Source organism: Vigna umbellata, chromosome 3 (assembly GCF_029865625.1).
Source record: "Vigna umbellata cultivar VRB3 chromosome 3, Vumbellata_1.0, whole genome shotgun sequence".
Classification (NCBI taxonomy): domain Eukaryota; kingdom Viridiplantae; phylum Streptophyta; class Magnoliopsida; order Fabales; family Fabaceae; genus Vigna; species Vigna umbellata.
Genome location: NC_142167.1, coordinates 4,105,930 through 4,224,261, shown reverse-complemented (window position 1 = coordinate 4,224,261; position 118,332 = coordinate 4,105,930). Strand labels below are relative to the sequence as shown.

The following is a 118,332-nucleotide window of genomic DNA, read 5'->3' as shown; positions in this document are numbered from 1 at the left end:
TTCGGTTTAGAGTTGGTAGTCTCAACTGGTAATTTTGAGCGTTCGGTCTTAAATTAGATGATTAGGAGTGAATCTTGAGCGTTCGGTTTTGTTGTAATACTGATTATAAGCGTTCATCCTAAATTGTTGTTTCCCGGAAGTGATCTTGAACGTTCGTTTTGGTTTATTAGTGATTGTAGTCGTTCGTTTAAATTGGTATTCCTAGGTTTGGATCTTGAGCGTTCGGTCATGGTTTAATTCTTATTGTGAGCGTTCGGTCTTGGCATGATTCTCATTGTTAGCGTTCGGTCTTGGTTTTATTCTGATTATGAGCGTTCGGCCTTAATTTGATTTACTAAGTTTGAATCCGAAACGTTCGTCCTTGATGAATAAGGGAATATAAGCGCTCGTTGTTAACTTGGTATTCTGGGGTATTAATCTTGAGCGTTCGGTCTTAATTTGATAGTCTTAAATTTGGAATTAAGCGTTCGGTCTTGTTCGGTCTTGTATTAAGCGTTCGGTCTTGTTCTAGTGAGCGTTCGGTTTTAATAAGGCATTCTCAGGCTTCGATCGTAACCGTTTGGTATTAATTATAGATAACGTTCGGTTTTGCTGATGTTTATTCCGAATTAGTGGTTCGTGGCGAACGTTCGGTATTTGATGATGATTGATCTTTGAACGTTCGTCCAGACATTGTACGATTTTAGTCAGGTGTTCGGTTATAACGTTCGGTCGGGAAATGTTCAATCCAGTGGGGCGTTCGGTTTTAGCGTTCGACTGAATATTGGAGGCGTTCGGTTTTAGCGTTCGACCTGATTGTGTTGGATTTATAGCGTACGTCGAAATAGACTAGTATTCGGTAAGATAGCGTTCGGCAGATGGCGTTCAATATTTCGGTTTTGAGCGTTCGACCTGGTAGTGTATGATCTGATGACGTCCGTCCAAGTAGTGTTCGGCCTGGTATTTGGAAATGACGTTCGTCCAGTAGCGTCCAAGGATTACGCGTGGCTTTTAAGTGATACCCATGATGAAAAAGGAAACATTTGGTTAATTCATACATATCTACTCAATTAGTTACGATTGTTTTTGAGTTGACATACAATTTTTTTATTAAAAGGCAGCTATGCTATACGTCAAAATTCTTATGGATGAAATAATATTATGTTTTTTCTTGCTCCAAAGTTTGTAAAAAGTTTTACCAGTTCTTTATTTTTCTTCTTCCTTATAATATTTTTGGGTAGAGTCCCAGTGGAAAAAGAAGGGCTAAATACCGAGCGTCCTAACCGCACGGTTCTTATAACAAGCCCGATCGGTCAAGGCAGTAAATCAGAAATGAGCACAATAAAGCCGAACGGTAAAAGCAGCTTAAACAGTTAATGAAAAGGACGAACGGTATTAGGTGACCGAACGGTATGAAGATAACAGGCAATGGAAAATGATATTGAAAACTAAACCAAACACAAAAACGAACGTTATTGACCGAACGGTACAAGAATATTCATTCATCAAGCTAAAGGTACCAAGACCAGAGCTAAACCAGAAAATAAAGAATCAACCGAACGGTTAAAGCAGCGAGGTAAAGACCGAACGTCCATACTGTGACCGAACGGTAGATGTAAGTATAAATGAAGGATGTAAGGGCCTCGTTTTTCTTAAAGGGGTGGGGAGCATTAAATGCTGGGAGACACTAGCTGACATAGAGGGAGGTAGGTTTTGTCTTATTTGGAAAAATGGGGAGCTTGGATGTTGAAAAACTGCAGCAAAAGGGGAGCAAACGTCCGGATTTTACTCTCTTTGCTGGCACCTTTCAAAAGCTGGAGACGTGGGAGATAAAAGGGGGTGTTGGGTTCTGAAATGGGAGAGAAGTTCTTGCTGCAAAGTTTGTGAAAGAGGTGAAGCTTAGAGTGTTGGAATTGCTTGGTGCTGCAAGTCTTGGAGAAGATAGATCCAAAGATTTTACAAAGGAAGTCTTCAAGAGGTAAGGGGAGCTAGATCTTTTGTTTGATTGATGATATATATTGTGTTTGATGCAAATCTGGGAAGGAAGGGATAAAAAATTGGGTTTTCTGGGTTTCTGGGTTTCTGGTGCGATTCTGCAGATCGCGCGTTCGTTCAATTTGATGCCAAATTGGACGTTCGTCCAAATTACCAAATAGTGGTCGGCCAAAATAGCATGAGCGTTCGGTTTGTGTTCTAAGATAAGCGTTCGCGTTCGTTCTAAGTGTAGCGTTCGGTCTTGAGTTTGACGAGCGTTCGCGTTCGCACTCAGTGTAACGTTCGGTCTTAGTAGATTAGAGATTGTGAGCGTTCGTCCCTGATTCGGTATGCTACCCTGAGCGTTCGGACTTGTTCCTGGATGTGTAATAGTAAGCGTTCGGTTTTGAGGTTTCAGTTATTTAAGCGTGCTATCTAAATTTGATATTCTTAGGTGTAGATCTGGAATGTTCGGCCTTTGGGAGTATTAGTATAATTTTATATTCTTAGTTTAAGAGGTTGAACGTCCGTTTTGGTGAATTAGTGAGTGCAGCGTTCGGTCTTCATTTGATATTCTAAGTTTGAATCTTAAACGTTCGGCTTTGGTGTATTAGACAGTACAAGCGTTCGTTCATAATTTAGTATTCAGGAATTAGCGTTCGGCAGAGAGCGTTCGGCCTTGGTGTTGTCTGATTATGAGCGTTCGGCCTTGATATTTGAGCGCTCGGCCAAATAGTGTTGAATCAAATATTGAACGTTCGGTGTTGGTAAATTATTTATACTGAGGTAAGTATTCTTAGGTAGTTTGTAGCGTTCGGTCTTAGTGTATTTTTTAAGGATAGCATAGTGTTCGTTCAATTAATCCCAGGCTGCAATCTTAGCGTTCGTCCAAATTGTTTAGATGACGTTCGTCCAAATGGTTTAGATGACGTTCGTCAAAATGTTTTAGATGACGTTCGTCCAGATTGTTTAGATGACGTTCGTCCAAAATATTTGGATGACGTTCGTCCAAATAGTGTTCGTCCTAGTGTTCGGAAATTACGTTCGTCCCAAATAGTGTTCGTCCTGGTATTCGGAAATGACGCTCGTCCTTATAGTGTTCGGACTGTTGAATCTTATAGCGTTCGTCCAATTAGCAAAGTAGCGTTCGGCATTTGTGTTCGGTGAATAGTCTTCAATCGGTTTTAGCGTTCGGCCTAAGAATTATATTAAAGCGTTCGGTCTGAGGAAAAAAAATAGCGTTCGTTCAATACCGTTCGGCAGAAAACGTTCGTTCAAATAGTGTTATGAAAATATTGGGTTTTAAGTTCATTTCTCTTGAATTGAATTATGTGCAAAATGTTTGGAAAATACATACTGTGATGGGATTTATGTGAATGTATGAAATACGTTGGATTTAATGTGATATTATGGAGGTATCTGGTTATTCATTAATTGGGATAAGTTTTAAAGTAACAGTATAATTCATTGACGTAATTCCATAATCCTCAAGGAGAGGATACATGGTGGTGTTTTGGGGTGTATAGAATGATTACATGGTAGCTCAGTTTTGGGGGTCATCCTGAAACTCCAATGGTCTTTCTTCTTCTGTAGAGAGGATTGAACATGTGGTGAGGAGTAGCAGGAGGTCCTAGTCTTGGATGCTTCCATATGATCCAAGGTGAGTGATAACGGATTAACCTCGTGATTGTGGCTGGGCGGGAGTGCCCAAAAGTTCCACCGGGCGGGAGTGCCCAGAGTTCCACCGGGCGGGAGTGCCCAAAAGTTTCACAAGGCGGTAGTGCCAGGGCGGGAGTGCCCAAATTTCATAAAGCCACCACGAGTGCAAGACCCGCCATAGCTCGGTAATCATTCTAGTCCGGACGAGTCGGGGTATAAAGTAACAAGTCTCGTGATGTCAGTTTACTATGTTTGGATGAATGTTTACATGTCATGGGAGTGTGTGAAATATGGATCAATGATTATGCTTTAATTGTTCTTGATTGCATGAATTAACTGTGTTGTATGTATAACATGCTTTTATATCTAGCTCACCCTTGCATTGTTTGTGTTATGTGCTGTTTGGGTATGTTTCTTTGGCGATGATCATCCACTTGGATAGGAGTAGATGACGGAGAGGATACTTTGGAAGCGGCCCTTGATGGAGACGGAAGTACTGCAGCTTAGATTAGCTAGTATTATTTCGTAATTCTTAATGTTTGGTAGAACTCGTGTATGTTTTAAGTTTTAAATTCTCCGTGATTTTCATGGAGAAATTCTAATACTCTTGTTGTCAATTCCACACTATTCTGAGGATGACTGTAATCCTTAAATTACTCTTGACTGCTTTCCTATATTATGCATGATGACGTCTTTATTATATATTAATGATGTATATAATTGGGATGTCACAAAGGAGCCATTCGATCTCTAACAGACCGAACGGTATGAAGATTAAGAACGAACGGTCGATAAACAACAAGCACGAACACAGAGACATGCCGAACGTCACAGGACGAACGTAAAAATTAAATTGCAAACAATGAACAACAGTATAAATTAAATGGCAGACACACAACACAGATCAGATTTCAGCAGAAATTTAATCGCATCAGTAGAATAAAATTGACAATTCAGTAACAGGAAATTAAATCACATTTTTCATTCAAATTAAAAATTAGGCTTAATTACCTACTTAGTCCCCATGTTCGGAGGTAATTTGCTGTTTAGTACCCGGTTTTAAAAATGTAGGCATTTGATACCTATGTTTTGAAATTTGTATCAATTGAATCCTACCCACTTAACGCCGTTATAAATCTAACGTTTTTCTGACATCAACTTTGAATTGTGGACGAGCAGTTGTGGACGACCGTCCAAACATAGGAGGACGCTCGTCCAACACTGGAGGACGCTCGTCCAAACAGAGGAGGACGCTCGTCCAACAGTGGAGGACGCTCGTCCAATAGTGGAGGACGCTCGTCCAAACAGAGGAGGACGCTCGTCCAACAGTGGAGGACGCTCGTCCAACAGTGGAGGACGCTCGTCCAAACAGAGGAGGACGCTCGTCCAAACAGAGGAGGACGCTCATCCAACAGTGGAGGACGCTCGTCCAACAGTGGAGGACGCTCGTCCAAACAGAGGAGGACGCTCGTCCAACAGAAGAGGACGCTCGTCCAACGATGCTCGGACGCTCGTCCACTACCGCTCGTCCACAATTCAAAGTTGATGTCAGAAAAACGTTAGATTTATAACGGCGTTAAGTGGGTAGGATTCAATTGATACAAATTTCAAAACATAGGTATCAAATGTCTACATTTTTAAAACCGGGTACTAAACAGCAAATTACCTCCGAACATGGGGACTAAGTAGGTAATTAAGCCTAAAAATTACAATACAGAAAATTAAATTCGAACCTTACACCTGAAATTGGTAAACGTCTACTGTGCCAATCACCAACAGCTCCTACTGCCGTGACTTCTCCTCGGCTGGAACTCCCTATGCACCTCACGGCACCTCTACTCTCATAAAACAATCTCACTACATTACATTATCTGGAGTTCAAAACTAATCTACTGAACTTGGAGGAGAAGAACCGAGAGCCTCCTCCCAAGCGTAACCCTCTCACTCACGGCCTCTCACTCTTTTAAAGCCAAATTCTCAAGTCTCGTTCTGGTGCTGCCTCGTGCGTTTCCAGCCAGGTTGCCATGCTGTTGTCTCCCATTAGCAACCTTTAATGAATTTCTTCCATCACTCTTTTGCTTCTCTGTCAGATAAAGCCATGTGGGGCCCTCCATTTTGTTTACACTTCTGCATGTTCTGCACACCATCGCTGCCCATGCTGGAATAAACAAGGTCTGTGTCAGCTTTCCACTTCTCTCCCATCTCAACATGTGCATCCAATTCGGCTGGACTTGAAGACGGTGTGTGTTGTCGTTGCTGCTGTTTGATGCAGCTGGACGTGAATGCTTCCAACGTTGCAGCTCCCAAGCTTCTCATGGGCGTGCTGCTGGAACTGCTAGACGGGTGGGGTGTGAATGAACAGAAAACGGAAACTTAATACATAGTATTCATATTCAAGCACAATGAATTTAATTTAAACTCTCTTTAAGAAATGCCAGATATTTGAACTAGACAGGAGGTGACCAACATGACAGTAATCCCCAAATCAAAATAACACAGAATTCAATGTATAATAACCTAATCCCGATAATCAAGTCTACCTATTACTGCAATTATCTGAATAACAACAAACGGAATTAGGGTTTACTTGCGAGAATAAAGGAAAAGAAATTACGGTGGTTTTTTGCTTAATTCATCATCTTCTTCCACAAATGGACGTTTGGGGTTTCTGCGAGATGATTCTTCCGCCATTGATGCTGCCCAAGGAGAATGAGTTCAATGCTTTGAGCTTCTACACATAGGCACGACAAGACAATGCTTTTGCCCTCTCTAAATTAAACCTTTTCTTGTCTCTCTCTGTTCATTTTAGATAATTAACAATTAACTAATTAATTAAAATACTCATCCGGATCAAACTTAATACTCAAAGGAAGTTTATAAGAGATTTTCAATCTCATTTTTTCAAGTTCATCACTCAATGCATATTCTCCATTTCTTCCGTAATCAAGCTCAAAAATATGGTTTCTATTTAAATACATAAAAATCCTAAATTTATGAAAATATAATATAACTCAACATACCTTTTTCTTGTCTTAATAAACTTCATCCTCGTGATCAACTTCCTCCATTGCAACAATACCTACGCTACCAAATAAGATCCAAAAATATTAGAATAACAACGTATCATACATAACCAAAATCATCCACAAACAACATCATACATATATTATACATTCATTCCACTCAAATAAAAAAACGAACCTTGAGTCAACGTGTGCCGGTTGGAACACACGAAGAAAAATGTGTGGGTGGGACTAACAACCCGGAAAACCCCTCTTTTTCGTACACTCCGGCGGCACTCCGGCGATGCTCCGGCGGTGAATGCAAAGGTCCGGCACAGGGAGGGAAGCAGGTGGGACGAATCGAGACTCAGAACGCGCCCCTAGTTCGCTGGGTCGGAGGGAAGACGATGCCGCCTTCGTTTCGTTGGCCAACGTCGGAGCTGCGGCGGCCGTGAATCGGAACCGGCTGGAGGGGTTGAATAGCTCCGACACGACCTTCAACGTTGTCCGGCGGCACTCCGGCAAGCACTCCGTCGGACCTCTCTCTCGAACTCCCTTTCTCCAACTCTCTCGGCCTCTCTCTCTAGGTCACAGTCTCCCTCTCAACCTTCGCGCTTCTCTCTCTACAATTCTTCCAAAATCAATTTCAAATTTGAAACGCAGATCTTGAAAACCCTGCCCACTCCCTTTCCACGTCAGATTTCATTTTCATTTTGATTTTCCACGTGGACCAATCTCATTTAGACACCTGTCCCGTGTCTAAATGTTGTCCAAAAAGGTTGTTCAAAGTATCATTATCCATTTCTTTAACCGTGTCAAAGAATCATTTTTGGTAGGAAAACGATACTTAGACAACAAATTTTGACAACATTTGGATACAGGACGCGTGTCTAAATGTTACTGGTGCACGTGGAATTTTTTTTTAAAATCGAAGAATGATGTGGCAATGGCAGAATTGGGGCAGATTCAAATTTTTAGGGTTGTTTCGAAAATTTCAGATTCAAATGTTTTGAGAGAGAGAAAACGGAGAACATTTGATGGAGCACCTTCTCTCCTTCTTTCCTTCGAACCAGCCACCACAGCTCTCGCCAGATACGCCAAGCCAGTAGACGTTGCCGTTTTCGCTCCATCCAGTGCCGCCGGTGTCCGTCGTCTTCCACCCAGCCACGCAGTTCGGTTTGCGGGTCGCCGCATTGTCGGTGTTGGCAGACGAACCGAAGACGACATCGTCTTCCCTCCGGCCAACCAACCAAGTTTGCGTTTTGAGTATCGATTCCTCCCACCCGCTTCCTTCCCTGTGTCGGACCCTTGCGGTGGTCGCCGGACTGCCGTCGGAGCGTCGCCGGAGTGTCGCCGGACCAAAAATAGTCCCACTTGGTCCGTTCCCTTCCCTTGATGATATTTTATGGACTTGCAAATCTCTTTTGCTAGTAAACCAACTTCCTTAAATTCTACTGATTCATTGGATGGTAGAAATACATAAATTTGTTGCAATATATGCTGTCTTTTTGGACGAAGAGTTCTCTGCCTGATTTCTAATGTCGCCGGCAGTTCCCAGGAGTTTCCAAGGCCGCCACTGGCCGCAGCGTCAGATCTTGCTCCCACTCTGCTGTTGATGGTGATTTGGGAATGAGTTGTGTCGTTTCTGTATTTCTTGCAGGTTTGGTATGGTTCACGGTGGTCGGAGGTGAACGTTGAGGGTGGAGAGGATAATGATGAAGGGTGTTGAGATGGGGAATTTGGAGTGAAAAGGAAGTGTGGTTGATGGGTGGAGTTGAACTGGAAATTGAATTGGATGTTGACGAGTGAAAGGGAAATGCTGAGATTAGGAGGGTGGGTGTTTAGATTTTCAAGTTTTGATGTTGGGGAGATGAAGTGGAAGTCGGGTGGAAGGATGGTGATTGAAGATTGTGTGGTGGCCGTGAGTTTAGGATGTTGAAGATGGTGTGAAGGATGATGAATTCCAGTAGTCGTGGGTGTATTTGGGTTGTTGGGAATGGATGAAGAAAGGTGGCCGTGAGGTGTGTTGGTAGTGTTGATGGGGCACGGGTATTGGAGATGGAGAAGAAAGGGGTGAAGATTCATGAGCTGCTGGAGGTTGGCCTGCAACCATTAAATTGGTAGAAGGAATGTGAGTGTCGGCAGCTCTGATTGGTGGAATGTGAGTGTCGGTAGCTGTGGTTGGAGGGTTGCAGAAATTATTGGGTTGGTGAAGTGGGGAAAGGTAGAACTGGGGAATTCGTCCAGACGCTTGTTGTCCAGCAGAGGACGCTCGTCCACATTCGTCCAGCAGAGAAGCACGTTCGTCCCGAAAGTGGAGGCTCGTCCCAAAATTGGACGCTCGTCCCGAAATTGGACGCTCGTCCAGAAAGAACCCGTGACTCAATTATTGGAGCTTCTCTTTTAAAACCAGATCCAGAATTCACGGGAAGCAGATTTGGACGGAGAGGAGACCAGGGGAGACGCTGCAGCAGCTGCTCCAAGGGCTTCCATGGTGGAAAATCACCAATTTCCACCATCCAATCCATCATTTCTCTTTTCTATGATGTATATGTGTAGCTAAAACTCCATTTCACTGGGGTTGAGAGTAAATTTCTGAACTTCTATGTAATTTTTCTATTAATGCATGAACTTGTTTGAATTATGTGTGTCAACACTTAATTTCGTCCGGATTGACAAATAAATTTAGTTTATTGCATTTTCCCATAAAAAGACAAAAATAAAAATAAAATAATATATATGTAAAAAGAAAAAAAACAAATATAAAAATAAAAATAAAAATAAAAAAAAAACAGAGCGCTCGTCCTTGGAGATGAACCTTGGTATTGACCATTTTCATCCACGTTCGGTCATTTTCATCCACGTTCGGTCTTGATGTTTGTTTTTAGTGTACATTCGTTCTCTATTGAGCGCTCGTTCTCTATGGACGTTCGTTCTCTAATGAGCGTTCGTTAATCATTCAATTGCTCTCATCATTACTGCCGCTCGTCCAAGACACTCCCCTTATACTGTTCGTCCTCATCGTTCTCCACTGCCGCTCGTCCAGATTTTCCCATTTCCACAATCTTCCAAAATCTTCGAAGGGTCCACTTTTACCTTCCCCAGTTCTACCTTTCCCCACTTCACCAACCCAATAATTTCTGCAACCCTCCAACCACAGCTACCGACACTCACATTCCACCACACATTCCACCTATCAGAGCTGCCGACACTCACATTCCTTCTACCAATTTAATGGTTGCAGGCCAACCTCCAGCAGCTCATGAATCTTCACCCCTTTCTTCTCCATCTCCAATACCCGTGCCCCATCAACACTACCAACACACCTCACGGCCACCTTTCTTCATCCATTCCCAACAACCCAAATACACCCACGACTACTGGAATTCATCATCCTTCACACCATCTTCAACATCCTAAACTCACGGCCACCACACAATCTTCAATCACCATCCTTCCACCCAACTTCCACTTCATCTCCCCAACATCAAAACTTGAAAATCTAAACACCCACCCTCCTAATCTCAGCATTTCCCTTTCACTCGTCAACATCCAATTCAATTTCCAGTTCAACTCCACCCATCAACCACACTTCCTTTTCACTCCAAATTCCCCATCTCAACACCCTTCATCATTATCCTCTCCACCCTCAACGTTCACCTCCGACCACCGTGAACCATACCAAACCTGCAAGAAATACAGAAACGACACAACTCATTCCCAAATCACCATCAACAGCAGAGTGGGAGCAAGATCTGACGCTGCGGCCAGTGGCGGCCTTGGAAACTCCTGGGAACTGCCGGCGACATTAGAAATCAGGCAGAGAACTCTTCGTCCAAAAAGACAGCATATATTGCAACAAATTTATGTATTTCTACCATCCAATGAATCAGTAGAATTTAAGGAAGTTGGTTTACTGGCAAAAGAGATTTGCAAGTCCATAAAATATCATCAAGGGAAGGGAAGGGACCAAGTGGGACTATTTTTGGTCCGGCGACGCTCCGACGGCAGTCCGGCGACCACCGCAAGGGTCCGACACAGGGAAGGAAGCGGGTGGGAGGAATCGATACTCAAAACGCAAACTTGGTTGGTTGGCCGGAGGGAAGACGATGTCGTCTTCGGTTCGTCTGCCAACACCGGCAATGCGGCGACCCGCAAACCGAACTGCGTGGCTGGGTGGAAGACGACGGACACCGGCGGCACTGGATGGAGCGAAAACGGCAACGTCTACTGGCTTGGCGTATCTGGCGAGAGCTGTGGTGGCTGGTTCGAAGGAAAGAAGGAGAGAAGGTGCTCCATCAAATGTTCTCCGTTTTCTCTCTCTCAAAACATTTGAATCTGAAATTTTCGAAACAACCCTAAAAATTTGAATCTGCCCCAATTCTGCCATTGCCACATCATTCTTCGATTTTAAAAAAAAATTCCACGTGCACCAGTAACATTTAGACACGCGTCCTGTGTCCAAATGTTGTCAAAATTTGTTGTCTAAGTATCGTTTTCCATTTATTAACCCTACGCCAAAGCCGTACTCTATTCCTCAGTAAATTTCATGAAAATAATAATGATAATAATAATAACAATAATAATAATAATAATAATAATAATAATAATAATAATAATAAATATAAAAGTAATAAAATTTTCTAGTATTTTAAGTTGTTAAACAAACTAAGTGATTTGTCCTGTGTCTAAATATTAAAATATTGGCTTAATTAGGGTGAATACATAATAAATTTTCGAAAGTATTAATTGAATACTTATAAATTGCATTTTTTTTTTGTTAATTATAAAATTATAAAATTACAAAATTATAAAATTATAAAATTACAAAATTACAAAATTATAAAATTATAAAATTATAAAATTATAAAATTATAAAATTATAAAATTACAAATTTCAAAATTTCAAAATTATAAAATTAATAAATTATAAAATTATAAAATTATAAAATTATAAAATTATAAAATTATAAAATTATAAAATTATAAAATTATAAAATTATAAAATTATAAAATTATAAAATTATAAAATTATAAATATAAAATTATAAAATTATAAAATTATAAAATTATAAAATTATAAAATTATAAAATTATAAAATTATAAAATTATAAAATCATAAAATTATAAAATTATAAAATTATAAAATTATAAAATTATTAAAGTATTAAATTATTAAATTATAAAATTATTAAATTATAAAATTATAAACTTATAAAATTATTAAATTATAAAATTATAAAATTATAAAATTATATATTTAACCAATAATCTTTATCTAAACTAAGTATATTTATTTATTTTAATCATTACTAAATAGTTATAATTATAATAATTATAATAATTATTTAAAATAAAAACATTATTAAATTACTATAGATTTTTTTATTTTACATTATTTTTTATTAAATTAATTATTTAAATTTAAGAAAATAGATATTTAAAAGATAAATAAAAAAAATTGCGTACCAATAAAAAAAAAATAGTTAAAAGTAGATATTAGTAAAACCTCTTGGCCTAATTAGCCCGACCCATCATTGAGTCCCTCTCTATCCATTGAGAAGTTCCCAAACAGAAAACCTTCTAAAATACATTGAAACACAAACGCCTAGTGCGCGCCCCTGGGTTTTGAATCCCTCAAACTGACAGTAACTCTGCCATGCCACCGACCGATCTCCGCCGTCCGTTCAAGCGACCGCCGATATCTGATCAAGAGAAGCGCAGGGTAGAGTCTCTTCTCCGCCAGGCACAGAATCGCCAAAACGCCCAGCGCCATACGCGTTTCTTAGTCAGCACGGTCCTCACTCTCCCCTCCCAATCCTACGTACCAGAATCCCAACCCGAACCCGAACTCGAACTTACCGAATCCGTTTTCTCTTCCGGCTCGAACTCGCTCGAGAACCTCGACGTCGTCGGAGCCTCGAAGCTGAAGGCAGCGGAAGCTCGCAAGTGGTTCGCGAAGCAGCTCATGCTCCCCGAGTGGATGATCGACGTTCCCAACAACCTCGCCCAAGATTGGTTCTTCTCCTAACCTAAGTTTCCTTCAACCTCTCTTCTCAATTTCTTACACCTTAACCGAAACTTGATTTTCGTCGTTTTCAGGTTCGTCTTCGCTCGCCCTTCCGGTAAACGGTGTTTCGTCGTTTCGTGTAACGGAACAACTATTAGCCGTCTGCGTAACGGTTCCATTCTGAATCGGTTTCCCTCTGCGCTACCGAGCGGCGCCAGGAAAAAGGAATCCGGTTCCTCTCAGTCTTACTCTATATTGGATTGCATCTTTCACGAGGTTACTACTTCCCTATCTGAATGGATTTTTTTTAAAGGTGTTAGTGTTGAGTGTTGACTTGTGTTGTGTGTGGTTTTTTGGGGGTGGCAGCTGGATCAGACCTATTACGTTATTGACATGGTTTGTTGGAGGGGTTACTCTCTGTCCGATTGCACTGCGGAGTTTAGGTTCTTCTGGTTGAATTCCAAGCTTGCAGAAAGTGGTGCTTGTGAACCTCCTTCTTATTATCACAAGTATAGGTTCAGTTTGGTTCCGGTGTATGGTTGTGACTCGAATGGTCTTCAAGCTGCTTATTCGGCACCGGTGCCTTATGTCAAAGATGGTCTTCTTTTTTACAACAAGTAATTGATAACTATTTCATTACGTGATTTGTCTTGAAGCAAACCTTTCTGCTAGTGCCAAGTGCCAACCTAATGGATTGTTTTGCCAGATTGTTTAGAACTGTTATCTGATAGCTTTTTCCATGAGCTACACTTTGCTTTATAAGTTAAAATTGGCTTTTGGAGAAGCTATAATGAGATAACTTCAAGATCAACTTATACATAGATTATTTTTAACTTATGAAAGAAGTTATTTTATTCTTTCTTCTTAAGAAGTTTATCCAATCAGCGTTTATTTCAACTCAAGTCATGGTTCTCTTAGGTCGTATAATCTGTTGTGCAATGGGATTTGTTATTAAACATGGGTCTATTTTCCCTTTTTAGGCTTACTATTTTGGGTTGACCTTTTTGCTTTGATGTTGTTTTTAGGCATGCTCATTATCAGGCAGGAATTACGCCTTTAGCATTAGTTTGGAAGGATGAAAACTGTAGTCAATATGTTATGGACACGGACAGTAAAGGACAGGTTCCGAACCAACAGCAGGTTTTCCCTTGCTTCCTTTTCATCTTTTCATTGCTTTGCTTTCGGTGCCTTTTCTTTGCTGCTTATATTTATATTGTATGTTTTTGTGGTTTTCCACACTTTAGATTGGAAATTGTATGTATGGAACACTGGTTTCCCTTGTTAGGCACCCATGGAAAATTTTTCTTGCTTCATGTTTTCATTGCAGCCATCTACCGTCTAATAAAATTGTTCAATTATAGCTGGAAGGGAAACTGCATACGTACCAATGCAGACATGTGGTTGCTTTGATACTGTTTTAGGTTGCATAGAGATGGAGAGAAGATACTGTATGTGAACATGTGCACTTCCAGAAACTTCTTTTGTGTGGCATCTAGTTTGTTGAGTTATATCCTGATGCTACAGAAATAGGAGAAACTCACCGACATATGCCATAAGCGGACCCTAGACATCTTCTAAGTTCAAGTTTAGGCTGGCATCAATTCCCTCTTTCCTTCTTTCTAGAATGGAAATTATCATTGTGTTATGAACATTTGATGGCTTAACATTGGCTATTGTTCTTTTTTAACTACGTTGCATTTTTTTTGATGATAAATTGATAATGAATCTACCTGCAAGTGGCTTGAAGCTCAGACAATTTTTTTAAAAACTTTAAAACTGAAAAAAAATGCATAATTACATTCAGTGTTCTAATTATATTTGACATTGGATACCTAGCTTGTAAAGCCATTGATTGAGCAGTTTTATATTGTGCACGTTGATGTTAGATTTTAGATGGTCAAATGTGAGATAAAAAAACACGATTGAATGATTGCTTGGCTTCATGAAATTTGGATTTAATTTTGTTTTAGCCTTGATACAGCAGTAAATTTGCTGCTTATGGACTTGGAAGTCATGGGTTCAACTCCTGGAAACAACTCCTCTTTGTGGTTTTGTACGCCAGTCCTCCTTAGACTTCATTAGGGGGAATTAGGATGCCCATTTTGTTAGTGAAATATGTATTTTATTCATGTGCATCTCTAGAGGTTTTGGCAACCATAGTTTTGGTGATTATAATAAAGGTAAGAGATATTAGTTAAGGAAACATGATTCTTTTAATTTTGAACTGATTGTGGAATGTTGTTATTTTGTAACTAATTATTTAAAACATGAGGCTGACCAGAGTTTAAGACTGTAAATTTGACCCTCCCCAAATCCACTGCCCTACATTGGAGAAAGCCTTCTGGACTGGTGCGTAGGAATAAGATAAGTTCATACTAGGTACCAAACTTTGTAGAAAGACACTTTCAACAACTTTATTATGCAAAATAAACTACATAAAAACAATTAAATTATGTAATATTATCTTATAAACTTGATCTACTTTTTATAAGAAGATTAAATCTACCAATTGGATTGATAAAATTTACTTTTGATAATAAGTAAGATACACTTGTTGACATGTGATATTTATCTTGTTGCTTAATCATTTTATCCACCTTTGCAAACAGGTGGTTTTGGAGCTTCAAGAGGATGGAAAACTGACCACTTCGGATGATCCTCCTATCGTATTTGGCTGTTTGGATGGAAGCTTTATACAACAGGTTTGTTTCAAAGAGGTTTCTATATAATTGTAAATTGGCATCTCTTGCTTAATGTGGTTATGACTTCTGTGACTCAGAATTGACACTTTCTGACACTACACAATCTTAAGCCACTTCCTGAAATTTGATTTTTTTTACACTACTGAACTGATTCAAATTGGCTGTGAAATATCAATTCTGGATGGGATGGTCTGGTGTTAGAGTCATGAAATTAGAAATAAACAAGCTCGGATTTAGTCATGGGACTCAAGTTTTAGTTTATTGTTTAGGGTTTACTAAATAATTCCTATTTAACTTCATTTTGTAGTCAGGGCTGCATTCAGGATGCCTTGTACGGTTTTCAATTGGGGAGGGAGGATTGATTTTGATGGATGGGAAGCTTGAGAAAGCTGATCTACATTATCTTGGGAAGGCCAACCGAGCTCGTGGTTCCGCTGATAGTTTCTCTAAGGTTGGTTGTAAGGAAATATTTCAGGACAGCACCAAAGTTTTTCTATTTTTCCTTTCATATAAAGACTAACATTTTACTTTGGACGGATTGTAAATGAATGTGAGAAATGTGACAATGTTAATGGAAGCAATTTTAAGGGAAGATAATTTTCTTAACTACCAATCGAGTTGTCCAAAGATTTACGTGACATCAATTTGAAGTTATTAATATGTCTTTGAAAGATTAGTAGTCACCTCAAATTTAACTCTAATATGTCTTCAAAAGATTAGTAATCACTTCAAGTTTAACTTTATTATTATGATGTACGGTAGTTTGCTTGACAGAAGACCTGTGCTGATGTGACTTCTGATCTTTGGAAGACTTATTTAATGTCTCAATCTTCGGAGGACTAAATGAGTAGTTTGGTTTAATATAATTGTAATAATGTTAGATATGCTATTTGATTTTAAGGTAAATTCCACCTACTTCCTTCGTTCTAATAATTAGTGCTTATTTATGATTAATGATGTGAGGATTTGGGGTTTTGGTTGAGAATTTTTTTTTCTTTTTTTTTTTTTGTTTACAGGGTTTCAGTTTAAGGGACTTATTTTTATTCCTTTATGCCATTGTTACTCATCTTTTGCTGACGATGGAGAGGCAAAGTGATAGGTTTAGTGGCTAGGTCTACGCTAGAAGAAATAAAGGAAGTAGGTAGTTATAACCTCCTACAATTGTATTATATAACATACTATTATATATAGACTATCTTATGTTTTAATAGGGATTTTTTTTGGTTGTTTTGAAAAAGGAAGTTAGGAGAGACAAGTCCTCTAGAAAGACCTTGAGTGTTGTACTTGGTTGTTATTTGTTCTTACCACATTGGTAGGACAATTTGTTCATTCCTAATAATACAAGAACTGTCTTGTAATTCTCGGTAATTTTGGGTACCTATCAACTGGTATTCAGAGCCACTTTCTTGGTCCTGTGGAAGCAGGGTGGAGCATGGTGAATATAAGAATGGAATCCAGATTAGATATGGTGGAAAAGATGATGCAAAAATTCATGCAAGAGGGCTCACCATGGTGATAGAAATGATGTCTTGCAGTGCAAAAAGAAGGGTGAAACTGTTTCCGTGATTAATGCAGGCAATGGATCACAATGGGAGGAAGAGAAAAGTACGACATTGTCTTCCTCAAAATGGAGAAAACTGGATATCTCTGTGTTTTTGCAAGACAGGAGGCATATGGTTGGACTAATAGATTGGAAAGATATTTCCAATTGAAAGAAGTGAGTGAGGAGGAAAGAATGCAAGCAATCATAGTTGCTTTAGAAGGGAAAGCCTTAAATTGGTTTCAGTGGGAAATCTGCAATCCAAATCCTATTTGGGAAGCATTCAAGGTGGCTGTTGTATGCAGGTATTTACCAACGATCTTTCAAAACCCCTTTGAAATTCTGATTGGCTTGCGACAAACATGTTTAGTGGAAGATTATATTGAGCAATTTGAACAATGTTAGGTTCTTGAAGGGGATTCAACAAGATTCCTTGGTAGGCATCTTCTTGAATGGGTTGAAGGAGGATATCAAGGCTAAGGTTAAGTTGTCTGAACCCAGAAATCTAGCTGAGTTAATGATGAAGGCTCAAAAAGTGGAAGAAAAGGTTAGAGTAACATCAAAAGGAGGATCTCCCACTGTTCATCACAACAATAATGCCTATAAATCGTTTTCTGGTGACTGGAAGTTATTCAAAAGAAGGGGGAAATTCGATGGGTGTTAATAATTCTAGCCAAGGGAGAGGGGAGAGCAATGAATCTTCGAGTACCTTGAGTAGTGCTCCTATAGTGAACTGACAAAGAGTGGTGCCTTTCTGGAAATTGTCACAAGAAGAATTGCAAGATAAGATCAAGAGGGGATTATGTTTCAGGTGTTGTTAGGGTATAAGGTGGGAGGTAATAAGAAGGAGAAGAAAGGTAGGAGGGAAGTGAGGCTGAACGGTATTGACCGTAAAGGTTGAACGGTGGAAGGCATGGAGAGGTAAGGCCGAACGTGGACAAGGGGGAAGGGTCAGACCGAACAGTGGACAAAGGGGAGCGATCAGGCCGAACGATGGACAACGGGGAGCGACCAGGCCGAACAGTGGTTGTTAGGGTATAAGGTGGGAGGTAATGAGAAGGAGAAGAAAGGTAGGAGGGAAGTGAGGTCGAACGGTATTGATTGTAAAGGCCGAACGGTGGAAGGCATGGAGAGGTAAGGTCGAACGGTGGACAAGGGGGAACGGTCAGACCGAACGGTGGACAAAGGGGAGCGATCAGGCCGAACGGTGGACAACGGGGAGCGACCAGGCTGAACGGTGGGAGGCAGGGAGCGACCAGGCCGAACGGTGGGAAGCAGGGAAGGACGTGAGCCGAACGGTTGAAGAATCACCATCTTAACTGCGCAACGGTTAGGGTGGGCGAGAGCTAATTACAATAAAAGGAGCCACAATAGGAGAGAATATTCAGTATAAGTTAATTAGAGTAAATAAATATATATCCTAGGGAAATATTCAATATAAGATATTTATAATTAAGGATATATGCTAGGATAATATACGGGGGATATTTATATTAAATATAGAGATATTTATATTAAATGCAGATATATTCTAGGGAAATATTTAGTAAGAGATGGGGCGGGAAATAATTAGTATAAATAAAGCTAGAGTCTAGGGTTAAGGGTATGCTTTTGATTATTGAGTTTGGTTGACAGGCGACTATGCGTCGTGTGAGGGAGGTTATGCTCCCAAGTAATTGAAGGAGGTTATGCTCCCAATTATTGTTTACTTTTGTTTATTCAGATATTACCATCAATAAAAGAGATTCATTTGTCCATTATCATTCATTCTTAAGCTATATTGCCTATTGGGTTCCTGGATCGTTGTGTATCGACCTCAGGTACGTATGTGATGAGAAGTTTGGCCCTAATCATGTGTAGAAATAAACAACTACCCATGCTGCTTATGTTTAAGGAGGAACTGTCTGGAATAGGTGACTTACAGAACAACACTCATAATCAAGAGGAAGTGGAGGAAGAAGCATGTCACGTTTTGCAATTATCTCAATGTACCATGGTTGGGCTTACTACTAAGAAGTTGTGGAAACTTTGGGGGACAATTGGAAGCAAGCATGTGGTGGTTTTGTTGGACTGTGGAGCCTCACAATTTCATTTCACAGGACCTGATAACAAAATGTGGGCTACAACAGGATGCAACTCTTCCATATGTGGTATAGGTGGGGGATGGACACAAGGTGCATTGTCAAGGGTTCATTCTTGAATTACAGGGCTTGAAAATTCAATTAGAAAAATTTCTGTCTTCACCTTAGGGGTGCTAATATTGTTTTGGGGTTGGAATGGTTAGCAACTCTTTGGGAGGTAAGGGCTGATTTTGGAAATTTTAGACTTACAAGGGGTAAAGGAGCACATCCTTGTGGGTGATCCCACACTATCCAAATCAGAATCTTCCTTGAAAACGTTGTTGCATGACTTTAAGCAAGAAGGATCATGTTTGTGATTAAATGGGGCCAGGAGAAGGAAGTAGCCTGTAGAATTGTTCCTGCAGAAATTCTGACAATTTAGAGATGAATGAAGAAGTTTTTCATGATCCAGTTGGGCTACCTCCTAACCGCCTTTATGATCATGCTATACATCTTCAAGAGGGAGCTTCTATTCCTAATCTTAGGTCGTAAAGTACTCCTATCAACAAAAGAATGAGATCAAACAGTTAGTTCAAGAGATGCTGCAAGCGGGAATCATTAGGCCTAGCATCAGTCCTTATTCGAGCCCAATCATATTAGTAAAAAAGAAGGATAGAAGATGGAGGTTTTGTGTGAATTATCGGACTCTTAATAAAATAACCATCCCAAACAAATCCCTTATTCCTATAATAAAAGAGTTGTTGGATGGGGCAACTACATTTTCAAAGTTGGATTTAAAATCAGGATATCATCAAATTCTCATACGAGACGGGGACATTGAGAAGATTGCTTTTTGAACTCATGATGGCCATTATGAGTTTTTAGTTATGCCCTTTGGGTTGACTAATGCTCCAGCCACCTTTTAGACTTTGATGAATTAGATCCTTAAGCCATGTTTAAGGAAGTTTGTACTTGTCTTCTTTTGACAACATCCTGATTTACAACCCTACTATGGATACCCATGTTGAACATCTAAAGGAAGTCTTAAAGGTGTTGCAACAACATCAATTGAAACTCAACTGAAAGAAGTGTGTTTTTGGCCAACTAAAATTGGAATATCTAGGTCATCTAATTTCCCAAGAAGGTGTGGCTGCAGACCCAAAGAAGGTTGAAGCTATAAGGAGTTGGCCAATTCCAAAAATGTTAAGGCTTTGAGGGGATTTTGGGGGTTCACATTTGTGCAAGGGTTTGGCAAGATTGCCAAACACAATTATTGACCAAAGATGGGTTTCGGTGGTATGTAGAGGCTAAACATGTTTTTGACACTCTTAAAGGTGATGTTTCTCAACTGCCAGGGTTGGTAGTACCAGGTTTTTCAAAATCTTTCACCTTGGAAACAGATGCATCTAGTATAGGATTGGGGGCTTTGTTGTTACAGGAGGGTAGGCCCCCAACATAGTGGTTGCCATAGGCTGAATTTTGGTTTAATACCAACTATAGTGCCTCTACAAAGATGTCCCCCATCAAAGCTCTTTATGGATGTGACCCTCCTTTACTTTTAAAGGGCACTACTATTCCACTAAGGTACAAAGTGTTAATCCACTCCAACAAGAATGGAATGACCTATTGTAGGAGTTTAAAGGGAATCTTTGCAAAGTCCAGGAGCATAATCGCGTGCAGGCTAATAAGCATTTGCGAGTGGTGGAGTATCAAATAGGTGATTGGGTTTATCTTAAATTGCAGCCTTATAGATTGAGATCTTTAGCACGCAGACCCAGTGAAAAACTCAACCACAGTCTTTAATCGAAGGCCACCCATGTTTAAAAATCCTTTGATATCAGAGTTTGTTTAAAACCTAGATAGATCCGTAAAAAAGATGAATCCACCCCTTTGGATTGTGATACCAAATGATGTGAACCACATTTACAAAGGGTTGATTGAGGATCTTTAGGGTTAGAACCTTGAAGAAAATTTCAAAACTTAATAAATATGGAGAACCGAATTTTCAAAACATCAATATCTCGAGCTACAAAACTTTGATTGGGGTGTTTCCAAAATTAGGTGAAAACTCACGTTCTGAAGTTCAATTTTGGCTCAAGAAACATTTGATTTGGATATGTAAAACACAATTTATGACTACGAGATAAACTGGACAAAATTGAGTTTCTATAATTCGGGAGAAGAAAGAAAAAAACAAAGTGACAGACAAATGGAAGGAAAGAATCACTCTTTCCAAGGGAGACAACACACAAAGGATGGGAAAATCCTTTGATACAACCAAGGGTTGTTGAATCACTCAAGTTCTCACTAAGATAAAAGAGATAAAACTCTAATATTTTTTAAAGAAACTCAATTCATATTCAGTTGATCAAAATGGTTCATCTTATATAGAAAGCTTAAATCATTAGAATTACAAAAATTCATTAATTACATTCCACTTAAGCTAATAATTTTTCCATTAAGCTAATAATCACTAAGTTAATAATATCCCACTAAGCTAATGGCTGATTGTAACTGAAATTGTGGTAACCAAAAGGTCACAAAAAAGCATTCAGCTTTGCATCCTTCTGGTCTCCCAAAGGCTGATGACTAAATTGTCAATTGGGCCCTTATTAAAACTTTGAATAAAACCAAACTATAGCCCATTAATTGATTAACCCAAAACATAATTTGGTCAACCAATTTTACAAATGATTGGGCCATTAATTAAACAAACTAATTACTTAAAAACTGCAGCAAAGATGGCACATCCCCATCATTGGTTGGATTCCCATCAGGTTCTATGGCCCTTACAAAATTATTGAATGCATGGGGACAATTGCTAACAAGTTGGAACTTCCTGCTCAAAGCAGAATCCATCCAGTCTTCCATGTGTCTCTCCTCAAGCGTCTAGTCCAACCAACCACTCCAGTCCAGGCCCTACCATCTACACTCACGGAAGAGTTAATCCTAGACATTTATCCAGAAGCACTATTGGATACACGAATCAATAAAGATGGTGATATGAATGTTTTAATCCCGAGGCAACATCTTCCATCCATTGAAAATAGATGGGAAGCAGCACCTACCATTAGTAAGGTGTTCCCTGCATTTCACCTTAAGGATAAGGTGAAACTTCATGGAAGGGGTATTGATAGGTTTAGTGGCAAGTAGGTGTTATAACCTCCTGAAGTTGTATTGTATAACAGACTATTATATATAGTCTATGTTAGGTTTTTGCAGGGAGTTTATTTTTTGGTTGTTTTGAAAAAGGATGTTAGGAGAGACAGGTCCTCTCGAAAGATCTTGAGTGTTGTACTTGGTTGTTATTTGTTCTTACCACATTGGTAGAACAGTTAGTTCATTCCTAATAATACAAGAACTGTCTTGTAATTCTCAGTAATTCTGGGTACCTATCACAAAGATGTTGGACAATTGAGTGCTTGTTTCATTTGATGTGCTTTAATTTGAACTGATTTTATTTGGGTCCCACGGTGTAAAGTTTATTTGTTGTGTTTATGAGATTTGAAAAGAAAGCCACTGTGGCTTCTAACTTATAGGTGAAAGAGGTAATATAATTGATTATATTAGACATACAATCGATTATATTGTATGCATGGTTGATTATGTTGCCAAAATATTATGTTTTGTGAAGTATTATTTTCTTACATAACTGATTATGGATTTGTTTTTCTTTTTTTTATTATAATAATAATAGATAATTACTAATAAACAATAGTCAATAAAATTATGAGTATCAACAAAATCATCTTATCCACTTATTCCTATTCGCTTTGAACTCATCCAAATGATCTGACCTTCCATTTATATCTAGTCCTTTATTTTGTTTTCCACTTGCCTTCCATTCATTCTATCCAAACAAAGTGTTAGTGTTGTTGGAGATTTGCCTTATAAAAAGTATTACATGTATCTAGTTTAGATGCTTTATGAGTGGGGAATTATTCATAGGTTTAACTTATGTTATGGTTTATCCTCTCTTTTTCTCTTTTCCTCTTTTCCTCTTTTCGTTATTATTCTATTTTACATGTGCCTGGCGATTATTCTGTTATTGCTATGATCTTTCAAAAGTTTATAATTTCTTCAACCTCTAGACGTGGCTTGTGATGATTCCTTTTATTTTCTTTTTTGATAAAGAAATAATTTATTAAGAAAGAAATGAGATGCAAATGCAAGAAGATAAGGTATCATCAAAAACTAATCCAAGACTAGAAGAAACGTGTAATTTTCCATGCCAATATCCGCGGATCAACCAAAGACAGTCCTCCTAAAAAGACCTTTAGCTGAATACCACAAGAAACCTAAGAAAACAAGTCTATCCCCTATGAACACCAAAAGCATCACTTGACCAGTAGTAGTTTTAGCATTTTTTCCAACCACACACTAAAGACATGTCCTTCAATTTATGTTATGGATTACTGAAACTGCATTGTACTACAGAGTGGTAATTAAGCTAGAAATTTTGAAGGCTTTCTCAATTTTCGGCAAAAGAAAATCAGAGTTTCCTGAGACGACTTTATGAAGTTAATTTTGTTGTTGCTTCCTTGTGCTTTTTTTCCCCATAATATTCATTTGACACTGACCTGTAAATGTTCAGATTTGAAATGCAGGAGAGTTGGACAATTTTATCTAATTGATTTGCTTATTTCGCTTGTTGCTCTGATTTTGGAGGTTCTGCTTACAACAATGCTGCAATGTTACACTTTCAGGTTATGTTCCAATACAGTATTCGACACTCCCCCTTAAAAATTGATGTTTTGTTGGAATCTGTCAGCTCACCAGTTGATCAAGAAAGCACAGCTTGTGATGTTGAGATGGATGGTTGATTGAGCAAGCTCTCTGGATTGCATCAGTTTTTTTATCCTGAGTGCAATGTTAAAGTTTTCACATTAAATTTTTGGTTCATTAGGATGCATGTTTCTGTGAAAGCTTCAATAATTTATAGAGGATTCAGAAGATTGACGCGCACCACACGTACCGAGACACAGTTGTAATAACCATACCTAAATTGTCATCTGTAAATGAAATTTCTTCTGCCCAGATGGGTGAGTTGTGCATACGCAATAATGTTATTATCTTGTGTCTGGTTGGTTAATTCTATACTACTGGTAGCCTCATCGTTGTATTTTGATCGAGTTATTCCTGAGTCAAGCAGTGTACGGTATAGCATATGAAATGTACAGTCTATTTTAAATTTAAAGTCGAATTCACTAAACCAGTCAGGTTATTTGCCAGACTTCTGCCATCTTACACTTAAAAGCACTGATACTTTAAATCGATCATCGTGATGATATTTGATTGATTGAGGCATGTTGGCCACTCATCAAATTCTTTGGAATACTTCTAACCTTTAAATTTTGGCTTAATTACCTACTTAGTCCCCATGTTCGGAGGTAATTTGCTGTTTAGTACCCGGTTTTAAAAATGTAGGCATTTGATACCTATGTTTTGAAATTTGTATCAATTGAATCCTTCCCACTTAACGCCGTTATAAATCTAACGTTTTTCTGACATCAACTTTGAATTGTGGACGAGCGGTTGTGGACGATCGTCCAAACAGAGGAGGACGCTCGTCCAACACTGGGATCCGGCAGCGGAAGGACGAACGTCATCCAAGGCTTCCAGAAAAGCCGTTCGTTTCAGACTGAGCTGGTAAGCCTTTTTCCCACTCTCTGGACGTTCGTTTTCCGCGTATGCAAACTCAATTCTGAGTTGTGCGTTCGTCCTTTCTTAGTGTAGCGTAATTCTGATTTGGCGGTTGGGCTCGTTCATTATAGCTTGGTTTAACGAGCGTTGACGAGCGGAGGATTTATAGTGGAAAGGAGAAATTGTGTGCGTCAGTGGACGTTCGTCATTCCAGGTAAGGGAAGCTTATTTGATTTAATTCATGTTGTGTGCTTCGTTTGAACGTTCGTTAATTACTGACTGAATATAATGCATGATGATGGTGTGATTTGAGTTGCATGAACGTTCGTTATTTACTGAGTGAAAAATGATATATGACTAAGTTTACGTATGTTGTATGAAATATATGAGATTTGGATGATATGGATTATATGAAGATTGTAAATTGTACCACGACATGAACGAATGGAATTTATGAACTTGTATAATGAGAAATGAACTGAAAAATGAATTTTTGTAAGAATTTTCCCTATGAAAATGCACATCCGTACTGAACGGTCATTGACCGTTCGGTTTTTATCTTGTTTTGGACGAGCGTCCTCTTATCTAAAAACTATGCTTAAGCGTTCGTCCATATACTAAATTGAACGTTCGTCCTAATCTTATATTGAACGTTCGTCCTAGTCTTATACTGTACGTTCGTCCGAATTGGTGTTCAGTCTTATGCTGAACGCTCCCTCTAATAAGCGCTCGGTCTCACATCTGAGCGTTCGCTCTAGTTGGTGCTCGGTCTCTAACTGAGCGTTCGTCCAAATGGTGTTTGGTTTTGAAGTGAGCGTTCGTCCTAATGGTCTCGGTTTTGATTGAGCGTTCGTCCTAAAGGGTGTTCGTTTTATAGTGAACGCTCGTCCTAATGGTGCTCGGTTTTGAAAGGAGCGTTCGTCCCAAAAATAAGGCTAGGTCTTACACTGAGCGCTCGCTCAAAATGGTGTTCGGTTTTATTGAAAAACCGTACGTCCAACTTCAGATTTACCACGTTCGTTTTCTGATTCTTAACGACCGTCCGTTCATTCAATTGAATTTTTCAATTAAATAACGTTCGTCCAATGAACAGTGTACGTCATGGAAATTCTGCCGTTCGTGCTCGTATTCGAACGAGCGTCTCTTGGTCTTGCTCACAGCGTTCGTCCTTAGTCTTATTCGGGACAGAACGTTCGTTTTGATGATTTCCTTATAAATGATGAAAATGGATATGAATTGATGAGTAATTAATGATGAACAGTATACGAGATGAAAATGAAACTATGATTATTGAACGAGGGTTCCAGGTAGGAACGACTCAGATGAAAGTTGAAATTCGTAAAGTATGACTGTGGGAAGTTAATGCTGGCTGTTCAATCCTGATATTCCGTGAGTGATCGTCCTCAAGTAGAGGCGCACGTCATGCGTGGGAATGGCAGGAGGTCGTCGTCCTTAGAGGTACTTTGGACGGACGTACTAACCTCGGGTGGCAGCTGATGAGAATGCCAGTTACCACACCACCCGGGTGCACGAACGCCTGTAACTACGCAGAATTCATACAGTCCGGACCGTCAGTCGTGTCGAGTTTTATTTTGTGCATGCGTTATAATGTCTTGATGTGTGATAAATTATGTAATGAATTGTATGACTGATGCATGAGTTAAATTAAGTAAGCTTACCCTTTCGTTTCCTTGTGTTGTCTATTGTCCTTGTACGTCCGTCTTGTCATTGCAATGATCATCCGTGTGGATGTGAGCAGAGGGAGACGAGCGTTTGGAAGAGGCGCTGAATGAAGAGAACCTGGTTGATGTCGAAGTGAAGACCGAGCAGTGAGGCGCTCGGCCAGTTATGTAGCCAGTATTAGAGTGGTCGTTCGACCATCTTGTCTTGTTATTTTATTCCGATAGACCGTTCGGTATTTGTGCTGTGTAAACCGTTCGGTCAAGTTTCGTGTACGTTCGGCTTTTTCATTTGTAACTCTGAAGACGTGCGGCTTTGCACGTCTGTTTTGTTATTATTGTAAGACTGTACTCAAGGACGTTCGTCCTTGAGCGTTGTTTTGTTTTAGTTGGAAAACTGTACTGAAATATTATTAAATGTGATTTTCTGATTTTATGGTTTATGCTGTATTTTTGGGATGTCACATTAGTGGTATCAGAGCAGTTTTGTTCTTTTAAGGACACTGTAGGTTATGAGTACACTGTGTTTTTGCTGTGTGCTTAAATTGCGTTTAATGAGTTATTTTCGACTCTTTGAACAAGACTAACGTTCGTTCTTTTCTTCGTTCCAAAGAGTCAATGGCACCTAGACTTCCTCCTCCTCCACCACAGACCAATGAACATGATGTGCCCAACAACACCAGATTGTTGGAATCGGTGATCGAAAGGCTACAAGAGCAGAATGCTGTTCTGATGCAGCAAAACGCGACTAATTCACAAAATCTCGAAGCTGCTCGCGCTAATTCTGAAATGACTCAGAGGCAGCTGATGGAGATTCTTGCAGCTACTAGGGGTACGCCAGGAGCATCTGCTTCAAACACTACTCATCAGGCTGAGTGGAGTTTGGAAAATTTCTTGCAGCATCGTCCTGCAAAGTTTGATGGGAAATGCCTTCCTGACGAAGCTGATCAGTGGATAAGGGACATGGAGCAGATCTACAATGCCAAGCGATGTCCAGAAGACAACAGGTTAGCGTATACTGAGTATCTGCTGACTGGGGAGGCAAGTCACTGGTGGACAAGCGTTAAGATGATACTAACAGAAGCTGAAAGCCTTATTTCCTGGGAAGTGTTCAAGGAAAAATTTTATGAGGAGTATTTCCCGGACAGTGTCCGTTTCGGCAAAGAAGTGGAGTTTCTCCAGTTGGTGCAGGGCAATATGTCTGTTTCTGAGTACACTAACAGGTTCAAGCACTTGGTCCGTTTCAATACCATGGCTACCAGTGAAGTGTGGCAGTGCCGGAAGTTCGAAAATGGGCTGAGAAGTGATCTAAAGGTACTAATCTCCAGCCTTTGCATTAAGTCTTTTCCTGCCATGGTTGAGAGAGCAAAAGTGTTAGAAAAAAATGTGGCTGAAGTAGAACGACTGAAGAAACAACAACAACCAACTAGAGGGCCAATCATGTCCAGGCCTAATCTGAATCGGAATAGGTTGCCATATGCTCGCCCAGCACAACCATCTAATTCCCAGGCTATGGTTGTTGGTGGCCAGTCTGGACAGCACGGATCAGTCAAGTGTTTCCAATGCGGAGGACCACACTACCGGTCGTCTTGCCCTCAGTTATTGGGAGTAAAGTCCTGCACTCGTTGTGGAAGAAATGGTCATATAGAACGTGAGTGTAGAATGGGCGGACGAGCAGCAATGAGGCCGCTAAATGCTGGGAGGATGCAACAGGATCGGGGTGGACGAGCACAAGCTGTCGGTCGAGTGTATGCGATCACGGGCGCCGAAGCTGCCAGCTCAGGTATGCTCATCACCAGTACTTGTTTGCTGTTTGGAATGCCTGTTTGTGTATTGTATGATTCGGGGGCAACGCACTCCTTCATTTCGAAGGCGTGTGTTGAGAAATTGGGATTAGCCGAACGCGAGATGCAGTTCGACTTGGCTGGTGAGGTTAGGACGTCTACTGTATGTGTTAAGTGTCCTATAGAGGTTGAGGGGCGAAATTACAAAGTGAATCTCATCTGTCTACCCTTGAAAGATTTAGAAGTAATCTTAGGAATGGATTGGCTGGCTGCCAATCGCATTCTCATAGATTGCGGTGCAAAGGAATTGGTGTTTCCAGACGAGTATGAAGTGGATCTATCTGTGACGCTCGGTCAATTGAAAGAAGACATCGGGGATGGTGCCAGTTGTTTTCTGATCATGACGCATTCAGACGAACGAATTGAAGATTTGAATCATGAGCGACCGTCTAGTAAATCGAATGGAGGACGATCAGTCGTGGATGAATTCCCTGATGTATTTCCCGATGAAGTGCCTGGATTACCTCCTCCACGCGAGGTGGAATTTACTATCGACTTAGTGTCGAATGCTGGACCTATCTCTATTGCACCTTATCGGATGTCGCCAGCAGAGTTAGCTGAACTCAAGGAACAGATTGAAGAGTTAATGGATAAGCAGTTTATCAGACCTAGCGCATCACCTTGGGGAGCGCCGGTACTCTTAGTGAAGAAGAAGGATGGTAGCTCTCGTCTCTGCATTGATTATAGGCAGTTAAACAAACTGACTATCAAGAACAAGTACCCTTTGCCTCGGATAGACGACCTGCTAGATCAATTACATGGCGCGGTCATATTTTCAAAGATTGATTTACGGTCGGGATATCATCAGATTCGGGTGAAGGAAGAAGACATCCAGAAGACAGCCTTCCGATCTCGATACGGACACTACGAGTATGTAGTAATGCCGTTCGGTGTGACAAACGCCCCAGCAATATTTATGGACTACATGAATCGTATCTTCAGACCGTATCTAGACAAGTTCGTAGTCGTCTTCATTGATGACATTCTTGTCTATTCCAAAAGCTATGAAGAGCATGAAGATCACTTGAGGATCGTTCTAGGTGTGCTAAGAGAAAAGGAGTTATATGCCAAATTCTCTAAATGTGAATTCTGGATGAAGGAAGTACCATTCTTGGGACATGTGGTTTCAGCTGAAGGAATCTCAGTAGATCCGGCTAAAGTAAGAGCAGTACTGGAATGGGAGAGTCCACGCTCAGTTACCGAGGTTCGTAGTTTTGTGGGACTCGCGGGGTACTATAGACGGTTCATTGAAGGATTTTCCAAAATAGTAGCTCCGCTTACTCAGCTGACCAGAAAGGATCAACCGTTCGCTTGGACCGATCGGTGTGAAAGAAGTTTCCAAGAATTGAAGAATAAGTTAACAAGCGCCCCAGTACTGGTCATACCTGACACGGCTAAACCCTTCGTGGTATATTGTGACGCGTCTCATCAGGGTTTGGGCTGTGTACTCATGCAAGAAAAGAGGGTGGTTGCTTACGCCTCTCGGCAACTGAAGGTTCACGAGAGGAACTACCTAACTCACGACCTGGAATTAGCAGCGGTCGTCTTTGCTTTGAAGATTTGGAGGCACTACTTGTATGGATCAACTTTCCAAGTGTTCAGTGATCATAAGAGTCTCAAGTACCTTTTTGATCAAAAGGAGTTGAATATGAGACAGAGACGTTGGCTGGAGTTCTTGAAGGACTATGACTTTGAACTACTTTACCATCCGGGAAAAGCAAATGTTGTAGCAGACGCTTTAAGCAGAAAGGTAGTTCACGTCTCCTCCATGATGGTCCGAGAGTTAAGTTTGGTAGAGAGCTTTAGAGATCTAAGGTTACAGTTCGACTTGGAACCGAATGTTATTAAATGTTGTACTCTTAGAATCTCCAGTGACGTATTTGACCGGATCAGAATGAAGCAGCGAGAAGACGAAGAGTTGGTGAAGATCTTGAACGCACTCGGTACAGATCAGGCTAAGGAGTTCAACACGGGAACAGACGGTTGTCTACGATACATGGGTAGGACGTGCATTCCGAATGATGGTGAGTTGAAAAGGATGATTCTTGAGGAAGGACACCACAGTCGTCTTAGCATACACCCTGGTATGACTAAGATGTATCAAGACCTCAGGAAATCTTTCTGGTGGCCGGGAATGAAGAGTGATGTCGCACGTTTTGTGGCATCGTGTTTAACGTGTCAACGAGCCAAGGCTGAACATCAGAGGCCAGGCGGTCTCCTTCAGCAGTTAGAGATTCCGGAATGGAAGTGGGACGACATTGCGATGGACTTCGTGACCCACTTACCTCGAACTGTCAGGAATCATGATTCCGTGTGGGTAATTGTGGATCGACTAACGAAGAGTGCTCATTTCTTAGCCGTCAATCTGAAGATGTCCATGACGAACCTGGCTAAGCTTTACATCAAGGAAATTGTTCGTCTACATGGAGTTCCGTCTAGCATTGTTTCAGACCGAGACACAAGGTTTACCTCTCGATTCTGGCAATCATTACAAAGTGAGCTCGGTAGCAAACTCCATATGAGTTCGGCTTATCATCCTCAGACGGACGGTCAGTCCGAGAGGACCATCCAGACGCTTGAAGACTTATTGAGGACGTGTGTTCTAGATCACATGGGCGTTTGGGATGAAGTCTTACCTTTGGTAGAGTTCACCTACAACAACAGTTTCCAAGCCAGCATAGGAATGGCTCCCTTTGAAGCTCTGTATGGGAGAAAGTGTCGAACGCCATTGTGTTGGTTTCAGGAAGGAGAAAAGGTCATAACTGGACCAGAGCTCATTCAGCAGACAACTGAGAAGGTGAAATTGATCCAAGAAAGGCTGAAGGCATCTCGGAGCAGACAGAAGTCATACGCTGACAAAAGAAGAAGGCCATTGGAGTTCGATGCTGGAGATCACGTCTTCCTTAGACTACATCCAACTACTGGGGTGGGGAGAGCCATTCGACCCAAGAAGTTGTCTCCCAAGTTCATCGGACCCTATCAGATCTTGAGGAAGATCGGACCAGTCGCATACGAGTTATCTTTGCCGCCTCAGTTATCAAACTTGCATCCGGTCTTCCACGTTTCTCAACTTCGGAAGTACGTATCCGACCCTTCTCACATATTAGAGTTAGAAGATATTCGTCTTCGTCAAGATCGTACGTTGGAGATGCAGCCGGTACGCATTGAACATAGCAACACCAAATACTACAAGAGGAAACCAGTCAGATTGGTGAAGGTCGTCTGGGATGAAAAGACGGGCGACTCTACATGGGAAGTGGAAGATGCCATGAAGGATTTGTATCCCCATCTGTTTGAGAGTACGTCTTAATTTTCGAGGACGAAAATTTTTGTAGTTGGGAGGAATGTCAGGCCTCAGAAAAAAAAAAAAAAAAAAAAAAAACGTGGCAGCCTGAGAGCGCGCCACCTCAGCGACGCACGTAAAGTCAGCAGCGTCTGACACACGCTAACAGACGCGTGAAATTTAGTCAAAACGTAGTGGGAATTGGCAGAAGGCTGTCAGCGTTAGTGGACGTGCGCTGGCAATGGGAACGCACGCTGGCAAGGTGGAAAAACGGATATGAGACTCTGATAAATCCTCCACCCTCCACACGCTCCACCATTTTCGTTTCTGAATTCTCTTCCTTCTCTCTTCACTCTCTGCACCTTCTCTCTAAGGAACCACCGTTTCATCTCCTCCAATTCTGGGATCCGGCAGCGGAAGGACGAACGTCATCCAAGGCTTCCAGAAAAGCCGTTCGTTTCAGACTGAGCTGGTAAGCCTTTTTCCCACTCTCTGGACGTTCGTTTTCCGCGTATGCAAACTCAATTCTGAGTTGTGCGTTCGTCCTTTCTTAGTGTAGCGTAATTCTGATTTGGCGGTTGGGCTCGTTCATTATAGCTCGGTTTAACGAGCGTTGACGAGCGGAGGATTTATAGTGGAAAGGAGAAATTGTGTGCGTCAGTGGACGTTCGTCATTCCAGGTAAGGGAAGCTTATTTGATTTAATTCATGTTGTGTGCTTCGTTTGAACGTTCGTTAATTACTGTGTGAATATAATGCATGATGATGGTGTGATTTGAGTTGCATGAACGTTCGTTATTTACTGAGTGAAAAATGATATATGACTAAGTTTACGTATGTTGTATGAAATATATGAGATTTGGATGATATGGATTATATGAAGATTGTAAATTGTACCACGACATGAACGAATGGAATTTATGAACTTGTATAATGAGAAATGAACTGAAAAATGAATTTTTGTAAGAATTTTCCCTATGAAAATGCACATCCGTACTGAACGGTCATTGACCGTTCGGTTTTTATCTTGTTTTGGACGAGCGTCCTCTTATCTAAAAACTATGCTTAAGCGTTCGTCCATATACTAAATTGAACGTTCGTCCTAATCTTATATTGAACGTTCGTCCTAGTCTTATACTGTACGTTCGTCCGAATTGGTGTTCAGTCTTATGCTGAACGCTCCCTCTAATAAGCGCTCGGTCTCACATCTGAGCGTTCGCTCTAGTTGGTGCTCGGTCTCTAACTGAGCGTTCGTCCAAATGGTGTTTGGTTTTGAAGTGAGCGTTCGTCCTAATGGTCTCGGTTTTGATTGAGCGTTCGTCCTAAAGGGTGTTCGTTTTATAGTGAACGCTCGTCCTAATGGTGCTCGGTTTTGAAAGGAGCGTTCGTCCCAAAAATAAGGCTAGGTCTTACACTGAGCGCTCGCTCAAAATGGTGTTCGGTTTTATTGAAAAACCGTACGTCCAACTTCAGATTTACCACGTTCGTTTTCTGATTCTTAACGACCGTCCGTTCATTCAATTGAATTTTTCAATTAAATAACGTTCGTCCAATGAACAGTGTACGTCATGGAAATTCTGCCGTTCGTGCTCGTATTCGAACGAGCGTCTCTTGGTCTTGCTCACAGCGTTCGTCCTTAGTCTTATTCGGGACAGAACGTTCGTTTTGATGATTTCCTTATAAATGATGAAAATGGATATGAATTGATGAGTAATGAATGATGAACAGTATACGAGATGAAAATGAAACTATGATTATTGAACGAGGGTTCCAGGTAGGAACGACTCAGATGAAAGTTGAAATTCGTAAAGTATGACTGTGGGAAGTTAATGCTGGCTGTTCAATCCTGATATTCCGTGAGTGATCGTCCTCAAGTAGAGGCGCACGTCATGCGTGGGAATGGCAGGAGGTCGTCGTCCTTAGAGGTACTTTGGACGGACGTACTAACCTCGGGTGGCAGCTGATGAGAATGCCAGTTACCACACCACCCGGGTGCACGAACGCCTGTAACTACGCAGAATTCATACAGTCCGGACCGTCAGTCGTGTCGAGTTTTATTTTGTGCATGCGTTATAATGTCTTGATGTGTGATAAATTATGTAATGAATTGTATGACTGATGCATGAGTTAAATTAAGTAAGCTTACCCTTTCGTTTCCTTGTGTTGTCTATTGTCCTTGTACGTCCGTCTTGTCATTGCAATGATCATCCGTGTGGATGTGAGCAGAGGGAGACGAGCGTTTGGAAGAGGCGCTGAATGAAGAGAACCTGGTTGATGTCGAAGTGAAGACCGAGCAGTGAGGCGCTCGGCCAGTTATGTAGCCAGTATTAGAGTGGTCGTTCGACCATCTTGTCTTGTTATTTTATTCCGATAGACCGTTCGGTATTTGTGCTGTGTAAACCGTTCGGTCAAGTTTCGTGTACGTTCGGCTTTTTCATTTGTAACTCTGAAGACGTGCGGCTTTGCACGTCTGTTTTGTTATTATTGTAAGACTGTACTCAAGGACGTTCGTCCTTGAGCGTTGTTTTGTTTTAGTTGGAAAACTGTACTGAAATATTATTAAATGTGATTTTCTGATTTTATGGTTTATGCTGTATTTTTGGGATGTCACATTATAGATAACTTATAGAATATATTTTAGAAAAATTATACGAACAAAATGTAGTTTAGATTGATTATAGAAGTAAGATGTATTGTGGTATGTTTGGATGATATTGTATAATTTTGTTGTACTAAATTTCTTTACATTAGGTATTACTCATCATGAAAGTCTAATAATGAATAATGGAAGGAGGTTCATGAAGAGGACTGACACTTAAGGAGGCAAACATAAATAGCTCACAATAACTTTCTCGTCGAGAGCCAACAGAGGTGGCACTTAGTGCTGTAATTCACTGCCAACATTGAGTTTTGCTTAACCTTTTCCACATACCTCTAAATGAATGGATTTTTTTTTTATTAGAAACTAGACTTTTGCATTGGAAATAAGACTTATGGAACTTTAATTTCACTACAAAAGCTTAATTTTTGGACTTTGAGAAACATATATGTATCGTATGAAATATTGAACGAGCGGTTATTGAATAAGGCCGATCGGTCTATCTGTCATTGGTCAAATGATTTGAGTCGTAATTGGGCCTACAGTGCTAATAAGCTACTTCAAATGGTAATTGGGCCAACGCTTAAGTTGTTACTAGGCCAATAGTCCAGTGGATGATAATTAAAGATATCAGGTTAAAGATATTTGACAAACCAAATCCAAAATATTTGGTTGAAGATATTGATAAAGCCGTTTTTGGGTAACCAACCGGATCTCCAGGTAAGGTTGTTTATATTTGATCTATGAAACAATTATAAATATATTGACAGGGCCAAAAGCCAGGTACAAAAGCCAAGTACGTTCCACTTACATTCTACTGACACTTGATTCACTCTCCAATACTCTCAAATACTCAAACAGTGCCAACCATTCACTGAGTGTTTCATTAAGAGCTAAAGCTCTTCAACAACATGCCTAACTTGAGCATCAGAGTGCCTTTTGCAGGTACATCCTCTCTCGTCAAGAAGGAGACCGATCGGTTCGCATTAATACCGAACGGTCAGTAGCAAGGGATTGAAGGTGACCGAGCGGTCCACACTGAAGACCGAGCGATCCCGGCTGAAGGAAGGTAGGCGATCCAGGCGTTCGGAAAATATCTACCGAAACATTTTGGTGCCCACCATGGGGCCGAGAGCAAGCAGAAGAAGCCCGATGGTAACCACAAGGAGTATGTCAGATCAGCAAAGCACCAGATGATTGATAGAGCAAGTGCAAGCGCAAACACTAACACTGTAGGAGCAAATACAGGCTCAGATGCAAGCACAAGCGCATGCCATATAAGAACAATTGCAGGCGCAGGCGCAAGCTCAACAGGAGATGCAGCAGAAACATGAAGACGAAATAGCGATGCTAAGAACCGGACGGTATAACTGACCACCATCTGAGCAGTTCTCAGTATCATCAGCCCATTATGGTCAAACTGACAACGGTAACCCGAACGGAAACCCAAACGGTAACCCGAACAATAACCCGAACAGAAACCCAAACGGTAACCCGAACAGTAACCCGAATGGCAATCAAATGGTAACCGGAACGGTAATCCCAATGGTGGCCCGCACGGCAATCCTGTAGGAGAAGATCCCATCGAGTTACTACCATTCACGACAACAATCATGCAGGCTCCAATGCCCGAGAGAACTCCTCCAATAATGGAAAAATATGATGGATCCACTGATCCTAATGATCACATCAGGGCCTTCCTCAACTCAATGACGTTTTACACAAGCAGTGACCCAGTTAAATGTCAGGCCTTTTCATTATCACTAATGGTAGAGGCACTGTCGTGGTACAACATTCTTCCTCCCGACACAATAGATTGTTTTGCCACTGTAAAATCCCTCTTTAGGAGCCAGTATGCATCCAGCCGGGTGCAAGACCTAACACCCGCAGAACTCGTCAATACCAAGCAGAGAAGGACAAATCTCTACGAGCCTTCATGAGGAGATATAATGAAACTGCTCGGCAGATCAGGGACATTGGCCACACCTTCATCATCAACAATCTACCCTCTTGCCTGAGAGCGGGATATTTCTCAGAAGATCTATATGTAGAACCTCCCAAAACTATGGAGGAACTCTAGGAGAGGGTGGCAAAATTTATTCGCATACAGGACATAAGGTAGTCGTTGAAGAAGCAGCAACAAGAGGTTGCGGGTGGAAGCAAAAAGGAGGGAAAACAACCATTGCACGGCAACGGAGACCATCCCCAAAAAAGTTTCCCTCGCGCTCCCCCGTTCAACCACTATACGGCCCTTAATGCACCCCTAACAAAGGTTCTAGAAGAAGCCCTTACCGCCGATTTGATCACACTCCGGCGGAAGTCTTCTCCTAAAGACACTAACGAAGTAAAAACCTGTCAATATCATCTAAATAAGGGCCACACCACAGAAGAATGTACCACGTTAAAAAACAAAATCGAGAGGCTCATCCAAGAGGGCCATCTACAAAAATTCATAAAGGAAAAGGATACCAGGAGGAGAAGCCCAACCAAAGAAAGGTCGCGACACAGGCATACCGAACGGTCTTATGAAAGACCCGAACGGTCTTATGAAAGATCCGAACGGTCTTATGAAAGATCCGAACGGTTCTCTGAAAGAACCGAACAGAAGCGAAGGCACAGTCGCGAACGCGACCGATCGATCATCAGGCGGATCAATACCATTTCGGGCGGTTTTGCTGGAGGAGGAGCATCCTCTTCAGTAAGGAAGAGACATCTGAGGAGCCTAAAGACCGTCCACATGGTGGATAGGAAACCTCGATCCATGCCACCCATTGTCTTCAATGATGAAGACTTTCACGCCCCTAACCCTGATCAAGATGATCCCATGGTCATCACGGTCGAGATATCTCGGTGTCTCATTAGCAAGGTGCTGGTTGATCAGGGCAGCTCGATCAACATCTTGTATTGGTAGACGTTGTCGCAACCGGAATCGCGACGGGACAACGATCCAAAAAAATGGAACTCGAATTTTTGGAAAGAGATTTTGGAGTCGCCACCATAGTTTATTCTGGAAAACTACGGAAAAACCATAAAACGATAAAGCACGGTCCACGAAAACCAAAGATTGGGTTTGGGAGTCGGTTACGCGTGGGGAAGGTGTTAGCACCCCACAACGCCTGCCCTAAGGCAGTACCTTTAACTAAATGCACGAATATGATGTGATTTTCAAAATGTTTAACTATCCCCTAAAATAAAATTCTAAAATAAACAAAACATATTTTTTTAGTTTTTTGGGCCCGACAAGGATTGACCTTGCTCCTACGTATTCTCATTCAAAATGAGAAATCAGGGTTACGTAGTTCTTTTAGAAAACTGCTTGAAAATTTGTTTGAAAATTGTTTAGAAAATTTTGTTTGGAAAATGATTATGGATAAATTTGGATTTTTGGGAAAGTGAACCTGACAAGGGCTAGCCTTGCTCCTACGTATCTCCACTTTTGATGGAGAATCAAGGATCACGTAGTTCTGGGTAGCAAGACTATTTGTTGTTTAAAATTGTTGATGTTTTCGGGTTTTTTGAAGATTTTATACCTTTTTTTTGTATTTTGTTTAAGAAAGAGAAAAGGTTGTTAGCACAAGGACGATGCGTGCGATCACACATGTGCATAAACCTTTAAAACATATTTTTTGGTTAATTTTACTTAAGGAAAAGAAAAGGTTTTTAGCACAAGGACGATGCGTGCGATCACACATGTGCCTAAACCTTTAAAACATATTTTTTGTAATTTTAATTAAGAAAGCGAAAAGGTTTTTAGCACAAGGACGATGCGTGCGATCACACATGTGCCTAAACCCTTAAAACGTTTTTTTGTAATTTCAATTAAGAAAGAGAAAAGGTTTTCAGCACAAGGACGATGCGTGCGATCACACATGTGCCTAAACCCTTAAAACGTATTTTTTGTAATTTTAATTAAGAAAGAGAAAAGGTTTTCAGCACAAGGACGATGCGTGCAATCACACATGTGCCTAAACCTTTAAAACGTATTTTGATAAATTCCTTTATTTAAATTGTAAATATTGCATCATTAAATATATATTTTAGGATGAGTAAATATGTAGAATGAGTAGATAGAAGAAAATAAAATAATAAATAAAATAAAAATAAAAGAAATAAATAAAACAAATGAAATAAGATATACAAAATAAATGAAATAGAATAAAATGAAATAAGAAAAACAAACAAATAAAAGTAACGAGCGTTGGGGGGAATTATGAACGGACGTTGAGAAAAATAGCCTGGACGACGAGCGTTCGTGGGTGATATGACGAACGTATGTTGAGTAAAGGAGCCTGGATGACGAGCGTTCGTTAGTGGAGATAACGAGCGGACGTTTAGAACAGGAGAGTGGATGACGAGCGCTCGTTGGTGGGAATGTCGAACGGACGCTGGGAAAGGAGGCTTCATGACGAGCGTTCGTTGGGGACGAGCGTTCATTGGGCGATGACGAACGGATGCTGGGAAATGGGCCGAATGACGAGCGCTCGTTTGGAACGAGCGTTCGTTGGGAGATGACGAACGGATGCTGGGAAATGGGCTGAATGACGAGCGCTCGTTTGGAACGAGCGTTCGTTGGGGGATGACGAACGGATGCTGGGAAATGGGCTGAATGACGAGCGTTCGTTTCCAACGAACGGATGCTGGGAAATGGGCTTCATGACGAGCGCTTCTCGGGATGAGCGTTCGTTGGGCGATGACGAACGGATGCTGGGAAATGGGCTGAATGACGAGCGCTCGTTCGGACGAGCGTTCTTTCCCAACGAACGGATGCTGGGAAATGGGCTTAATGACGAGCGCTCCTCGGGACGAGCGTTCGTTGGGCGATGACGAACGGATGCTGGGAAATGGGCTGAATGACGAGCGCTCGTTGGGAACGAGCGTTCGTTGGGCATTGGCGAACGGACGCTTGGAAACGAGGCTGAAGGACGAGCGCTCGTTGGAGGACGAGCGTTCGTTGAGAATTGGCGAACGAAACGCTGGGAAACGGGCTGAATGACGAACGCTCGGTGGGGGACGAGCGTTCGGTGGGGAATTGGAGAACGGACGCTTGGAAACGAGGCTGAAAGACGAGCGCTCGTTGTGGACGAGCGTTCGTTTGGGAGATGGTCACCCAAACGGTCCGTCCAAGAAGTGGCCGGACGGACGTTGGGAAACGAGGCTGAAAGACGAGCGCTCGTTTTGGACGAGCGTTCGTTGGGAGGTGGTTACCCAAACGGTCCGTCCAAGAAGTTGCCGGACGGACGTTCGGAGGGGAGGTAAATGACGAACGTTCGAAAAAGGTCGAAAAACGTGCGTTTATTATGGGTTTGGCCCACCCGGGTAATTTCTAACCTAGAATTCCCTTAGGGGTTCTGCCTGCCCATTCTCATTCACAATCAGCACATGAGAAACCCAGGGTCCCTTTCTCTGATCGGACTAGCCTAGGGTTGGGATTGCCTCCCTTGAACACCTACGCCACTACTTCTTCCAACCAGCCACCGCGCCACCACCTTCCACCCGTCTCGGCGTCGGCGGCGACCCCAAGCACCACCGGAACCACGGCCGGCCACGGCGTTCTCTCCCCCCCTCTCTCTCGCACTAGCCTAGGGTTGAGGCTTTTCCACCTTGGGCACCTCCTGCCGCCGCCTCTGCCAGAGCCGGCCACCGTCGCCTCTAGCTGGAGCGCGCTTCTTCACCGGCGCCACCAGTGTCACTTTCCTCCCTCTCCGTCTTGGTTTTCTTATTGGCTGCTATTCACTGGTTCAAATCTGATTTTGCGTGGAATTGGTTGAGGAACAGAAACGTTGAAGACTGTGGAAAACCAGAGCTCGTGCTGCTCCATGTCTTTGAAAAGGGGAGATCGAAAATGGATTTCTATAGCTTCATTATGCATTGGAATGTGTTTGTGTGCGTACGAGTATGAATCGTGAATGAAGAGTTTGTCCCGCTCTGAGTATTGATTGGGTCATGAGAAAATGATGAGTGAAGTCGAGAAATGGATTTGCTTGGAGGAGAGAAACACGATCAGAGAAGTGGAGAATCAAAGGGGTTGATGGAAGCTTGCGAGGGAGGGAGACAAAGGTTGGAGTAGGGAAATGGGTGAAGATGGTTAAGGGGATGAAGTTATGAGTTTCTGTATGATAGATGATGAAGGCGTTGGGTTGAGGTGTGGTGTAATGGCGATAAGAAGCACGGCAGGGGTTATGGAGTGAGTGAATTCTTCCCTGTTTTTCCGATTGTTGAAGAAGAGGAAGGTGTTTCTCTATGCGATTAAATAGAGGAGTTGAGAGTTGTGGCGTGTAGCCAATGATGGATGATGGGTGTTGGAGGTGAGGAACTTGGAGTGAAAGGGAAGTGTGGCTGGGATGGTTACGGGTGAGGGGAGTCAAGGAGTTTGAGGTTAGGCCGTGGTATAAGGTGTTGGAGATGAAAATGAAGAGGAAAGGGATGAAGATGATGGACCGTGGTCACGAGGTTATGATGGATGATGATTCAGTGAATGTGGGGAGGGTGACGATGGTGTTTGGTAACAATGGCCCGTATACAAATAACCATGACACAATCATATGCCAATTTAACAACAACTAAACAGAGGTATATTCATGGGAGAACATGGAGTGCAAGGCATCACTTACCTCTTGAAGATCCGATTGCTACTGCCAACCTTGCGCCTCCAATGAATCTCTCCTTTCCCTTTTGACTGGCTTCTTCTTCCCTTTCCTTGTTGAATGGTGTCTCTTGTTTCTCTTTGCAGGTGCCAATGTCTCCTTCTCGGCAATGGATGATTATCCAGTGAAGTTGAAGGTCCCCTGAAGCTCTCCACCAATGATCGAAGATGATGGATGCCCCCAAACAACCCCCGCTGTGTGTATATTTGCTCCTTGCTTTTTTGTCCCAAAACCAGAATCCTCCTTTTCTCTACTCTCCCTCTACTTTTGCAATTCTCTCTGTGCTTTTGCAATTCTCTCTGCCCCCGAATCGTTCCGTACCCAGCCCGTATGCCCAAATCGCCTTGTACCAATTTCGTACACCCCTAACGCATCTGCCACCACTCGCTCTCTGCAGAAAACCATTTCTGCCTCTCCCCCTCCAGCACATACCCTGTTCTTTTTTCTTGTCCCCCAAACCCCAAAACATTCTCTCTTTTCTCGTATCTTTTGCTAAAGACAAAACGTCCCCTTTTCCTAATTCTTTTTTTTTTTTTTTTTTTTAATAAAATAAAAAGGTAAAAACTAAAAATACCTAAATACATAAATAAATAATAAAAACGAAAATAATAAAATAATAATAAAAAAAAATAATAAAAAGGGTAAATAATAAAACAAAGGAGAACAGTCTACGGTAAAGCCAAAACCCCAATCCGGACGAAATTCGGTATTGACAGACGTTCCCAAAAATGACCTTGTCCGAGGACCTAATAGCCCCTTCAATGAACAAATTGTAGGGTTCGCAGGAGAAAGGGTTCGCAGGAGAAAGGGTTCGCAGGAGAAAGGGTTCGCTGGTGGACGAGCGTTCGTTCGCTGGTGGACGAGCGTTCGTTCGCTGGTGGACGAGCGTTCGTTCGTCATCACAGCATCCACTCATCAATTTTTTTAACGCCGTCCAGCCAACTTAACGGAAAGGACTCAATTGATATCAATTTTCAAAATTAAGAACCATTTTGATACACTTTAAAAAACGAGGACCCAATTGAGAAATTCGTACATAAATAGGGATGTAGTAAAGGATTAAACCTAAAATAAATTAATTAGAACTAATTTTATCTTAATTTTCGAAAATTGTTTGAAAGAATAGTTAAGTAATGTTTCCTAGTTGTTTTATTTTCATTGGTGGGGAGGTGTGGGTCTTATAGTGATAAAAATAAAATAAAGGTGAGAAGGCTTTGTTGGGTAGAGCACGTGAAAGTGTAAGAGGCTTGAAGGGAATTTTCTAAAGTTTTTATGCTTTTGGCTTTTCATGTTTATGATAGGAGAGAGAACATAGATTTATACTTGTGCTTCCTCTTTTTGCATGATTTGAGTTTCTGAAGGTGACATTGTCGGCAGTAGGTGTTGAAATATTTTTCCATAGCTTGGCTTCTTTTGTTTTGTAGGGTTTTGGATAGATTATAGAGTTAAGCAAAAGAAACATATAGTTAAGTTGCATGGTGCGTACAAAACATGAGCAGGACTTAATGAGAACCCTACCATCTTATATAAACCATATTATGTGTGAGAGAGTGGGAAAAATCTACTAAATAGTAGGCTTGGAGGATAGTTTTGGACGAGTGGAGAACATTGTTACTACGCAAGGGAAGAAAGGCATCTTGTTGGTCTTTGCTTTGAAACTCAAAGGATTTTGGAAACTCACTGGAACTAGAGGTAACGGGGGAAACTAGGATTTATATAACTGTATGCATGTTGGGGTAGTTAAAAACTAGACTATATATGTATGTTTGATGGTGCATGTATATTGTATGATGGGTAGAAGGTAAGGGAAGCTAGATTTATTTCTTTGATTGTTGAAATAATCTGTATTTGATGCAAATCTGGGAAGAAGGGGATGAAATTGGGGTTTCTGGAAATCTGGTGCGATTCTGCAGAATTCTGCAGAACGCGCGTTCGTCCAAATGACTCGCCCAATTAGTGGTCGGCCATAAATACTTGAGCGTTCGGTTTTATTTTCTGATGTACCAGCGTTAGCGTTCGTCCTTGGATTAAAGTTAGTAACATATTAGACGTTCGTCCCAACAGTGCTCGACAATAGTGGTCGGCCAAATAACCGTTCGGTCTTGTATCCTCCAGTAACGAGCGTTAGTGTTCGTTCTGGGCTTGTTCCGGTGAGCGTTCGGCGATCGGTCTTCGTGTATGGGTGACTGTAGTGTTCCGTTGAATTTAGTATTATCAGGCTGGAATCCTGAGTGTTCGGTATTAGTGAGTATAAGCGTTCGTAGTTCTATCAAGAATAAAAACGTTCGTCCAAATGGTGTCCGGATTAATAGTGTTTATTTTGAGTGTTCGGTATTAGTGAGTATAAGCGTTCGTTCTTAACTTCGAATTCTTGGGTAGCAATGTTGAGCGTTCGGCCTTAAGTTGGTATTCTTAGGTTTGAATCTTGAACGTTCGGCCTTAGTTTAATTGTGATTGTGAGCGTTCGTTCTCGATGATGTTAATCCTCAGGAGGTACTCCTCAAAGGTAGTGTTCGAAGTAGGTTTAATCTTTGAACGTTCGTCCGAATAGTGCTCGGTTTTAACGTTCGGCCTGATAGTGTTGAGTCCAGCAAAGTGTTCGGTTTAGTGTTCGTCCGTGTCGCAACCGGAATCGCGACGGGACGACGATCCAAAAAAGAAATCGGGATTTGAAAAGAGATTTGGAGTCGCCACCATAGTTTATTCTGGAAAACTACGGAAAAACCATAAAACGATAAAGCACGGTCCACGAAAACCAAAGATTGGGTTCGGGAGTCAGTTACGCGTGGGGAAGGTGTTAGCACCCCACAACGCCTGCCCTAAGGCAGTACCTTTAACTAAATGCACGAATATGATGTGGTTTTTAAAATGTTTAACTATCCCCTAAAATAAAATTCTAAAATAAACAAAACATATTTTTTAGTTTTCTGGGCCCGACAAGGATTGACCTTGCTCCTACGTATTCTCATTCAAAATGAGAAATCAGGGTTACGTAGTTCTTTTAGAAAACTGCTTGAAAATTTGTTTGAAAATTGTTTAGAAAATTTTGTTTGGAAAATGATTATGGATAAATTTGGATTTTTGGGGAAGTGAACCTGACAAGGGCTAGCCTTGCTCCTACGTATCTCCACTTTTGATGGAGAATCAAGGATCACGTAGTTCTGGGTAGCAAGACTATTTGTTGTTTAAAATTGTTGATGTTTTCGGGGGTTTTTTTTTTTTGAAGATTTTATACCTTTTTTTGTATTTTGTTTAAGAAAGAGAAAAGGTTTTTAGCACAAGGACGATGCGTGCGATCACACATGTGCATAAACCTTTAAAACATATTTTTTGGTTAATTTTACTTAAGGAAAAGAAAAGGTTTTTAGCACAAGGACGATGCGTGCGATCACACATGTGCCTAAACCTTTAAAACATATTTTTTGTAATTTCAATTAAGAAAGAGAAAAGGTTTTCAGCACAAGGACGATGCGTGCGATCACACATGTGCCTAAACCCTTAAAACGTATTTTTTGTAATTTTAATTAAGAAAGAGAAAAGGTTTTCAGCACAAGGACGATGCGTGCGATCACACATGTGCCTAAACCCTTAAAACGTATTTTTTTGTAATTTTGATTAAGAAAGCGAAAAGGTTTTTAACACAAGGACGATGCGTACGATCACACATGTGCCTAAACCTTTAAAACGTATTTTTTTGTAATTTTAATTAAGAAAGAGAAAAGATTTTCAGCACAAGGACGATGCGTGCGATCACACATGTGCCTAAACCTTTAAAACGTATTTTCATAAATTCCTTTATTTAAATTGTAAATATTGCATTATTAAATATATATTTTAGGATAAGTAAAGTAGATAGAACAAAATAAAATAATAAATAAAAATAAAAATAAAAATAAAAGAAATAAATAGGACAAATGGAATAAGATAGACAAGAATAAATGAAATAGAATAAAATAAAATAAGAAAAACAAACAAAATAAAAATAACGAGCGTTGGGTGGATCATAAACGGGCGTTGAGAATGAGGAGAACGGACGAGCGTCGGGGGAATTATGAACGGACGTTGGGAATGAAGTGAAATAACGAGCGTTCGTTTCGGGGATGAACGAACGTTCGTTGAGAATGAGGAGGACGAACGAGCGTTGGAGGGATTAACGGACGCTCGTTGAGAATGAGGAGAAAGATCGAGCGTTCGTTTGGTTGATTAACGAACGTTCGTCGAGAATGAGGAGGAACGAGCGTTGGGGGAATTGACGAACGTACGTTGAGAAAAATAGCCTGGATGACAAGCGTTCGTGGGTGATATGACGAACGTACGTTGAGTACAGGAGGGTAGATGACGAGCGTTCATTGTGAAAGGAGGTTGAGTGACGAACGCTCGTTGGGGACGAGCGTTCAGTGGGACGAGCGTTCAGTGGGACGAGCGTTCATTGGGCGATTGTTGAACGGACGCTGGGAAACGGGCTGAATGACGAGCGCTCGATTCGGACGAGCGTTCGTGGGGGAACTGGTGAGCGGACGCTGGGAAACGGGATGAATGACGAGCGCTCGTTGGGGGACGGTCTGAATGACGAACGCTCGTCATGGGACGAGCGTTAGTTGGAGAAATGGCGGACGGACGCTGGGAAACGGGCTGAATGACGAACGCTCGTTGGGGACGAGCGTTCGTTGATGAATTGGCGAACGGACACTGGGAAACGGCTGAATGACGAACGCTCGTTGGGACGAGCGTTCGTTGATGAATTGGCGAACGGACGCCGGGAAAGGGGGTCGAATGACGAGCGCTCCTTGTGGACGAGCGTTCGAAAAGAGGGAGTAACGAGCGTTCGAAAAGGTTGAAAGACGAGCGTTCGAAAAGTTGGAATAACGAGCGTTCGAAAAGGTTGAAAAACGAACGTGAGAAAAGAGGGAGTAACGAGCGTTCGTAAAGAGTTGAAAAACGAGCGTTCACCTTTGGGCTTGGCCTAGCACCGGCCCAAGGTGACCTTTCTGACCTAGAATCCCCTAGGGGTTCAGCTTTCCCCTTTCATTCCCAACACTCATACTCAGCTCCAGAGATCCAAAGTCGCTCTCCACTCGCTGTCGGTGTGCTCACGCCTTAGTCAGAACTGACCGCAGCTCCGACGACTTCCACCAGTCCTGACACCGCCGGCGACAGCAAGTGTCTTCGAAACCAAACGGCGGCCACGGCGTTACTGCTTCCAACCCCCGCTGCACGCCCAACCTCCATCCGACTGGCAACTGCGAGCCACCGGAGCCGTCGCCGGTCGAGGCGAAATCTCTCCTCCTCCGTTTGAGATTAGAACTTGCAGCCGACGATTATTCCCATACCCCTCTGATATCTATTTTCTGTTTTGGGTGCTGGGATGAGTTTAAGTGATGGGAAACATGGTTGAGGTTGGAAACCGAGTGAGTTCTTCTCTGTTTTTCAGGTATTGAACCAGATGGAGGACAAAATGAAAGATGAATGGATATTGAGGGAGACGATTCAATGGGCGAGTGAAAATGATGGTCATGAGGATAGAAAGAGATCAATTTTGTTGAGAGATGATTATTGAATGTTCTTTCGAGCTTCAGGGGTTCAAATCCTTTGCTGGTGATGATGATTGGAAATGAAGGGAGGCTTGAAGGCTTAGTCCCCGGTCTATGAAAAATGGGAGTGGAAGGAGAAGGTGACTGGAAGGGTGTTGGTGGTAGCCGTGAGCGTCAAGATATGGCCATGGGTGAATTTGGATGGTGAAGGGAGTATCTGACGAATGAATGGCGGCATCAACGGTGTTTTTTTTTTTTTGAGCGGTGATAGGTGTAGTGGATGATGGGTTATGTTTGTTGGGGTGTTCGAAAGGGATGAAGATGAAAGGGGTGAAGATATGGGAATGGAGAGAGCGGTCCCTCTCTTCAGTGAGGGTGGATGATGGATGAAGATTGGGTGACTGAGAATGGAGTTTGAAGTCCAGGTTCTGGAGATCCAGAGTTGGAGGTGAAAACGAAGAGGGAAGGGATGAAAGTGTGCAATAAGAATCTAGGAAGGAGAATGTGGAAGACTCACCACAGACATACTCAAGCAAAACGAAATAAGCATAAAAGGCAGTATAATGCAGTAAGCGTATATGACCACACAAGTGAAGTGAGCAAGGTGCTTACCTCTCGGAGCTCTACTGGCTGCTGCTAGCTACGTGTATCCGCTGGCCTTTGTCAAATGGTGGATCCCCTACGGCTGGATGATGATCGGAGATGAAAACCCCAGAAGCTGTCTGAAATCCTCCTCCTTTTGCTTCCTTCAAACTCTCCTCTCTTTTCTGTCCGAAACCAGAAAAATCCCCTTCTCTCTACTATCTGTGCCCTTTGCAATTCTCTCCGTGTTTGTCTTTTGTGCCATTCTCTGTACCAAAATCGTACACCCAAATCGCGCCTCTGCCATCACCGCCACTCTGCAGAAAACGGTTTCTTGCTTTTCTGTTCCCCACGTTCCAGCCAACCTCCCTTTCTTTTTCAAATCTTTTTCTTATATTTTTCCTTTACTTAATACTAAAATGAAAATAGAATAAAAATAAAAGCAATAACTAAATAGTAAAATTTTAAAATAAAAATAACGTAAGAAAAATATATATACATATATATGGAGAAAAATAAGATAACATATAAAAATAGATGAAACAAAAATGACGATAATAATAAATAAAAACAAAAAAAACAAATAATAATAAATAATAATAACAAACAAAAAAACAAGTAACAATAAATAAATACAAGACAAAAACGAGAACAAAAATAAAGATACAAAGAAATAAATAATAGATTATATAAAGCCAAAAACGATCCGGACGAAATTTGGTATTGACAGTCCGAATAGTACTTAATCTGTGGTGCTCGTTTTTAGCGTTCGGCCAAATAAAGCTCAATCTATTATGGTGCTCGGTTTGTAGCGTTCGGCCTGATTATGCTTGATCTTATAGCGTCCGTCCAAGTGGCATTCGGTGAATAGTGTTCGACCAAATAGCGTTTGGTAAATAGTGTCCGTCCAAATAGCGTTCGGCGATAATGTATGAATCCGTAATTTCTTTGGTAGTATTTTAAAACAATTATTGAGAATTGTTGGTTATTTTCTTGATCTAATATTGGTTTATTTATACATGTTATTGAGCTGCTAAATCTTGATCTTGACCAGTACCTATAACATATATATGTTCATCAATGTTACTGTGAATATTTGGCAGATTTTGAAGAATAGAAATTTAAATACAAACTTGGGAGGGATTTTTAACAAGTATTTGAAAGCCTCATCGTTAAGCTGTTTAATATTTCTCATTTCTGCTTCCCATGCTTGTGGATGGGTTGCTGTAGCTGCCTTCCACATCAAACGCTTGAGTTGTTTTGCAGGGAATTTCTTTCTAAAATTAGCGTATAAGTGCCTCAATTCTTTCTTCTAAAACAGGTTCAACAACCATACCCCCAACTTCCTCTTCACCTTCACCCATAACCATACCTACAGGTTCAACTTCTACTTCATCTGTATTTTGAGGAATATATTCTAACATATTTATCACCTCAGGTTCAGAGACATTGTGAACAACAAATAGATGAACCTCACCATTAAGCCTGGCTAAGGTAATCATGTGCATGGCTCCTATGTCATCCAACAAAGGTTCCAACCTATTTTCCAAAACAGAACCACCACCAACGCAGTACAACAACTCCTTAAACCCATCATAACCTAGACCTTTTACTACACTGACTACAAGGAAATAGCTCCACATGTCTGGGTCAAAGGATAAACTTGTACTATCCCCCTCATACTTAAGTTTTCCTTCATTTATGAACTTTCCACCATGGTGAAAAACAACTTCAAAATTTCCTTCCATTACGTACAACACAACAATTATATTTTAACCTATAAAGTAAGAAAAGACTTTAACAATGGGGGACCACATTGCAACAGACCACAAAAAAAAGCATTAACAATATATACAAACCACAACCCACTGAAAAAGACAGTCAAACAATGCTTTAATAACGAGGGACCACGTTGCAATCGAAAACGAAACAATATACAACATACAACAGGTTACGACAACCATAAAGGACAAAATCATCACAAAATTCAATCAAAAGCACATTTACTAACCTGAACACGTGGTTCACTTCGAACACTTTCGCCACTGCTTTCCATGTGCTTCACCGCCAACACCTTCTTGATTCTACCGAAATACCACCGATAGATCACTCGCAAATCTAGAAACGATACCTATTGTCCGCCAAATTGGAACCACAAAAGACAACCCTCGACAAAACCCTCATCAATTTAGGGATTCCTCCTTCCCATAAAACGTTAGTTGTTTATGTTAAAAATCAAAACGTTGCGTTTTGATTTACAAATTTCACTTTTTAAAATCTAAAAAACTCACCATTAAGGCAGGTCAATGCCACGTCAGTAACATTTCGTCATCTCAGCATCCCACTCATCAATTTTTTTAAGGAAAATGATACTTGAACAACCACTTTTGACAACATTTAGACACGCCACACGTGTCTAAATTTGAGTGGTCCAGTTGGAAAAATTAAATGAAAATGAAATATGACGTGGAAAGGGAGTGGTCAGGGTTTGCAGGTCCGCGTTTCAAATTTGAAATTGAATTTGGAACAATTTTAGAGAGAGAAGCGCGAAGGTTCAGGGATAGAGAGTGTAACCTAGAGAGGCCGAACGACTTGGAGAAAGGGAGTTGGAGAGAGAGACGTCCGACGGAGTGCTTGCCGGAGTGTCGCCGGACAACGTTGAAGGCTGTCTGGGAGCTATCGAACCCCTCCAGGCGATTCCGATTCACGGCCACCACAGGTCCGACGTTGGCGAAGGAAGGGAAGACGCCATCATCTTTCGTCCGGTTCGGCCCAGCGAACTAGGGGCGCGTTGAAGGTCTCGCGTCGTCCCACCTGCTTCCGTCCCTGTCCCGGAGTGCCGCCGGAGTGCCGCCGGAGCATCGCCGGAGTGTCGCCGGAGTGTGGACTGTTCGGTGGACCAAAAAGAGGGGTTTTCCGGGTTGTCAGTCCCACCCACACCTTTATCTTCGTCTGTGTTCCAACCGCCGCACCTCGTGCTGAGTGAAGGTTCGTTTTTTCTTTTTATTTCAGTGGAAGGAAGGTTTCATACATGCATGATGTTGTTTGTGGATGGTTTTGCTTATGTATGAAATGTCTCCCAAGTGGATTTTGTTGTGTTACTGATTTGTATACTTGTTGTTTGCTTAATCTTACATTGTTGTTGTAATTTTTTTCGATTGGTAGTCATGGACCGCGTTGGCCTTGCTGTGAAAAAACTTGAACCCAATTACCCAGTTCATTCAGCTTTGGTACGAGTTATGTTGGTGAACCCAGGGTCCTAGAAAATGTATTTTTATGTGACACTAATTTGTTAAAAAAATGTTAAGAAATTGTTCCCAGATTACTTAGAAGTAGCTGAAACGAGGGAAAACAAACAAGGCACCCCAAAATGAGAGTGGTGGACGTAGTTGGCCTTGGTGTGCAAAAATTGGAACCCAGGTACCCACATATTCTGCCTAAGGTACCAGTTATGTTCCTGTTCCATGAGTGTTAGAAAATGTATTTTTATGTGGCACGAATTTGTTAAAAAAATGTTAAGAAATTGTTCCCAGATAACGTAGAAGTAGATCAAATGAGAGAAAATAAAGAAGGCACCCCAAAATTAGTGTGGTGGTTGTTGTTGGCCTCGGTGTGCTAAAACTTGAACCCAGGTACCCAGTTAATTTGCCTTAGGTACCAGTTCTGTTCCTGTACCACGAGTCTTACAAAATGTATTTTTATGTGGCACGAATGATATGAATTAATAAATTAGTATTATTTTTTTGTTCTCTTTTTGGTTGTCTTTTAACAAATGCTGACAATGTTTGTTATCATTTCCATTTTGTTCTTTTACTTGATTGTGTTGGTGTAATGTAATTTAACTTTTTGTGTTGGTGTAGTGTCATGGAGGAACTTGGTGAACAAAGTAAAGGACGTGATAGAAGGAAGAAGGTACGCAGGATTGTATTTGACTTCCATAGATTTGTTGTTTGACTGTTTGCACTGGACTCTTTAGGGCACAAAAGAAAAGAACGACAAAAGATTGACAATGTCATTGTATGTATAGTAATTGATGTTTACTTTGTAATTACAAATTTATAAGGGAAGTATGTGTTTTCCAGGCACATAATCTTGCATTGCTTTTTGGACATTTGTTGAATTGTTCGGAAGACAAGAAACCATCATTTGAGGTACAACAGTTGCATACTCCAATCCAACCAAACAAGTATGTTTGTAATGTTGATTTTTGTAAATATAATATTTTCTTGTATAAATGATATGTTAAATATGATACTTGCGTTGTTGGACTTGTGTTGTTGTAGATTTGATTGTGGAGTAATTGTTTTGAAAATTATGGAGTTGTGGGATGGCATTGACAAATATGAAAGAAACACAATGCCCAATTACACAACTGTAAGCTGTCAAAATTTCTATGTTGTGCATCTTTCATACAAATGTTGCATTGGATTCATGTTTTGTGCATTATTGTCTTTGCAGGAAGAACTACAACAATTTAGGGAGCAATATGTTTGTCAATGGATTTTGGATGTGGACAACATGCGGAGGAATCGAGTGTTGGAAGATTTAGGCATTTTGTAGAATGTTGGGGATTATTGATGAAAGAATAGTTATTGTTACATTTCATATTTATGTATTGGTTGCACATCCAATCTGATTTCAGAAATTGTTGACAAATATATTTGGTAGTTAAAATTCAGTTTGTTGTACTTAATTGACTTTCATGTGCAAAACGTTTTATCCAAGTACCTACTTGGCCTGTCTGTGCAAAGAGTTATACCAAAGTACCCACTTATTTAGCCTTTGGTACCAGTTCTGGTTCTGCACCTGGAGCGTTACCAATTGAGGTTGGATTGGGACGAATTTGTTAATAAATTGACAAATAATTGTTTCGAAATTAATCACAAAGACAACGAATGAGGAAGAACACATTAGGCACCCCTGAATGAGTGTGGTGTACCAAGTTCGCATTTGTGTGGAAAAAGTTTAACCTAAGTACCCACTTATTTAGCCTGTGTATCAACACCCAATTTCGTCCGGAATGACAAATAGATTTATTTATTTTCATCATGAGTGTAAAATAAAAAAAAGTAAAAAAAGGGGGGGGCGTCCACTGATCCGGACGAGCGTCATCGCTGGACAAGCGTCCATTTCTGCTTGAAGGATGAGCGTCAACTCCTGTTCGCTGGACGAGCGTCCTCTTTTGCGTCCAGAGGGCGAGCGTTCGTTCTCCTGTTGACGAGCGTTTCTGCATAGACGTTCGGCTTTTCGGACTTGACCGCTCGTCCCGGTTACTCTCTCTCATCTACCGCTCGTCCTGATCATTCCTATTCTCCATATCTTTATGTCGTTCGTCCTGCACACTATACAACCGTTCGGCTCCTCCCACTGCACGACCGTTCGTTCACTTTCTATCTTTCGTGACCGTTCGTCCTCTACATTGTGCGACCGATCGATCGTCTTCTTCTCAACTAGCATACAGTACGTTACAAAACATAACTAATATTTATGTTAACTAATGATTGAAATACAAACATAACGTCAATTTCTAAACGCTCATCAATCTTTCATGGGGTTGTTGTTTTATTATTAGAGGCAGAAGGACAAGCCTTTTCATATGGACCAACATCTTTGTTTTTGTTGTTGTTTTGGGCACATGGGTAGGGTCGAATCACAGGTCTTGATGAAGCGTTAAGTAGTTCCTCAGTTTGAGGACCAATGTCAGCTTTGAAGACCTACACATTGGTTAAAATAAATTTTAATCACGTCGCCCTAACGTAAGTAACAAAATATTTAGGATTTAGTTATGAGTTCACGATATTACCTTGACAACATTCCGGACGGTTATATTCAAATAGTAAATCCTTCCAAAAGGACTCAATGCACCAACCTGTGCGTAAAGAGATGTATAACATTTTAAAGTAATGAATAAGTTAACGTGGTGCATGATTCTTAAATGAATAAGTTAACCTCTGCATGCACAAGGACTTTGTTGTGCACCGAAGCAGACAATGAGGTACTTTGATCCTGTTACCAAGGAATAATGAAAAAGTTATCGTAGGACGCTTTGAACAAAGTTATCGGCAGCAAGAACTCTGATATCCCTACCAATATATACAAGCTGCAAAAATGTTCTATTGGAAAATTTTCATGTTCCTCTAACAGAAAGTCATATACCATGCTGACATCTACTTTCCCTTCAGGGAAGTACTCCCTACAAACACTACGATGCCCAACTTTATTTAAATCTATCACTTCACCAACAATAGGCAACCCTAACGATAGACAGACATCAAATTCAGTAAACTTAATAACTTTGCCCCCAAAATAAAACCCACTCATGTTATCTACCCATTGACCACATAACTTAGATAACAAATTCCTACCTATCTTTATACAACTTGGCAAGTATAACAACCAACCAAAAACACTCTTCTAAATGTAACCCTTCTGCTCAATAGTCAATCGTTCGTTCAAAAGACATATCATCTTGGTTTTGCAGTAGTGTCTGAACACTAACTGCATACGAAGTCATGGTTACCAGTGCAAACAGTCAAACAACAAATCTATGGAAGTCAAATACAATCCTGCGTACCTTCTTCCTTCTATCACGTCCTTTACTTTGTTCACCAAGTTCCTCCATGACACTACACCAACACAAAAAGTTAAATTACATTACACCAACACAATCAAGTAAAAGAACAAAATGGAAATGATAACAAACATTGTCAGCATTTGTTAAAAGACAACCAAAAAGAGAACAAAAAAATAATACTAATTTATTAATTCATATCATTCGTGCCACATAAAAATACATTTTGTAAGACTCGTGGTACAGGAACAGAACTGGTACCTAAGGCAAATTAACTGGGTACCTGGGTTCAAGTTTTAGCACACCGAGGCCAACAACGACCACCACACTAATTTTGGGGTGCCTTCTTTATTTTCCCTCATTTGATCTACTTCTACGTTATCTGGGAACAATTTCTTAACAAATTCGTGCCACATAAAAATACATTTTCTAACACTCATGGAACAGGAACATAACTGGTACCTTAGGCAGAATATGTGGGTACCTGGGTTCCAATTTTTGCACACCAAGGCCAACTACGTCCACCACTCTCATTTTGGGGTGCCTTGTTTGTTTTCCCTCGTTTCAGCTACTTCTAAGTAATCTGGGAACAATTTCTTAACATTTTTTTAACAAATTCGTGTCACATAAAAATACATTTTCTAGGACCCTGGGTTCACCAACATAACTCGTACCAAAGCCGAATGAACTGGGTAATTGGGTTCAAGTTTTTTCATAGCAAGGCCAACTAGGTTCACCACTCTCATTTTGAGGTGGCTTGTTTTTTTTCACAGCAAGGCCAACGCGGTCCATGACTACCAATCGAAAAAAATTACAACAACAATGTAAGATTAAGCAAACAACAAGTATACAAATCAGTAACACAACAAAATCCACTTGGGAGACATTTCATACATAAGCAAAACCATCCACAAACAACATCATGCATGTATGAAACCTTCCTTCCACTGAAATAAAAAGAAAAAACGAACCTTCACTCAGCACGAGGTGCGGCGGTTGGAACACAGACGAAGATAAAGGTGTGGGTGGGACTGACAACCCGGAAAACCCCTCTTTTTGGTCCACCGAACAGTCCACACTCCGGCGACACTCCGGCGATGCTCCGGCGGCACTCCGCCGGCACTCCGGGACAGGGACGGAAGCAGGTGGGACGACGCGAGACCTTCAACGCGCCCCTAGTTCCCTGGGCCGGAACGGACGGAAGACGATGGCGTCTTCCCTTCCTTCGCCAACGTCAGACCTGTGGCGGCCGTGAATCGGAATCGCCTGGAGGGGTTCGATAGCTCCCAGACAGCCTTCAACGTTGTCCGGCGACACTCCGGCAAGCACTCCGTCGGACGTCTCTCTCTCCAACTCCCTTTCTCCAAGTCGTTCGGCCTCTCTAGGTTACACTCTCTATCTCTGAACCTTCGCGCTTCTCTCTCTAAAATTGTTCCAAATTCAATTTCAAATTTGAAACGCGGACCTGCAAACCCTGACCACTCCCTTTCCACGTCATATTTCATTTTCATTTAATTTTTCCAACTGGACCACTCAAATTTAGACACGTGTGGCGTGTCTAAATGTTGTCAAAAGTGGTTGTTCAAGTATCATTTTCCTTTTTTTAAAGCCGTCCAGCCAACTTAACGGGAAGGACTCAATTGATCTCAATTTTCAAAATTAAGGATCATTTTGATACACTTTAGAAAACGAGGACCTATCTGAGACATTTCTACACAAATAGGGATGTCGAAAAGGATTAAACCTTTAAGTTACTTTAAAGATATGACTTCACCTATTATTCTAACATAAGAATTCATATCCTTATTTCTAGGAAAGACAAAATAAAGAAAATGCATTTTTTTAAATAAAGAAGAAAAGACATTTGATTCGTCATTTTCTAAAAGAAAAATAAGAGACTTTAATATTTCAACAAGTTCCGTCTAAAGAACAGAATACCAAAAGCTTTTAAGAACATACACTAGTGTGTAATACAGAAGTTTGAAATTTTGACCAAAATAAATTATATATTCATATTTAGAAATATTTAGTAAAAATTATAAGTTATTTCTCTTTTGTCATCTACAGGTTTTTATTATATGCTTTTGTGACGGTTCACCTTCATCAATTCTAATGTTTTCCGACAAGTTGTTCGTAAAACTTTTTTTTAATTATCTTTTCAGTATATATAATAATATGATAGTAATAATAATATGATAATAATAAGGTAAGTTTCTCTCCATGGAAAGCCAACACGTGGCTAACTTTTAACGAACTATTGCAATAAGAATAATAAAAAAATAGTGGAAGTTTTTGGACATAACTGTTTCTTCACTCTTTTGACTGTTTTTCTGACACAAAAACTTAATTTATTCCAAAATTGAGGAGAAATAGAGAGACAGAGAGAAGAGATAGTGTGTGCTGTCATTTTGTTCGGAAAGGATCATTGAAATAGAAGTAGATTCAGCCTGTTTTGAACCCAAAAGAAGAAAAGGTAGATCAAAAGATGGGGTAGACAAAGCTGGATTCTTTTTGGTTTCTTTCCAATATATACCTTTTCATTTGATTTCAGTTTCCCCCCAGATACCTGCCATGGCACTTCCTCTGAAACCTTCTTGAGCCATACATGTATCAAGCTCAAAACAAACATCAGTCAGGTATTTTGTTGATTCTGTTCCATCCTATTCCGATTCAGCCGTGATTTTGTTATGATTACTCATGTCTTCTGCTGTTGATTGAGTCAAACTTGATTTGTGTTCTTATGATCCTGCATGCTGTGTTTTGACTGGGAAAGGTTAAATCAAGAGTCAAGTTTGATAATTTGCGGATTATATATGGGAGAGTTGAGAAGAAGTGATCTAATATATAGGTCGATTTTTAGATGACCTAAATATCTTTATAACACCTTTCCATTTGATTTGCTAAAAAAAGACGGGTAATATATTTTCCCTCATTTTTTAGTGCTTGTTGGGTTTTGACTCTCTACATCCTGTTATTAGTATTAGAAAACTAAGTATAATTTTTACCACAACAACTTTTATAATTCTCTTTCTTCTTTTTCATGTAGTTAGTGTAAGTAATGAAGAGTAATTAGGAATGGAGTAGGGAGTGAAAGAATTTTATAGAAGGTAAAGAACTTACCTTTACCAAATACCGGACTTCGCTGTATCATTACTAACAAATGAACACAATGAAGGAACAACCTTAGACTTATAATCCTAAACTTTCAGATTGTAGAGAGATATTTTGTGAGCGTTCTTCAAACAACTATAACAGGTCAAGACAATTTTTTTTTTCTCTTGTATGCAGGTAAATAAATTAATTTTATTTACGATAAGGTGAATATTTTGACAATTCTAATATGTTGGTGATAGATTTTCTAATTGATTTTATTGGGTGTGATTTGTCCCATCATGTACTTGTTTCTGTATCTTGCTATATCTTACACGCTGAGCAGTTTCTAAGTTTCGTCATGCACACAGGGTGACATATTCTGAAGGTATTAAGATTGCGGAAGCTTCTCCATGTGTTGATTATGGTGACAAACTTGAGCATGGTAAATCTTCTTTCTGACCTATTGCTACGGGTCAAGAGTTCAAACTTTTGAAGATTTGCAGTCCTGTTTCTGAGATTTGGAAATTGAATTTACAGTATTTGGTGCATTATTTCTACACGATGTTAAGTGTCTTCCCAGGACTATGGCATTACAGTAAATCCATGCATTTAACTTCACAAATGAGGCTTTGACAAGACTGCCAAGGATGCAGAAACATCAATACAATTCCATGGAATCTAGAACTGAGGAATTCCATTCTGCACCGCAATTGGTCCCTCAAGACCATCGTGATGGCATGCATATCAATGCACGGCCTCCAGCATATAATCTGTCAGAAAATAAACCTGTGCTTAACTATTCCATACAGACAGGTGAGGAATTTGCTCTGGAGTTTATGAGAGATAGGGTGAATCTCAGGAAGCCTCCATTTCCAAATGTTGTGGGTGATCCCAACTATTCAACAGGCTATATGGAATTGAAAGGCATTTTGGGACATTCAGGATCTGAGAGTGGATCTGATATATCTGTGCTCACAAAGACTGAGAAGGGTCCTAAAGAGTTTGACAGAAGGAACTCTTCTCAACACCAGGACAGAAGTAATTATGGTTCAGCTCGATCAATTCCTAGAACTTCATCCAATCAAGAAAGTTACCGAGTCCTTCATGGTACTGCCCCTTCCAGTGCATCTGAAATTTCATCCATGAAGATGAAGGTTCTATGCAGCTTTGGAGGAAGAATATTGCCAAGGCCTAGTGATGGAAAGCTTAGATATGTTGGGGGTGAAACGCGTATTATAAGTGTAAGAAGGGACATACGTTTGCCGGAGCTTATGCAGAAAACATCATTAATTTATAGTGAACCTCATGTGATAAAGTATCAGCTCCCTGGAGAAGATCTTGATGCGTTAGTTTCGGTATCTTCTGATGAGGATCTGCGGAATATGATGGAGGAATGTCATGATTTACAAGGTGAACGAGGATCAACCAAGCTTAGGATGTTTCTGTTCTCTATAAATGATTTGGATGATACTCAGTTTGGCATAGGTAGCATTGACGGTGACTCTGAAATCCAGTATGTAGTTGCTGTTAATGGCATGAGCATGGGTTCAAGAAACAACTCAATTCTTCATGCCGCAGGTGGCTCTACCAATAACTTGCATGAATTGAGTGAACAAAATAATGAGAGGGAGACCAACAGAGTTTTGATGGACTCATTTGGTGTTAGTGGCTCATCTTTGACTGACAATGTTAAATCATCATTGACTATTCAATCTTCACAACAAATGCTTCCAATCTCCTCTAGTGCTTTCGAAACCCATCCATTGTTTTATGATGAACCGGTTATTCACCAAGGGGAAGGTAGTCAATATCCACTACAGCACGGTCTTGGTCCTTCTAACAACTCCGCTCGCAATCTTGGAGAGATTCCTGTTTCTGTGCCTATTCAAAGTCTTGTTAACCAAGGGATCATGAATGATGGACAAACATCCAGTGAGTTGCAGGTACAAGTTTCAGCTATGCCAGACATGTTGGTAAAAAGAAAGGGTGATAATATCATTCATACAGGCAACGATCCAGGAAAAGTTTTCCCCTTGGAAGCACCATATCCTATTGCTTCGCTGCCATTTGAGGGAAATTTGCATGCTAATTTACCAGAGGCACAAGTTACTGCTGCTCTATCAGAAGGGCTTCATCCTGCAGTACCATCAAAGAACAAGGGTAAGCACCAGCAGTCTGAAGATGCCTATTCATTAATCGGGAGTATGAATCGCACACAGACTCCTAAGTCTGGTGAAGATGATTTCTATACTACACCCACTGATGCATTCAGCCGTGCTCAGGTTGATGCTGAGTCCAATGTGATTGATTTCGGTAGCCTTGAACCACCTCCACTTCCCAACAGAGTCTATTATTCGGAGAGAATTCCAAGGGAGCAGGAAGATTTGCTGAATCGATCTACTAAGTCAGATGATGCGTATGGTTCTCACTTACTCATGTCCGATTTGCTTTCTGACTTCAGCCAGAAGAATTCAGAAACAGAATCCAGTGACATATTGCACGGTGGGAATATGTCAAATCAGAACATTATGTCCAGATCGATACCAAAGCCTTTGCAAGCAGATGGCAATACCATTGATGATGGATTTGCCCCACCGCCAACATACAAACAGTGGCCGGATGCAACAAATAAGTTGAATTCAAAGTTATCGCTGCATGTGAATTCTGAGTTGAAGCAAGTGTTAGTAGATAATAAGGTTACTGGAATTGAGGACCAGGTCCTTCATTCTGAAAATGATGCCAATCGTTCCAAAGACAGCCATAACATCCTCTTAGTTGATGGACCCAAAGGTACTGGACATCTGGCATTTCATCAGGTTCTTCCAGTTGAACATAATTTGAATGTAGTATCTAAACCTCCAGACCTCAATTTGGTTGAAGTTTCTACCAGGGAATTGGATAACGGTACTAAGGTCCAAGCTGTGTCTTTTCCTTCAACTGGAAACACAGGCCAAGATGTTTCTCAAAATTTCCCCCCAGAAGTTAAACCAAGACCTACTGCTCAGGGAGACATTCTTATTGATATTGAGGACAGGTTTCCCCGCGATATCCTTCATGATATGTTCTCCAAAGCAATACTTTCCGAAGATTCATCAAGTATTGGTCCGTTGCCAGCAGATAGAGCAGGTTTGAGCTTACACATGGACAATCATGAGCCTAAACGTTGGTCATATTTTCAGAACTTGGCCCAAGAGGGGTTTGATAATGTTTCTCTAATTGATCAGGACTATCTTGATTTTTCGTCTGCAGTGAGTAAAGTTCCAGATGGGGATAGTAAATCTCAGCAGTCTGCTCCTCTACTGGCAGATGGTGCTTTGGCAGGACACAAGGAATCTCACCTAAATTTCGCTGGTGACGAAAATCAGAAAAATGTACCTGTAACAACTAAAATAGAATCAACTCCCCTTCAACAAAAATATGAGCCTTCCCAGATAAAGGGCAATGAAAATAAGAACATGGACGCCATAATGGAAAACATAAGACCACAGGAATCTGAATACCTGGAGGTATGATATTAATAGTTTTTTATATTTAGAGCCTGAACAGATTTGCTCTTTTTTGGTGAAAATCTTGCTTGTAATGGATTGAATTTAGGATGACCTGAATGAAGCAAGGAGTGTGGATTTGGCTGGGAGTTTTGACATCAGTACTGTGCAGGTATTATGCTTGGATGTTTTATTTGGTTTGCGTTGATGTCTTTTACCTGCCTGCCTTTTCTGCAAAGAATATAATTTTAGTCTACCTATCTATTGCCCACTTCAGAAGTTATGATCCAAAACTTATAATATTAACTGATGAAATTTTATTGGTGAAAATATGTTCTGGCTGGATATTTATTATACCTTGCATAATTACTTTGATGCTACATCTTAGTTTATTCTTGAAAAGTACCTTGTCACTCTTCGCCAACCTTGTTGTTAATTGACTCAATAATCCACGACTATTTCATAACCTGTTTTTCCCTGTAGCATGCATTCTCTACTGAGATGATGGCAATATCCTGTATAAATTTGTTTCTGTAATATTGACCAGAAGAGCATCTGTACTTGATGATGGCTTCGTTGCTTTATGTATTGAAATTATAGAATGAGTTCATAAGATTTACTGACATTCAGTTTAATAGATATATTTATAATGTTAATGGCAGTTCATAAAGAATGATGATCTTGAGGAGCTGCGAGAGCTGGGTTCTGGTACCTTTGGGACTGTGTACCATGGAAAGTGGAGGGGATCGGATGTTGCTATTAAAAGAATAAAGAAAAGCTGCTTCGCTGGTAGATCTTCAGAACAAGAGAGACTGGTAATCTCTAAATTTAAGGGGTTCGGATTAGAAGTTTATTTCAGGAGATTTATTTCATTTAGTTAGCATTATCTTTGAATACCCATATATTGTTTTGTTTTTGATTCAAGGAAAATAATTCCACAGTTATTGCCTTTAGCCTACACGTTTTCTAGCACACTCTTATATTAAAGAGGCTTATTTGATGGTATTCATTTACACTCACAGACCATAGAGTTCTGGCGTGAAGCTGACATACTTTCCAAGCTTCACCATCCAAATGTTGTGGCATTTTATGGTGTAGTCCAGGATGGACCAGGAGCAACATTAGCCACTGTCACTGAGTACATGGTGGATGGTTCTCTCAGGAATGTTTTACTTCGTAAGGATAGGTAATGTATCCATTGTCCTTGTGAAAGCATTCTTTCATATCAAAATTTCACATGATTTAATTCTGCAAAAGATCTCTCTCTCTCTCTCTTTACAAACATTGAATATATTGTGCCTTATCAAAATTGGTGAATATTTATAGAGAGATAATTTCCACACAACAAGGTCATATGAAAGTTTAACACGAGAGGATTCATTACCCTCATCTTAATTTATTGAATGTCTACGAATTGGCAAATATTTTTTAATGAAAGTTCTGACATTTTGCTAGTTACTATAATCCTTAGGTCTCACTGACTGCTTTATTAAGAAAAATGGTCAGATTTTTGCATGGTCTTGTTGTTATTCCAGATATCTTGACCGCCGTAAGAGGTTGATAATAGCCATGGATGCAGCTTTTGGAATGGAATATTTACACTCAAAAAATATTGTGCATTTTGACTTGAAATGTGACAATTTGCTTGTGAACTTGAAGGATCCTTTACGGCCAATATGCAAGGTATGTAGTAAAGTTGGGGAGTAGCCATTCTATTATAAATTTTTCTTCACTGTGACAAAGCTAAGAAACTTGCTTTTCACAAGGTTGGTGATTTTGGCCTATCAAAAATTAAGCGAAACACCCTTGTTTCTGGTGGTGTTCGTGGAACTCTACCTTGGATGGCACCAGAGCTGCTAAACGGTAGCAGCAACAAGGTCTCAGAAAAGGTAAATTTTCAAATAATTAGTGGAAATTTAGAATCACTGTTAAAAAAAACATTTTCCTTTCTATTTTCCTCCCAAACCATATTGAAATTGTCCCCAACAAGGCTGTAGTTCAATTGGCACCTCCCTATGAAGACTTTTTCATCTTGTTCCAATTTGTCTCACAAATTTAACATTGCAAAGAAGAAATAAATCACACTATTGAGTGGATTATGTTGTCCTTAATTGTCTCTTCTGTCTCTATTGTTTGAGAAACACTGATTATTAATGCTATTACCTCTATCTTTAGGTTGATGTGTTCTCTTTCGGCATAGTCTTATGGGAGATTCTTACTGGTGAAGAGCCATATGCTAATATGCACTATGGTGCAATTATTGGTGCGGGTCTTTTCTCTTCTCTTTGGAACTTTATTTACTGTTGTATAGACTCTAATAGTGTTTCACCTTTATCAGGCACTAGTTTGCATCAATATAGTACTTCCATTGAATTGATAGTTCTATTAAAATCTCACAACAATCAGGCTACGCTGTGAAAATTTAACTACTATAAAACAGATCAAATGTGCAAAACCTGAACAGCAACTAATATAGCTAAACCAAAGTAAGGAAATGTTTGGAACCATCAAGACTTTTAGGAGAGGAAAATATGACAAAATGTCACCACCAAAGTTAAAATTAGCTTATACATAAGCTAATTAGTAGAAGCTCTCAAGTATTAGAACTGACATGCAAATCATTAAAGAAATCAGAACTGACAAATATCCTAAAGAAAAGGTTCTGACTTCCTTGAACACTACATGCAGGAGGTATTGTGAATAACACATTGAGACCTACAATTCCCAGTTATTGTGATCTTGAGTGGAAAACACTGATGGAACAGTGTTGGGCACCCAATCCTGCAGTTAGGCCATCCTTCACAGAAATTGCTCGCCGTCTGCGTGTGATGTCTGCAGCTGCTATTCAGAACAAGGGACAGGTCCACAAGGCTTCTAAATGAAAATGAACATATTCCATCTGATTGCCATATATAGTTCCAAAATAGCTATACATATATTATTGACATGTAAGGGCCAACAATAATTGTTTGTATTGTAGTTTTCTGGTCCTGCTCATTTTGCTGTTGATTGTTGTGAATATCAGAACTTGTAAATGTGTTTGAAAACCACATAAACAGGTTGTGCAAATTAAAATTTGGGCTTAATGCTATTTCCACAGTGCATTTTGGACTGCTTAGTCCCTCCTACTTTCTCAGGAAATTCTTCCTCCACTTCCATGAATATTAAATTTTCCATTTTGTCCTTTCCAAATAGTGTCATCCAAAAGTTAAAAATACTTTTGAATTACATTATCCGGAAAAGTTTCTTAATTGCAGAATTTAGAAAACTCCTGGATTGCCTGAAAAGTTTTTGAATTTTATAATCTGAAAGTTATTTTTTAATTTACGGAATGAATTTTCACTTCTAGATTACAGAATTTATAAGTATTTTTTTCCTTTTAAATAACTTTCGCATATCCGAAAACTAAAAATGACTTTCGAAAATTTGGGAGAATTAAGAAGAAAATAACTCCTGAATTACTCATTTTTAACTTCTTGTAAATTCGAAAAAGAATTTGCCACTTTCTCAGCATATAGCTAGTTAATGGATATGTTTGGATATATATTTCTAAAAATACTTGTAGAGAAGAGGAAAAACTTCTAAACCAGAATGTTACCATAAAGTTTTTTCATGTTATCAAAAAAATAGAAAAGAGGGAATAATCAAACGATACATTGAGTTATTCACCTTTTTATTATTTAAAAAATATATAAAAGTAATTAAATCCTTCTTTTTTTATTCCACTTAACCATGAGAGTTAAATGATATATCATATTATAGTTTTATTTTCTTCTTATGTTTATATATTTTTTAAATTTTCATTTATTTCCAAATAAATAATCAACGTTATAAAAAGTATAATTTAGTTAAGAGAGAATTTAGAAAATAAGTGAAATTTGAGGTGATGAATATAGTCGGAGGTGATGAAACCAAGTTAATTTTTTGTTGTGATGTGATATTAATTTTTATGAAAGATGTTTTATTTCTTGTTATTTTTTGCATGCTAAATTTATTTTTCAAAATATTACTTCTTCGTTAATGAGCCTTGAACTCCTATAAAAAATGAAAGAAAATGTTTAAGAAAAATAAACATGTATAAGAGAAAAGTTTATTCATCGTTTTTTTTTTACTTTGCTTAGTTTTGTTTTAAATAAAAATCTAAAATTTATGTTTGGGTTTTTTTTTTTTTAGGTTTCTTAATGACGCCTCCTCTTTATGAGGTTGTCACCTTTTAGAGAAATGAAGGATCATGCAAGAACCTAATCCAAAGAAGTGTATTTACCACACCTTTAGTTTGGCTAAGAGACTCTTGAAAATAGAAAAGAAAAACATAATGAGAGTGTGGATTACTATGCACACTTGGAGGAGAGAGAATGCACTTTTTGATTATTTTTCAATGATTGAAGAATATTCTCTTATATACCTCATAATTAGAACTTCTAGAAAGATATTTTGTGATTTTATTAGTGTATCCATCATTTTTGTATTATTGTTTTTGGCTTATTTAAGAAGACTTCTTCTCCACTTGTAAATGATTGTTGAATGAAAAAATAAAGTTATTATAGTCATTTTTTGTTACAAGTGTCTCTTTTTCTAGAGTGAGTTATCCCTTAGTCTTATCTTAAATTTTGATTCAAGTGACGCCAACCACCATTAATCTTGGTTAGTGGTTCATCCCCTAAATGCACCTTTCCTATTTCCTTCTATTCCATTTCTTTTTCATCTTTGCTTCTTTATTTCAAGTTTTTTTATGTCCTTATGTTAATTGCTTTCACCCTTTTATGCTTAAGTCTTGTAATTTTGTTTGCTTATCTTGAATTCATCTTCTTTTCTTACTTTTTCTATAAAGTGAACATTCACATCTAGATAATATTGTTATTTAATGTTCAATGATGATCTTTTTCAGACTTTCTTAAGCAACATAAACACAAACATGTTATCCTCTAAAAACAACAAAATCAACTCTTACGTTTAAATCTTGTTAATCTTAAAATAAAGAAACAAAGATGAGGCCTCTTTAAACATAATAACATAAAGAAACTTGAAATAAAGAAACAGAGATGCAAAAGAAAGGGAATGAAAAAGGATGGAGAATGAGACATGTCACTTGCGAGATGGACCAACCCAAGAATGGTGGATGTCGTCACTTGAACCAAAGTTCAAAATAAGACTAAAGGACGAATAATTTTAGAAAGAGAGACATTCACAACAAAAAATGACTATAAATAACTTTACTTCTTCATTCCATAACCCTTTACAAGTGTATAGGAGTCTTCTTAAATAGGTCAATCCTAGTAATAATACAAAGATGAGGATACACTAATAAAATCACAAAAATATCTTTTTAGAAGCCCTAATGATGAGGTATCGAGAATATTCTCCAATCATTGAAAAATTATATAAAAGTACATTATCTCTCCTCCAAGTGTGCATAGTAATCACACTCATAATATGTTCTCCTTTTCCACTTCCACTAGTCTTTTTAGCAAAATTAGAGGTCCCTTGGGTCAGAGTCTTCCATGGTCCTTCATTCTTCAAGAAGATGACAACTTAAAACAGGAGATATGTCATTAGAAAACCTACAAAACACAAGACACAAACATGAGTTCTAGATTTTTATTTAAGACAAAACTAAACAAAGTAAAAGAAAAAGGATGAAAAAACTCTCCTCGGTCGCTCGGTCAGCTTAGGACCAGATGGTCCAATCCGTCGGAAACACTTAACAAACTAGTCAACCAAGTAACATGAATTGAGCGGTTGACCTTAAATAAGAATTAGGCTTATGACGATTATCTTATGTTAAAGCACAATCAATACTAGGTGGGTTGTAATTAAGTCGATGCTAATCCGAAGTCCATCCCGAAATCTATAAATATCAATTTGAGATATTGTGGTAGATTGCTTACATTTAATATGCATTTATTGCTAGGCTACCGAATCTTTGCGCGGAGTATCTATTGCAAATAACCTCTCAGTGCGACCAAACAAAGTGAAGAACAAATAGTGACTTGTGCATAGAGTTGGACGAACAAAACTTGGTAGAATGTTAACCTCGACCACACAAACTCAAACACCTCCTAATCATGTTTATTTTCCTTAAACACTTTCTTCCATCTTTGGTAAAAGTTAAAGACTCATCATCCACACATAAGTTTATGAAAGAAGTTTATTTCTTGTTATTTTTTTTTTATTTGTTTGAAATCGTTCAAACAATATATATATATATATATATATATATATATATATATATATATATATATATATATATATATAATGCAAATAAATAAACGTATGAAAAGTTTCTGGATGGTTTTGTATAGCATACACCTTAAAATAGACTTTAAAAAATCCAAAATAACAGCTTGTTTTCAACTATACATAATATTGTAAGACTATTATAATTCGACAAGTATAATAACTGTATTTAGAAGCTAAAGAGTACTTAAAGGAGGAATATATATATATATATATATATATATATATATATATATATATATATATATATATATATATATATATATAATTATACACGAGCGTTAGACGTATGTTTGTCAGACAAGTATACAAACAAATATGCTTGTGTTTGTTTGGTTAAAAAAGGCTGAGAATATTGTGTATATGTTTGGTTGGACGAAGTTAATAGTTTTCTTCTGTTCGGTCAAACGAAGCTGTGAGCTAATGTTTAATAAGTTAGATGAAATTATAATACACTTTCATCTAATAGACCAAATGAGTAATTGCGAACTTACTGTATAAAAAATTTAATGTTATTGTCAATTTACATATTTTAATTGTTTTAAAACACTATCATTAGAAATGATCTTAATTGCTTGATAAAGGTGGTTTCATAGTTTTTAAAATAATTGTGAAACTAAAAGGTCGAATAAATTATGACGTTAGACATGATGTTACAAAAGGAGAAAAAGAAAAGGAAAGCGGAGCTTCTCTCTTAGGACTCTTGTTTAACCTAGAAAATGAACAAGGAAATTTGATCAAGATGTAACAAATATACATATAAAACTCTAATCATATTCTAAAACTTGAGTAGAATGGAATTGGTTCTGGTTGAACTTGACCGAATTTTCATTCTAAATATAAACTCGAAAATAAAAAATGTTTTTTACTATACGAAATATACCGATCGGAGTTAATGGTCATTCATGGACAATTATCAGATATACCTTACGCTTTATACGGTATTAATTATTGATTATTGGGTTTGATTTCCTAGAAATATACTGATAACTAATCAATGGACTTGACTGCCACAAACTCTATAAATAATACAACTGATGTCAGGAACAATCATCTTTTACTATCCCAATAAAATATAAACCTCTTTATGACACATATCTGATTTAAGCGTCGTAGTGTCTTCTGCAGGTCAACAACCCATTGGAGTGGATCGCGTTCTCGGAGAGGATTGAAGATCAAAAGAGAGCAAAGCAAGGAAGAAAGACCGACCCTCGGATCAATTCAACCGAAACATTTTGGCGTCCACCGTGGGACCGAGCGACATCCCCATCAAACCATGAGGAACCAGACGTGTAGACTTGCGCTCGGCCTCGACATTTGCTACTTCGAATCAATATCAGGTTTTGCAACAAGAGTACAAAAGGCATTTCATTTGTTTTGAGAACTTTCAGGAAGGTTCAGTCTTACGTATTTTCAACTTTGACAGATTCCACTTTTCATTATAATTTATAAATTATAATATATTTGTTTAACTCATATTTTTGTGAGTAAAAATATCCTGCAGAGAAAAAATATTATGCACAGGATGGTTCAGAGCTGCGTTCAACCTTGTCAGGTTCTACCAACTCTTAATTTCAAATTATAAAATATCATGTGCAGAAAGGTTCAGACCTACCTTCAACTCTGTCAGGTTATAATGACTGCTCGGGGGAGTTAGAAAAATGATTTCAAAAATCCCCGCTCAACGCAGGAAGTCAGAACAATGACTCCTGCCTAAAGACCGCTCGAGAGGAAGTCAGGAAAATGACTTCAGAAATCCTCGCTCAACGTAGGAAGTCAGAAAAATGACTCATGCCTCAAGACCGCTCGGGGGAGTCAGAAAAATGACTTTAGAAATTCTCATTCAACGCAGAAAGTCAGAAAAATGACTCATGCCTCAAGACTGCTCGGGGGAAGTCAGAAAAATGACTTCAGAAATCTCCGCTCAACGCAGGAAGTCAAAAAAATGACTCCTTCCTCAAGACCGCTCGGGGGAGTCAGAAAAATGACTTCAGAAATACCCGCTCAACGCAGGAAGTCAGAAAAATGACTCATGCCTCAAGACCGCTCGGGGGAAAGTCAGAAAAATGACTTCAGAAATTCCCGCTCAACGCAGGAAGTCAGAAAAATGACTCCTGCCTCAAGACCGCTCGGGGAGTCAGAAAAATGACTTCAGAAATCCACGCTCAACGCAGGAAGTCAGAAAAATGACTCCTGCCTCAAGACCGCTCGGGGAGTCAGAAAAATGACTTCAGAAATCCACGCTCAACGTAGGAAGTCAGAAAAATGACTCCTGCCTCAAGCCGCTCGGGGGAAGTCAGAAAAATGACTTCAAAAATCTCCGTTCAACGCAGGAAGTTAGAAAAATAACTCCTACCTCAAGCCGCTTGGGGAAGACTGAAAAAGGACTTCAGAAATCCCCGCTCAACGCAGGAAGTTCGAAAAAGAACCCTTATCAATCAACTACTCAACAGGTTCAGCTTTGTCAGGTTCCAATGCCTTTTCATTATAAAAATAAATTATAAAATATTGAAACGTTTACTTTATTTTATTTAAAAGCATATTTTTTGAAGTAAAAATCTCTTCCATAGGAAAAAGTGTCAAAGACAACTCTTAGCATTTTCTGTTCAGTCTAGGGAACAAATCCAAAGAGAACTCCTAGAGTTTGCCGCTTGGTACATATAGCAAGGAAGACTTAAAGCATCAAAGATAGACTCCCTAAATACAAACGTGAGCGACCTCTTTTAAAGCTCATAATAATCCCTACGCACCTTTATCGAATAAAAGAGCTTGCTTGGGCTTGGGGGGCTTATGTACTATATGAAATATATCGATCGGAGTTAATGATCATTCATGGGCAATTATCAGGTATTAATAGGTCATGTTACCTTACGCTTTACAAATATACGGTATTAATTATTGATTATTGGATTTGATTCCCTAGAAATATACTGATAACACTTGACTGCCACAAACTCTATAAATAATACAACTGATGTCAGATACAACCATCTTTTACTATCCCAATAAAATATAGACCTCTTTATGAAACATATCTGACTTGAGCATCGGAGTGTCTTCTGCAGGTCAACAACCCATTGGAGTGGATCGCGTTCTCAGAGAGGATTGAAGATCAAAAGAAAACAGAACAAGAAAGGACGACCGACCTTCAGACCAATTCAACCGAAACCGTTTTTGAGTATATAATAGAGGATCTAATGAGGTGTTACCATATCAGTAGAATACAGTGGAGGGAAATATGCATCTCAATCGATGGATAAAATCTTCCCAGAGATTACTAAAACCAGCATTAACCTGTTACACAATATATTTATATTTCCTGACCATACTTTAGCCAATTTATTACTTTTCAAGTTTAAATCTTAGGTGGGTATGTCTTTGTACTATGATTATCAGGTTCTTTGTAATTGTCATGCTGAAAGCGTAAACCTTTCAAACAAATAAGACCCACTTTGCTACTCCTGTCAAACAAATAATTGAAGTCCATTCCACAGTGATGTTCGTTAAAATTTATCCACAATGAGAATGATCTAGTATCAAGTAGATTTGTGTTGGAATTTGAGTAACTGCAAACAAAAATTGGAGCGTATTGATAGGGAGAACCGAAGTTTTATTCCAGTCACCCAATTTTGTGTTTGTATACTGTGTTCATGTTTATGCGTTCAATCAGAAGAAATACATGATCGGTGAATCCAATAGGAGGCAACAACATCAAATGTGAGAACTCCAACAATGAATTTATAGACTTTCTTTTGCTCCAAATTAATTACATTCACCAAGGGTTAGCGGAAACTTGGAAAGGTCCTGCACAATACTTAATGTTTTAAGTGTTTTTTTTTCTCTGGTAATCCATGCTTCCCATTATTTATGCGTATTAAAAGGTGAAAATAAAATAAGCAGTTCTTAAAAAAATTCTATCATCAAACTCAAAATAACTGAATATAAAATCAAGTTGCATACTGGAAACAGAGAAACCTAAGGAAATAAATGTATATGGGATATGGAATTTGCAAAAGATTTAGTGTAAAACATGAATATAAAAACAATTGGTGAAACAAATGAATCATATTATATAAAAAAACAAAGAGCAGAACATAAAGCACAGCTTCGTGCCCGTACTTATTAGAATGACTTGATTTTGGTTTTAAATGACAGAATAGCGAAATAGTACAATAGTTCATTATTAGGAAATTTGAATATTATTTATAGATGTGGAAATAGTATCACCAAGAAAAGTAATCAGCCTGCTCCGGCTGGAATGGATTTTACTCACTGTATGAGCCTCAGCAGCTGAAAAACACCCCACACGAACCTTTAAACTTGCTATCACAACAGGACGTTAGCAGCTTCAAAAGGGAGGGGTTCCATGTAAAATTCAGAGTCCAAATAGCTCATCACCACTGACAGTCAAACCGACTCAGTAAAGATTAGTGTACTTCTATAGGATTCATAGATCTTCAAGGCGTCCAACATGATAGAGCCATTTCAAGCCACTGAATCTTTCCCATCAAAAATCATTGTTATGTTCACTTTGGGATCAAAACAGCCGTCTATAGGTAATGTACAGTAGAGAGTACAAACATCTCACTTTACAGGACGTACACCAACTGTTCTTACACGAAACCGGTATTGAGGCAAAGATTCTTCTTCTTCACTGTCACCATCATCATCACTAGAATCATCTTCAACACTATCCCACCGTGCGTAGTCTAGAGCTGAATGTCCTTTTGGTTTTGGAATAGTTTGCCATCCTTTTGAATGTTCCTCATTGGATTCCCTGCTTGGTGCTTTAGGAGCTATAGCATCTGCTATGAACTTCTTAGAGTCATAGTTTTGGTTTCCCCCTTGCTTCATTGAAAACTTGGGCTCTGCTTCATGAGCAGCACATTCGGTAATAACAATGCCTTTACCAAGTTCATCCTTCTGTTCTGTTATAATATTAGAAATCGAAGAATATTTGTCTCCCATCTCTTCTCTTTCATTCTCCTCTTCAAGTATCACTTCAGGATCCTCGTCTTCCTGTTCTTCAAACTCCTCGTCTTCCTGTTCTTCAAACTCCTCTTCTGATTCTGGTATTGGAGCAAGTGACTTTCCTTGAGCAAGAATATAGGAAAAAAAAAACATTTCTTACTACGAGCTGATAAAATACTTAGCCTACAACAATAAAATTTTTGGCCAAATAGTATTAGTCTATGTTACGTACCTGAGTACGTAAACTAGCCAAATACAACCTTTCACACTCTCTCACACGTAATAGAACAATAAACGAATAACAATGGATGAATGGATTTCTTTTATTGATGGTAATATATGAATAAACAAGGGTAAACAATAATTGGGAGCATAACCTCCTTCAATTACTTTGAGAGCATAACCTCCCTCACAAGACAATAATGTCTGTTACAAAACTCAATAATCAAAAGCATACCTTTAACCCTAGACTCTAACTTTATTTATATTAATTATTTCCCGCCCATCTCTTATTAAATATTCCTCTATCTGCATTTAATATAAATATCCTTATATTTAATATAAATATCCCTATATTTAATATAAATATCCCTATATTTAATATAAATATCTCTCCGTATATTATCCTAGCATATATCCTTAATTATAAATATCTTATATTGAATATTTCCCTAAATATATATTTATTTACTCTAATTAACTTATACTATATTTATTTACTCTAATTAACTTATACTAAATATTCTCTCTGCTCATATACTTTTCAACCCTTATTATTACCCCTACCTTAGATCGTAACCGTCTAACTCATCTTTCTCTACTCATTTTTACTCTACTATTTCCCACTTCTTGTTGCAATATTCATAAAATCAAACACTTTCTAACTATAATATAATCATAACTTGCACATATACTTCATGAGTGTCCCTCCAAATAGGAAAATCCTAACCATGTTATCAGTGCACAACGCATACGTAGAAAAAGGCGTGTAGAAAAATAGGAAAATCCTAACCAGAAAAATGTAAAATCCAAAAAGACAAGGAATAACAGCAATAACAGCCATAATAACATAATAGTAATATTATTATTACGAAGTTGGAACCATATGCCCGTAGCCATAATTAGTAATTCTCTTGGTACCACATAACCATGTTACTAGGGTGCATTGCATGCAAGTGAAATTGCAACAAAAATATAAAAGAGAAGAGATAATAGTGCCTACCAACTGTGTCTTCAAGCGAGCTTGAAGATTTTGATAAACCTCTGAAGATGGATTCAACTCTAACAGTCTGTTGACATCAAAAAGAGCTGAATGATACTCCTTCAGGGTGACAAGCGTTTGAGCCCGTAGCATCAATGCCCCACTGTGCTTGTGATCAAGCTCAAGCACCGAGGTGCACTCTTCTGCTGCCTGAAATAACAATGATTGATTGGATCCCAAAACGAAAAAGTATTAGACAGGAATACAGGCAGCATAAGCTTGGAAATGGTAGAAAAATGATAAGCAAGGGCATCATTTTAGAAGGTTGAAATTATAACCAATGTATTACAAAACTTTTAACAAAAAGTTTCCAGAAAAAAATAAATAAAACAACCAATGTTTTCATTTGACTCAACTAGGATTGGTTGGAACCTAAACAGAGATTAAAAAAGAAAAACACAAACCAATGTATTATGAAACTTCTAACAAAAAGGACGACAACTATAGAATGAGATTGTACAATCTCAGGCAAAAAATTGAACATCAACAAAGCAACCGGTATTTGTGTTAGACTATAACTGAATATTTAGTAATTTTTTTTCACACCGTTATTCCATCATAAAGTGTTGTCATATAGTTGAAATTCATTAATTCTTACAATAATTACATTAAAATCACCTCTAGAATGATGTCTAATTAGTTGACAGTGTAAATAAAAACTAAACTTTTTTTTTTTAATTTGATAGATTACTATTACAAATAACCGCAGATCCTTTAGAGAGACATAAGAGAAGGAAATGAACATATTCAAACTCATCTACACAATTTTCCATTCACACCCCATAAATTTTGCAAAAATTTCGAAAGCAATTTCCCCGGCCAACGTAATGAACTGAAATATCAACATAATCAAATCCAGTTTTTACACACCCTCGCTTTTGATCAATCAAACAGTTCCTCCCTAGTACAGGAGTCCTAACGAAGATTGTTTAGCACTTCCGTAATTATTACAAAACTCAACAATTTCAAATGAAATGAATTTCATGAAATTAAACAAAATAAAAACTGAAATTGGAGCATTCACTCACTTTACAAAACATAGAAAATCGCTTTCCAAACCAAAGCACCAGTAACAAATTCAAAAGGGAGCGACGAAGAGACGTAACCTTTTTGAAATCGTGAAGCTTCAGAAAGCACGCGGCTCGATTGCTATGCAAAGCGATCTTCTGAGGGTTAGTCTTAGCCATGGCGATTGCCTCCGTGTAGAACCCTAACGCCTCTTCGTATCGTCCTTCACGGTACATCTGGTGAGCGCGTTCGATTCTATTCGGCGCCGCCATCTCCCTCCAAATCCGATCGCAATTTCCAAAGAAAAAAAGTAATATTCAAAACAAGAAACAGTTTAAACTTATCTGTCTAGAATTGTATGTGCACCAAAAATTGAATTGACGAGAGTTTGAAATTTGTAGGTGAACTCAGTGACAGCTCGTGAATGGAGAGATAGACAAATGGACAGTGGAACAAGACGATGCTTGAATTGAACGCGCTGCGCCCAATTATTGAAACGCGTTTCCCTCTTTCTTGTCTTTGTAGTTTTGTGTTGAGTTCAAACAGACCAGATTTTTTGAAAAAAAAAATAAAATTACTACGCATAAATTTGTTAAATTTTTTTTATTAAATATTTTTTTTCTGTAAATTATTTGTAAAAAAATATTTTTGGTATCTAAATTAAATTATAGAGTATTTTATCTTTTTATTTTATGAAAAGGTTTAATTGCTTCCTTTGTCCCCAGTTTGGTTGAATTGTGTCAAATTCATCTTCATTTTTAAAAAAGTTTCATTGTCATCCTCACGTGGTGTAAAAGTGTCAATTGAATCCAAACATTGAAAAAATTTGTGTCAATGTAGTCATCTCCGTTAAATACACACTAACTGCGTTAAGTGGTTGATTATTTGGCACTAGAGAAGTAAAACGTGGCAAATGAGTCACAATAGTGGTAATGACGTGTCATTTAGGGTATTTGTATTTGTGAACGAAAACTAATTAGGGCATTTGAGATAGAGTGTTTCTGAGTTCAGGAAGGGTGAAAAATCGCAATTGGGGCTTTTGAAAGCAGAACGCGTTTGGTGATTTAGAAGCGTTTGGTGATTTGGAAGTGCGAAGTGGGTTCCATTCGAAGGTCCATTCGAAGGTACGTGTACATTGCTTTCGTTGGGTTTATGGTTGCTTTGGTGTGTGTGTTTGCTTCGTGTGTGTGTTTGCTTTTGTTGTGGTCCCCCATAAACTATTATCTCTGTTTGTTGTTGTCCCCCACACTTTGTCCAACGTCATCTTTGTTTTGCCTTCTTGCCTTCTCTTCAGCCAATTGTGCCTCCAAAGTTGCAACCCTCCTTTTAAGTTCTTCAATTAGAAATTCTTGTTCCTCTAAGGCACGCATAAAAGTTTCTCTGCGAATTCTTTTTTGTTTCTTCTTTCCTCTTGGTTTAGCATCCTTTCTTTTAGGTGTTGGTCTGTATTCCTCCTTATCCTTCGTTGAAGGACCACCATAAACATCGTCAACAACCTGAAATTTAACAACACATTACAGATTACACAACTTTGGTCAATATATGAAAACATAACAAAACTTTCGATAACAAACAACTTACCAAACCTGTCTCCATACACCGTTTAACGAACTTGTCTCCAACACTTATATTCATCCAATGCAATATTCGTGGAAATTTATCAATAGGACCTTTTGGTGGAACAAAGAGCTCAAAAAACCATACCTAAGACAAATAAATCATCTTAACTTGTAAGAAACTTAATTCAAATAACAATTTAAGTAAGTACATCAAATACTATTAATTACCTGCAGCATGTACACACAACCGTCGACGTAAACGTTTGAAATACCTTTGCCTTTCTTCAAGCCTTTTGAAGCTTTGCACAAACTATGTAACAGAAAACGATAAACTACACTACCCCAACAATAACTACCCAAAGCACTTAAGTTGTCAACAAGATTAAACATTACGGGAAACACTTTCCCGCTACGTTTTGGAAATAAAATCTCACTTATCCCTACCAGGAGGTAAAGGCTACAAAAATGAGAACAAGGAATCTTCTTCTTTTGTTTTCGCATTAGAATTTTGTATATTGAATTCAATTCCTTTGTTCCTTTGCCTATGTATTTCACACATTCACTATTGCCCAGCTCTTCCTTTAAGTTAATGTTTGCACCATCTGTACTCAGTCCCAACCCTAAATAAATATCATTTTCATTTATATTCAAAACTTTATTCCCAACTAAAAAACCACTACTACAGTCGTCCCACTTACCCAATAACTCACTCAGTATATTTCTACCTACTTTAACATTGACATTGACATCTAAAAACCAAGCAAATGGAGTTGTCGCAATCAATGATCGATGCTCCTTTGTTAAGCGTTCGTTCAAAGTACATATATACTTTGTCGAAAAAGAGTGACGAACACTCAACTGCATAAACCAAAATCAAATCATCAAAACAACGAAACCCAATAACCCAAGCACCACAACCCAACGATACGAACCCCAAACATTAACCCAAATCAAATAACCATGCTACGAGATGCCCAAACCGAATAACCAAGCTACGACATGGAATGGAAAACCACTTACCTTAGTCGTCGGACAATCGTCACCAGAACTTGCCATTCCGCACGATAACAGGACACCAAACTGGCCGGAGACAACACGATGCAAATGGAACGAAGCGAGACGAAACGCGACCTTCGACCTATCAAGAGAACGGACCTTCGTTTGCAATGGAACAGAGAAAGGGAAAGGGGTATTTTAGGATTTTCACTCAAAATAAGGGTTACGGTCATAGGTTTTAAAAATAAAAAATTTAAACGAACCAATGAGGTGGCGACACGTGGCGTTGTTAAAATAGTGTTAAAAATCCGTTGTTGGAATATCGCGGTCCTATAATTAAATCCTAAAAAATATATAAAAACGTTTTTTTCTTCTTCTTGGAAAACTGACACCCATCCATTTGCCTCAAACAAACCCTCAACGCATAAACAAACATGCAATTAACAACTCCAAAAAATTAAATCTGGTGAAAAATACTAGTAATTCCATGGGAAGAGATTCGAGCTTAGATTCAGAAAGGGAAGAGGTGAAGGGTTTTGGAGCTGAACAAAACAATTGGGTCGTGATTAACCAAATTGACAGGCAAGCATCATAGGACTCTTATATATAGACATTCTCTTCATGACCCTTTCCTCTCTTCCTAGCATGCAAGACCGCCACCTTTTTCTTCCAAGTGCAGCAATATTTTCCCACAACAGAAGCCAAACCTGAAGACTTGGAGCAGCGAAGCTGAGCATAGTCCTTTGCCGACACTTTACCCATTCTATTGTTCCCCACATTCAACCTAGCCTAAAAAAATATAAAATTGAAAAACAAAAATCAAGGATGAAAAGAGAAAGAGAAAGGTTAGTAAATAATGATGGTGGTGAGATGAAAGGTGAAAATGGAAATAGAAATAGAGAGAGAAAGAAAGGAATTAGCTGTCAGCAAAAGTCAGTCGCCGCCACCCATTCCGTCTGGCAAGAGTTGTTGGTCGCAACGCAAGTCTTCTCTTCCTCCCTCGTCACTTGTGCCGCCGGTCAACACTGGTCTTCTCTTCATCTGTGGGCACAACTTATAAGCAGAAGTTACCATCCCATTTCGGTGAACCAAACCACCATTGTAGGGGTTGATCAATAGTTATAAAAGTCTTAAAATTTATTATGTAATAAAAATTATTAATTTTTAATAAAATTATATATGAAAAAAATATAGATTAATAATTTATATAAAAAAAGTTAATAATATAAATAATTAGTTTAAACTAACATTAATATAATTTTTATTCAAACTAACATTAATATATATTTTTATGTTTGTATTGTAATGTTTTCTTTTTATCAAATAACCTATATATCTTTTTTTTAATTTATATAATTTCTAAATTGTAATTATATTTTTAGTCAAACTAACATTAATATATATATTAATTTTTAAAATCCTGTGCATGGAACGGGTATTGTTACGAGTAATTTTCCTTATACAAATCCATATGCCCTTTCTTTGTGGAGAATCAAAACCATATAACATTTTAAGAGTGAAAACGATCCATCTTCCATGATATTATTGAAAAGTTTCTTCATTGTTCGTCCCCATGTTGAGACCGAAAACCATTTCGCATAATCATCAAACAATTTCTCATTTGGTCTCTTCGCTGAGACAGAAAACCATTATTTGAACAAGTTGACCCCAACTGGAGAAATAAATATCTGTTTTTGATTACCGTTAGGAACCTACCAAACAGACATTTACACTTTTCAAAGGAACCAAGTGTCATCGAGACCAAGTGTTCTTCTAACTCATGCAAAACTCAGAAATCTATTTATAGAACCACATCAACATGCTCCCTCTTACATCCTTATTCACTTTTGAATCACTTTCCTCATCATCATGAATCCTTCTCTGTTCTTCTGTTTAGCCGCCTTCTCCGTTTATTCTCTTTCCTCTGCAGAAGCCGATGAAAGCCCCAGTGGCTTCACCGTCGACCTTATCCACCGTGACTCACCGCTCTCACCCTTCTACAACCCTTCCCTCACCCCATCACAGCGCATCATAAACGCTGCCCTACGCTCAAATTCTCGACTAAACCGACTTTCTTCTCATCGCTTAGATCAAACCAACAAGCTACCCCAATCAATTTTGGTCCCTGACAACGGTGAATACCTCATGAAATTTTACATTGGCACCCCTCCAGTTGAAAGGCTTGCCATTGCAGACACAGGGAGTGATCTCATCTGGGTACAATGTTCCCCTTGTGCAAGCTGTTTCCCCCAAGATACCCCATTGTTTGAACCACTCAAATCTTCCACGTTCGTGGGTACCACATGTGGCACACAACCATGCACGTTACTCCAAAATGGACGAGGTCAATGTGGAAACTCGGGTGAATGCGTCTACTTGTACGAATACGGTGACAATTCATTTTCTGCAGGGCTTTTGAGTACCGAAACCCTAACTTTTGATGATTCACAAGGTGGAGCACAAACAGTTTCTTTTCCTAACACCATCTTCGGATGTGGATTGTTAAACAACTTCACTGTTTATTCCAGCACTAAACTCACTGGTCTAGTGGGTCTCGGAGCTGGACCGTTGTCGCTGGTTTCACAAATCGGTGACCAAATCGGTCACAAATTCTCCTACTGTTTGCTTCCTTTCAGTTCAACCTCCTCCAGCAAGTTGAGATTCGGGAACGAAGCAATTATAACGGGAAACGGGGTTGTGTCCACTCCAATGATAATCAAACCGTCGTTACCCACCTTTTACTTTCTCAACCTTGAAGCCGTCACCGTTGCACAGAAGACGGTGCCGACTGGCGGCACTGAGGGCAACGTGATTATTGATTCCGGCACGGTGTTGACGTATCTGGAGCCAACCTTTTTCTCCACATTCGCGGCTTCGTTACAAGAAGCCCTTGGCGTTGAACTGGTGCAAGAAGATATTCCCTCCCCGCTAAACTTCTGTTTTCCATATCGTGAAAACTTCGCTTTTCCTGAAATTGCGTTTCAGTTCACCGGAGCTACTGTTCCGCTGAAACCTATAAACCTGCTTATTCACATCACAGATCGAAACATGCTTTGCTTGACTATAGTGCCAAGCACAATGACCGGAATTTCCATCATTGGAAGTTTTTCACAGTTTAATTTTCATGTGGTGTATGATCTCGAAGGAAAGAAAGTTTCTTTTCATCCTACTGATTGCAGTGGCTCAAGTATCTGATGTGAAGTACGACACTCTCAAAAATTGAGATGCTTGTCTATATATTATAATGTATGTGTAAAAGAAAGAAGAGAAAGTTTCTTTTCAATAAGAACCGATCAGGAGGTGCTGGTCGTTAGTAATCTGTCAGAAATACATATTTTCATCACGTTCGAACAAAAGGACAACCAAAAAAAAAAAAAAAACACACTTTTGTTTTTCTTAGGGTTTCAAGTCCATAACCCTTCAATACACACACAACTCTACCACTACGCCAAGTCATTTGTTTCGTTTATAATACCATTTAAGTTATTTTAATTTTAAATGTAACACATATTACACATTTATGATACAAACAATAACATTTCACACCACATCGGACTTGTTTACGAGACTTTTACCCACCACGACAAGCTTTGACTAATTAATCATATGGTACTTGAATAAAATATTCCTTATTTTATAAACAGACAATATTCCAATCACACAATCAATAACGATTACTTCCATGGTCTTACGCTAAGTAGCATTAGAGCAATAATGCTTTTAGCAAAAATGACAGTGTACAACTTTTCAAAGCAAAAAACATTAAAGAAACATTTCAAGAATTTCTTTTTATCCCGTAACGTCTTTTTGATCTTGTACATAACTTATGAACAAAAAGTTTGGTACTTTCATGTTTTGTGTACTAAGCGTTTAGTGCATAAATCTATTCTTTTGAGTAATAAATCATTTAATAAAACTTTTGTTTTTGACAATTTATAATGTTAAATGCATTTTCGTCAAACACTTTTGGTGAGCTATATAATGTCTTATAAAGACTTATCAACGATGATTTGCTAATATTATTAAACATTGTTTATATCAAGCAAATCCTTTATACGGTTTAATCAATAAACGATATTTCGTTGAGTATTCATTTGTTAAACTTCAAAACAAGAGTTGCTAGAGAGTCTTGTCTCTCTAGACAATCTTGTCTCTCTAAACGAACTATTTTTAACAACCTCTTCCTTAAGTGCAAATCTCCCACTAGTCTCTATAACCACTACCAGCGTCGTTTTTGCCACTACTAAAAAATGAGTGGCAATGAGGAGAGAAAGAGAGAGTTGTATTGAGGAGAAGGAGTTGTAGGAAGAGGGAAACTTTCACATCATAAACTATTGTTTGTTACATATGAATTTTACATTCTTTTCTAAATTGTAGGGACAAAATTGATACATATTTTGTAGTAGGGATGATATAAAACTTTTGTGAATTGTTTGGAGTCATAAACATATTTAACTCTTAATGATATGAATGTATTTAAAAAGCTTGTTGAGGTTCCTTCCAAAATCATTAAAAAACTAGGATATGGATAATTCCCTTAACATTTTTGAATTTATGTATGGCTAGTTGGCCAACAATTATAATTAATTCTTATTATAAAATATAGGAATGTAAATAGTTTTCCCTAGTAGAATAGAAATTGCAATTTTATTTTGTACAAAATTTGTAACAAAAAAACCATGACCCACTTTTGTAAGGTTCTAATTTTAGTGACACAGGTTATTGAAAAAAAAATGTATACTTTAAAATTTATAGCATACAAACATATTTTTTAAAAATCTCAATATTTAAACTTATATATGAAAACAAATCAATTTACATTATTTCAAAAGTCTTATTCAATTACATTATTAAAAAAATAATGAAGAAATAGAGATAACTTCAAATTATATTGTCTCAAAAATTTATACAAAAAAAACTTTTAAAAAAACTCAAATTTTTCCTATCATCTCTTAGATTTATTATATTTCTGAAACATTTGTCATATTTGTTCATACATAATGTATTATACAATCATCGTCATACATAATGTATTATACAATCATCGTCGATAATCTCATCTTCTTAAAACACACATATGGGTATAAGTTCTATCATGCTACTAAATAATTTCATCTTTGCATAATTTTTTGTATAATTTGTGTATATACCTATATGCTTCATGTTGAAATAAGTTCGTGATTAGGAGACATTTAACATGAGATTGGTGACCAATTCAACACCAATATATCTATCCTATTTTCACTTTTTTAAAAACAAATATAAAATCTAGAATAATAGTATTCCTATATTTATTCAAACAATTAAATTGACCCTGTAACTTGTATTTATCTTCCCCTAGATAAACACTTGAATTAAATTTTTAAAAATAATATAATAAACATCCATAAAACATTGAAGTTCAATAATTCAAATAAACAAAAAGCCCTTAGAAAGTAAAACCACAATTTCAGAAAAAAGGGAATTTCTATAAAATATTGCTTAATTCATGAGCAGTGGCAGTGACACCTTTGGCTGCACAAAAAGATACCCTGAACAGGGAAACAGCATAACGCAGACACCCTCTATCGTCCGTCATTGTTATTTTGTTTTATCAAATCTGTGACCGTTCGAGTTATTCGAGGTCACCCTTTTATATGGTCGTTGATAAAAATGGCTTCGACCCTTTTCTCAAAGATGCTTTCGGGTCATCGATTGATCCACCATTCGTCGTTCCTCACTCAGCAGCCACAGTTTCTCTCTTCCTTATTCAGTGTAAGGTTCATCCCTTCTGTCCGAAATTTCATTTGGGTATCTTATTTCTCTCCTCGTTTTTTAACTCCTTTGTTAATTTCCTCCTTTTTGAGAGCGGACATTTTGTGCCTATGAAAATTTGGTCTTTTTAAAATTGTTTCGATTTGTGGGTATCAGGGTTGCGCGTTTCTCATTAAAGTTTTGACTTTTGAGTGTGGGGTTTGGGGTTTGTTTTGGTCCAATTTTTTTTGTTTCTGTTCTCTGTTATTGAACAGTTAGGTGATATGCTTTGGTGGCAATTTGCCATGGTATATGCTTCATTCAACTTCAATTTTTTAGTGTTTGGTGTTTAAGTAAGTGTATCAACCGAAGTGCTCATCAACACTTTCATAATACATTGGTATGGATGGCTGGGTCTTTTCTTCTTCCTTTTGAAGTAAATTGTATCTGCTGGGGATGGATTTTGATTTTATTTGGTCTTATGAACTGGATTAAAAGATTACCAATTTTTCATCAATTCGAATGCAAGTATTAATTTTTTTTGGATGCATTTTAAATTAGTAATTTATGAATATTAGTGAATCATTGGTAATTTCATAGAAATCGCAGTTAGTCTTTGAAATACATATTTGTGCAATAACTGTATGTAAATGATACAATGCAAAATCCGGAGCTGGTGCTGTTATGTATAACATTTTACTGAAGAAATTGAAAGAAAGGGTTGTCAATTATATATTAATGATAGTATGAAGACTTGTTCATCTCTTATGCTTACAAAACCAATGTTCATCGGTATAACCCATTAATCTATTTCTGCGTTGTTTGTTATTTTGGCCGACATATTATTGTAAAATTCACCGTTTTACTTGCAGAAACGGCTGTTTTGTATACAAACTGTCCCGGTCCCAGTTTCTACTTCCCAAAACTGCAAAACAACTGGTTGGGTTCCTTGTATGGCTTCTTCCTCAGTTGGTAGAAGAGCTACATATTCTACAAAATCTGTATCAACAAATGAGCCAGTTGTTTCTGTTGATTGGCTTTATGATAACCTGAAGATGCCAGATATCAAGGTATTAGGGTTTACTAATTTTATCAGATTAAGCAAACAGTTTACTAATTTTATCATATTTGGGAAAATGAAATTTCACTTGATTTTTTTAATTACTTATTTGATTGATCTCTACCATTGTCATGCCTAACCATATATCTCACTAGTGACATCTCTTGTCAAACTATACAGTATGTGAGTTATTTAACTAAAGTGCCCTGTTCTTTTGATTGTTAACTTTGTAATTAACAATCTAGGCACTGGTAAAATCACTGTATTTCCAGTTAGAGAATGGTATTGTTTCAAGAGTATATTTTATTAATTGATGTCTATTAAAATTAGCAAACATGATAGTTCTGGTTTATAGTACCTTCTAAGTCATTCAATCACTTATTTAGGTGATTATAAAGCTGTTTAGATTTATATGGTCAATATGATGTGATTGGCATCAATTGAATTTATTTCTAATTCTTTAAAACTCCATACTACATATGCATGATCTGCTAAAAAAGGAGCCTTTATATCATGTTATCCTTATTTACTATTAAATTTGAATATTAATTAACATACTTAAACTTTTCTTGCCTATAATTTGTGTTTCAGGTACTGGATGCTTCATGGTACATGCCAGATGAGCAGAGGAATCCAATTCAAGAATATCAGGTATCAGCATGATTTTATTGGAAATCACATTCTTAGTGCATCAAATTTTGGAGTAATTGAATGATATATGATATCACTTGAACATGTTCTCTTGCATGTACTTCATTATATAATTTTGACTTCTCTTTTCTACCGTTTTCATTTAATGTGTGAATTGCGTACTTCAATAACAGGTTGCTCATATTCCGGGTGCCCTTTTCTTTGACGTAGATGGAATAGCAGATCGTACTACAAAGGTAATCCAGTATCTCCTTATTTATTTCATTCGTTTTGTTATTTTTATGAAGCACATTCATGTTTGAGTGGTTCTTATAAGCTAACAAGGTTTACATGTTTAGTATGTAATATTCTGATCTTTCAGTGGCATGCTACAGAAAGTGGATGAAGAAAGAGAAATAACCTAACTAGATACACGTCAGTGCCAACTGCCAAAGGATATTTTGCAATTTCAGTGATCTTAGAATGATGACTGAATGTTTTTTCTACTTCCTTTTGATGGATACTTGTTTACTATTTCAATTCTTGAAAACTCTTTCTTTTCTATTTATAAATTATAGTTTTCTGCTAGAATAGTATGGTTATTCATTTTCTGAAGTTTTGTTCTATGAGTAATCTTATTGGTTTCATGATTGTTTTATAGTCTGTTCCTGTCCTATGTGCTATATTTCCTGCCTGTTAATATATAACTCATTTTCTCCATTATAGCTAATATGTTGATAGAACTAAGTGTTATTGAAAGGAAGGTGCGGAAACTAGCTCTGATATTTCAGAGGTAGCCATCTGTAATACAGAGCAAAACAACAAGAAAAAGGCTGCAAAATAGATACTCAATAGTTACAAATACAAGAGAACTCCAAGACTCCTCGTAATTCAATTCACTCAATTCCAGCTCTTCAGTTCTCACCCCCGTATTCATATGAATTCCATCTTCATTCATGATACCAGTGATTCCTAAATCATTTGGTTATAGTCCAGAGTCACTCCTCTCCTTTCAGCTTGTTACCGCTGAACTTGCTGTTAAAAACCTCAACATCCCCTTCTTTTTTGTCTCTTCCCTCTGCTGTGCAAATCATTCCACCAGTTCCCTCTTGATTTGTCTTTGCATCAAGTGGCCTAATTTGCTCCCATGGTCCATTCATTTCAATGGAGGATGACCCACATTTATTGCTCTTCTTCTACATATATGAGTAAAGGGTTTATCGTATGTGAATGCTAACTTGTATTCATTGATCAGTTACCACACATGCTGCCATCTGAGGAAGCTTTTGCTGCTGCTGTTTCTGCCCTTGGCATAGAGAACAAAGATGACTTGGTTGTTTATGATGGAAAAGGGTTATTTAGTGCAGCCCGTGTTTGGTGGTAAGCCTCGGTGTTCTACAAAAGGGAACATTAATACACTGTGTAGATTGTGGAAACATGGATTTTTCTAAATATTTGAAGTAATACATCTTCTTTCTGCTTGAAGGATGTTCCGAGTATTTGGGCATGACAGAGTTTGGGTGTTAGATGGTGGCCTGCCAAGATGGCGTGCATCAGGTTATGATGTTGAATCTAGTGCTTCAAGTGATGCTATTCTTAAAGCCAGTGCTGCAAGTGAGGCTATCGAGAAAGTATATAAGGGACAAACAGTGAGTTTAGAATCTTTTCATATATTTTAATATGATTTCGTTAGTGTTTTGAGTTCCAATTCTTTCACTTTGATTAATTCTTTTACTTTGATTAATTGTGTTGAATTTGACATTTTTACTTTGTTTTAATGCATTAATTCTCTCATATAATTTTTTCTTGCTAGGTTGGCCCACTCACATTCGAGACTAAATTTCGGCCACATCTTGTTTGGAACCTTGATCAGGTTGGTTGCTTTAGGGATAAATGTATTGTTGTGTCCATTTTAGATATATAATGTTGACAATATTGATGGTTGTAGGGCTGTCAAAAAGGTTTCTCTCTAGAGAGTCCGTAATTAGTTATCATAAGGATGAGGTTAGGGTGAAGTAGCAGTTGCAATTTGGGAAGACTTAAGCAGTTTGAAACTCTGAACCCAGTTTTATAGTGGACTATTTTCCTGCTTTTGTTATTATTCTAAGAATTTTGTTAGGATATTTATCCATTGGGGCCCTGTGCGGGATGATCTCAGTATGTGGAGAAACAGGTGTAGAAGGATTGTGATCAAGACTTGGAATGACAGAGACAGTGGAGCTATTTGACTCAGCCATTGGAATAGGAAGGACTTGCTGGAGGATAGAAACATCCTGAACAGATGGAGAGAAGTAAGGAGTCTGTTCAAAGAATGTGACATTGGCAGACATGTAATACTTCTTAGTTTCAGGAGAGTAACACCGATATCCTTTTTGAAGTCGAGAATAGCCTAAGAAGACACATTTGAGAGCGCGAGCGGAGAGTTTGTCTAGACCTGGAGACATGTCATGAACAAAACATACACAGCCAAACACTCGGGGAGATGTATGAAAGAGAGGATCATTAGGAAACAAAATGGAGAAAGGGACTTTATTATCAAGAGAGGAGGAGGGCATCCTATTAATAAGATAACATGCAGTTAAGATGGCATCCCCCAGTGATGGACAGGAATATGGGCACCAAGCAAAAGGGTACGAGCAGTTTCAACCAAGTGTCTATTTTTTCGTTCTGCTATACCATTTTGTTGTAGTGTATGAGGACAAGTAGACTGATGTAAGATACCATGGGAACTCAAGATGGCAGAAAAGGAGGATGAGAAATACTCTTTTGCATTATCACTTCTTAATATTTTGATTACTTGACCAAATTGATTCTTGATTTCATTCAAAAAGGATATAAAGATAGCTAACAATTCAAAACGATTTTTCATAAGATAAACCCAAGTACATCTTGAATATTCATCAATAAAGGTAACAAAATATCTAAAACCAAAGAAGAGATACGACTAGGTCCCATATATCAGAATGGATGATGGAAAAACTAGAATTACATATTGATTGAGACCTTTTAGGAAAGGAAGATATAACATGTTTTCCTAATTGACATGACTTACATTCTAAGGTTTGGAGACCACTAAGTTCAGGACACATCTTTTTTAATTTGGACAAATAAGGATGGCCAAGTCGATCATGTAACACTTTAGGATTAGGAGCAGCAACACAAGACACCCTTGGACGAGATCCAAAATGGTATAATCCGCCAGCTTCATATCCTTCTCCAATCTGTCTCCCCGAACCACGCTCCTGTATAACAAAAGATTTATGATCAAAGGTTATTGAACAATTTAACATTTTAGTCAACTGGCTTAAGGAAATTAAATTAAAAGGACAATTAGGGACAAAAAGGACTGAGTTGAGATTGAGGGAGGGAGACAAAGAAACATGACCGACTCCTTTGGAAGAAGTTTTAGATCCATTTGCAAGGGTTATGAAATGAGGTTTTTCTCGAAAGGAAATAGATGAGAACAAAGAGGTATTACCAGAAATGTGATCAGAAGCACCTGAGTCAATTACCCATGAATTTTGACATTCCATAGATTGAGAAACGCAGGCTGTTGATGTATTGGGAGATTGAGATGGTTGTGCCAAGCTGTTAGACTTTAACCTTAAATACTCTTGATATTCATCCTCAGAAAACATAGAAGGGGAGGTTTCAGTTTTCGAAGTGGAAGTTTCAGTCTTCGAAATATTGGCGGTTTTGGAAGGGAAACCATGTAAGGAGTAGCAATTCTCTTGATTATGACCCATCCTTTTACAATATGTGCATTGAGTACGTCCCCGACCTCCTCGTCCTCCTCCTCTAGTGCCACGTCCTCCTCTTCCTCGTGTGGCAACCATGACAGATGGTTCCACTAGTTCATGCGCTTCTTGAGTTTGAGATACCGGGACACGCAGAAGGCGAGTGGTCAATGTTTCCATAGAGGGGACCTCATGACTAGTTAGAAGTTGATCTCTGAGATGATCAAAATCGGGATGTAGGGCACGAAGGATCAACACCATGTAAAATTTGTCTAGTTTCTTTTTGATATCCTCTAATGGATCTACTTCCAAAAACATCCTAAGTTCTTCGACAACAGATTGGGCTTCAGCCATGAAGGACACCATATCATGGTCTGCCATTTTAAGAGATGCAAGCTTGTTCGTAGTGTCATAGAGACGTTGAATATCGTAGGCATAAATGCTTTGGGCTTTCTTCCAAAAGGAGTGACAAGTTTTGAAAGCCCTCAAAGATACAAGAAGTTTGGGTTCCACTGATTGCCATAACAGGGCACACAACTGGAAATCTGCTTGTTTCCATTGATCAGCTTTTTCAGTAGGCACATGGCTTCCATCTTGCTCAAGGTGGTCATAATGCCCTTGGCCAAGGAACCACATTTCAATCGCAGCAGACCATGATAGATAATTTTTTCCATTTAGCTTCTTGGAGGTAATTGATTGACTTCCAGAGAAGGAAAGAGTACTGCCAGACGCCATCTCTGAAGAAGACGGATAGTACTAGCGAGGAACAAGAAAACCCTAAGGGTTTAGACGAAGGAAACTGTGACAGTGATGGACGACGGTGGCCGGCAACGACGGGCGGTGGCCGGCGGTCGGCGACGGACGACGGTGGCCGGACAGTGGTCGGCGGCGACGGTGACCGGCGGTTGACGGTGGCCGGCGGCGGGCAGCGGCGGGCGACGAAGAACTGTGGCGCCGGACAGATATATATTACGAGACAGAAACCAGAGCGGCCCGCTCTGATACCAACTTAAGATTGAAAAGAAATAATTCTTGAGGGCTTAATTGATCCCTCTCACAATCTTCTATTTATAAGAATAAATTGATACACAAATACATGATAAATAGGGTAACCCTAGACACAATATAATCATGATAAATAGGGTAATCCTAGACACAATATAATCATGATAAATAGGGTAACCCTTGACACACTATAATGATGATAAAATAGGATAAATATCATAAGGATGAGGTTAGGGTGAAGTAGCAGCTGCAATTTGGGAAGACTTCTGAACCCAGTTTTATAGTGGACTACTTTCCTGCTTTTGTTATTATTCTAAGAATTTAATCTCTATTTGTCAATATTTGAATCTAGAAAATATGAACTCTTGACAATTTAAAGTAACAATATGAAATAAATGGTGGCAAGATCATGTGGACCCATAAAACCTTTCATTTTTTAGAAGTCTTTAGCTTAAATGTGTTACCATTTACAAGATGATCATGATATCTGGTAAAACTCTCTATACAGACCATTGGTGTTTTTCTCTGGTCAACCTAAGTCTTGATACTCATACCTTGATATTTTTTATTGGTAAGACAAAAAAACTTCAGTAGGCAGTTTATGGAAACAAGCCCTGTATATAAAGGAAAAAGTTTGATGATCATAGGTTTGACATCATTGTCTAATTATAATAGTAATATAGCTTGAATTTGAACTTGGTAAATCTACAAAAATCGACAAAAATCTTCCTAATTCACGTTGCAATGTCTAGAAAAGTTGAACACATTTATTTTATATGGTCCTTGGAGTTGTTTGGCAATATGATATTCTCTTTGAAATGTTTGGTCTATGAAATACCAGAATTAACTAAAACTAGAAGAGGCATCATATGTAAGTTGGACACTTGTAAATATATTGTAAATCAAATGATTTATTATTTTTTTATTTCTCCTCAGGTAAAGAGAAATATAGAGGAGAAAACTCACCAACACATAGATGCTCGATCAAAGCCCAGGTACTGTAGTTAATTCCTTTTGTATTTTCATAACATCACGTGATATGCATTTGACATACATGTCTATATATTTATGCATGTATGTATGTATATGATATGTAAATGGTCAAAAATAATAAATGATCCAAAATCAAAGGCATACCCATAATCAATGATCGCAAGTAATATTCTAAATTCATAATCACTCTTCATCTAGGGCATAGTTTTTAATAACCAACGAAAGTAAAAAACACTAGAGGTGAAAAGTAGTAGTCCACCGAATTTTAAGTAAGTTGATGTACTGCACTGAAAAGTATTACTGTACCAAAGAAAAGGAGATAGATAGGGGGCTGTGGTTTGTGAAATGCATAGGAACAGACGACTGTGAACTTTGAAGAGTTTACACTCTACAGAACACTGAAGGATGGGGCAGAGAGATAAGTTGCACACTGTGCAGTTTGTGAACAATACCGGATGTTCATGGTTTAGCAGATCAGCAGAGGATGCCATTCTTTGGCAAAAATGTTGCCGGGTCTTGGTGCTCAGTTCGAAACAGGTCAAGTGTAAGTGTTTTTTGTGTGGATCATTGATGAAGGATTTCAAACTCTATTGTTTCTAATGGAAAAACACACAAGAATATAAAATGGTGGGTTGAGAAACTCAGAAAAGGAGGGCAAAAAAGTTTTTTTAATATACCTGTTCACCATAGGGCTATAACTACTGAACTCCACTACACTAAGATTGTGGCATGACATCTGCTGTTTTATAACGTTAAAAGGTGCATAATAACTAGTAGCATGCTATTATGCCCTATCTTGTACAAAATGAAAACGGATATTTTCATAATAGTAGATGTTTATCCCTCCTAGTTGGAGATATCTTAACGACTTTGGTTGTCATTGCTGTATGTCAGCAGATTTCTTTTCAATGTTACTCTATTTATTTATTATTATTTTTTATTTTAATGTAAGAAATGTTTCTTACTCGAGATTTTGTTTTTTATATGCATTTCTTGGATTTAAGTGGATTATGTACTTTGGCAGGTTTGATGGAGCTGTTCCAGAGCCCCGAAAGGGAATCAGAAGTGGTCATGTACCTGGCAGCAAATGCATTCCTTTTGGCCAGGTGCAGCATATGGTCACCTCAAGCATTTTAGATTTAACATTTATAGCATTGTTTTTCTGGTTAGGCTTCCGTATATGGGTATCTTTGTATAATCAGCTTAATTAAGCACATATTCAAGGAGAGCCTTATCACATGAGAACATTTATGTTAAGTGGAGTTGTTGCAATTGAGAGAGCTATAGAAATAAACTGAAAAAGGAAAAGCTTATGGGAGGTTCTCTTAGTGAAGAATTGGGGGTAGGGGTCTAGGTCTCTATATCACTCTATCCTAAACTATTACTCTATTATTCACCAGTATGATCTTTAGCCGTATAGTTTTGTAGACAGTTGGTTCTATCAGTCAAGATTACACATTTGTGTACTTGTTAGACTTCTTTATCAATGTTGTTTATCTTAATTTACAGCTGTTAGATAGTTCATATACCTTGTTACCGGCAAATGAGCTGAAGAAGCGATTTGAACAAGAAGGTGTGAATATCTTCTGATAGATAATTGTCATACCAAATCTCTTACATTTCATGATGTTGTTACCTCTAACTGCATTAAATTGATATGCAGGAATCTCTCTCGATAGCCCTGCTGTTACTTCATGTGGAACAGGCGTAACTGCCTGCATTCTTGCATTGGTACATCTCCCCTTCTTTTTTTGAGTCTATATATGTGGCTTTGGGAAAGGGAATAGATAAAATTGCTTCCTTTGTGGATGGAATAGTACCTATTGCTCTATGGTTATAAAAAAGGAAATTTTGCTTAGACAGGATTTTCATTAGTCAGTCCCTTCCTTGGCTTCCACTAAACTTGAAGTCTGGAATGGAAAAAATAATAGGCTGACATGATTATAGATTTTTAATAGTTCAACTTCCAACATATGCATGCATGTTTTTCTAGTGGTAGTAATTGCCAAGACTTGGGTGTTTTATTCAAATTTTGTCTGTTTTAATTTAAAGACTTAATAAAAAGGGAAAATCTCTTTTCCTTACTTCAGCTTATAAACTCTTTTTTCAGGGTCTGCATCGTCTTGAAAAGTTTGATGTTGCAGTTTATGATGGATCTTGGACTGAATGGGGAGCTCAAGCTGATACACCTGTCGACATTTCATAAATTCAATACTGATAGATTTTCATGCCACCTAAAAGCATCTGCAAGTGAAGGGGAAAATGCAATCGTCAAACATCTTTGGATGTCAAAATTTCTCTGCTACACTGTTTGTTGTGGTTGAATTGCCAATGGTTTCCATGTTTAATGTTAAATCCTATCACGTGGCTTTTGTGAAAATAATGATAGGATTTTTCAAGAAAGCCTCAGAAGTTGGAGTTTGTTGGGTATGCTAAAAATTACAAATAAAATATTCGGATAACATCACTTCAATAAATTTTTCTTTAGAACATGCGAATGAAAACTTAAATTTATGTGTCATTTCGATCTAGCAAAATTTTGAATGAGAAAATAGTCACTCAATGAAAAGTTATTGCTATAATTTAATAGTCTACAAAGAATATTGTCCTTCAAAGTGTGCATAATCAAAGAGATATGTTGCATGGATTGGCACAATGACACTCAAACAAATCTATTGCACTGACACATTGTTAATAATTTAAAAAGAAAACATATAAGCAAATATAATTTTGTATTAACACGACAATATTCAATAAATGATTTCCATCTTGGAGGAGTGCGAGTCCCCCACAATTGCTCACATCAGCCAATCAAAGGGAGGTTGTTCTTACCACGTTCAATCATCCTTAACATAGAATCACTTGTATTTGTGGTTTTTTTTTCTACTAGTATTTTTTCCATGGATACCTGGCGGCGTAATGGAGGCAAATATTTTTAGGCAGGACGGGAAGCAGGTAGACTCGTAGACTATAACACTCTTTTCTAATAAGGGTGACTCGGCGAATCACTTGGCAATCTTGCAAGGTTCAAACACACCTTCGTGATAGTGATGGTGCTAAACTAATTCCGTATTGAAAAAAGCATTGTGTTTTCTATACGTCTTATAGAGAAAGCCTAACATTTTTCGTTATCGACCAAACTAACAACTTAATATTTGAAAGTAAATTGTTCTTATAGGATCGGAAGTATCCTACAAAGAGAACTTTTTCATAACATTCTTCAACCTTTCAATCGAAATGTTCCAAGATCTAAGTATCACTCTAAACTGAGAAATGATGTGTCTGCAAAAGACACATTGAAACTTAAGTCAGATATATGCGTCAACAAGTAATAAATGTTGTAATAATGAACGTAATTAATTTATGTCATGAAGAGTGTTATTTATGTAGTAATTATAAATGTAATTAATTTATGTCATGAAGAATGTTATTTATGTAAGACTCCGAGAAAAATAAGATATCTAAAAAGATGATTTAAACATCAATTATGTTTATTAAAATAAGAAATAATATGTTAAATAGGAGTGAAGTGTAACAGTTTGTTAGCTAGAGCTTATTGTTGTGGGTTGGTGATCATGTGTTTGATTCTTGCTCTATGTATAATGTATGTTAATTAATTTTATTATTTGTTTTATGTGCAAGTGTGGTGTGTATTAATATTTATAATAATTGTTGTGCATGTTTGATAAAAATTAATTAAAGTTGGGAGAGTGAAATTAGAGTGTTAATTAAAGTAGTTTAGAAAAAAAATTATTAAAATACAATAGTATTATTTTGTTTGAAACAATTTAGAGAAGAAAAAATGGTAACTTATTTCTTTTGATAATCGTTATATGTATTGTATAGTATGTACCGGTCGACGCATGAGAAGTTCATGGTTCGTTATGAATAACCGACCGACTCATGATGGAAGCAACCAATCGATCGGTTATGCGGCAACACAATTAGCAGGTAAGGTAGAAATCATTAATCGCTAATTAATAAGTTTAATGGTCATATCAAATACGAATATATGATATCAATGAGTAAATAACATGTTATATCACCTAAAAATGTACTGCGTTAATGGTTAATCAATGTGTTGGCTGTCACAAGTATAAATATACCATTGATGTCCAGGTCAATCTATTCTAATAAAATAGAAACTTCTTTATGAAACATATCTTGCAGGTCAACAACCTATCAGAGTAGATTGCGTTCTCGAAGAGGATTGAATGATCGAAAGAAAGAGTAAGAAATGATGACCGAACCTTGAACAAATTCAACCGAAAATATATATATATATATATATATATATATATATATATATATATATATATATATATAATTTTTTAATTGGATTTGGATCTTGATTTAATTAACATCTCATTCATCGAGAAAGTGAACAAGTTGTTTTTGCAATTGTAAAAGAAAGGTTAATTTTAATTGTATTAAATTTTAATTAATTAGTGTTGTAGTTGACAACATACCTTACAATGAGAATTTTAATTGTATTAACTTTTAACTAGATTTAGATTTAAGAAAGTGAACATGTAGTGTACCAGAAAATATATAAAAAGTCTTACAATTTCGTTTGACGATCCTCACAATAATGCTATGCCATAATCATACGAGATCGTGACAATTTTTTTAGGATTTTACAAATTAAATATTAATTTTAGCAACAATATTGATTCACATAGGTTGGATTATCATGATTAAGTTAAAAATGAGAGTCAACCCAACTCGATTAACATTCTACTAAGTTTACAATTTGATAATCTGACACGATTATGAATTGGTAAATTAGATAAATTAACTCACTTAATCATGTTTTATCCTTTCAACTTAATTTTATATATTTATTACAATTTAATTAAGATGAATTGAATTAAATCATTAATTTATAACACTATTATTAAAATGTTCACTTATTTTATTATGTATTAACCACATTTAAAGACTGACATTATAAAGATAACAATAAAAATCAAAATATCAACCTATATAATTTAACAAACAAATAAAACCATTCAAATACTTTGAACTTAATATTTGATTATTTAAAAAATAATAAACCGTTAATCTATATTTAAAAGTAATAAACAATTATAATAAAATTAAAGAATAAATAATTAAAAAATTATAAAAATTATTTTTGATAAATTATATGTTAATCTAATTTTTAACGTGTACTTATTGAGTAAGTAAACTTTACATTTAAAAAATTAATTATATTTTTCTTAACCAATCTGACTTTACGGTAAAGGAAATTCACTTATAAATTTAAACTTATTTTAACAACTCTAAACATGATAATCATACTTACTCCACCAACAAAAGATTAATTTAATATCCATTATAGATATAGCACATATACCAAACTGTATAAACTCTTTTACCATCATCTCTATATACTAGTCACCGGAAATTTCTTTTTATTTGATTTAACCCTTGAGGAGTTAACATATTTTTTTTACCTCTTTAATGACAATGATGTGATTTAACGTTCTTTAGGTAAGTCTTAATCTGATTAGCAGAAACTAAAATTAAAATTTTAAATTTTTTTGTTAGTATATAATATTCGTAATTCATAGAAATTTGTGTTTAAATTTTGAAACGTAAAAATTGCAATTAAACGTAAAATTTAATTATTGACATTTAATATAAAAATATTTAAATGTTAGCTTTTGTAAGTTTTAAATAATATTTCTTATTAAAATAAATTACGCAAAGATATATATCTTAAACAAAACAATTATGCAACTTTTGAGTTATATTATATCAAATTTTTATTATGTAAAATACTATTTAATAAGTTTAATATTTAAAAATAAATTAAAATAATAAATAAAAAACACTATTTTTTATTTGTAAATATTATATAATTCTGCTCATTAAAAGTTTTGATACGTTAAAGCATATTTTTGTGTAATAAAATAAATGTTACTTCAGAAAACAACAATATTATTATTTAATATAAATTAATGTGTACTGCCAAGTGTATTAAATGGTCTTCTAATGTTGAATGCCAATTGAATTATAACATCATTTCGAATAGGGTTAAATATATTTTTGGTCCTTAACTTTCAGCAAAAAAATGGAATTAGTCCCTCTTTAAAACTTTGGCCTAATTTAGTTCCCAAACTTTAGAAATGTGTGAATTTAGTTCTTTTAACTAAATTTTGTTAGATTTATTTGATGTTTCAAGTGCGTTTCATGATAGCATTTGAGTTGTTTACACCGTTTGACACATTTTTGCTTCAATATTTACTGAGAAATGCGTTTGAAACATCAAATAAAGTTAACAAAATTTGGTTAAAAGGACTAAATTCACATATTTTTTAAAGTTTGGGGACTAAATTAGTCCAAAGTTTTGAAGAGGGACTAATTCCAATTTTCGCTGAAAGTTAAGGGACCAAAAACATATTTAACAATAAGGTGGAAATGCTAAATATAAGCTAAATAATTTTTTTAGAAAATCTATATTATTTTCAAAGATATATAACTTTTCATTCTTTTTCTATCCCAATTGCATTTTAAGCGACAATATTTATAAGTTTATCGTTGTTTACATGAAAAATTTGCAGAGAATATTATCTGTGTAAATGGAAATGTAGTCAAATTCTATAGGAGAAAAATGATTCAGCTACGAAACAAAATTTGTATAAATATTTCTAGAATATTCTTCTATTGTACATATTTTCCAAAAACATATATTGCCAACATAATATTGTTTTTTTATTTATAAACTTTAAGGTATCAGAGATGTTAAATTTTTTGATATAACGTTATCTTGTTATTTATATAATACTCATCTATAATTTCTTATTTTATTAAATTTTAAAATTTTTTGTTACACTATATATTATAAAATATCAATAAAAAATAAAAAAAATTAATTCCCAAAAAGAAATAATTCTATTTTCTTTTACTATCATAAATATAACCTTAGAGGAAAGGCAGATGAAATAAAGTGTGAGGAAAGAAAGTAAGATGTAATAGAGCAAGAAATAAAAGAAAATTGTGGTTTTTAAAGTTAAAAATGAGTAATTAAAATTAAGTAATTACATCATTATTATAAACTTACTCATACATTTATTATGCACAACGATAATCTAGAAAAATACCCGTTACTTTAACATATTCTACCTTGTTTTTCATTCATTGGTGAGTAGAAAATAAAATACATTAAACTGAATAAAAAATTTCTTTACTTATTATCATTTTCGAACAAGAAAAATAATATTTTTCCTTTGTAATCCAAACTTCACATTCCCACGAATTTATCCTAACCCAAATTTAGATTTTGAGAAAAACTTAAAAACGAAATACCTAAAAACTAAAAGAAAACATTATTTTGAAAAAAAAAGCCCATATGTGACATAAAGATATTATAGTGTGAACTTATTAAAAATAATTACAATAATAATACTCAACATAATTTTGATTTTTAAAATTCATTTGACGTGTGTGAGGTCCATCTTTGTTGAATTTTTATATCATCACAATATACAATTTTAAAATTTAATAATTATTTAAGAAGCATGGAGCCGTTTTACACAAAAATAAAAAATAAAAATAAAGGTGTAATTAATATATATGTTAATTATGTGTGTGTGGGGATAGCAATCTTATGTGGAAACAAAAGCTCATAATTATCCACATTAAAAATATATACGGTTTAATGGGCAAGAGAAAAGAATTAATTTAGAGAGAAAGACATTAATGAGATAATAAAAGAAATACAGTTGATTGAAGTTAAAAACGTTTGAGTTCATTGTTTTTGTCATTTTCTCAAGTTAAACAAGGCAGATCCCTAATATGCTACACTTTAACGTTCCCTTTAGAACAAAATTCCAGCTAAGAACTGAAATGGCTCTCAGGAAAAAACAAGTGTGAACGCGCTTCATGCCAGTTACCACCTTAGCACTTCGCTAATTTTGATGTCTCATTCTCATCATATGCATGCACTTCCCCCCTTTATATCTAACACTCTCTATTGCCCTCTTTCATAATTATCACTCCTTTCTTTTCTTTTCTTTCCTTTCTTTACCACCTTAGCCATCACTATTCAAGGTTAGTTCTTCATTTTTCATGCTTCACCCACCAACATCACCATCTTTCATTCTTTAATTCTCCTTCACAGTTTATCTTTTTCTTTTCTTTCCCATTCCATGCATCATCAATTTTTTTCTCAAGTTTTTTTACAATACTCAGTCTTTTTCATTCACGGTAACCAATTTTTTTCACTACTTTTCAACCTTCACTCTTTATCAATACATCTTTTTGGAAGATCTGTCAGATCTCTACTAGTTAAATTTGAATAGAGTTATATTTTCATCCATATATATATATATATATATATATATATATATATATATATATATATATATATATATATATATATATATATATATATATATATATATATAGAGAGAGAGAGAGAGAGAGAGAGAGAGAGAGAGAGAGAGAGAGATTTGATGATTAATGTGTAATTTTGATGATTTTTATTTAGTCAAGATTTGATTATGTGGGCCATTAAAATTTTTACTGACAGCTTCTTTTACCCCCATCCATTCTTTTACTGACAGTCTCTTCTGTAACTGATGTGTTTATCTCAATTTCAACTTTTTATTATTACATAAGTACCATTTTACTTACATCAGGAATCATGGTAGTGTTTTTTTTTTGTGAATATAAACTTAAATACTCAATGGTTACTTATATAATCATCAATATAAGTATTAGTTATTATATTAACTAAATATTAGTTATTATATTAACTAAATATTACTTATATATTAAATTTAACGATCCATAAAAGAAAAACTCTTTTTAACCAATGTTGGATATATTTTTTGATTTTTTTTTTCCATCTCTCATATTTATATATTTCTTTACTGACAATAAGAAACTTAATAACACATTTCAACGTGGAGCGAATTAGTCATATATAAGCTTTAGAGAGATTTGAAACCCTAAATCGATTGAATCTTTTAGCCCTAAATTCAAGTTTTAATTTGGCTCTTTTTTTTTCTTTAATTAAACGTAAATTGGAATTTTTACACATGTACTCACATGTTATTAATATTACTAATAGTTATATGTACTCTTGTTTTTTATTCAGAGGTCTGATTTGGTGATCTTCCAGTGACATGATTACTCTAACACATACACTTTGTTCTCATTATTTCATTTGTAGAAAAACAGTGAAAAATCTTCTTCCGAGTTTAATAAGAGGAAAATCTTGTTGAAGAATGTCTTCAAAATCAGAAGCTAGTAAGATCAGTGTTGATTGCAATTCAGACAAGGTAGAGCATGCTCTAGGGGAGAATGCTGTAAGCTTCCTTTTTCCTTTTGATATTTATAATAATTATCTTTCCCTTAATACACATTAACTTAGTATTTTCCCGTAATTAGAAAATCCTCATTCAATTTTATACTCACCAACTTTTGCTCTATCTTCATACTTAAATAACTTAGTGTATGTATCCCCAATCTTGTGTTTCACATGAAATAATTAACATCACATTTTGTCTTGACGAAGAAGTTTTGATAACTCCTACGTATCAATTTTTCGTAATGACTTCGATCTCTTCCTTTGATAAATTAGCTACACGATGCGCCATTTATGATAGAATAATTAACCCTTAATTATTACATAAGCATTCAATACCCTAAATAGTCCATATATAAACAACTTCTGCAACATTAGTAGTTGTATAAAAATAATGTCTCTTTAAATATATATTAACTCAACTTTTTATTTTCTTACCTAACAAAAAAAACATTTATTTTGTAATTATTTTATGTTCTTCAATTACTTAACTTATGCATTTATATACCTTGCTTTAATATATATTTTTTGAAAAATTTCATATTCACAGAGGCCCGGTTATTATTTTGATAATTAGTGGCCACATAAAAGTGGGACTACATGACTTGTCACAGTTATAATCAAACTTACAGTTATGATAATGTTATGCCTTAATATAAACCCTTTGATCACTAGTGTTACGTTCTCCCTCGTAATTATGCTCAAGATCGAAATGGTTTTCTATTTTAACTGATTTTTTCCATGAGAATATAATGATAATGAGAACTCTTTGGGTTGCATATAAATAATTCCATCAGCAATAGTAATTTTCACCAAACATGTAAATTTCAGCTACCCTTCATTTCCATTCATATCAACCACTTTAATCAATATATCTGTTCAAATAACCATATGTTTTAGAAAGGTTACTATAATTAAGTGTGTGTGTATATATATATGATTACTTGAAATGCTTCGTTATGGGAAAAAATTAGTTTGATTTATTGAAATGTACACTTGCTTTTATTTGTTTCATTTGAAGCCTATTCCTGATGGATCTAACCATGAAGATCTTTCAAAGCCAAAAGAGAAATTGAAGAGAAAAAAGAAGCAGAAAAAATCCTCCTCAAAAGATAAAAAGAAATTAAAATTGTCTGAACATGAAGCTGTTAAGCCAGAGTCCTCGAATTTCACCTCAGTTGACGAGGTATGCTTTTAGTATGAAATTTGTATAACCATCTTTTCTATGCTTAGAGTTTTGATCGCAAGTTATATTTACTAAGTATCATGAAATGTTTATATATATATATATTCCATGATTAATATTTGTGACTGCTAAGCTATATAATGATTTTGATGCTCCACAATCGCAAGCCCAATGAACCAACTGAATTAGACAAAAGTGAAGTTGGTAAAAAAGGAGGAACTGTCGAAGGAAACAAGATTTCGGAACCTATGCTGCTTAGGTACTACTTTCCCTTCTTTTAATAATATGTAGCTTGATTTATTTAGTGTGTTATATTTTTTATTATATATTTGTTTTCGTTAATAATTTATGTCGGACTATGTTCTTATTTAGCCATGTCAAGAACTTTTACCATCTACTTAGGCTGTTTGAGACACTTGCGTTTGAAACTCATGTTAGTAAAGTGTGTTATTCCATGTAATCAATCAATAGGGATACCAACTCAGAGGAGACAAGAAACATATCAACTAATGCTGAAAATCTTATAAACCCTTTGTTACAAATTCAACCACATGCAACTGAAATGTGTCGAACAGGAACAGCGTGTGCTGGTGAAGACACCAACAAAACGAGGAAACGGTAAGTCCACTACCTAAGTGTTTGTTTTGTTTGTGTAACGTTGCCTTCAAGGTAAAATATGTTGAAGCAGTGAGAAGCTTCCTATAAGAGGGGGGAAAAAACTATCTTCGATGAACACACAGAAGGAGCCCTTTGGAAGTTCAGGTTTAGCTTCACCGAGACAAATTACTAAAGGGAAAGAAAAAGTTACTTCGATGAACACAGTCCATAAAAGTTTAGGATCAGCTGCACCTATGCAAACTACAAAAGGGAAAGAGAAGGTATTGATGAACACAACCCCTAAATGTTCAGGACCAGCAATGAATAATCTCTTCGACTTTGAGACAATTATGCGCAGTAAACTTGCTGCAATGAATGCTGCTGCATCTTGGAAAGGTAAGGAATCAAAACATTGACATTTGATACAAAACAAAATCAAATACAGACTGTGATATCACCTTAAAACTGGGCTATAACTAAGCGGATTTTTCCTTTCTAGATGTAAATGTTCGATCATTTCCATTGGATTGTACTACTCAGGCAAAAAATACTTTCAACTCTTCATCCAATTCAGCGGTGATTTCTACACCTATTTTTAGTTTCTTTACAAAGATTACTTCTCATTGTAGCTTTGATGGAAACCTTTCCTCACCTTGCTAACTGGACCAAACTCATGTTTTTTTGTCAGAATGGTTTAGCTCTAGCTTCTGCACCCAATTCTGGAAATATTGGCTATAGAAACTCAAGGGCACATTCAGGGTTTCTAAATTACAAAGACATTGATGATGATTGGTCTGAATTGGAACTTGAGGCTTTATTGAGTTTTGTTAAAAAGTATGGTCTAGGTAACTGGAATGTCAAATTTGAAGATCCAGATTTGCAAATTATAAGGAACAAAACTGCTAGAGAATTAGCTGAAAAGTGGGAAATGGTAGCTTCTAAAATGTTACCATATCTACCAAACAGCTTCATGCGTCCAGTGACAGCTGACAGATCAACACTTGATGCATCACATGGAAATGGATTTCGCTCAACCGTTAAGCTCCCCACAGTTCAGTTTCCAAGTGCAAAATTTCCAATTCATAGGCCTAGCCCTAGACTTGGCATTCCTCCCTTTCAAATTCATGAGGGTAATCAAGCTCTCAACTGGGGAAGGATCAAGCCATCCTCAAATGGTAGCTTTGGTCCTTACTTTCAAGGGTCTTCAACGGGAGCTTTTCATTCCTTGGCTGGTGCTCGTCCAAGGGAACTGAATCCCAACTTCAACACAATGAATGCACAACTTCTGGCTCAAAACTTTAGGCCTACCAGTGTTCAGACACCACAAATTCCACCCTCATCTCTCAGTGAAACAACAGTTTCTTCTCCAGCCAATGTTGGAACTGAAGCTCGGCCTCAGTTGCTGTTTGGCGGTCAAATCCCTCTTCCGAATAACTTGAGGCTCAACGAAAATGCTGGTCATCATGACGCTGACAACAGAAAGTGAAATTCGGATTGAAGAAGGTGGTAAAGGTTCTTTTCACAAAAACCTGATCTGCACCTTCACCTGAGAATTGCATGTTTAATATGAGAAGGTTCTGACTTCAATTTCCTAAGTGTCTCTTTGTTCTTTAGTTTCCCAAACATTTGGAAGGTGTGCAGGCTATATTTGGTACAAATTATAGCAACCGCAGCCTTAGTTCAACTCATAGTTACTTTAATCTATTTCTATTTCTATTTGAGTGGTAGTTGTTTCAATTACAATAGTGACTAATTATTGGATTAATAATGGTTGGTTTCTTCATGGTGATGCATTTTTTGTTGATTCAATTATCTAGCAGAAATAGATCTGCTGGTCACTTTCTTGAATTAGCAGATATTTTCCCCAGTTTATAACGATAATCATGCTGAACTAAGTGATTGAAAAAGTTAACAACAATTTTTATAAATTACGTATATTTTGATTCTATTATCAAGTAATTATATGCATTGAAATAGTTTTAGGAAAAATAAATATAATTGATTACTCAGATATATGTCAGAATTTGAGAACCACAAAAAAGTCAAATTAAAATATCAGCGATAGATATAAGAATCATATCAACAGCAGTTTAAGTATAAACAAAATCTAATAATAATAAACTCCAAACTCGCATATATACGAATTATACAGATTTATTAAGTGCAACCATCAAACAAGTCAGTGTTGTTCCAACTTAACCAATACTCTCAAAATTCAAAATATTGTACCATTTCTTAACTATAGGATGCAAAAGTATAGTTTTGATAAAAATAGTCGTAAGTATAGTTTTTATTATTATCAATATTATGAAAACTGTAACGATCATAATTAGTGGTGCTACACATTATAATTTTTCTTTTATAAATAAATTTATTAAAAGTAAAAAAAAAAAAACGGTAATATTTAATAGTTTTTTATGTTAGTATGTAAGTATTACACTTTTGTCCATAAGAAATATGATAAGTATTTCATTCAAAAACATAAAGTTTTCAACTCAATATATTATATTTTATTCTTTTCAACATATGGTTTCTAAAATAGGATAAATTTTTAAATCAATATTTATTTGAACTCATACAAGTAATAAATTGATCTTCTAAAATAAATAAACAAATTTAACTCATCATCATTTGTTAATTATGAAAACACAATTTTTGTTCACTATAACCAATTATACATAACATCAATTATTGAAATAAAACAGAGAATTCAAGAAGAGGATAACCGGAGAGCAATATTGTCAAACGAAATAGAAATTTAAAGATACACACAGTAAAACAAGAAATCTTTTTTTGTTGTCATTGTGCTTCCCGGTGTGTTCAAGTGAGTATTTGTGTTAAATATGGTTGTAATTAATTTTATTATTTAGATTATTTACTTCACAAAATAAAATATTGATTGTGAAATATAACTTAAAATTACTTTATTGACGGATAGCGTTAGTAATATCACTCTTGTTAACCATTTTGTGTTCACTGATATATTTTTTTTGTTGGTACACGATACATTTTATGAATGAATCATAATCCATCAATAATATTCTATTAGTATATACAAAAAATTCTTCCATCAACAATATTCTATTAGTATATACAAAAAATTCTTGTAATGAAAACTTATTGATAGTAAAAAAGCTTCTTGAAAGTCAATCTCATAAGTTAGAACGATCACAAAGAAAAAATCTATATCACAAGAGATGTAAAATTTTTGAAAATATTTGTTTCCTTACCGTGAATACTGGCCTTTGTTGTAATTGTTGTAGTTTAAGGATAATGGAAAAAGTAGCCTTAAATACTACAACCCACCCAAAACTTTAAAACTTTTATTCGATTGAATGAGATAATAGTCAATAATCAAGTAAGTATACCTATCTTCCTATGAAATCACGATGAAAGTTTACATGGTTAGTTACCATGATGCTATCACTAGTGAAGAAAAGACCTTTAACGTTATCCTTTAGACGTCTAATTACCGAATATCCAACGTAAAAAATGACGGGTGACATTGTTGTAATTAAAATCACTATTTAGACGTCGGCTGGGGGGTCCCCAATGTCTAAAGAATAATATACGTCGGCCCTTGCAATTGGACGCCAAAAGTAGACGAATGAATAAAAATATTAATATTTTAATTGGCTTTAGACGTTCGAGTTCAGGATATCTGACGTCTAAGATCTATTTAAACGTCGGGACCAACCATTGGACGCCAATGAGGTAGCCAGAATTCCAAAAGTTACCATTTAGACGTCTGATCCCGCCACACCGACGTTTAAAGTCTTATTTAGACGTCAGCCCCTCCTAACCTGGAGGCCAAATGTGTCCACTAAAATTATATTTGGCTTAATACCCTCTTTGGTCCTCAGTTTCAGTGGTTAATGTCAAATAAGTCTCCATTTTTAAACATTGAGTTGTACTTTGAACTTCATTTTCAATTGGGTATTTTGTTAGCTGTGATTTGGGTATTTTGTAATGACAGTTTATCTTTTCGATGTGAATTTGATTTCCAATTTAATGTGAATTACAATATAAATTAGTTGTAATCAATATTGTGATCACAGGCTTATGGTTATTTGTTGTGATGTATAGTCATGTTTCAGGTACTCATCTTTTACAGTCCAGGTCACACTAAGGACTAAATCTAACTTGCCTTCATCTTTGTCAGTCCAGGGGACACTTACATAATGTGATTAAAATAATTCGGTTTTACAATGATTGTGCTTAAACCACTTGCTCATTTTATTCTCATTTCAATTTAAACTTCAGTGTGCTTATGTTGTATATATGAGACAACATGTATATTCAGACCACAAATTCATATGCTCTTCACAATAAGGCCAAAGTGCTCTTCTCATTCATTTCAAAACATCATATTACAATAAGGCCAAAGTGCTCTTCACAACAACTGTCTAATAGAACACATCATGGACTTTTAAACAAAATACATACAACGATGATGTTCATCAACCCCATCAAACATACCATCCATAACCACATCTTCTCCCTTTTTTGACAACCCATAAGAGATTTCTCCAGGCTATTAATCTTTCTCCTTTGCCAAGCAATAATACTACCACCATCATCTACATTATCTTCATTACGCCATTTAAAGAAGTTGCATCCTTGAAATTCTTCATTTCTTGTCCGCTGTTCAAAGTATCCAACCATAAATATTTAATTAATCACCAAAATAATTTATAAGAAAAATTAAACTACAAACCTTGTAATTAGGGCAGCCCCAAAATTGCTTCCCCTGGTTCTTAACTATTCTTGCCACTCTCAACACAACAACCTCCCCACAATGGCATATTTGGTTCTTAACCATTCGGCCATTCGCTCTCATTGACGCTCGGCCATCCGTGGCCTCGAGCGCTTCAGCGTTCGGCCATTCGACCCCTCTAATGCTCGGTCATTCGGTCTCATTGCCGTTCGGCAATTTTCAGCCTCAAGCGTTCCTGCATTCGGCCACTCAGCCTCACGAACGTTCGGCGTTCGACCTATATCGCTCGCTCATCCGTATCTCAGCGTTCCAGAATTCGGTCTCACGGACGTTCGGCCCTACTGATGTTCGGCCAGTCGGCCTCAATAACGTTCGTCCGCTTGCCTCAATCGTTCAGCCATAGGTCTCATTGACGTTCGGCCACTCGACCTCTACCGCTAGGCAATCCGTATCTCAAGCGTTCCAGCATTCGAGCGCCACGGCCGTTCGACCCCACTGATGTTCGGCCATCCGGCCTCAATGACGTTCGTCACTTGTCCTCAACCCTTCGGCCTCAATTGTTCAGCTTTCCGTGGCCTCAAGCGTTCAGCATTCGGCCTCACATGCCTTTCGGCCTCTACCGCTCGACCATACATCGACACGAGCGCTCCAGCATTCGGCCCTACTGATGTTCGGCCATTCAGCCTAACTGACGTTCGACCGCCAGGTTTACATCTCGATCAAACGGTCTCACCTATATGTTTAATATTATGTATCTTACAAGTCACAAGAACCAATCAACCGAAGACCGAACGATCTTACTCTCTCAATCGGTCAGCCTTATAACATAATCTATTTTCTACGTTAATTTTCTAAATCTTGTAAATGCAGTAATTTGTTTGGCTACTCTTTTTCTCGTTCTGCAGTGCAGATAAGCACATCTTGTACATAAAGGCGGATGCTAGAGAGCCGTTCATGCTGAAGCACTAAAAATTGGGGAAACACTCCTAGACCTGGTAGATGTTCGCCCTAGAACACCCAGGTACATTGAATAAAGGGATACACTCCCGCTGGTAGATGTTCGCCCTAGAACACCCAGAACATCAAATTTTCAAGCATTCGGCCGTTCGGCCTCAAAGGTATTCGCCCTTTGGTTTCAACCGCTCGACCACCCATGGCCACGAGTGTAAGACCCATGAAAAATATTTAAATTTAATAAATAGTTGTTTTATTTTTATTTTTATAAAGTTAATAAAAGTATGGTAAGAAAAAAAATAAATTAAAATTTATGATAGGTAACAATAATAATAATTTCAAAGGAAGGAGTTTAAAAATTTGAGAATTTATTTTAAAAGTTAAAAAAAATGAATAGTAAATAGTAAATAGTGAATAGTGAATAGTGAATAGTGAATAGTGAATAGTTAAAAAAAAAAATATTAAAATAAATTGTGGAAGAGAACACTCCACGTAGAATTAATCATTCAGAGATAAGAATGGTGAATAAAATATAATTTTTGAATAGTAAAAATGAATAGTAAAAGTGAATAGTAAAAATGAATAGTAAAAATGAATAGTAAAATTTTTTGGCTATAAATAGCCAAGGGGGGGAGGCTGAAGATTTGCACCAAAATTCTAGAGAAATTGTGAGAGAAGAGAGTTGGAGGAAATTCTAGTTCAAGAGGGGAAATTCTGGAAGTTTCCGGAGAACGGTTTGAGAAGAAGAAACTAAGTCTGGAATAGAGGTAAGAGGAGTTACATTTTGTTTGGTATTATTTTGAGTCTTGTATATGTTGCTTTTGGTTGATCTTAAATCTTGAGTGTGAAGTATTTTGTTTCTGTATGATTTTGAATTTTTGATGAGAACATGCTTCTGTGTTTAGATCCAAGTGTGATAGTTGTAAAATGTGATGTTGATTATGTTATGCATATGTATGCTATTAATTGTCTATGGATGGATTAGAAGTTGTCTAACCGGCTCTGCCAGATTCAACTTCTTGTTTCCCCATACTTTATATTGTTTTCCTTTTTCGTTTTTATTTTTGGAAGGATTAGAAGTTGTCTAACCGGCTCTGCCAGATTCAACTTCTTATTTCCCCAAACCTGTTATTATTCTTATTATTTAATTACGTTGTATTCTTGGAAGGATGAGAAGTTGTCTAACCGGCTCTGCCAGATTCAACTTCTTGTTTCCCCATACTTTATATTGTTTTCCTTATTCGTTTTTATTTTTGGAAGGATTAGAAGTTGTCTAACCGGCTCTGCCAGATTCAACTTCTTGTTTCCCCAAGAATTTTTATTAAGTTTATTTAATGATTGTCAAACATTTGATTCTTCTCCGTTGACCATTTATAGTAACATTTTATTATTGTTAATTTGTTTGTAATATATTTATATTGTATGGTTTCTGTGTTGAATGTATTTTATGATGTTGATATGAAATTATGAATCTGAACATGATATGAGTTTTATGAGGAGATTTTGTAATAGTATGACATGAGTTGAGGAAAATGAGTATGATATGAGTCTCATGGAGAGATTCTATATTGGTATGGTATTAGTGTATATGTTGATGTTGAGGGTCCTGTTGTTGGTGGTTATCCTAAAACTCTAATAATCTTCCAGTATCAATTAGAGAAGGATGTGTTATGTGGTGAGAGTAGTAGGAGGTCCTAGTCTATGTTTATAGACATTAATGGATTAACCTTGTGGGTGATATGATATATTATATTTGGCCAAAATTTTTGTTGTTGAAATCACCACAAGTGCATGACCACCCGAGACTTCCATCAACATTATATCCGGATAATAGAGTCTAGAATGATAATTGCATTTTACATGAATTTATGGTGAATGTATTACGTATAGCAATAGTGTAATGTTTTTCTTTGAATGTTGCATGGTAGCTCACCCTTACTTGTTTGTTTGTGCCGAAAAAATCTTATTTTTGCGATGATCGTATAATGTTTTTGTTATACGGGAGCAGATGAGGGAACGACATCTGAACCAATTCAAGTGAAGGAGGAAGCAGCAGAAAAATGAAGAGTATTTTAAAAAAAAAAAAAATTAAGAGTGTTCTTATTTATGTGTAAAAATTTAATGTATTTTCAGTGTGAACCATTTTACTCATAAATGGATGATTGTAACAATGTACGATGTTTATATTATTAATGACATAATTGGTGTGAGATGTTTTATATTTTGGGGTGTTACAACGAGCGCTCAAGCATTCGGCCGTTCGACCCCACTGATATTCGGCCGTTCGGCCTCAAAGGTATTCGTCCTTTGGTTTCAACCGCTCGACCACCCATGGCCACGAGCGCTCAACCATTCGGCCGTTCGACCCCACTGATATTCGGCCGTTCGGCCTCAAAGGTATTCGCCCTTTGGTTTCAACCGCTCGACCATCCATGGCCACGAGCGCTCAAGCATTCAACCGCTCGACCATCCATTCGACCGTTCGACCCCACTAATGTTCGGTCATCCGGCCTCAATGACGTTCGTCCTCTTCGTTCGGCCATTAGGTCTCACAGACGTTCGATCACTTGTCCTCAACCTTTCGGCCTCAATTGTTCAGCTTTCTGTGGCCTCAAGCGTTCAGCATTCGGCCTCACATGCCACTCGGCCGCTACCGCTCCACCATACATGGCCTCATGTATGCAAATATTCAACTGTTAAACGTTCGACCTTCGCACCTATTAAATGTTCGGCCTTCGCGGCCTCAAACTTTCCAGCTTTTGGCCATTCGGCCTCGCATCTTTTTGGTCCTTCGATCTCAACCGCTCGGCCTCAGTTGTTAAAACGTTCAACTGCTTGGCCCAGGGCAAAGAGAAAACCCATAAAAACCCGTCTTTCAGTCCATAGAGGAGCAACGACCGGAAACACGCTCCCTAACACAGCGAATACAGCCTCCCTCAAACTCATAAGTCCTATAGTTACCACATCCATAAAACAGAACGGTTAACTCGGACTTGGGGGGCATGTTATGTAGTAAGATATTTATTAGATAAAATATCTTAGATATTTTAAGCGGTTAAGATATTTATGAGTAACTAACCACATTTTTAGGTAAGGTTATTTTTATTTGGCTTATAAATACAATGACAGAAAAAAGGTTCAGGTACGTTCCCTTTACGTTCCACTTATGCCAGAGGAACTCTAGATAATATTCTACAGTGATAATATAATCACTTTCTTGAGAGCTGAAGCTCCATAACTCACATCTGACTTGAGCGTCGGAGTATCTTCGTAGGTACCTCCCCCTCCCTTGGCGAAAGCAGACGAGCGGTACGAGCTGAAGGAGCGCGAACGACAACAATGGAGGAGAAGAGAGCACCCCAGACATTTAGAAGCAACAAAGACACACCGGAAAATATTTACACCGTAAATAATTAATTTTTTCTTTTATGTTCATAAAACATTACTATAGCAAATACTTATAAACTAAAAATATATAAAACTAATATTTTAGAATTAAATGAAATAAGAGAGATATTTTTTTTTAAAATGGAACAAAAGGTTACGAGAGTAAACATAACGAACTTGTTTTAAACTTTATTTTTTTTTCTTCAGAAACAAAAAATTAATATGTGAAAAAGTAAAAGATGAAAAATATAGTAAATAAATCAAGAGGCAAAAAGAAAGAAAATAAAAAAAATCTTAACAAATTTTTTATTTTGTATTATATTTAATTTTATATTTTAGTATATATCAATTTAACATAAATGACGTGTTTTTAAAAAAAAATATATCAAATTTAATTCTTATAAATTCTTATTATACATATACGAAATTTTAAAAGTATAGAACTTCAAAGCATGTAGATTCACTCTTGCTTTTTACTATTTTCCCTCTATTTTTTCTTTTTTTCATTTTCCATTGTCTCAAATTTATCTCTAATTCAAACACACTCTAATGAATACATTTTTGTATTCTTCATAAATACCTATTAAAAAAAAGATAAATAACAAAGTATCAAAATCTAAGTAAATATTAAAGAAAATTCATGATAATCAAGTCACAATTAAAAACAAATTATGAAGAAACATAATAATTAATTTTTTTTATAAAATATTACTATGTAAAAGACTTATGAGGTAAAAAAATACGATACTAATATTTTAATATCAAATAAGAAAAAAATACTTTTAGTTTTTCAAAATAAAACAAAAATATAAGTAAATCTAGATGAAAAAAGAAAGAAAAAAATTTCTTAATAAATTTTTTGTAAAACCTTAGAAAATTGAGTATTAGAATTTATAATTGTTTTAAAATAATGAGATTCAATATTTTAAAGTTTAATAATTCAATAATATAAATAGAAACTCCTAAATTCATCTCGTTATCAAAACACTTACCATATCTGTAGAAACCTTTCTCTTATCTCTTTCTGCATTCTCTCTACAATTTTTAACGCTTAGATCATTCGTATGACGATTATGAGGTGGCTAAGTGATCACGGTGAGGAATCCTTCTTTTCTATCCTATCACTTTTTTTTATTGAGCAAGTAAGTTTATGCTCTTTTATCCTTAGTTCTTTGATCAAATTCATGTGTAGAGGTTCTCTTTGCATGTGTTAGATTAGTTTTCTATGTATCTCTTTATCGATCAGAGGTCCTAAGGACTTTCTCTGATCATGGTCTTGTGGTTTGTAAGTTTTTCTAAAGTTCCTTGAGCTCAAAGCAAGAGCAACAAACTGCATATAGTTGGGGTAACTCCTTTTAATGCAAGGGAAGCTAGTTTTATGATTTGAGTATTAAATTACAAGCATGATTAATGAATTTTTGGAATGAAAAAATGAATTAGTTATATTAGAGATGTATGACTTGGTGATAATTGTGTTCTTGATTGATTTGACATTAGTTGTATGAATGCTTGATGTATTGCATGAGTATGTGTTTGTTTGAGAATACCTTGTTGATGATGTTAATTTGTGGTTGAACTATTGAATAAAATAAAATTTTAAAGTTAAGAGATTATTTTGGTCAAAAAAAAAAATTATGTTGATAGGTGATTTGTAAAAGGAATGGTAAAAAGGGAGATATGACAGTTTGGGATCTTTAGTAGGTCAATTGTGACTTGTTGGGAAGGAATTGAGTATGTAAATGGTCTAGGTATGTTTGATAGATAAGAAGGTTGGGTTGCTAAATACTTCTAATGTATTTTTGAGGTTTTGAATGATGAGTTTTGGAATTGAAAGGTAAAAGGTAAAGGAATGAATTTAGAGTCTGTTAGTGACTCACTTTGGACTTGTTCAGACTCTTAAATTGGCCAGTTATATGCTTAAATGGTTAAAAATTAAAACTTGGTCTTTAAAGTGGGATTTTGGTTAATTTGAGTTGAAACTCATGGTCATATAGTTTTAAATTTGGTTTAAGTTGATTCCTATGCAATTGGATAGGTCAATTGTGTCTTAGAATGTTTAATGGAAGTGATGGAAGTTTGTAGTTATGCCTAAGATGGGTATTGAAGTATTGATGGGTGCATATTATGCAGATATTGATGTTGCAGAATCATGTAGGGTGGTTGGGCGAGCAAGGAAAGCTCGTTGGGCGAGTAAATAAGGGTTCTGATAGTGAGTTTCAAGGGTTGGGCGAACTTTCTAGCTGGTTTGTGGGAGTTCTCTGTTTTCACACTAGCTGGGTGAGTGAAATTGGTTTGCTAGGTAAGTGAAGATTGCTCGTTGGGCGAGTGAGTATGAGTTTCATTGGTCATTTCATTGATTTCTCTTCTGTGCTTAGTTGTGAATGATAGAATGTTGTACTTTATACTTTATGATATGATTGAAAGGTGTGATGGCATGTGAATGATGTTATAAGGAGTTCAAGGAGAATTTCTTTGTAATGGTTACATGTGTAAGTGTATGTATTGATATATAAAGCTAGTAGTTTCAAGAAGAGAAAGATGTTTATGTGGTGGAGAGTAACAGAAGATCCCTAATCTATTGGTTATTTGTTAACCATAGATGCTTGAAATGATTAACCTTGGAGTGAGGTGATTTGTTTACGAGGATGTCGTTGTTGTTCCACCTCAAAGGCAGAGCCTCTATAGTTTGATAACAATACATGTACACTAGTACAAAAAGCGCATACAACGTCGAATATTTTGGGCTTTTAACGACGAATTCACGAACGACGTCATATTAGGAGACGTTAAATTGACGTCGAATTTTTTATATTTGACGTTATGTTAACGTTGAGTTTTTTATATTCGACGTTATGATAACGTCGAATTTTGTCAATATACGACGTTAACTTAACATCGAATTTTGTTAATATACGACATTAATCACCTTTTTTTTTTGTTTTTTTTTAATTAATTATAATATTTTTTTACAACTCTACGAGATCTACAAAGCAGAAAAACAACAAATTTCAATTTTTGGTATTTTATAAAGCAAGAACTATGAACATAGTATCAAGAACAAACAACAATAACCAACAACAAACAAGTTCAATCAAAGAACAAGTTCAACCAAACAATAACAAACAAGTTCAACAAATAAGTTATTCAAAACGAAAACGAAAACTAACCTTCAAAAGGTGAGTTCGTTGGAATAAAGTATCGTCACCGGTGACAGAGAAAGCAGAATGTGCCTATGAAAGACAAAAACACGAAAATAACCGGTCAAAACAAACGAAAATCATATATAAAATGCATTTGTATCAAATGAAAGAAAGATTACATGTGATGGTCATCAAACTTCGTTCGAGAAAAGTTTGAGAAGAGAAGAGGGTCTCGCGCGCTAAGATAAGGTTAATGAATTTTCAATCTCCCGCTCAAATTTTTATTGAATTCACTAACCTTTTGACATCTAACGCTGGGGCATTCGACGTTTTATATCATTTTACGTCGAATTACAATTCTAAACGACGTTTAATGATTGCATTGTTTTACAAAAATGCCACCAGTCATTTTTAACGTTGGCTATTTAGTGGTTGGACGTTAAACGCGTGACGTTATACGCTGTTTTTGTACTAGTGGTATATGGATGATCAGTCTATAGTTAGATGTTGAAATGTGTGTGAATATTGTTGGTGATGATAGTTGAACTATTGAATGACGAATATAAACGTTGCTTATGTGTGTCATTTGATAAACTAACTTACCCTTTTCTTTGTATTTGTGTTTCTTCATCTCTTGAGCTGTCATGATCATTTTTATTATGTAAACAGACGAGGAACTCTCTTTGAATCAAATTTAATTATCATAAATTATAATTATACATATACAAAATATTAAAAATTTGGAGTACCACAACATCTTTCTGGAAGAAGATTCATTCTACTCTTTATTTTTCTTTTCTTTTTCTCTCACAAATCTATCCCTAAAATTATGAGAAAAGAAAAAGAAAACCTCACATCTAAAGACTTTTGAGAGTACATTTCATCTCCAATTTTCTTTTTTTTTTCTTTTTAATCTATGGTATGATGGTTGTGATTAACTTATTAAAAAGAATCCCATTGCACTATGGTCTAAGAGAAAATAATGCTTTATTGTTCATTTGCATGATTCCCAAAAGGGTTTAAAACGTGATTAAGTTAATAAAGTTAAAAATGAACAAAAACAAATAAAACATAAGCAATATTTAGGCAAACCAAAATAATTTATTTAAGCTTGAAATTAAGATTAAAAAAATAGAGAGAGGAAAAATGCAGTTTTGTGTTCATTGATTGATGACATTAGCAGTAATAAACTAAAGGAAAATGATACTCGAACAACCAAATTTGACAACATTTGAACACGGCACACGTGTCAGCGTTTGAACGGTCCACGTTTTAAAGAGAAAAAGCTGCTGAAATCTGAGAAAACCTGCTTCAATTGTGACGTGGCGAGGGACGGGCACGGGCAGTTTAGGGTGTGCGTTTCAAATTTGAAATGATATTCGAACTTGGTAGAGAGAGAAGCGGCGCGAACATTTGGGGACGCCATCCGTGTGACCTAGACAGAGAGACGAGAGAGTTGGAGAAAGGGTTCACGAGCGAGAGAGAGACGGAGTGCTTGCCGGAGTGCCGCCGTTCACTGTTGAAGGCCGTGTCGGAGAGATCGAACGCCTCCAGCCCGTTCCGTTTCAGGGGCGCCGAAGGTCCGACGTCGACCGGTCGAAGCGAACACGGCATCGTGTTCCGTCCGTTCCGGCCCAGCGACTTAGGGAGGCGTTGAAGGTGTCGCTTCGTCCCAAGTGGTTTCGTCCCTGTCCCGGAGTGCCGCCGGAGTGCCGCGGGAGTGTGGACTGTTCGGTGGACGAAAAAGAGGGGTTTTCCGGGATTGAAATTGAGCCTTTCAACCTAGATAAAGAAAGGGAAGAAGGTTATTTTCATGCAGCAGCCAATTTTGTTGAATATGTAAGAGAGAATGAGATTAAGGTGAGGGATTTATGTTGTTTTCTTTCTTTATTTGTGATATTTCATTTGAATTCTGTTAATAAATTAGGGATCCTTGCAGGATGCATGGCTTGATAATATTGAATTTGATCCAAAATATTCTTCATTAAAATCTGTACCAACTAATGATGTGGATGAGGGCATGCCTGACCTTTCTTCTAAAGATATTGCCGTCATGAAGAGGCGGATTGCAAATGTTCTTGAACCTGGGAAACGGTATGTATGTATTTTATCATTCTTAATTTTCTGATTTTTTATTTCTTTGTTCTACTGAAGTATCATTGTAAAATACAATATTTATTTTCCAATTCACTCCAGAGTAGTTGTAGATCATCCATTTGTTTTAGGCAATCACTGGTTTTTTATCATGAAAAGCGAGAGGTTTTTGATCGTGAAGCGGGTTAGTGTTATACACTATGCTTTATTCTACTTATATTATGTTTTGTTGTTTCATTATGTTTACATTGTTAACAACATGATGTAATATGCTGTTTGATTTTATAATTTATTTGATTTAACTACTTGGTTTTACTATTATAATACTGTTCAACTTATGTTGTTATTATGGTCATGATGCAAGATAGAACTTATTGTTCTATTATCAATATCATACATGGTGTTTATTTATTCTTAGTGTTTGGAGAAACTATCTTTGGGCCTCCATATTAGTTAAGTGTTGGATTTTGGGGCAGGTTATTAATTTTCAATTTTTCCTTGGCTCTTCTTTCTTCTTTCTATGATGTTGTCGATATTTAGGTTTATGAGAAGGAGTGAAGGGTGCCTGTTTCGTGGTATTAACTGCTTAATGCTTATGCCTTCTACATTCTCCCCTTTTCAGAAGGATATGAGAAGTTAGCCCGGGCAAAAGAAGGCCCATCAAATCAACATTTGGATTTGGCTAGTGGAGAAGCCTCTAGCACTAGTGAAGGTGATTATGATATGTTTGCTGACGAGGATGATAACAGTAAGCCATCTACAGATGAAAATAATACAGTTAGTCAATCTTCATCGGACGTCATATTGTGTGGAGGAATGAAGTGTTGCAACATTTAGGGTTGTTACAAAATGGATAGTACGAATGTCATTTATGGATTTCTTATCACTCTTTGAAATTGTGATGATTAGGTTTGAATGTACATATTTTTTGTTACAAATCATCAAAGAAATGTTCAATAAATGACATAATCAATGGTTGAAGATCATTTGCATGTCCAATAAGTGTTAAAAAAAATTCATTAAAAAATCAATGTCATTTTGAAAGTTGAACTATCTCTGCAAAAACTTTGCTTGAACTCCCCACTTATTTGGTCTTTGCTACCAATGTTGTTTCTGTACAACGATTTTTACAAAGAATGGTTCCTTGGGCATGGAGTTTGATATAAAGGTGATAATCAATGTCTGAACATCACTTGTATGTCCAATAAGTCTTTAAAAAAAATTGGTTCACTTAAAATCAATGCTATTTTCTTGGTGAGTCTCCCCTTTTCTGTAAAATCCTCTTCTCCCAGCATCGAGAGTGTTGTAGTGGTGTAGCAGGCTTTACAGATGGAATCTGTACAGAGGTGCAAGATGGGCACTCGTGTATGACAACCCAAAAGTGAAAGTGCCAGCAAAAAAAAATGATTCTCTCTTTCAGAAACCCATACTCAGCCAAAAAATATTCTCTTCTTGTAGAAACCCATACTGTGAGTGGACATTTTCGGAGGACGGTTAATGGCAGACATTTTTGGCAGTTGAAAGTGGGAATCCTCGCTGCTCAGACAAATTTAAAAACGAATTTAAAAACGCAGCCACCACTACTTTTGGACGCTCGGGCAATACGGGATCTGCTACCGAACGCTGTATGACGAACGACCATACACAAACCTCTGATCCAGGTCGAACGCTTAAGAGTTACCAAAACGCCAAAACCGAGCGTTAAAATCACTAGCATATCAAAATGCCAAATCCGAACGCTCGCCACCTAAAAACAAATATGATCAAACATTATTAAACCGGATACCACTGTGACGAACGTTTTGCACCCTGGCCGAAAGATCACAACACATGACCGATCGGTATCACATCAGCACCTAACCGAACAGTATCAAATCAAAGCCTGACCGAACGGTACCAGATTAACACCTATTATATACTGTTTGGAAGTACGCCCATCAAGATCGAACGTTCAACTGAGAGTAAGCATACCGAACGAACGTTCACATAATGTGACTGAACGCTATTTTGCTGAGCACTGTTTGCTGATCAACTGGGCCGAACGCTCAACACCGAACGCTGAAGAGAAACATCATGGAGACCGAGCGTTCAAATGACAATTCACCGAACGTTCAAATGAAGACCGAACGTTCACTAAAACACTATGACCGAACGGTTGAAGCTGAGAATTGCCGAACGTCCTAAAGGAAGGATTGTACGAACGGTCGAATAAGGCAAATGACGAACGGTGGAGGACGAACGCTCTTTTTCTTTTATTTTTATGTTTTAATTTTATTTTTATTTTATTTTTTTATTTTTATTTTACACTCATGAATAAAACAAATCTATTAGTCAATCGGGCGAAATTGGGTGTTGACAATTATCAGTTTAAATAGATTTAAAATATCCTATCTTAAATTGTTTAAAAATTGGATTTGATACAGTGCTGCTTCAACTTTCTATACCTGAAAATATAAAATTAATATTAGAGAACGTTCCAAGCTGGATGCAGTGCTGCTTCAACCTCTCATTCCAAGCTCTCCAAAGACGTTCCAAGCGAAACCATTTGCAGTTGGATGTGTACGTACGCGGTGGCTAGTGAACGTGCGCCTCCAAGTTGGCAGCTGGATGCAGTCCTCCTATCTCCAAAAGCAACGTTCCAAAGACCAAGAGCCAAAGGTGAGAGAGTCCGTCTGAGAAGTATATGGCAGCTGGATGTGTACTGAGGTGTGGGCTGGGTGCAGTTCTCCTCTCTCAAGGCAACGTTCTCCAAGAAACAAAAACAATATGAGAGAGTTCTACCGTCCCCATCTGCATGCTGAATGTCGTCCCCCTTTCTTCCAGAGCCCTTGGAAAAAAGATGAGAACCTAGAGTTGTTGTTGGATAATCTCCCTGCTCCTGGCCGTCCACCTTCTCTTGTTCTCCACCTCTCTTACAAAAATAATTTCTCCACTCCTCTTTTCAGAGAATTCCTTAACCAAAGTGGCAGCAAGCGTGCAGCTATTCTTTCTGCATTTCTGGAGGTGGCAGTTATCAGTCCCCGAGCGTGAATGACTGCAGCCTCTTTCTTTTCTATTTTCTTCCTCCGGACCATGCTGGATGTGTTTGTTATTCTCTTGGGGAGTCAGTGTGCAGGCCATGCGTCTTCCAGTTGAACCAAAGAAAATAATATCTCCCACGCTTATTGTATGCTCTGCTGCCTCCAACGTGTAGTGTGCTTCTTGTTCCAGAATGGAATGCACCGTGTCCAGCTCTACATCACGTGTACACCACTTCTTGCTTTCTTCTGTTTTCTCTTCGGCTGGAGTGCTACATTCCCTTCTTCCGTGGGCCTCATTGCCTTGGTGCGGAATGTGTGATCTTGTGTTGGACTGTGGCTTTACTAAGCTGGACAAGCATCAGCTGTTTGGACCGAGTGCACCCTCCCAGCTCAAGTGAATTAGTAGCTGCTTCCTTAAATTGCCAAAGCCCAATTGTCCAATGTGAACCGTGGCAGCTGCGTGTGTTTCTTTCCAGTCAGTCTGCTACAGTTTGAATGTAATAATGCACTTTTGTTTCTCCAACAATTGGAATAAAATGTGAATCAGTGTGCTACAGTTCTACACTTTTAATGATTCCATGTGATAACCCATGTGTCATGTCCATAGTATCAATCACCACACATTTAATTCATCCAACAAATACTATTAACAAACCACCTCCATCATACATAAACAACATTCCACCGTCATCGAACAAGTCATATTTTTACAGCTTACAAACAACATATCATACATAACCAAAATCATCCACAAACAACATCATACATAGATTAAAGCTTCATTCCACTGAAATAAAACAAACGAACCTTCAGTGAACACAACGTGTGCCGGTTGGAACACACAGGAA

General features: G+C 37.4%; 9 protein-coding genes and 1 pseudogene across 16 annotated transcripts; 7 read left to right on the top strand and 3 right to left on the bottom strand.

The window, feature by feature from the left end:
- Nucleotides 1-12,134: 12,134 nt before the first annotated feature.
- On the top strand, nucleotides 12,135-24,139 carry LOC124844032 (uncharacterized). Of its 2 annotated transcripts, none has more exons than XR_015784941.1 (7): nucleotides 12,135-12,633; nucleotides 12,718-12,901; nucleotides 12,992-13,242; nucleotides 13,651-13,765; nucleotides 15,235-15,327; nucleotides 15,639-15,778; nucleotides 23,634-24,139. XR_015784941.1 is itself a non-coding variant. In XM_088109318.1 (7 exons), the coding sequence occupies exons 1-7, from the start codon at nucleotides 12,275-12,277 to the stop codon at nucleotides 23,748-23,750; spliced, it is 1,263 nt and encodes a 420-aa protein (XP_087965444.1). In that variant the 5' UTR covers nucleotides 12,143-12,274; the 3' UTR covers nucleotides 23,751-24,139. The 2 variants fall into 2 exon arrangements, 1 of the variants encoding a protein (XP_087965444.1); XM_088109318.1 differs by having other exon boundaries at nucleotides 12,143-12,633; nucleotides 15,635-15,778.
- Nucleotides 24,140-24,372: 233 nt separating this feature from the next.
- On the top strand, nucleotides 24,373-30,886 carry LOC148201442 (uncharacterized). The gene is made up of 6 exons (XM_088108897.1): nucleotides 24,373-24,784; nucleotides 26,330-28,727; nucleotides 28,902-29,687; nucleotides 29,733-30,117; nucleotides 30,199-30,588; nucleotides 30,837-30,886. Exons 2-6 carry the CDS (start codon nucleotides 26,868-26,870, stop codon nucleotides 30,884-30,886), a joined length of 3,471 nt encoding a protein of 1,156 aa, XP_087965023.1. The 5' UTR covers nucleotides 24,373-24,784; nucleotides 26,330-26,867.
- Nucleotides 30,887-30,898: 12 nt separating this feature from the next.
- Nucleotides 30,899-51,472, top strand: LOC148201441 (uncharacterized). Of its 5 annotated transcripts, none has more exons than XM_088108370.1 (6): nucleotides 30,899-31,848; nucleotides 31,974-32,056; nucleotides 50,592-50,643; nucleotides 50,814-50,917; nucleotides 51,015-51,105; nucleotides 51,190-51,472. In XM_088108370.1, the coding sequence occupies exons 3-6, from the start codon at nucleotides 50,596-50,598 to the stop codon at nucleotides 51,289-51,291; spliced, it is 345 nt and encodes a 114-aa protein (XP_087964496.1). In that variant the 5' UTR covers nucleotides 30,899-31,848; nucleotides 31,974-32,056; nucleotides 50,592-50,595; the 3' UTR covers nucleotides 51,292-51,472. The 5 variants fall into 5 exon arrangements, 4 of the variants coding, with proteins under 4 accessions (XP_087964496.1, XP_087964495.1, XP_087964494.1 ...); XM_088108369.1 differs by having other exon boundaries at nucleotides 31,936-32,056; XM_088108368.1 differs by having other exon boundaries at nucleotides 31,931-32,056.
- Nucleotides 51,473-52,277: 805 nt separating this feature from the next.
- Nucleotides 52,278-53,477, bottom strand: LOC148201440 (uncharacterized). Its single transcript, XM_088109193.1, has 4 exons — nucleotides 53,306-53,477; nucleotides 52,681-52,737; nucleotides 52,535-52,600; nucleotides 52,278-52,445 (listed from the first exon to the last, which is right to left on the bottom strand). The coding sequence occupies exons 1-4, from the start codon at nucleotides 53,351-53,353 to the stop codon at nucleotides 52,278-52,280; spliced, it is 339 nt and encodes a 112-aa protein (XP_087965319.1). The 5' UTR covers nucleotides 53,354-53,477.
- A 2,167-nt stretch (nucleotides 53,478-55,644) lies between these two features.
- Nucleotides 55,645-62,971, top strand: LOC124846516 (RAF-like serine/threonine-protein kinase 20). 3 transcript variants are annotated; one of them, XM_088108596.1, is made up of 10 exons: nucleotides 55,645-55,938; nucleotides 56,764-56,837; nucleotides 56,933-59,901; nucleotides 59,990-60,052; nucleotides 60,543-60,695; nucleotides 60,903-61,066; nucleotides 61,416-61,563; nucleotides 61,647-61,769; nucleotides 62,056-62,143; nucleotides 62,569-62,971. In XM_088108596.1, exons 3-10 carry the CDS (start codon nucleotides 57,043-57,045, stop codon nucleotides 62,760-62,762), a joined length of 3,792 nt encoding a protein of 1,263 aa, XP_087964722.1. In that variant the 5' UTR covers nucleotides 55,645-55,938; nucleotides 56,764-56,837; nucleotides 56,933-57,042; the 3' UTR covers nucleotides 62,763-62,971. The 3 variants fall into 3 exon arrangements, with proteins under 3 accessions (XP_087964722.1, XP_047179746.2, XP_087964723.1); XM_088108597.1 differs by having other exon boundaries at nucleotides 55,646-55,938; nucleotides 56,764-59,521; nucleotides 59,645-59,901; XM_047323790.2 differs by having other exon boundaries at nucleotides 56,764-59,901.
- A 7,196-nt stretch (nucleotides 62,972-70,167) lies between these two features.
- On the bottom strand, nucleotides 70,168-73,868 carry LOC124846515 (Tetratricopeptide repeat (TPR)-like superfamily protein). The gene is made up of 3 exons (XM_047323789.2): nucleotides 73,456-73,868; nucleotides 72,311-72,499; nucleotides 70,168-71,205 (listed from the first exon to the last, which is right to left on the bottom strand). Exons 1-3 carry the CDS (start codon nucleotides 73,627-73,629, stop codon nucleotides 70,702-70,704), a joined length of 867 nt encoding a protein of 288 aa, XP_047179745.1. The 5' UTR covers nucleotides 73,630-73,868; the 3' UTR covers nucleotides 70,168-70,701.
- Nucleotides 71,593-79,107, top strand: LOC124846514 (aspartic proteinase CDR1 pseudogene; annotated as a pseudogene).
- LOC148201439 (uncharacterized) lies at nucleotides 74,578-76,120 on the bottom strand. Its single transcript, XM_088108896.1, has 4 exons — nucleotides 75,937-76,120; nucleotides 75,145-75,774; nucleotides 74,939-75,061; nucleotides 74,578-74,853 (listed from the first exon to the last, which is right to left on the bottom strand). The coding sequence occupies exons 1-4, from the start codon at nucleotides 75,970-75,972 to the stop codon at nucleotides 74,578-74,580; spliced, it is 1,065 nt and encodes a 354-aa protein (XP_087965022.1). The 5' UTR covers nucleotides 75,973-76,120.
- Nucleotides 79,108-81,420: 2,313 nt separating the features above from the next.
- Nucleotides 81,421-91,562, top strand: MST1 (mercaptopyruvate sulfurtransferase 1). Its single transcript, XM_088109186.1, has 12 exons — nucleotides 81,421-81,666; nucleotides 82,518-82,715; nucleotides 83,297-83,356; nucleotides 83,530-83,592; nucleotides 84,591-84,715; nucleotides 84,822-84,984; nucleotides 85,149-85,208; nucleotides 89,014-89,072; nucleotides 90,095-90,176; nucleotides 90,580-90,643; nucleotides 90,734-90,801; nucleotides 91,181-91,562. Exons 1-12 carry the CDS (start codon nucleotides 81,565-81,567, stop codon nucleotides 91,274-91,276), a joined length of 1,140 nt encoding a protein of 379 aa, XP_087965312.1. The 5' UTR covers nucleotides 81,421-81,564; the 3' UTR covers nucleotides 91,277-91,562.
- Nucleotides 91,563-98,309: 6,747 nt separating this feature from the next.
- LOC148201438 (uncharacterized) lies at nucleotides 98,310-101,915 on the top strand. Its single transcript, XM_088108415.1, has 7 exons — nucleotides 98,310-98,390; nucleotides 99,411-99,575; nucleotides 99,743-99,834; nucleotides 100,047-100,193; nucleotides 100,264-100,568; nucleotides 100,672-100,748; nucleotides 100,861-101,915. Exons 1-7 carry the CDS (start codon nucleotides 98,310-98,312, stop codon nucleotides 101,656-101,658), a joined length of 1,665 nt encoding a protein of 554 aa, XP_087964541.1. The 3' UTR covers nucleotides 101,659-101,915.
- The last annotated feature ends 16,417 nt before the right edge of the window (nucleotides 101,916-118,332 follow it).

What these genes read in the sequence shown, in the direction of transcription:
- LOC148201442 (XM_088108897.1), top strand. Translation starts at nt 26,868, where the DNA reads ATGGCACCTAGACTTCCTCCTCCTCCACCACAGACCAATGAACATGAT. An exon ending in CATCACCTTGGGGAGCGCCG is followed by an intron (nt 28,728 to 28,901) that starts GTACTCTTAGTG and finishes GGATATCATCAG; the next exon opens with ATTCGGGTGAAGGAAGAAGA. An exon ending in ATTCTGGCAATCATTACAAA is followed by an intron (nt 30,589 to 30,836) that starts GTGAGCTCGGTA and finishes TGTTGGTTTCAG; the next exon opens with GAAGGAGAAAAGGTCATAAC.
- LOC124844032 (XM_088109318.1), top strand. Translation starts at nt 12,275, where the DNA reads ATGCCACCGACCGATCTCCGCCGTCCGTTCAAGCGACCGCCGATATCT. An exon ending in ATGGAAGCTTTATACAACAG is followed by an intron (nt 15,328 to 15,634) that starts GTTTGTTTCAAA and finishes TTCATTTTGTAG; the next exon opens with TCAGGGCTGCATTCAGGATG. An exon ending in CCGCTGATAGTTTCTCTAAG is followed by an intron (nt 15,779 to 23,633) that starts GTTGGTTGTAAG and finishes TTACACTTTCAG; the next exon opens with GTTATGTTCCAATACAGTAT.
- LOC148201439 (XM_088108896.1), bottom strand. Translation starts at nt 75,972, where the DNA reads ATGGCAAGTTCTGGTGACGATTGTCCGACGACTAAG. An exon ending in ACGATTGTCCGACGACTAAG is followed by an intron (nt 75,775 to 75,936) that starts GTAAGTGGTTTT and finishes TGGTTTATGCAG; the next exon opens with TTGAGTGTTCGTCACTCTTT. An exon ending in GTTGTGTGTACATGCTGCAG is followed by an intron (nt 75,062 to 75,144) that starts GTAATTAATAGT and finishes TATTTGTCTTAG; the next exon opens with GTATGGTTTTTTGAGCTCTT.
- LOC148201440 (XM_088109193.1), bottom strand. Translation starts at nt 53,353, where the DNA reads ATGGAGGAACTTGGTGAACAAAGTAAAGGACGTGATAGAAGGAAGAAG. An exon ending in AAGTCCTTGTGCATGCAGAG is followed by an intron (nt 52,601 to 52,680) that starts GTTAACTTATTC and finishes CTTTACGCACAG; the next exon opens with GTTGGTGCATTGAGTCCTTT. An exon ending in CCGTCCGGAATGTTGTCAAG is followed by an intron (nt 52,446 to 52,534) that starts GTAATATCGTGA and finishes ACCAATGTGTAG; the next exon opens with GTCTTCAAAGCTGACATTGG.
- LOC148201441 (XM_088108370.1), top strand. Translation starts at nt 50,596, where the DNA reads ATGGAGGAACTTGGTGAACAAAGTAAAGGACGTGATAGAAGGAAGAAG. An exon ending in GACGTGATAGAAGGAAGAAG is followed by an intron (nt 50,644 to 50,813) that starts GTACGCAGGATT and finishes TGTGTTTTCCAG; the next exon opens with GCACATAATCTTGCATTGCT. An exon ending in ACTCCAATCCAACCAAACAA is followed by an intron (nt 50,918 to 51,014) that starts GTATGTTTGTAA and finishes GTGTTGTTGTAG; the next exon opens with ATTTGATTGTGGAGTAATTG.
- LOC124846516 (XM_088108596.1), top strand. Translation starts at nt 57,043, where the DNA reads ATGCAGAAACATCAATACAATTCCATGGAATCTAGAACTGAGGAATTC. An exon ending in CTTTACGGCCAATATGCAAG is followed by an intron (nt 61,564 to 61,646) that starts GTATGTAGTAAA and finishes GCTTTTCACAAG; the next exon opens with GTTGGTGATTTTGGCCTATC. An exon ending in GCAACAAGGTCTCAGAAAAG is followed by an intron (nt 61,770 to 62,055) that starts GTAAATTTTCAA and finishes CTCTATCTTTAG; the next exon opens with GTTGATGTGTTCTCTTTCGG.
- LOC148201438 (XM_088108415.1), top strand. Translation starts at nt 98,310, where the DNA reads ATGTCTTCAAAATCAGAAGCTAGTAAGATCAGTGTTGATTGCAATTCA. An exon ending in TCGGAACCTATGCTGCTTAG is followed by an intron (nt 99,835 to 100,046) that starts GTACTACTTTCC and finishes ATCAATCAATAG; the next exon opens with GGATACCAACTCAGAGGAGA. An exon ending in ACCAACAAAACGAGGAAACG is followed by an intron (nt 100,194 to 100,263) that starts GTAAGTCCACTA and finishes ATGTTGAAGCAG; the next exon opens with TGAGAAGCTTCCTATAAGAG.
- LOC124846515 (XM_047323789.2), bottom strand. Translation starts at nt 73,629, where the DNA reads ATGGCGGCGCCGAATAGAATCGAACGCGCTCACCAGATGTACCGTGAA. An exon ending in AGCTTCACGATTTCAAAAAG is followed by an intron (nt 72,500 to 73,455) that starts GTTACGTCTCTT and finishes TTGTTATTTCAG; the next exon opens with GCAGCAGAAGAGTGCACCTC. An exon ending in CTCGCTTGAAGACACAGTTG is followed by an intron (nt 71,206 to 72,310) that starts GTAGGCACTATT and finishes GCTCAAGGAAAG; the next exon opens with TCACTTGCTCCAATACCAGA.
- MST1 (XM_088109186.1), top strand. Translation starts at nt 81,565, where the DNA reads ATGGCTTCGACCCTTTTCTCAAAGATGCTTTCGGGTCATCGATTGATC. An exon ending in TGAAGATGCCAGATATCAAG is followed by an intron (nt 82,716 to 83,296) that starts GTATTAGGGTTT and finishes TTTGTGTTTCAG; the next exon opens with GTACTGGATGCTTCATGGTA. An exon ending in AATGCATTCCTTTTGGCCAG is followed by an intron (nt 90,177 to 90,579) that starts GTGCAGCATATG and finishes CTTAATTTACAG; the next exon opens with CTGTTAGATAGTTCATATAC.